Source organism: Camelus ferus, chromosome 2, assembly GCF_009834535.1.
Source record: "Camelus ferus isolate YT-003-E chromosome 2, BCGSAC_Cfer_1.0, whole genome shotgun sequence".
NCBI classification, from domain to species: domain Eukaryota; kingdom Metazoa; phylum Chordata; class Mammalia; order Artiodactyla; family Camelidae; genus Camelus; species Camelus ferus.
In genome coordinates this window covers 116760328-116869792 of record NC_045697.1, presented here as the reverse complement: position 1 = coordinate 116869792, position 109465 = coordinate 116760328, and the positions used below count along the sequence as shown (strand labels likewise).

The 109465-nt window shown below is 41.6% G+C and overlaps 1 protein-coding gene, 2 long non-coding RNA genes and 2 other non-coding genes across 7 annotated transcripts; 3 read left to right on the top strand and 2 right to left on the bottom strand.

Moving 5' to 3' along the window:
- Positions 1–26925: 26925 nt before the first annotated feature.
- TMEM144 (transmembrane protein 144) lies at positions 26926–63956 on the top strand. Of its 3 annotated transcripts, none has more exons than XM_006175438.3 (12): positions 26926–27154; positions 33303–33480; positions 35579–35701; positions 37682–37781; positions 39292–39372; positions 43143–43224; positions 45041–45117; positions 47796–47914; positions 50825–50944; positions 52373–52470; positions 57657–57710; positions 62393–63956. In XM_006175438.3, the coding sequence occupies exons 2-12, from the start codon at positions 33372–33374 to the stop codon at positions 62474–62476; spliced, it is 1047 nt and encodes a 348-aa protein (XP_006175500.1). In that variant the 5' UTR covers positions 26926–27154; positions 33303–33371; the 3' UTR covers positions 62477–63956. The 3 variants fall into 3 exon arrangements, with proteins under 3 accessions (XP_006175500.1, XP_032321932.1, XP_014406726.1); XM_032466041.1 differs by lacking the exon at positions 26926–27154 and adding an exon at positions 27171–27284; XM_014551240.2 differs by lacking the exon at positions 26926–27154 and adding an exon at positions 27291–27551.
- On the bottom strand, positions 41793–59409 carry LOC116659067. The gene is made up of 3 exons (XR_004314372.1): positions 59274–59409; positions 45234–45385; positions 41793–41898 (listed from the first exon to the last, which is right to left on the bottom strand). It is a non-coding gene; the product is annotated as an uncharacterized LOC116659067 (long non-coding RNA).
- Positions 57923–57994, bottom strand: TRNAA-GGC. The gene has a single exon. It is a non-coding gene; the product is annotated as a tRNA-Ala (tRNA).
- A 22303-nt stretch (positions 63957–86259) lies between the features above and the next one.
- Positions 86260–86331, top strand: TRNAI-AAU. Its single transcript has one exon. It is a non-coding gene; the product is annotated as a tRNA-Ile (tRNA).
- Positions 86332–86935: 604 nt separating this feature from the next.
- Positions 86936–109090, top strand: LOC116659065. Its single transcript, XR_004314371.1, has 4 exons — positions 86936–87127; positions 91381–91392; positions 95628–95634; positions 109079–109090. It is a non-coding gene; the product is annotated as an uncharacterized LOC116659065 (long non-coding RNA).
- Positions 109091–109465: the final 375 nt, after the last annotated feature.

Genomic DNA, 109465 nt, shown 5'->3' with positions numbered 1-109465 from the left:
CATCATACCTGTCTTGAAAACCATAAAAAGAGATTGCAGCTATTGTGTTATGTTTTATAGAAGTATGTGCACCTGTATCTGGCACCTGATGACTTGCTCCTTAAAGACATTCTTCCCGTTGACCTACACTTTTCCCGGGGCCACCACATCTGCTTTCCGTAGGAGAAGCACTTCCAGAGAAAACTCTGTGTCTCCTCAGAGCTAGCCTTACAACTCTACGAAGGGATGCTGAGAACCACAGCCCCGGCTCACGGGTGACCGAGAGAGTGTCCAACAGGCCTGTTTCCAGGGGACGAACTTCCCGCATCTCACTGCATTGGGTCCTCCCTCTCTGTCTGCTGTCACACCGGCTGAAGAGTCTCCCTCCCTTTTCCCAGCGTAGAAATCTCCTGCAATCTTCCCTGGAGCCCCATCTCCCTGGGAATCTTTGTTCCTTTTATTTAAGGTTGTGTTTGTGGTAGGATGTTTCTGCCACGTGACCAGAAACTGAGCAGTGTTTGCGCGGACTGAGCGCTGCCCTGGAAACCGATGGAATGTGCGGCAGCCAACGTGACGTCCGTCGGGAAGAACAGATACTGGTATGGTCCTCGTTTCACTCCTGGGTGGTTAGACGATCTATACATGTTATAAAAATCAGCATTTGTTTTCCACAGTGGCTGCACCAAACTGCATTCCTACCAGCAGTGTAGGAGGGTTCCCCTTTCTCCACAGCCTTTCCAGCATTTGTCATTTGTGGATTTTTGAATGACGGCCATTCTGACTGGTGTGAGGTGATACCTCATTGTAGTTTTGATTTGCATTTCTCTGATAATTAGTGATACTGAGCATTTTTTCATGTGCTTTTTGATCATTTGTATGTCTTCCTTGGAGAATTGCTTGTTTAGGTCTTCTGCCCATTTTTGGATTGGGTTGTTTATTTTTTTCTTATTGAGTCGTATGAGCTGCTTATATATTCTGGAGATCAAGCCTTTGTCGGTTTCACTTGCAAAAATTTTCTCCCGTTCCGTAGGTTTTCTTCTTGTTTTACTTCTGGTTTCCTTTGCTGTGCAGAAGCTTGTAAGTTTCATTAGGTCCCATTTGTTTATTCTTGCTTTTATTTCTTCTAGGAGAAAATTTTTGAAATGTATGTCAGATAATGTTTTGCCTATGTTTTCCTCTAGGAGGTTTATTGTATCTTGTCTTATGTTTAAGTCTTTAATCCATTTTGAGTTGATTTTTGTATATGGTGTAAGGGAGTGTTCTAGCTTCATTGTTTTACATGCTGCTGTCCAGTTTTCCCAACACCATTTGCTGAAGAGACTGTCTTTATTCCAATGTATATTCTTGCCTCCTTTGTCAAAGATGAGTTGACCAAAAGTTTGTGGGTTCATTTCTGGGCTCTCTATTCTGTTCCATTGGTCTATATGTCTGTTTTGGTACCAATACCATGCTGTCTTGATGACTGTAGCTCTATAGTATTGTCTGAAGTCTGGGAGAGTTATTCCTCCAGCCTCTTTCTTTCTCTTCAGTAATGCTTTGGCAACAGTGTGGAGATTCCTCAAAAGACTAGGAATAGACTTACCATATGACCCAGGAATCCCACTCCTGGGCTTGTATCCAGAAGGAAATCTACTTCAGGATGACACCTGCACCCCAATGTTCATAGCAGCACTATTTACAATAGCCAAAACATGGAAACAGCCTAAATGTCCATCAACAGGTGACTGGATAAAGAAGAGGTGGTATATTTATACAATGGAATACTACTCAGCCATAAAAACCGACAACATAATGCCATTTGCAGCAACATGGATGCTCCTGGAGAATGTCATTCTAAGTGAAGTAAGCCAGAAAGAGAAAGAAAAATACCATATGAGATCGCTCATATGTGGAATCTAAAAAACAAAAACAAAAACAAACAAACAAACAAAAACAAAGCGTAAATACAGGACAGAAATAGACTCACAGGCAGAGAATACAGACTTGTGGTTACCAGGGGGGTGGAGGGTGGGAAGGGATAGACTGGGATTTCAAAATTGTAGAATAGACTACACTGTATAGCACAGGGAAATATACACAAAATGTTATGATAACTCACAGAGAAAAAAACGTGACAATGAGTGTGTATATGTTCACGAATAACTGAAAAATTGTGCTGAACACTGGAATTTGACACAACATTGTAAAATGATTATAAATCAATAAAAAATGTTAAAAAAAAATCAGCATTTGTTTCCTAGTTCTAAAACCCAAGGGCAGCCAGAGTCATCGTGGAGTAACTGAAGAAGTAGGTGAGTCAGAGGCAGCCTGAGTTCCTCCTCGGAGCCCCCGGCCCGTCCAGACAACCAGGCTTCTCTGTCCAGCCGTGGGTGCTGAACTCTCAGCCTCCCGCCCCACTCCCCTGCCACACACACAGAAGGCAGGACAGACGCGCTGGCCCCGGGGCATCCTTGGCTTTGGAGAGCACTCCCCAAGCAGCAGTAATTTTCTATCCATGTCTGAATCCCTGGTCTCCTTGCTGGAAACTGAGCACAGAGCCACAGTCTCCTCTCTCCTCCCCTAAGGCGACTCAGTGTGAAAGAATAAGCAGCAGACAGTGTACATTTAAAGGAAGAAAGGCCCCCAGCCTTCCTAGACTAAGTTTAGCCCATTAAGAAGGTTCTGGAGCTACAATTAAACTCCTGAAATTACAGAAGTACGTAGAGGGAAATCTGGGGTCCTTTTTGTAATTCTTATCTGGTTGTCTTGAGACTCAGCTGTGTCCCCCACTGTGCTTCTGACACGTGCGGCACAGCTGACAAGTTGTGGGCTGTGACCGGGAAAGACCCTGTTGTTGTCGGTGATTGTCTGGTATCTGCAACGGTGTTTGCAGCTGCCTGATTGCATCATGGTTTCAAGGCTTTTCTCCTGCTCTTTCTGACCAGGGTTGGGCTGGAGAGGAGGGAGGCTTGGGTGGTCTGCCCAACCCCCTGTGTGCAGGGGTCATGCTCAGAGCCCTGCTCCTGCCTCCAGTGCCCTCCTCTTGACCCCTTGTGATTTCCTTGTATCCTATTGTTCGAGCTGCAGCCCTCAGCCTGCAACAGAAGGTCCCAGGCCTCAGCCTGCTCAAAAGGCTAAAAGCATTTATCAATTTGACTTTAAACTGCACAAGTTTCTCTCTAGAGCTCTTTTGCACGGAGCCCCTTCCTATACATCCTGTGTTCTAGGAATAAGAATATTGAAAGTCCCAGAGCCAGAGGTGAGCTTCATACCCAGTAGATGGAAGAGGGTAACTGCATCTGCAAAACCAAGGACAACTTTGCAAAACTTTGTTACCCTGTGTTTGATCTCTATGGAAACCAGCTCTGCCCCCTGAACTCTTGAACTTTTACTGCCCTCTCTCCCCAGCAGGCTCACAGTCTTAGAGGCATTAGCCCACTATGACCTTCTTTGCCTGCAAAGAAATTAAGCTGCCTTTTCTACTTTGTCCACAACTCTGTCCTCAAGTCTCAATTTGGTAAACAGGGTACAGAGGCCGTGTTTGAGCAGCAAGGGTGTGGAAACCACACATGCATGTTTTATGAAATGACAGAGAAACGATTAGAAAAGACAGGATGCATTAATGTCATGTATCCCACCCGACAGATTCAAGCCCCAGGAGAGAACCACAGACAAACCCTGATAGAGGTGCTTTCATGTATTTTTCTGAGACATTGAGGCACCAGCAGCACACACTGCTTTCCAGGCAAGGAAATGGGACGCAGGGTCGAGGGGCAGCCCATCCTCCCTCACTTGCAGACGCTGACAGCTGGGGGGGGGGCACTGGGGTCCTGGCGTGGGCACTGGGGTCCTGGCTTGGACCCTGGAGAAGGCAGCAGCAGCCCAGGCTGGGCAGCGGGTCACCCTTCAGTAGCTGCATGGACAGAAAACACCCAGGAGAGAGACAGGCGTGCGGTAACCAGATCTGACTGGGTTCTTAGCACATGCATGACAAGCCCAGGCCTCCCTGGGACATGTGTGAGTGCTTTTCGAGAGCTGCCAGAGGTCTTGCTTTCTGCAGAAGGGGGTGAGCATCAGTACAGTTTGAGTCAGTCCCATTAAGGAGAGCTAGGTACTCGCTGTCTGTTGTGATCTGGGGAAATGTAGGTTGTACAATAACCTAAAATTTATTAAAGACCCACTAAATGCCAGTTCCCAAAGCTGGGTTCTGTGGGCAGTGGGGGTCACGCAGGGTCTCAGGTGCTGCCCAGCTCAGTGATGGCTCAATAAATGTAGAACAAAGGAATCCATGAGTGAATGAAGGAAAATATTAAGATGATAAAGCACTGGCCCTGGACTAGCGGCATCGACATTACCTGGGAATTTATGAGAAGCGCAGTCCTTAAGCCTCACCCCCGACCCACTGAATCAATCTGCAGGGCGTTGACTGAAATAAATGCACAGCCTAAAAGTTGAGAGTTACGTTTTATTCGGTGGACATTTCTGAGGACTCAGCCTGGGATGACTGACTCTCAGATCACTCTGAGGGACTGTTCCAGAGGTAGGGCAGGAGCTAGGATCTATAGGAGCTTTACAACAAAGACTAAGTAGTCAGAACACTACAAAATTACTTGTTAAGTGAAGATCAGACATCTCAAGTTAAAGAATTTAGCGCTTTTCTGTGTATGGGAGGGAGCAAACATTTGGGCTCACTGAATTCATCCCTTTGACAAGCACCTAGCCATCTAGGGCCAGTATCCTGTCTTTTCTTATTCTGAGTCCCCTCAGGATGCACCATTGTGAGTGGCTGCAGAGGCCGGGCTGCAGGCCTGTCCTCACTAGGGGGTGGCGGCCGCTAATGACTTGATAGCTTCAGTATTCTTTGTTTACTGATACGGCTTGCAGTATTTTTCATTCACAAGGGTAACAAGCCCTCCAGGTAATCTGGTACAAGCTAATGGTTGAGAACCAATGCCCTGGTGGAAGGACCCAAAAAGAATAGGGCAGGCGAGGAAGAAGAGGGGAAAATGCCCAAATAGGAAAGATAGAGTGAAAAGTTGTGTGAAGACTCAGAGCAACATCAGGTAAGGGCGCCCTGTACCTTTTCCCTCTTTACGAGTGATCTGTATCCTCCTGGACATTTCATCCACCAGATTAGAACAGACAGAATGTGAACATCAGCCACCCTCACCTACCCAGCCCTATGCATTCCAGCCCCTTTCTCAAAGCAGGGTCATGGTGTGGAAATACTGGCAAAAGAAAGTATTTGGGAGAGACTACAATTCACAACCCACAAAATGAAAACCAGGACCCCTCGTGGCTGGGGGTGGAGGGACTGTCTAAGGCAAATGGCAGAAAGAAACCAAATCTTCTCCAAGCCATCACCAGTTCTGCACCCAGAGAGACACACTGTAGGGTAAAATCACACTGGTTTCCAAAAGGCAGTCATCTGATTCCCGTGGCCACATAGTGTGTATCGTTGCCAAAAATTGTAAGCCAAGAAGCTTTGGTGAGAAGCCTGGAATGGTTTCTGAAGTTAAAACGATGAACAGATACAAAGCACTATAGCACACAGAAAAAATCAAATAGTTTTATAAGAATGAACATGCTGTTTCTCTAAATAGAACACAATTTCCCACAGGAAATAACCAACACTTTGGTTAAGAAAGCACATTACTCTAAGGTTCTTTGGGGAATGAAGATAACTTTGAGGTCATCACCATCTCAAAGGCGACTCTCCTTGCTTTATCTTTGCAACTAATTATAAAACTCTAGAAATAACCAGACAATACAGCTAATGACAATACACCTGCGTTTAAATTCAGCTGAGCTGAGGAATCTGTAAACAAACTATTCTTGTCTCAGCTAAGTGCTCGTGGCAAGCGTTACAGATGGAATGTGTCCCTCAAAATTCACGTTGAAACGCTGATGGCCAACGTGATGGTGTCTTGGAGATGAGACCTTCAGAGGTGATGAGACCACGAAGTAAAGCCCTCGTGGTGGGATTAGCACCCTTGTAAGAAGAGGCAGAGGGTGTGCTTCCTGTCTCTCTGCCCTGTGTCCTTTGCGGACTCAGCAAGAAGGCAGCCGTCCCCAAACCGCGGGGAGGGCTCTCAAGCAGAGCCCGGCCACGCTGGCCCGCTGATCTCAAGACCCCCCACCTCTGGGACTGTGAGAAACAAGTTTCTGTTGTTTTAACCACCCCATCTATGGTAATTTGTTACAGCAGTCGGAACTAACACACCAGTAAATTTCATTTTGCTCAGTTTCCTCATCTGAAAACCTGAGATTGTTACATCTAGTTCAAGGGTTGTTGGAGGAATTACACACCGTGTGCGTGTAAAGCACTCAGCACGGTGCCTGATACCCAGCAGGAAGTGATGGTTCCTAGACTTGCTCTTGTTCTCGCAAAGATGTTGCTGATGGCTGGGCATTCTCTACAGAGACTATAAGAAAACACCGGTGGATAAAACATCCATGGACGCTTGATTTCGGGGTCAGGAAATAGCCTGAAAATAGTCTTACTGACTCACACCTATAGCAAACCGTCCAGAATCTGTTTCACCCTCTCCTTCTATACTTAACAGAGGGCTTAAAAGATAATTAGGGGCTATTCATTAATATTCTTTAAAATGAACCCGTAAACTTAAAAAAAAGATAATCGGGGTACATTCTGCTTGCTACTTCGGATTCAAATCTTTGGACATTTTTGTCTTTGATATTTAAAATTAGGCTATGGTAGCCGCCATGAGGCCAGACTCACAGATTCAGAAAACAGATTTGGGGAGTGTAGCTCAGTGGTAGAGCACTTGCTTAGCATGCACGAGGTCCCTGGTTCAACCCCCAGTATCTCCACTAAAAACAAACAAATAAATCTAATTACGTCTCCCCCCTGAAAAAATTTAAAAATTAAAAAAAAATCTTTTTAAAGAGAATTTAACATTAAGCTATGGTAGCCATTATGAGGCTAGACTCACAGATTTAGAAAACAAACTTGGGGGTGTAGCTCAGTGATAGAGCACACGCTTAGCAAGCATGAGATCTGGGTTCAATCCCCAGTATCTCCATTAAAAAAAAAAAAAAGATAAACAACAAAGGCTCTCTGTATTGTATAATACAGAGAACTGTATTCAGTATCTTGTAATAACCTATAATGGAAAAGAATCTGAAAAAGAATATATACATATATATATATATACACACACACACACACACACATATATATGTATAAATGATTCACTTTTTTGAATACTTGAAACTAACACAGCATTGGAAATCAACTCTACTTCAATTTAAAAAAAGAAACAATTTTCAAATTTAAATTTTCTACAAATGGATATCAGTTTATATGAGGTGAATATAAGAAATCACCAATATTGAAAAGAAAAAAAGAAAAAGAGACAGAGAAATTTTAGAATTAGAATCCAGATATAAAATTACTGTCTACTATATCTATAATGTTCAAAAGGCAACAAAGTGAGGGTGAGAAGGGATTAAAAATGATTGAGCACACATTGAATAGAAATTTTAAAGTAATATTTAGAAAGGATAAAAAGACATTGTTGAAATTAAAATTCAGCGATAAAATTCAGCAGTTTTAAGCCCCAGATCCAACAGTGTAGCTTACAGTAAATGACATCTTCCACCAAAAATAACTTTAAAAGTTGGAACAACCTGGAAGCCATATTTTGAAGGCCTTGGAGAGCCAGCCCAAGTACCATGGAGCAGCTGGAATTCTTAAGAAAGGGAAGCACACCAGGGGTACCCCACAGACACTTCGGAATTCTCCTGTGGGCATCTTCTGAATTGTGTCCAGGGTGACAAGTGACCAAGAAAGTGGCAGCGGTCTCCCAGGCTGAGACAGATGTGGAGTCAGGGATGCCAAAGGAGCTGGGGTTTGGGGAGAGAGGAACCCAGAGAGGGTGCCCCCAATCTGCATTCTGGTTTCCCTCACACTGCTGGCCGACTTTGGGGCTGGGGCCATGCAAAGCAATTCTGAGGTAGAGTAGGAAGCAGCATCCACCGTTGGGGTCAGAGATAAGGGCCAGAGGCTGGATGCAGTCCACCAAGGGCTGTGAGCTGGAGGTCAGGGAAAAGCACAGAGTGCTGCTGCCCCTCCCTCACCCACAGCCCAGAAACACCACAGGGCTTTGGAGGGCGACCTGCGTCCGGGGAACTGATGTGCCACTGGGGCTGCCAAAGGGTAGTGTGAGTCACAGGCACCTGGGCTCAATGTCTTTAGGTTGGTGAAGTGTCCTCCTGGGCACAGAGCCTGGGTTAAGGGAGGTCTGTTTCTCCAGCAATCCTGGAGAGCCCGACAGTCAGGAGTTGTGCCGACAGAACACTGAATTCTCTGCATCACGAGAGAGGATGCTTTTGATCCTTCCTGCACACCTTTCTCCAAGATGGACTTAGTTGCAACCTCCTCTCCCTCCCTGATTTATTCTTCCTCTGTCCATCCGTCATTCCCTCTGTTTATTTCCAAATTTTGACTCACTCCATGGTACGTCATTTGTAATCACTTGGGTGCTTTTGATGTTGTTGTTTTCCAGCAGCAGAAGACCTACAAACTCAGTTCCAGCATCCCAAGAAGAAACCATACTAGCAAGTAGGCCTGGAACAGCCAAGCATGGAGTAGGTCTGGGGCAGCTCAGGCGCGCCTGGTGGCATTGCTCTGTCATCCTCCAGTGTGTGGCCTTGTCCACGCTGACTTCCTCCTCAGGCTGGCTTTCCTCCTGAGCTCCGGGTGGCTTCCTGAAGCAACAGACTTTCACGTCTAGGTCCAAAACACTACAAGCATCTCACAAGCACCAACTGAGTTTTCTGAGCTTCAGGCAGAAGCCAATCACTGCAGAGAAAAGAAGGTGACACCAGTTCGCCCCTTGGTTACCTGCTCGTGGCTGAACCAAAAACCATAGGTAAATGCTTCTGAATTGTCCCTGGGGCTGGGGACTATTCCATACCAATCCTTAATCTCTCAGCTGCTAACTGGGAAACAGTTAGAATGGTGTGCGGTGGACAAACAAAACATCCATTATAGCCAGGGTAGACTTTTTTCCACTACCCCCACGGAACCACGAGGTAAGACAGACAGCTGATAAACGCCTGTATCGTCAGGTCCTGCCTCGTGGCTGGGACACAATCAGGGCTCAACAGTCGCCCAAATGAACGAGCAAATTAAGTAATAATTGATTCCCCTCAAAAATATATTTGCCACCAACCATTCCTGTTATCTCTAAAGCATATTGTAGTTGTAATAACGTCTGCACAATACCTTATTTTCAGTCCCGCCCTGTGCAGTTGTAATTTTTACCTATGCTTTCTGGGTCTTTCACTTGATTTCGACACATAACTGGTTATTTTTAGAGCTGCTATTAACCCAGACTTCAATTGCTGTGCTGTTTTCTCCTGGAGCAGTGAAGCAGTTGCCATGGCAACAGAATCCAATTCCTCTCTGGAGAGCTTCACATCCCTGCAGCTTGATGAGAGGGGCCAACACACTGCCTCCTACCCCTGTTCTCTAAGTCTGAAGATCTGTTACCTCCAAAAGATGCAAGTCATTCCTGGGCTCAGACACACTTGACGGAGTACGGGTTTGACAGCTTGTCCGAGAAGATGTGTCAGAGCTCTCATCTGGAAGTCATTCCCCAATAATCAGAGTGAGAGAAAGCTTTTAATGCTTGAATGGACAAAAAATTGCAAGTCTCCAGGGAGACTGTATTTAAAGGTGAGAGGAAGGATTATTTTGATTGACACCAGTCACTCAGCACAAAGTCACAGGCTTATAACCTTTCTCTGAGAACCACATACAGTGATTTCCCAGGGGAAGCATTCCCCCCCACCCCAACCCCAGCTCCACCTACGCCAAAAGTGAGAGTTGAACTCTAATCCAGGTGGTCTGCTGGAGGAGGGGAGGAGCAAGCACCCTGTTAACCCAAGGGGACTCTCTGGACAGAGCTGTAGTTCTAAGCTTCAGTGTCTATATTCTCAGCAGCTGGGGGATGGAACTCCATGCGAACCGACAGGATCAACTCTGTACGAGTAGAAATGATCGAGTGCCAGGTCCTAAACTCTCAGCTGGAACAAATTCTCATAGCATACACCCAAGCTTTAACCTTGTCGGCGCTGCAGAATCTTTTATGTGGTAGCTGGATGTGCTCTGTTGGAGTCTTCTATCCTGTCGTGAGATGTCTGCACGGAGTCTGTGTCTCCGTGGGTGCATCTCCGAGGATAACCGGGTTCACCCAAGGGCCTGATCTGGAAGAAACCAGGATGCAGATGACAAAGGGGCAGCAGGGGAAAGATAACAATAGCGGAGCCTCCTGCACCGACAGGTACCTCAAGCACAGGGATCTCAGCAACGCAAGTGGCCACTAGACAAGCCACAGCCAAGTAATCATACGGGGTATTGAATCTCAGATGCAGGCAGCTAACAAAAGCTCCTGGATGAGAAACAAAGCAAGAAGGAACATGTGCAGACTGGAACAGAGTCAGCAGGCTGAGATCAGCACCAGAAAAAGAGAAAAGGCACACCATGAGGCTGGGTCCGTCTCCCACCCTGATTTTGCTGTGAAATCCCAGGAGATTTTGTTGCAGCATCTTTTCCCAAGTGCAATGTTTTTATACTGAACAAGCAAAAGACCCGTTTTTATATTCGTTTTGTTTTGCAGTCTCTGCTCATTGCGGTGATAATCCTGAGTGTATCAAGATGATATCTTAAAGATGGCACTTGGCATATTTGCTTTTGGTCTATGTCTTCTCTGTCCCTGCAGAAAAAGGAAGATTATCCATGAGCTGGATCAAGGCTGAGTCTCCCACACGCCTTGGTTCTTTGGTACGCTAACCCTCACCCTCATCCTAGACCCATCCCAGCTGCTCCCAAGGAACATTCGGTTCCCAACACTTCTCTAGGAGAAAAGCAGGTCAATATTATTAATGGAGTGTGTGCTGCATACCACCAGATTTGGAAATATTTTGTCAAGACATGCTCAGGCTTCCTGACACCGAATACTTCCACAACGAAGCCAGACCACACTTGGCCCATGTCTACCCGGGACTCAGGGGCATTCGCGGTTGCCAGTTTCTCTGAAGATACTGATGGGGCTGTTTTCTTGCCTTCTTCATCCTGGGCTCCTTTCCAAGTGGCTGGGTCCGGATCATGTTCTTACTTGACTTGGTTGGGACAGAATTCCTGACCTGCTTCTACTCCACCTCTTACCTTCTTGCTCTGCGCTATTTAAACCCCACCTTTTGGGCTGCCCCCACTGCATTCCCTGTGTCCTACTTGCCCTTTCACCCACTTTTTTGTCCTAACCATCCTACTATGCCCCCTGCCACCACTCCGTTACAGGATGGCTAGGATGGCCAGACAGGATTGAGAGAGGGAAGGTCATATTGCAGGAGAGCTCAGAGCAAAGCCAGGGCCATTGGAAAGACGTTGGCTTTGACTCCAGGGAAATACGGAGCCACGGCAGCATTTTCAGTGGACACAGTCTACAAAGGATCGAAAAGGATCACTCTGGTTGTTTTAGGGACAGACTGAGAGGGCGGGGGTAGGGGGGTTAGAGCAGGAAAACCATCTTCGGACCATCAGAATAATTCCAATTGAGATGATGGAGGCTTGACACAGGGTGGTCCCAGTAGAGATGATGCAGCTGTGGTAGCTACAGCATCGTCTGCTCAGAATGCATCTTCATATCCCCTCTAATAACAGTGTCCAGGTTTTGAGTATGGCCATGTCTGACCTACGCACAGACGGAGAAGCAGTGACTGAGCTAAGACTGGCCAATCAGAGAGCCCCACGCTCCAGCCAGAGTGATCAGCTCACAAGAGGTCACAGACCTGAGCTTGCCGATCTGGGGACTTCATGAGACTCTTCTATTAAAGCCAGCAGAGACTCTTCTAGGGCTTTTGTCTTTGGGGCAACGTTTAGAAGGATGAATAACTGTAGCAACAAGCAACCCTCTTCCTTGGCAACCTCGGAAAAGGCTAATTGCATGAAGTTCAGTTGAGACCAACTCAAAAGCTGAGACAAGCAGGTCCAGGCATAGGTAGAAGCCTGGTTAATGCAATTATTTCTTTGATCACATTAGCTATTTCAATACCCTTCCCAGCCATAGAAGGAAACAAATTCCTTTTTCCTCCCTTAGGCTGGTTAGCAATGCACCTCTGTAATACACAGCATAAGAGTTTCCATGAATACCTGCTGAAAGGCTAGAGTCTCAGAAAAAACTCAATCTGGGGACTGGGCTGTCACCAGAATCCAGTCTTTTACCCTTCACCTGTGCCTCTCTCTGGATGCTGGTTTCCAGACCATTTTCTTCTGCATCGTTGGCAAGGTGGCTACCGCCCAGCTCCCTGGGTTGCCTTTTCATAAGTTCTACCCCTATTTTTGAACTTGGCTCTGTATCTATTCTTGAACCAGGTTCTCTCTCTCTCTCTCTCTCTCTCTCTCTCTCTCTCTCTCTCTCTCTCTCTCTCTCTCTCTATATATATATATATATATATATATATATATATATATATATATATATATATATATGTATGTATATATTTGAATCTGGAAATTCAGAGATTAAAAGGCAGTTTTACTCTCTGCCTTTTATGCTCTGTACTTCCAAGTTCAAAACCTCTAAGGAAGGATTCTCATTGACTCACCCTGTGTCATGTAATAAATCAAGGGATTGTACCGAGGGTTTTGAAATCCTATTGTTGGCTTGACTTGACCTAGAAGATACCCCTGAACCAATAAATGAGGCCAGTGGGGCAAACTCATGTAAGAAAAACAGCCATGCTCATGGAAACCACAAAGTTAGAGGAGGGAGAGGATTAATTCCAAGAACAATAGAAGTACTATTCCCAGAAGAAGGGCGGCATAGCCGTAGGTGTTTCTTACTGAGAGGATAATGTTTTAAATATGTTGAATCGGAGGCGCCATGGAGGACCAATAAGAGACCAAGGAAATGTGGACAGTTAGCGTTATTATTCAAGTCGGCAGAGACAATTCAGGCGTGCAATTGATGCTGATGAAACAGGTCATCTCAGACTACACTTCAAATTTAAACTGAACACTGTGATTTCACCCCAAGATTACCTAGGACTCTGGTTTCCAACACAATTCTGTGCACTTTAAAATGGCAATGTGCTACAGGAGAGAGGACACTGTGAAGTAAGAGTGGAGAGAGGCCTGTGAAGCACAAGGAGGCAAGACCTTAAGAGCAAAAAATCCTGAACTGTTTCTCCCCTGTTGGGCAGGAGACAAGGTCATGAGCTAGCAGAGCCTCAGGACCCCAAGATTTTTGGTCTGAGCAGCTTGAAAGATGGGGCTGCCATTGACCAGGAGCAGGAAGATGACAAGCTGGGGTGAGTTTGCGTTTTCTCCCGGACACTTACACAGAGAAGTCAAGCAAGCTATGAGGCACGTGGGGCTGGATTTCAGAAGAGCAATGGGGCACTCCAGCACTGAGGGGCCGGTGATGCAGTGAGGAGCCATCCAAGCCGACTGAAGAAGCCTTCAGAGTGCAGCTGGAGAACCAGAAGGATGTGACGGTCTGGAAGCCACGTCAAGGACAAACGCCAAAGTGACGGGGAAATCACGATGACAGGTGCTAATACAGGGTCACAGAAATAACGACAAAGAATTAGCCACTGGATTTAGCCATGCGGCTGGCATCGGTGATTTGGGCAGTTTCCCCCACGTGATGGGAGCACCAGGCAGGAGTTCCTCTTGAGCCGTGTTTATCAGCAGGAGAGATGGAGGTTAAGTGGGACGCTGTCCTGGAAACTAGAGGATACATAAGAGATGGCATCTTAGGACTCTGATTCCACGTGTTCATAATGTCTCATAAGCCACAGCCCTTCTCCCAGGCACAGGGACACCCCTTGAGGGGAGATCAGCAGGGGACTGGGTGAATATTTGATAAACTGGACACTGTCTATGCTGTTTTAGTTTTAAGAGAAACTGAGCATTCGATCAAGCTTCTGTGTAAATGAGCAGACCACACTAAGCTTTAACTCAAAGCTAATGTTTTTCCTTCTCACGAGCAGGTGGGAAGAAAGGCCAAATCAACTACAGACAAAACTAAAGCAACTCCGTGCTCTCCTGATACTGGAGTTGTTGCCTGTGTCAAGTTTTGGACCCTAATTGGATTAAAGTTTCACTATCACTTTTGCAGCTTCATTGAGGTATAAATGAAATTGTACATATTTAAAGTGTACAGTGTGACAAGTTGATGTACATATCCATTGTGGAATGATTTCTACAACCAAGCTAATTAACTCATCCATCACCTCACACAGTTACCTCTCTGTGTGGGATGAGAATGATTAAGATCTACTTGTTCAGCAAATTTCAAGTATACAATATTATTAAGGGTCACCCTGACACCTTACATTAGATCCCCAGAACTTACAACTGAAAGTTTGTACCCTTAACCAGCACTGTCTCCTCATGTCTCCCACCCCCGGCCCCCAGCAACCACCATTCTACTCTCTGCTTCTATGATTTAGACTGTTTTGGATTCCACGTGTAAGTGACAACGTGCCACTCCCCACTTTGCATAATGTTCCCCAGGTTCCTCCATGTTGTCTCGAGCTGCAAGAATTCCTTCTTTTTTATGGATTAATAATATTCTGTCATAATCTATATATAGTAACATTCCATTCTGTGTCACATTTCTTTTATTCATCTGTCGACAGACACTTAGGTTGTGTCCCTCTCTTGGCTTTGCTTCAGTGAATGTGGGGGTGCGGACCTCTCTTTGAGATACTGATTCCATTTCCTTTGGATGTATTCCCAGACGTGGGATTACTAGAGTCACTATACATTTTCATTAATAAACTTCCCATATCAGATCCATAGCTTAGTGTTGACAGTTCCTTTCAAACATATCTGGTCTTCTTCTTGTGATCACGTGCAAATGGAAAACTGTCTCTTTCTATTGGTTTTGGTCCTCAAAACTGAATGACACCCAGCTGAGATCCTAGAGGGAGAAATCCATGTTAACTTTGAAAATGAGACATCCACCTGAAAGTATAAAGATAAATGGGAACAGAGTCAGATTAGGAGGATTCAGAAGTCAGAAAGAAGACAAGCAGAGCCACAGCTAGTTGGCAGTGGACAGAGCAGGCTTAGAGAATATTTGTACACACACATCAAGGTGTATAGATATTTTACAGTTTTTTTACCTGCTTCAGATACTTGGATGCACATTTCAGGTCTATCGAAGAGGTCAGAATGAGGCACAGATCTCATAATGTTTTGGAAGGCGCGTTAAGAATTAATAACCCAAACAGTGAAATCAGTGAGATTTTGGCTTGAGAACTAGCACTACCACCGATGAGCTGCGTGAATCAGAGAGGGACACTCTGTGAACCCTGCTCTGCGTTCTCATCCATAAAACTGAAATAATAATAGTATGTAACTTTCCGCGTTGTTCTAAGAATTGAACATGATAATGCAGATAAGGGTCTTCCCGCAGTCCCTGCCTAGAATAAACACTCAGTAATTGTTAGTTGTCATTCGTGGTATCATGCACCACCCTGAAGGCTTCCCTTTAAAGCCCCACTAGTGACTTCCCTCCTCACTTCTCTCTGCACCCACTGAGGACCCCTGCCAGCTCTCAACAGCCACAGGCTCAGCACATCAGCACCTCCGTGACCTTGCCCCTCTGTCCTTCCACTCCCAGTGTCACATGGCATCCCTCTCACCCTGTGACCCCCTTGGCCGGAGACACTGTTGAAGAACCATCACGTGGTCGGTCGTGCCAACAAGCAAGCTGAGAGGCTATGTAGGTTCGCTGGCGGGCAGGTGAAAGATGACTCAGCACAACCAAGATCCCGGCTAAGACTGGACTCAAGCGATTTCACATTTTTGATGAGTAAAATCGAGTAAAAAGTTTCAATTAAATATGGCACTAGGAGAAGGTTTTGGTCTCTAAAGGTGGAGAGTTAAAATGATCTGGACACATTGTCATCTTGTTTTTAGAAAATCAATATGCATTTAAGGCAAGTCCTCTGTTTCTGACAAAATTGCAGTGACCTGTAGGCTGAAGTTCGGTGTCGTGGTCTGATCAGTCACCATGTATGGTAGAATCATGAGCTCGATCTCTAAGAAGACTGACTGCCTTTTATTATTATTATTATTATTATTATTATTATTATTATTATTATTTATTATCATTATCACATTATTATTGATTGATGTGTTTCTTTGTTTTGGTTTTGGTTTTGGTTGTTGGCTTGTTTTGTTTTGAGGATTGCGTGCAGGTGACGAGGCACAGGGGCAGAAGCAGCTTTGCTGGAAGGTTGAACATGAGCAGAACCCCTTCAGGACCCAGAGGGCACACAGTGAGGAGAGAGTCCTCCGAGCTTCTTCTGGACCCCACCGGGCTCCGCGCCTCAGAGAGCTGCAGCCACGGAAACTCGGGGCTAGTGCCGCTATCGGTCACAGCGACGGGAGGCCTTCTTCAGACAACCTGAATGGTGGCAGTGTTAGCCTGGGGACACTGGGGCAAGGAAAGAAGACTGTGACGATGTCCCATGGGGACCGTGAGCACCCGGAGAACTCCCTTCAGAGACTGGCAAACATAATTGCAGGACACTCGGATGCTGAGGTCTTGTAAACACACGGCAGGAGGCATTGTGATAAATGCAGGAGAGGGTGTGGAGAAAAGGACCCCCCAGCATTGTTGGTGGGAGTGTAGATTGGTACAGCCACTGTGGAAAATGGTATGGAGACTCCATAAAAACTAAAAACAGATTTACCCTATAAGCCAGCCATCCCATTCCTGGGCATATATAAAGAGGGAACTTTAATTCAAAAAGACACACCCCAATGTTACAGTAGCTCTATTCACAATACCCAAGACGTGGACGTAATCTAAATATCCAGATGACTGGATAAAGAAGTTGTGGTATATTTATACCATGGAACACAACTCAGCCATAAGAAAGAATAAAATAATGCCATTTGCAGCAACACGGATGGAGCTGGAGATCATCATTCTAAGTGAAGTAAGTCAAACAGAGAAGGACAAATATCATATGATATCACTTATATGTAGAATCTAAAAAAAAATAGTACAAAGGAATTTATGTACCAAACAGAAACAGACTCACAGACCTAGAAAACAAACTTGCGGTTACCAAAAGGGAAAGGGGGCAGATAAATTAGGAGTTTGGGATTAATAGATACACACTACTATATATAAAATAAACAAGGTCCTAATGTACAGCACGGGGATCTATATTCAATACTTTATAACAACACGTAATGAAAAAGGTCATATGCACGTATAACTGAACCTCTGTCCTGCACACCAGAAACTAACACAACACTGTAAATCAACTCTACATCAATGATAAATGAGTAATAAAAGAGGTCTAACAATATACACAGACTGCTGAGGATTTTTCAGCCTCCTTATGTTACAAATTAAAAATATGAGGTACAAACTCTTTAAGTGTCTGGACCAAGATTAGCCAGGAAGGGACAGGGACTTATGCATCCATTTTTTGAGCTGTAGTAGCTTATAATGATATAGAATGAAAAAGTAAAAATTGGCTTGACTGAGAAATTAACTGCCTGCCTCACCATTCATCAATCCCGAATCACAGCTGTCAGGAAATCCAGGTGTGAATTTATCAGAAAATTTATCAGAAAACAGTAGATAGCAGTGCTGCCATAAAATGTCGTGACAGCCCAATTCTTGGAGTGACCACTGATTTCCTACTGAGAAATCTTATTGTCTGAAATCACGGACTCTCAGAAACACCTGTGTCTGAAACTATTTCAGGAGAACAAAATCCCCGGGCCTGGTCTGGAGGAGTTTAGTCACTGTGAAACAGCGAAGCAGCCCTGCCGTACATCCACATGCAGAGCTCCAGGGAGCGGGTCCTGGACACGTACTGTGGCATCTGTCTTAACTTTGCTTCCAAGAAAACAGAACCGTGGGTTCACATCACAGACCAGCACTGATGGTGACCCCTTCACACGCCGCCCTACTTGGCTTGGATCCCAGCCAAACACACCCGAACTCTACTCTTGCAAAAATCCCCAATTCACTCTCTTTCCCTTTCTTTGGCGAAACTCCCCACGGTTCTTTGACGCGCGGCCCCCGACGTGGCAGTGAGTCGGCAAGCCCACCTCGGCTGTGTAACAGGAAGGACGAATCTGACCCCACACTGGATCTGTTCCTGTTATGTTAACCTTTGTACTCTATCGCTTGTTAGTCACTAAACATGATGTCACCTATAAGTTAAATTACACATAATGGCCCATCTCTGGGAACCCTGCCTCCCAGATAAGAGCGTTTAGCTAAAATACCTTTGTTTAGCTCACAGGAACCATCCTGACCAGGCTCACCTGGGAATGGCTGCAGGAAGGAAGAAGTTAGCACCTCCCCTCGAGAGTCTGGCCAGAACCAGGACTTCATCCCTCCCCTTTTAGTATAAAAGGAGCCTGAATTCTGACTTGAGGAAGATGGTTCTCTAGGACATTAGTCCCCCATCCTCTCGGTCTGCCGGCTTTCCGAATAAAGTCACCATTCCTTGCCCCAACACCTGGTCTCCCAATTTATTGGCCTGTCGTGCGGCGAGCAGAATGAGTTTGGACTCGGCAGCAGCTGCTCTACAGGCTAATAGCTGGTGGTCTAGGCTGGCTAGACTAGGAAAAGACCATATCTTATATCTTAAATGTCTCCTTTAAGCATACTTAATTGTATTTTATCCCATTCCATAAGAAAAAGTAACAAAGTAACCTAACTGCAAACCCAAGGACATTTATAGCTTAAAAATTCCCATTCTATAAACGTAGAAATTTCTTAACCAAAGAAGAAGAAAATCACCGTCTTTAAAATAAAATCAAAAAAAAAAAATTGGTGTTCTCCCTCTTTACCAAAACCCAGCCTGTGCCTCTTATAATACAACAGCGATCAAAAAACGATTGTTTCTCCTTAGTAATGTGACCCAGCAAGGCTTTGTGACAGTGACTGCTGTATTGCTTGAGAGACACTGAAAAGCTTGGAATACTGATCAGTTTCCAAAACCTCCTCCCCAGTTCTCATTCTTCCTTTTTTTTTTTTTTTTTGAAGTATAGTCAGTTTACAATGTGTCAGCTTCTGGCATACAGCATAATGTTTCAGTCATACATATACATACATATATTTCCATATTTTTTTGATTCTAGGTTACTACAAGATATTGAACGTAGTTCCCTGTGCTGTACAGAAGAAACTTGTTGTTTATCTCCTGCATATATGGTAGTTAGTATCTGCTAGTCTTGAACTCCCAATTTAGCCCTTCCCAGCCCCTTCACCCATGGATGGACCTGGAGATCGTCACTCTTAAGTGAAGTAAGCCAGAAAGAGAAAGACAAATGCAGTGTGATATCACTTATATGTGGAACCCAGCCCTCCTTCTTCATCTGTGACCTGGTTTTCTGTCTCATGGAGCAGCAGGAGAAAATCAGAAGGGAACATGCACAGCGCCCTATCTCCCATCCCCCTGCAGCTGCACCCACGTGCACTGTCCGTGACCTCTCTGTGCAGCCAACAAGGCCACCTCTTCTGCTTTGCACCTGCTTGGCTCATGCAAGGACCCTCTCCTAGGAATTCTCTCCTTTCTTGTCCCTGGTAGTCCGCCTCCAAGGCAGCCCCCGGTGATCCTCAGTGCCTAGTATCCATGCTGTGACACGGTCCCTTCTGGAACTGGGCAACCAAGAGAATTCTGCAGAAGCCGTGGTGTGTGACTTCAGAGGCCAGGTCATAAAAGACAATGGAGCCTCCACCTCTTGGGTTTCTCACTCTGGGGGAGTCACATGGGGTCATGAGAACACTCACACAGTCCTAGGATGGGGCCCATGAAGAGAAACTCAAGTCTCCCGCCAGCAGCCGGGGCCAAGGTGCTCTTTCCGTGAGTAAGCCCCTAGGCCCTTGCACACCTTCAGATGCCTGGAACCACAGCCAGTGTCTCGCTGCAGCTTTGGGAGAGACTCTGAGGGAGAGCCCCACCCTAGATGCTTCGGAATTCTCAGCCCACAGAAACTGAGAGAATGAGTGCCTAGCGCTCCCTAAGCCACTGTAATTGGGGATCATTTGTTATGCAGCTGTAGATAAGCGGTAGATCTGCTGTGATCACAGAACTTTTGCTGCTCCCCACTTTCCTCTGAGGAAAAGCCAGAGCCCCCTGGAGGCCTCCCAAAGCCTCTCCCACTCTGTCCACTCCCTACCTCCTCTCCGACTTCATCTTCTGTCTTTCCCCTTCTCAGCGCCCTGTTCCGCCCACGAAGGCCTCCCTGCCCTCCTGAGGATGAGCCTCAGGGCCTCTGTCCTCACCATACTCACCCCTCCCCTCAGCTTTCAGGCCTTCTCTCCATGTCTCCCTCTCCAGGAAGCCTTCCCTGATGACCCTTCCAAATAGCCGGCTCCCCCACCACCACACGCACACCCGTCCGCATGCTCCTTCCTTACTTTTCTTCCTTATTGACAGTGCTGTTTACTATACCATTATATTGTGTGTGGTCTCTGCCCTTGGCAGTTGAGAGCTGAGTCGGTGCAGGGATGGCTGACTGTCCCCAACGTCTAGAACACTGTCCAGTTTATCGTCAGATGAATGCATGACTGTTAAGGACGCAAGGATACCCAACTCATAGTACCTTTAAAGATGCCTCAAACGTAGGCCTTTGGGACCTGCACCCACTTTTATAAAGCTGTCTCTGAAATTGACTGCTGGTACGTAAAGTGACTATACGTGTCCTTAGAATCCACATCTTTGCTTTGTTTCATCTTGATTTTCCTCTCTTCTTTATAAGTTCTCTATTTTTTATCCTTTATTCCCATTATTTCACTGTGTTCTCATTCTACACTGCCTTAAAGACTTCAGGAACTTAACATAAATAAATAAAAAGAAAGAAGTGAATAGGGTTATTATTTTCCTAAACTCAGAATGGGTGCTTAAAACGATCATTGGTTCAGTGTATCAGAGACTTGCAAATTTCTTAGGAAGAAAGATTTAATTTCTCATGAACCCTATTCTAAAAAGTCAACACAAGGCAATAGTTTTATTATTCACTGAGGGAAACTTTATTGTGAAATATGTTACATGAAAAACTAGCTTTGGATCAGGACAGGCACATTTATTTTTAACATTCTGTTCTATCATTTGTCAGTGTCACAGCGTATTTTTTCTAATGTCAGGTTATTCTGGAAAATTTTTGTTTGCTTTCATATGATAAACTCTTCTTGAAAGTATTTGTGTTAAGTTGACATCTTCTTTTCCAAAGAACACAGGGAGAGGTCTCTTATTTTTATTTAGTTTGTTTTAAACACTACAGTGAATGATGACACTAGCTAATGAATCAATAGGGTTTTTTTTTTTTTTGCCTGCACACAGTTCATAATTTCTCATTATACATGGAATCCTTAAAGTAGGGAGTAGAACACATGGATAGAAGAAAATATTGTTATGATGTCACTTCTCCTGAACTTCATCTATAGTTTGAGCGCAATCCTAATAAAAATCTTAGAAACTTATTTTGTGAATATTGATCTTTTCAAACAAACAGCTGTTTCCTTTACTTTCTCTATTATTTTCCTGTTTTCAATTTCATTGATTTCTACTTTAACCTTTTTTTCCTTCTGCTTACTGTGGATTTAATGTGCTCTTCTGTTTCCAGTGTTCTAATATGGACGCTTAGATTACTGATTTTAGATATCTCTTTTCTAATAAATGTATTATATGCTATATATTTCCCTCCATGCACTGCTTTTGCTGCATCCCATATGTTTGATAAGCAGTATTTTGATTTTCATTTAGTTTGACATAAATCTCATTTTGAGAATCTTTCTTTGATTCATGAGTTATTTAGAGGTGTGCTGTGCAATTTCCAGTATTTGGGGATTTTTTTTTTCCAGCTATCTTTCTATTATTGATTTCTAGTGTAATTTCTAGTGGTCTGCGAGCATGCTTTGTATGATATCTATTCTCTTAAATGTGTGAAGATGCTTTGCACAGCCTAGAACGTAGCCTCTCCTGGTTAATGGTCTACGTGATCTTGGAGAGCTGCGATGGGACGCAGTGCTCTGTATGTCGTCCCGTGTGGTTGGACGAAATACACAGCTGTCAGTTAGATCCAGATAATGATGATGCTTATCAGTTCGACTATATCCTCACTGAGTTTACACCTGCTGGATCTGCCAATTACAAACTGAGGGGGTGCTGAAGACTCCGGCTATAAAAGCGCATTTGCATCTCTTTCTCCTTACAGGGTTATCTGGCTCTTTCCCGTGCGCTTCGCCACTCTGCTGTGAGGTGCAGACACAGGGTTACCATGTCTTCCTGGTGAGTTGGCCCCTGTATCATTACAGATCCCTGAACATTAATTTCCTCGTTCTGAAGTCCGCTTTGTCTGAAATGAAAATGGCTATCCTGGCTTTCTTCTGGTCAGTGTTAGCACAGTATATCTTTCTCCAATCCTTTTTAATCTGTGTCTTTATAATTAAAGTGGGTTTCTTATGAACAGCGTGTAATCGGGTCTTATATTTTATTCACTCTGTCAGTCTTTCTCTTTTAATTGGTGTATTTAGACAATTTGCATTAAAGAGATTATTGACAGAGGTGGGTTAATATCTACCATATACTTTTCTCCTATTTGTTGCCCTTCTGTGTTTTCTTTTTGGTCTTCCTTCCTTCCTCTGCTTTCTCTGGTTTTAATTGAGCATTTATGTGATTTCATTTTCTCTCCTATCTTACCAGATTAATTATACTTTTAAAGAAATGTTTTAAGAGTCACCCTAGAATTTGCAGGACACATTTACAGTTAATCTAAATCCACTTTCAAATAACACCACACCTCTTCTCGGGTCGTGCAGGCTCTTTATAATGAACTGTTCCCAATTCCTCCCTCCCGCCCCTTTCGGCATGGCTGTCACTCACTTCGCTCACCCATAAACTATCATCTCCCAATATGTTATCGGTATTATTATTCTGAAGTTCTCTATTAGATCAATTAGGAATAAAAATAAAAGTTCCTATTTTTACTTTCATTTATGCCTTTTCTCATGTTCTTCCTTTCTTCACATAGATCCAAATGTCTGACTATATCATTTTTCTTCTCTATGAAGAACTTCTTTTCACGTTTCTTCCAAGGCAGGTCTATTGGTGAAAACTTCCCTCGGCTTTTGTTGCCTGAGAAAGTCTATTTCCTCTTCACTTTCAAAGGATACTTACACTGGATCCAGAATTCTGCGCTGGTGGGCTTTCCTTTCAACACTCTAAATATTTCATTCCATTCTTCCTTGCGTGGTTGCTGAAGCAAAGGCTGATGTAATCTTATTCTTGTTCCACTATGGGTAAGGTACATTTTTCCCTCCAGCTTTTTTCAACATTTTTTCTTTGTCTGATTTTCTGCAATTTGACTATGATACACCTACATGTAGATATTTTTGTATTTATCCTGTTTGTGTTTTCTGAGCTTCCTGAGCCTCTGGTTTGGTGTCAGTCATCCATTCTGGAAAATTCTCAGCCATTATTAACTTCAAATATTTCTTCTCCTTTCAGTTTTTTCTTTCTGGGATTCTCATTCCTTATATTTTACTATTTTTTTTGCAATTTTTTCAGAGTTTTTGAATATTGTTCTGTTTTTAAAAAATTCTGTTTTCTCTTTACATTTAAACATAGGATGTTTCTATCAATATATCTTCCAGCTCACCGATTATTTCTCAGCTGTGAAAAGCATTCTTCATTTCTGTTGCAATGTTTTTGTTTTCTGGCATTTCCTTTTAATTCTTAGGGTTTTCGTCTCTCTGCTTAAATTACCCATCTGTTCTTGCATGCTGTAAACTTTCTCCAATACAGCTCTCAGTATATTAATTTAAATTCCCTGCCTGATAATTCCAAAACCTGCACCGTATCGGAGTCTTGGTTCTGATACTGGCTTTATCTCTTCAGACTGTGCTTTACCTCGCCATGATGTATCCAATAATACGAGCTAAGGTGAACAGGTCTTTAGTGTGAGGTTTTGTGTTAATATGGCCGGGAGTTGGGCTGTGTTTAATGTTTGCTGTGTCAGAGGTTTTACTGTTCCCTAATGTCCTTTGTTTTGTCTTTGGGTTTTCTAAGAAACTCCTTTTTGAACAGTGTCCATGTCTTGCAATTCTCTTAGTTGCAACCCACTGCTGTTTACTGGAGCACTTTTAATACGGCCATAAGGTGCTGGGAAGGGAAGGGAGAGGCATGCCCTAACTTTATGATTAAACGTCCATTTTTTGCAAGCCTGGGCTATCAGAATAGCTTTTCAGCTTCTTTCTCGTTGTGTAGACAAGAGTGACCACTTCTGACATCTTCAAATATCAGAGTAGGAAGCAGAAGTCCTTTCTCCCCTCCTGTGACGCAGGCTAGAAGGGGTCCAGGTTGTGTAGCTGCTCGCCCTCTAGGTCAGACAGAGCGCTGATACAGAAGTTTCTCCTGAGGGCCGGCCTTTGTCTCCAGAACAGAAAGTTCTGGGTGTATTTCGGAAGGAGTGCTTCCTCCCTCCACGTGCCAGCTGTGAGAGGGAAGTTTCCTCTGATCTTCACGTGGGAAGAACCTGATGGGGCTTCTGCAGATAAAGCTCATTAAAGAGGGTTGTTTGTTTGTTTGTTTGTTTTTGTTTTTGTTTTTCATGGAGAAAAGACAGTATAAAGGGGACTCATTTATTGTGACTGTTTCAAATGTACAAAAAAATTGGAAAATAACCCCCTACTCTATTCCCCCCGCCCGCACAGCAATTCCCCAACACAAATATGTTTTCCCCCAAACCACAAACATCAACTGGTTCTGGTATTTTCATAAACAGTGCGGCTAAGTTCAGAGAAAGTTTACGAGGGTTCAGATTATATCCAGTATATACCATTAAAGTGTGGGTGCCCCAAGATCGGGCCCTGCTCCCCCACGTTTGCACCTCTCAGCTTGGCCACCCTCAATCTCCGGTGACTCACCAGGGACTGTGTGAGTGGCCCCCACCCGTCACTGGCTCCAGCGGCTTCCGCGGCTAAGTAGCTGTGATCGTCTGTGTTTACTTATTTCTGCAGTTTTCAGGGAGATGATCTGTCCTGTGACCTCAGTTTCTCCGGTAGATGTAAGAAGAATTGTTGATTTTCAGTTGGTTCAGCTTTTTTCCCTGTTGTGATGACAGTAATGACAACTTCTAAGCTCTTCAAACATCAAAGCGGCAACCGGAAGTCCTAATACTGATATTTGACATCCCTTACAGCTTTGGACCGCACAACAGGGTGAGGGACACACATCTCCCTAGCTAGACATTTCATGTCCAAGAAAACTGAGATTAGGACAGATTAATGACTTTCCCAAAGACAAAGGGCTAATGGGGGAAGTTAACTTAGATCTTCTAGAATCTGCCAGGACTCTTGCACAGACCTTCTGCTAAGGCGTTAATGCATAGGGAACAACTTGAAAGAGAAGTTTCAGTTTCTGCAGAGGATTGTCCATATTCCAGTTGGCTCTGAAGCATGATGTGAAAAGCACTGCACTGGGATGTTCCGTAACAAATGTGCTCCCACCTGACTCAGCTTCCAATCCGCACTTAGACGTTAGGAAATTCACAAAGGGAATGTCAGTTTCTTAATGTGACCATTGGAGCAGGAACTACCCAGATGATCACTCCTTGAAATCCCTTGTGATCACAAAATGAAGCAACTCTAGGTTGTTTTAGGCTCTCTATATTTTTAAGACAGAGAGTTCGTGTATGTGCGTTATCTGTGACTATGTATAGGTGGAAAGTGGAACTTGATTCTTTAAACTTTTTCTGAACTGCTAAGTTAATCCTTTCCCCTAAGTGAAAAGCCTTGTCTTCTTTACTTCTTTGAGTGACATGCTACTTTACCCTCCTACCCGCTTACGTTACATCATAGTTCATGCATGTGACTATAGTTAAAGCAGGACTTCCTTCCAGGGCCAACCCTGTCTGTGAACAGTCCTTGGATGTTTCTTCCTTCTTGGAACTGCACCACAATTACCAGCCTCTGAAATGTCTCAATTAAACGTCACTTCTTCAGAGAGGCCTTCCTTGAACTCTTAGACGAGAACAGAACCCAGCACTTCCTCTTTCTGAGCCTCTCTGTCCATGTCTCTGTCCCTGGCTACTCTGGAATCTACCCGCAGGTTGAGTCTGCATTGGTCACTGCCGCACTCCCAGGGCTGACAGTCTAGGTCACGCGCTGTCCGTAGAACTTTCTGCGATGATAGAAATGTTCTGTAATCCGTACACGCGTCCAGTATGAGTGAACTACTGAATATTTTTTCCCGAATTTAAATGCAAATAGCTGTAGGCAGCTGGTGGCTACACTTCGGACAGTGGAGGGTTAGAGCAATGTTTCTCAAAATCTGAATCAAAATGTCAGGTATCTGCTTCTTGACCCACCCTCCAGGGAATTCTTCCCAGCAATAAAATGTGACAGCTCGGTCTAGAATGTGATTTTCCATCCTGGTTTCACAGTAGAATCACCTGGAGGAGGTTTTAGAAGAGATCAAGTCCAGCCACCCCGCCTGGAGAGTCTACTTCCATGGGTCTGGGGTCCAGGTATTAGAATTTGTAAAATGAAACAAAACAGAGAACCTCCCCCGGGCAGTCTTGAGAGCCTAGATCTGTTCTCAGGTGGCTCTCAGTACATACAGATAAATATACAGACAAACGGTCTGAGGGCGTTTATAAAGGATTCGTGATCACAGGTGAAATCTTGTGATGTCACAAGAGATGCTAGTAAACATCTGCGGTTGAGATGACTTTCTTGATATTCGGCAAAAAAAAAAAAAAAATCAGCTTTAGTTAGTTTTTAACAATTGTGTGAAATTCTTTGGCCTTTTGTTTTATCCGTAAACAGTACACATCATACCAAGCTCTGGGACATGTGGAGAGGGTGACAGGCTCAGAGTGCCCTCAACAGTCACCTCCTAAAACACACAAAAGCCTTTCTGGTTTGCTGGTTGATTGACAGAGGCCCGATGACCTCACACAAGTCACGTGACGGTGCGGCTGCCCAGCTGCCAGGAAGGTGGTTTCCAACCTGCGGCCCCGGGTCAGCCCTCCCCTCCCCCAGGCGTGCAGGTGGTCGTCTCCGCAGGAGGCCACGGTTGCCCGGGCCACCCAGGGAGCCGTGGGAACGAGGCCTCCAGGTCCTGCGTGCCAGAGTCCTGCCCTCGCCTCCTGCCCGCCCGAGCACAGGTAATTGTCCCGCGAGAAGTCCAGGCGGGCCGGGCTGAACGCAGAGGGAGTGGGGCGGGTGCAGGCTCGGCGCCGGCGCGGGGGAGGCGGCTGGCGCCGAGCAGGAGCGAGTTTGAGCCGCGGCAGCGCAGTGAGTACGGCGGCTCCGGGAAACCCAGCAGCTTTGCCGGGAGCCTCGGATGATTTTGCAAAGCATGCTCGTAATTTAGAAAATGAAATAAGATAACGTAAAAATCAAGGCTCAGAATAAGTAAAATCAAGCGCTGCTCATTTTAGCCAAGACACCAGGGGAGCTTGCCAGGAGATTTGAGGAAATTAACATGAAACTAAAACCGAAATCTTCGTCGAAGTGGAACAAGCAATATTGATCAGAACACACCGAATACTAACAACAAAGGTCTGCAGAGAAGTTTAAATTGCTAGGGGAGATTTGGAGGAAAACTTTAAATTGTTGGGAGAGGTTTAGAGGAAAAATACTCATCAATGAAACAAAAGCACTAGAACAAAAATAAATAAATATAGTTTAATAAAGTATCAGTGGATACTTAAAATAGCCATTAGAAAACTAGTTTAATCTAAAATATACTAAATTAATTTAAAAGTTATTTTGAAGTAGTTTGAGATTTGTTGACCGGACAGGTTTGCATTAGAAAGCATTGGGACCAATGTGCTAACGTGATACTCTTTTTCTTTTCCACAAAAATGTCATTGATTTAAAAAGACTGTTCCTTAAAGGTAGTAAACTTTGCCAACCCAGGATGATATTAGGTCACATGGTTTCTGAAATGTACCAGAGGTGCATGCAATAATGTTCATTTACCTGCAAGTAAGAACTTTAAGTAACACTGGTTAATGTTCTCCCAGCAGTCAAAATGCAGCTTTTGATCTCTGATAAACACACCAGAGGGTTCTTTCAGTGAAATATGAGAGGTTTAGGGCTGCCAATATTCGTCAGTAAAGCCATCTTTTCACTAACATTGCTAATTCTCAGGGCTAGGCGTTCTCTTAGCAATGTGTTTATAAAGGTTTTGTTTCACTTAGATGATTTTGGTTAAAATGTTTTGTTTTAAGAAAGCACACAAAGTTTCAAACAGATACCTTTCTTACTCCGATTTATTGATCACTTTTGAAGTTACCCCTAGTTTTGGTTAAACCATCTTTAATAATACCAAAGACCATAAATTGTAAGTAGTTGCACATTTAAAGTTCTCTGCAAAGAACATATAAGGAACGAGTATGTGAAAAAATGAAACACCTTTAAAGTAAATATTTATCATTGTAAGATAAAGTAATAAGGAAAAGTGATTTCAGATATACTTTATTCAATACTTAACCATAAGAAATTATCACTGTCATATTCAGTTCGGGGGGTAAAAAAGACTGGATTATTTTCAATTCCATTCCAGAGGACCTATATCGAAAAGTGAATGAACCAAAAGGTCAATGTGCAAAACTATGATTTCAGAATGGTATCAGGGTGTGGCTCTGGTTACCTCCTGTGATAAAAATGACTCGTGGTGTTGCTTTTTCCTGTGTACCTTGTGCAGCTAAGAAGGTGGATTATGTGCAAAAAAGCCTTTTCTGAATTATCTTATGAAAAATGTCTGATTCTTGGCTGTTTGGGTTTTGGTCCTTTTCTTTGTGGAAAACTGGAACTTCTGAATAAACTTAGCAGCGTTGTCCAGTAGAACTGTTCTGTAATGATAGAAATCTGTATATAATCTGCACTGTCCAATATGGTAGCTGCTGGCTCTATGTGACCATCAAGCACTTGAAATTTAGTTACATAACTAAACTTTAGTTAATTTCAGTGAGAATTTCGTTACCCAGATGTGGCCAGTGGCTACCAGATTGCACAGACAGCTGATCAGCTGCTTTCCTTTGTCCTGCTGACTGGCTGGTAGAATTATGAAAGAGACACTGCTGACCTTGTACTTTCTGGGAGTCCTGAAGATGTTTTCCAAGAGCTTTAATTTTGAAGGGATTTAAGAGATTCTAAGGTTTTTGTTTTTCATTTTTCATGACATTTATTGTTTTCTTTCTCAATTTACAAGGGCTACTTGTTCATTGCAGACTACTAGAAATACATAAAAGCATGAAGTAAAAAATTACTATCACCTTCCTCACCCTTCAGAGATCGCTGTCTTCAGTATTTTGACACATTTCCTCCCAGAGTGGTTTTTTTTTTTCAATTGAAGTATAATTGACCTACGACACTATGTTGGTTTCTGGTGCACAACACAGTGATTTGGTATTTCTGTACATTACAGAATGATCACCACAACATGTTTAGTTACTATCTGACACCACACAAAGGTATTACAATATAATTCACTGCAGTTTGCATACCGTACAGTTCATCTCCATGACTCTCTGATTTTGTACCCTTTAACCCACTTACCTGTTTCACTCAGCCCACAACCCTGCTCACCTCTGGTAACCACCTATTTGTTCTCTGTATCTATGAGCCTGTTCTTTGTTATGTTTGTTCCTTTGTTTTGTTTTTTGGATTCCACATATAAGTGAAACCACACGATATTTATCTCTCTTATGACTTATTTCACTCAACATAATACCTTCTAGGTCCATCCACGTTGTCGCAAATGGCAAGATTTCCTTATTTTTATGGCCAAGTAATAGTCAATTGTGTGTATGTGTATATATGTGTGTGTATATATATAATATATTTTTTATTCATTAAGCCATCACTGGCACTTAGGATGCTTCCATATCTTGGCTATTGTAAATAATGCTGCAGTGAATATGGGTGTGCATGTATCTTTTTGAATTTTAGGGGTTTTTTTGTTTTAGTGTTTTAGTTTTTTTTTAATTTTTCAGAAAGGTACCAATAATTGGATTTTGTGGATGGTATGGTAGTTCTATTTTTAGTTTTTTAAGGAACCTCCGTATTGTTTTCCACAGTGGCTACACCAAGCTGCATCCCCACCAGCAGTGTAGGAGGGTTCCCTTTTATCCACAGCCTCTCCAGCATTTGTCATTTGTGGACTTTTGAATGATAGCCATTCTGACTGGTGTGAGGTGATACCTCATCATAGTTTTGATTTGCATTTCTCTGATGATTAGTGATGTTGAGCATCTTCTCGTGTGCCTGTTGGCCATCTCTGTCTTCATTGGAAAAATGTCTATTCAGGACCTCTGCTCAGTTTTTAATTAGGTTTTCTTTTTTTTTTTTTTTTGGCATTGAGTTTTATGAGTTCCTCATATATTTTGGATACTAACCTTTTACTATCTTCTCTGATTTAGTAGGCAGCATTTTAGTTTTATTGATGGTCTCCAATGCTGTGCAAAAGCTTTTTAATTAGATGTAGTCCCATTTTTTTTTTTTAATTTTTTGCTTTTGTTTCCCTTGCATGAAGAGACAGATTCAAAAAAAAATTGCTAAAGCCAACGTCAGACAGCGTACTGCCGGTGTTTTCTTGTGGGAGTTTTATGGTCTCAGGCCTTACATTTACGTCTTTTATTCATTGTGAGTTCATTTTGGTACATGGTTTGAGCAAGCAGTCCAGTTTGAGTCTTTCATGTGTAGCTGTCCAGTTTACCCACTGCCATTTGCTGAAGAAACTTTCTTCTCCCCATTGGAGATTCTTGCCTCCTTCCTCATAGGTTAATTGACCGTCTGTGTGTGGGTTCATTTCTGGACTCTCTATTCTGTTCCTTTGATCTATGTGTCTGTTTCTGTGCCAGTACCATACTGTTTTGATGCCTGTGGCTTTGTAATTTGGAATCAGGGAGCATGATAACTCAAGCTTTCGTTTTTCTTTCTCAAAATTGTTTTGGCTCTTCAGAGGCTTTTGTGTTTCCATACAAATGTTGGAATTATTTGCTCTAGTTCTACGCAAAATGCCATTGGCGTTTTGACAGGAATTGCATGGAATGTCTAGACTGCCTTGGGAACTATAGTCTTTTTAACGATAGCCTTTTGATCCATGAGCATGGTATATCTTTCCCTCTGTTTGTCTTCAATCTGTTTCATCAGTGTCTTATAGTTTTTCAAGCACAGGTCTTTTACCTCCTTGGTTGAGTGTATTCCTAGGTATTTCATTCTTTTTGATGCTGTTGTAAATGAGATTGTTTTCTTAAATTCTTTCTCTGATAGTTCATTATTAGTGTATCCTGCAACTTTGCTGAATTCATTTATTCAAAAAAAAACTATTGTTTTTTGATGCATTCTTAAGGTTTTCTGTGTACAGTGTCATGTCATCTGCAAGCAGTGACAGTTTCACCTCTTCCTGTCCATTTGGATTCCTTTTATTAATTTTTTTTCCTTCCCATTGCCCATGGCTAGGACTTCCAATACCGTACTGAATAAAAGTGGTGAGAGTGGGTATCCTTGTCTTGTTCCTGGTCTTACAGGAAATGCTTTCAGCTTTTCACAGTTGAGTATGATATTACCTGTGGGTTTATCATATGTGGCCTTTATTATGTTGAGGTATGTTCCCCCATACCCACTTTGTTGAGAGTTTTTATCATAAATGGATATTGAATTTTGTCTAAAGCTTTTTCTGCATTTATTCAGGTGATCATACAATTGTTATTCTTCAGTTTGTTCATGTGATGCATCGCATTGATTTGGAGATATTGAAATAGACCTGCATCCCTGGGAAAGTTCCCACTTGGTCATGATGTCTGATCCTTTTCATGTATTGTTGAACTCTGTTTGCTAATATTTTGTTGAGCATCTTTGCATCTATGTTCATCGGGGATATTAGCCTGTCATTTTCTTTTTGTGTGATGTGTTTGGTTTGGTATCAAGGGGATGCTGGCCTCACACAATGAGTATGAAAGCAGCACTGACTCCCTGGCCTGGGGCACCAGAGGACTGGTGACAGCTGGCCTTTGGGTGGGGCTGGGCCCCACTGTCAGTAGGCTAGTGGGAGGACTTCAGAATGGTGCTTGCTAGCACCAGTGTCCTCCTGGCAGAATGATTTCCTAAAAATGTCTATTGCCAACATCTGTTCCCCAAGGTGAGTTTCAGTTGCCTCCTGCTTCTCCAGGAGGCTCTCCAAGATCAGCAGGTGGGTCTGATGCAGGCTCCTTTCAAATTACTGCTCTGCCTTGGGTCGGGGAAGAGTGGAATCTCTCTTTCCTCTAGCCCTCTGGTTTTCCCTAAACACGTGTCTCGCTGGCCTTCAAAGCTGGAAGTTCTGAGAGTTCATCTTCCCCATGAGGGAACCCCGTCTGGGGAGACCAGTATAGGGCTTGAATGTCTCACTCCTCAAGGGAATCTGCAATTGTGATTATTCTCCCATTTATAGGTAGCCCACCCAAGGGTGTAGGTCTTGACTCTACCATGTTTCTGCCCCTCCTACCCAACCCCTAGTGATTCCTTCTTTATATCTTCAGCTGTAGAAGATCTTTTCTGCTAGTCTTCAGGTCATTCATACATGCTCTGTAAACAGTCGTAATTTTGGTGCACATGGTGAGCTTAGGGTCTTCCTACTCCACCATCTTAGTCACCTTCAAGAGGCTTAGGGGATTATTCAAAAGTTCTTCAGGAGATTCTTCTGTTTTTGTTTTTGTTTTTGTTTTTTTAAGTTATAAAGATAGAGAGCTCATGAACCATTTAAACTACACACTGAAGGGTGTGTACCACTGATCAAGAAAAGTGCCCTTACCTCTAGGGGACTGTGAGTACATAGCTGAAAGTGTGCTTACATTCATGTTTCAAATATTCAAGGAGATTTTGCTTGGAAGGCACTGATAGTTGTCATAGTCTGCACATGTGCTCTCTCCTTTGATGGTCACAACCACCAGTTGAAGTGAACAGAATCCTGGTCCACAATCATCATTCTACCAGTCCCTGTATGCAAGAGAATTCCTTTATAATATCATAAAAATTGTATCCAGGTCTTAGAAGAAGTTAGGTTTTCAAACTCTGAAGACAAATTTGTTTGGTTTTCGTTCGCTTTGTAGGTTAGTGATCAAGAAATATTTGTTGAGAAAAATGAGTGAATTAATGAACATGATTGTGAACATCATACATCATTTTATAATGTCCTAGCTTTTTATCTGGAAGAAGGACTCTTACCGTACATTTGAGGAGCTCAGTAAAATTCATGTCTGGATCACAGCTTATTCGTGGACTCACCACTTCTTAATTGTTTCATTTTTATTTCTTTCATTTCAGAAGCACTTGAAAAGCACACCAAGTCTCAGGTGAATCAGCTGGCCTTTGGGTCTGGCAGTAGTGGGAACCATGAGCACTAACGGGACAGACCTGACCGCTGGTTTCATCTGCTCGTCTGCAGCCATCCTTTTGTTTGGCTCCAACTTTGTGCCGCTGAAAAAATATGATACTGGCGATGGTAATTATTTTTCCTTCTCTGTGAACCTTAAATTGTTTTTAAATGGGGAGTTCACTTCTGGGGTCTTTTTAAAATAATGGTTATAAAAATACATTTTTTTTGTACCTGGTGCCAAATGAATAGAGCTTAAAACCAATCATTTGAGGATGTGCATGCCAGGTTATCCAAGCGTTCAGTATAGGATACCCTTCAGACTGCGTTTCATAGTACAGCTGGGATGGGGGTAGCTTTTTAGCCATATCTGTTATGCTTACAAAAGAAGGAAAGGAGTCAGTTCTGCTAATAACACTTGTTTTGCAAACACAAATTTCCGACACAGCTGATGTAATAGAGAACAATTTGGGCATCACATGAATTTTGTATCTGCTTAGGTGCAGTTTTGCCTCAGGAACATTAGGTGAACACAGAAAACTACACCCAGATGAAGAAAGGTGCAAAGTACGGCACAAAATGTGCTCACACACCCCCTCTCACACACCCACTGGCTCTGTTAGTACCACATCTCTCCACTTCCAGTGTTACGAACCTCCTTCACCACCTTCACAATAACTCACAAGCTGCAACACTTCTGATGATCACTCACATGAGCAAACGTCAGGTCTTTTCCAAAATCCAGTGGCGTATTTATTGCAGCATTTGTGAATTTCCTCACCACCTAACCAGTGTAAAACTGTGCTACCATTTTTTATTAGACTCTTATCTTGCTTTAGTACGTTGCTGATGAAGTTTTTACGTGTTATGTCCTTAGCCCCACTTTCCACGCAAGCTCTGCAGGTTTTATCATGTGATTTTACGAAGTGCAGTGATTTTTTAGGAACACACATGTCACCACGCAGTAGAATTGGCTGTAATGTGAATTTTAGGGAAGCGGAAGTAATAATTCTCTTTGTCTACCTGCCGTTCATCTCAGAGCTGGGGCAAGGAGTTGGGGATGTGATGGTACGCACCTCTTGGGAAGCATTGTGCTATCATCCCAGTTCCCCCATCTTTATACAACTTAGACGACAGACCTACAAATCTTGTTCCTCTAGAGCCTTGCTTCTTCTTCCCTTTAGAGTTAGAAAAAGAATGAAAACAACTGAAAAAAAAACCCAAAAAAGCATACTAATGGGTAGAGGATATGGCTTTGGGGTTGGGGGTGCACGTTATGAGAACTGTGTGATCCCGGGCAAGACTTAACAGCTCTTTTGTTCTCAGTTTCTGATTTGTAAAATGCAGAACTTGTAAAATGAAGTTCCCTTTTATCTCCGTGCTCCTAGTTTTTTGGTTTTTTTTTTTTCTGTCTTCGAGGTTAACAACTTCTTTTTTTTCCTCTCCTCCACCAGGAGATTCAATGTAAAGTCAATAGAGTCAAAAGTGCCCCATTGAGTTATAACTGCCTTAGTATTTCTCCCAATGTTGACTTTTTCTTTATCCTTTTAATCCCTAAACCCTCTTTCTGAGCCTCAGAAAAGTACAGATATACTTCATATCACCATGTGATGGCCAAGTAACCGGCAGATGGCAGCCCAGTGCATGGAAAGTAGATGAGCCCTGACCTAGAAGCTAATGCTCGATTTTGGAACACCTGACTCATCGCCGACACCCAACTCTAAGTGCACGAGGCCTCCACGTGCCCATAACTGGCCTTAGTTTTATCCCAAAGAGCCACTTGGGAGCCCCACGGGTGTAAATTACTCATGTGCTATCCTGAAGTTCTTAGCGCCCTGTCTTTGGTGAGGAATGGCACTGTTGTCACATCTGAATAAAAATATATAGACTTGGTCTTGCCAGTCCTCTTTGGTAGAAAATTCTAGATTCCTGCTAAGCAGGAATGCACTGCATAGAGCAAGCTTCAATCAAATTGAGTTCAAATTCCAGCTTTACAAACTGTTAGCTATTTGAATGCATTCCTTCATCTTACATTGATTTTCTCTATCTTTGAATGAGGGTTAATTATGATTCATAGTAGTTGTAAGAATGATAAAAGATGTGCAAAGTGTTTGGCATATAGGTGTTCAATAAATTGTGGCCATCCTGTAATATCTCCATGATCTTCCTAAGCACTAATTTCCTTCAGTCAGTTTGAACCACTGACACCAATTTCTTTTATTTCCAGGAATGTTTCTCCAGTGGGTACTTTGTGCGGCCATATGGTTGGTTGCCCTGGTGGTCAATCTGATATTACATTGCCCTAAGTTTTGGCCTTTTGCAATGGTTGGGGGCTGCATTTGGGCAACAGGTAATGCACAATGTAATTTATCCTTTAATCATTTTCTACTGTGATCAAAATAAATATGATTCATAATAGAAGGAAACAGCACAAAGAGTAATTCTAAATAATCCCTAGTCACAGACACTAGAATTTAAAAATTTAGCTTCTTTCATAAATATTTTTGGTACATTTGACTCTTTCCTTTTAATGATTTTTTTCTTGGTTCCTGGTAGAAAATTGTCATAACAAAATTATTATTGTATCTTATATATGTTATTATATAAAATTATTATAGCAAAAATGTTTTACTTGCTCTCTGTCTGTTCAAGCATAACTCATATATTAGTCTAAGTGCTCTGACCTTTCTTTCTCCAGCATGTTGATCAGAAAATATTTATTAAATAGTCATCTCTACTAATATCATTTTTAGGACGTGTTCTCAAAAGCAGACAAACACAGACACATTATCGTTTCAGAAGCACAGGCAGAAAGACCAAAGCAAACAGTCATCTTCTCTCTGTTGCCTGAAATTATATAACTAGAGTTTGTGCTTTTGCTTGCCAATCAGGAGTGTGTCTTCTCTGTTAATATAAACACACCCCAGGATAGCTTTCTTCTCTTCAGCAAACAGAATCCCAAGTATCAGGGATCTCTAGAGGTACCTTGATTAAAAGCAAATACATTTTAAAATGTTAAAAATGTACTGGGTACCCAATTCATTTGAAGTAGGTACAGAATTGAGTGATTTAATGATGTTCATGAGTTGGAGGACAAACTTTTCAGTTTCCGTTGGAATTTCCATTCCTGTACCTCACTTATACCTTAGTACGATTCTGATGATCACGTCTAATGGGAGAGGGAGCGGAGGAAGCAGCCATTCACCCTGCAGGTCCTGACACCCACCGTAGTACTTACATCCCCCAAGCAGGTTCCACTGGGAGTCAGTGGAGGAGGGTCTAATTTGAGAAGCCTTGCAAATGCAGATGCCGTAGGTCACGGTAACTGACTGGGTGTGGGCGGCGGAGGAAAGGGAGGAGCCATCGGGGTTGCAGGGATCTTATCACAGGTGGTTGGGAGAGTGGTGGCGCCACTGACACGTATGAGGGAAAGAATGTGTCTCAAAGGGAAAATGATGAGTTCATCTTGGGACCTTTTGAGCTTGAAGTTCCCGGTGTTCCCACAAGTAAGGGACATCTGGTTGGAAATCTCTTATTGGCCCCAGAACTCTGGAGACGGTCCAGGCTAGCTCTGGGAGTATGTGTCTCCAGCTGATTGCTGAAATCATGGAATGAGTCAAGTGCTCAAAGAAGAATATAGCAAGAGGAAGAATGTGTTCTAGGGAAAATATTTAAACAGCACCTACATCCAGATGGTCTGATGAGAAGGAGCTAAAGAAAGAGAAAAACAGGAGGGAATTCAGATAGGAAGGCATCTTGGAAGCCAAGAGAGGAAACCTTCCAAGAGGAGATTGCAAGTCTGAGGCCAGTCAGCTGAGAGGTTAAGAACTGAAGAAACCGACCATGAGTTTGGCCCTGAGTGACCCTCAAGAACACAAAGCAGTGGGTTCTGGACTCCAGAAAACAAGGCAGTGAGCACGGGAGAGCGAAGTTGGGGGTCATATTGGGCCAAGGACCCCGCCAGTGGTGGGCCCTGGTTCAAGTCTAAGCGGATGGTCACAACTAATTTTATCATTGACGGGCTTCTGCAAAAAGCCATAAAACAGAGCCCCATGTGAAGGATGGAGAACACAGGTGCAGTTAGGGAAAGAGCTAACTCCACATTTTCTTTTCAGGATTTTGCCCTAAGCCTGGTTCTCTCAGCAATCACAGTCGTGAGCTCCATGCCAGAAAACACGGCTATTTTATTTGAAAAATGAGGGGTTGTGCTTTACTAAGTTTGTCCAAATCCCAAAAGCTCTCACTGAAGTTAAAATAAAAATTAATTCAATTTGTAAATGTATTTTCTGTAGTTGAAATAACACCTTTCTTTTTTGTATCCCACCTACAGGGAACATTGCCGTTGTCCCAATCATCAAAACCATCGGGTTAGGCCTTGGCATCTTGATCTGGGGATCATTTAATGCCCTAACCGGCTGGGCCAGCTCCAGGTAACACAAGGAAACTGTTTCCCTGCATCCCCACCCTCTGTAAGGCGAGTGCTAGGTCCCGGCTCACTGAGCGGAGCCACACAGGGCTCTCCCCGCTCCCAGAGATTCCATCTCCTCCCAGAGACACGCACATCAAACGTGCTGCCTTAAGGTCTAAGGAAGTGATCTCGCCATCTGACCAAGGAAAGGTAAAGAATCCTCTCTAGCAGAAGTAGGGACAGAGAAAGGGCACTGGTGACGCATTCTCCCCTTCCATTGGGTGACAATTTGCCAGGCACGTGAAATGCACAATTCTCATCCCGTTTTCCCAAACATACGAGGTGAGCACTATCCTGGAAGAGAGCTGATACACGCAGGGGTTGGGGAACCTGGGAGAGTCACAGAGCTCATAAGCCAGGCTCAAACCCAGATCTTCTGGTGCTAAAGCTCATATTCGTCCCTCCAGGGTCTGGGCCGGGGTCAACAAACAGAACACACCCGTTGAAGTAGTGTCTGTGGCTGAGCTGAGTAGTTGCGAGAGGCCACCCGGCCCCCAACGCGTAAACTCTTCACTCCCTGGCCCTTTAAGGGAAAGTTTGCCAACCCCCAGCTCTAGAGCTGAGCTGTCCTGTAGAGTTTGTGGCAGCCACGTGTGGCCACGTCTGTTGAAATTTAAACGAATTGAAATGTGATCAAGTGAAACAGTCAGTTCCTCAGCTGTACTGGCCACATTTCAGGGGCTCGATAGCCTTGTCCGGCCGGAAGCCACCCCAGTGGCCAGTGCAGCTGTGGAGCAGCCCCACCGGCAGGGAGAGTCCGGGTGGACACCTCCGCCCTCCGTCAGCGTTCAGATTCACGTTCGAGTTGAGTCTGGACCAATGAGTAGAAGGAGGCTCTTCCTCTGAGGTTAATTTTTGGGCTCCACTTCCCACCCAAAGCCCTGCAACAACCTCCATTATAACAAAGCGAACTAACCTCCAACACATTCTTTCCTGTCCTTCCCTCATTCCCACGCTGCTGTCAACAAGTTCTTTTTTCTTCTTCTAACTTCCTTTTCTATTGCCCCTGGATGCTTCCCAGGGATTGTCGGTAACGACCACCACAACATCAAGGCATGAAAAAAGGAAAGAATTTAAAGTGATGCCAAAGAGTAAGGAATTTAACCAAGCTCCTAACGTCTATTTCAGATAATATACAAAATTGCAACCAGCCAATCAGCATTCAGCTGGCCACTTAGTCTGTTTTCCTTCCTTCTTCCTTAGTCTCATGACAAAAAGGACACTCACAAGTACTTGTACAGATACTAACTTTTTAATCTTCATCAGAAATATATATGGTAGGTATAATTATCCCCATTTTAACCATGGGAAATTGAGGCACAACTGAGATAATTAACTTATCCAAGTCACAGTTAGTAAGTGAGGGACCCAGGATTTGAATCCAGGGATCTGACCCGGAGCCCCGGCTTTAAACACTGTGATGAACACATATTGAACCAGATCTGCTTTGACGTGACTTTCTCCATTTCCAGGTTTGGCTGGTTTGGGATGGATGCAGAGGAAGTGTCCAAGCCACTGCTGAACTACATCGGAGCTGGGCTGTCAGTAGTAAGGTACTCGGCCGTTTCTAATGTTTAGCTCTTCTTCCCAACACTTAGAATGCTTCTTAGAGATCCTGATGTGTTTACAGTTTTCCACCCACGTCTCATACATCGACACGATTTTTTTCTCAGAGTTTTCGTTGATGCTGACAGACTTGGCCTCAGAGGGCAGAAGGTAGCAGCACTGGGGGTCGGGAGCCCCATCCTCATGACTCAAAAGCTCTGAGACCCTGGGAAATCATTTAGCTCCTGTGAACCTCACTTTCATTATCTGTAGTACTTAGAAAGTCATCATCTATAGCTCCCAGGTCAGGATCAAATGGCCACTAAAGTATGTTGCAAACAAGAAAATGCTCTGTAAGTCAAAGTTATTATGCTGGCTTCCTGATGCCCCAGAAAAGCCAGTACCCACTCGCTCTCCTTATTCCTCACGGACACTCTGCTACTCAATTTCCAGTCTCCTGCCACCTTGCTCACCTCTTCTCAACCTGCTCAGATAACCACTCTCTCACCTGTGAAAACACACACGCATGTAAATACCTGTTTGGGGCTGGATCTGTGTCTAGCTGTACACGCTGTATGAGTGCGGAGGAGGATGACTTTGAACCTCTGTATGGCGGTGTTCAGTCAATACAATGGCAGCAGAATTAGGTCACCTCCAGTTCAGTCCCCTGTCCTCTTTGGGCTTCATCTGTATTTCCCGTCCGTGCCTTGCATAACGGACAGCCCTGCCGGCAAGGATTTTAGGGCTCATTTATTTTTCAGGGAGAGAACACGATATTTCTCTTCCTCCGCGATGATAGCTTTTCCCCAGCCACGTTCGCAAACAATCTCTTTGTCATTGAAGTGTTGCCTTAAGAGAGTGCTTCCAGGCCAATTGGAGAAGAAATAACATAGATTATTCTAAAATAGCAGATTTCTTGACATTTGGGGTGAGAGGCAATTTTGTATATTTTGGACGATTCATGGAGCCTTCTAGCTTCAGTTAGCTCTCTCAAAATCAATTTCTTTACACCCCAGAATTGTAATGGAGAGCACCCTAGTTTTGACTTAATGGTAATTTAAGGCCCTTTTACTCAGTCCATCAGGCATTGTTTTTCTCCATATTTCTTTCTCCTCAAGAAAGTGTGCAGTCTCGAAAATTACAAATTCTTTGTGTTCTACCACATTTATTTGTGTGACCTTGGGCAAACCACTTAATTTCTCTAAATCTGGTTTTCTTCATCTGGGGTTGAAGTGAGGATATTAATTGCATCAGCCTCCTATGATTTTTGAGCAATAAATGAAATAAAACTGTGTTCAGTGCTACATACAGGGCTGGCTGCATGGCCGATGCCCTGCATGTGGGGTCATTTTAAGCAGAACAGGCGCTCTTTTTATTAATAATTGTTTCATGTTCACCTGCTGTCCCCTGCTGTCCAGCTCTGCAGGGAGCAGTCAGCGCCCCTGGGGAGTCACCCCACTTGGTCTGGAGCTCGGTCCAGGGCAGGGAGACGCAGTGGTCTCTCCCTGGGGAGCATCCTGGCTGCCGTGTGTGTTTCATTGTTGACCTGAAACAAATAGCAAAATGGGTTGGTTCAGGATCAACAGAGAGTTGCAATGTGGGGGTCTAAACATGGTGAGCCAGTGCAAGCCCCCTCCACAGGGCAAGGGAAGGAGAATGCTTTTATAGACAAGGAAAAGAAGTCAGGAGGGCTGTCTTAGACAAAGGGTCCGTGACTTTTCACGGGCTGAGTCCTTGCCAGGACAGAAGAGAGGGGCCTTTCTTCTTGCCGTTGGGCTCTGCGATCATCACAAGGCATGTGAGCTCCCCCTTCTGGTCTCCCGACTATGTAATTGAGGTTTCTGTTCATTCATTTTTCACTCTTTCCTGGAACCTTTCATTTCATTATTTTAACTCAGTTAAATCAGTTTGTTCTGAAGGGAACTCATTGAAATGGCTTGCAGTTTTCGTGATCAGTGTTAGGAAACTTGGAGTGTGGTTACGTTGGTTTAGGATGTTGCTTCTCTTTTTAAAATTGAAATGACTCTTCTCCCATACAGTGATTTGTAAAGGGCAGCTTAGACCATGTCCAGCCTTCCATTTTCCCCGTGTTATGTCTTGGGTAAGCATCAATCAGTCTCCACGTCCAAGACCGCTCCAGGTACCTTAAACAGCAGAGGATCTAACACAGGGAAGTGCTGACAAGTGTTATCAGGCTCAGTGGAGCGAAGGAAGGGAGGTGGCATCACTGGGAGCCCTGAAGCCCCACCCCAGCTGGCGATGGGGGACAGACGCCTCTGCCCTGAGCTACCACTGCCCCGGGAGCCACCACCAAGGCAGGACAGCGCCCCCACCCCTGCCTTGTTCGTGTGCCTCCCCCAGCAAAACCCAGATGCAAGTACAGTTTGGGAGAATGTCGTTTTCAGTCTTCTAGGCCCCATGGTTCAGGGTGGAGGTGGCGCTGACACCAAGAAACAAAGTCCAGGACACTCTCTTAGATGCTCTTCTGAAGATCCAGGAGTCGGAGTTCACAGAAAGGCAGGTTCACTCCCCAACTAAACAAAAATGCTTCGGGTTACTCTTGAACCTGCTCTCCATTCTGCTCTCGTCTCACCTGACACGCTGTCTCTGGAGAGCTGTGCCAGGAGGAAACCCAGGTCTCCATTTCTAGCCTTTTCCTATCTCAGAGCCACTGTCCTTACCTGTTACTACGGACCAGGCTACACATCTCAAGGGAGACGCCCCAGGGGAGGTGGCCCGCTGGGTCAGGCGCAGGGTCAGCGGTCCGCAAGCACCGGGCCGTCGGTTCCTTTCTCTTTGCCTTCAGCATTTCCCAGTCAGAACTCCTGTTCTTATTTTAGCTTTCTCTGAAAACCTGTTCCTCATGGACGGTATTAGCCACAGTGGTTCACATTCAAAACGCAACAGTGAAAAGCTGAAAGGCTTTCTGCTAAGATCTGGAATAAGACAAGGATGCCCACTGTCACCACTTCTATTCATTACAGTATTGGCAGTCCTAGCCATAGCAATTAGACAAGAAAAAGAAATACAAGGGATCCACATTGGAAAAGAAGAGGTAAAACTATCATTATGAGAGAGATGTTTAAGGACAAAAATTTGTTAGGCTAAGGATGTGTGTTTTTGTCTCATAAACTATACTCTGGAGAACTTTCCATATCAGAGCATAGAGGGTGTCCTCATTCCTTTTTAACAGGTGTGTCATATTCCATAGTGTGACCTTGAAGGTTGGCTCACCTGAGTGTGGCTGTACCTGTATTACAGGGACCAGAGCAGGATTGGTCAGGTCATGGGTGGACATGCCTGTGGCTGTGGTATGTGGCCCCAGAGTCCCCTCCGTGGGGGTTGTACTCACACCAGTGGGGCCTGCCTCCTAGAGTTTGTCCAGCTGAGGATGTTGTCAATCCAACAAGTGAGAAATATTATTTCAAGGGAGATTTTTTTGTTTGTATTTTTTACCATGTGATTACAGGATTAAGCAGGAAAAAAATAAATAAAAGAAAGATGGGGCCACTGAGTGAAACAAGAAAATCAAGGGAAAGAACTGATTTGGGGAGTAAGCTTTTGAGTTTAGCTTTTAACCAGTTGCAGTTAAGGATAACGAGAGATGTCAGAGAGAAGGCAGTGCTAGAAAAAAGGCAGGACCCTCAAAGAGGCAGTTCAGAAATAATCTCATTATCATTAGGACTGGATTTAAGCTGTTAAATTTCCCTTAAATATCAGGCAACTCGATATGAACCAGGGTTACGAGAGACATCACTGAAATTTATTTCCTTTACAGTGCTTTCATATTTTTGTTCATCAAAAGTGAAATACCAAATAACACACGTTCCGTGGACACCACCCCACTGATGACAGAGCATGTGAGTACAGTGAGAGAGACAGCGTGATCCGAAGCATGAAATTAAGACCAAAGGAAAATGCAGAAACTTGAACACGGATGAGAAGGTGGTGGGGAATTTTGTTTTTAATCGGGGCTCTCTGAAATATCTTAGTGTGTTTATTCCGGCGAGGTCTATGAAGTAACCAATCAGTAGTTCCACGATAAAGGTTCTCAACAAACACAGAGGTCTGTTTTTATTAACAGTAGATCTCTATTAGGGGATGGACATACAACCCCATATTTTGGAATAACTTAAGGGGAGCCCTAAATGCTGATGAAGAATGTGAAAGTCAGTTTAGAAAAGAGGTGGAAGGCGGCTTTAAAGGATGCCCCGGGAGGGCAGGGGGCAGTGGACCAGAGGAAGTCAGTGAAAGGGTAAATCGAGTCATTTGAAAGTAGGAACTAGACTGGATTTTCTCCTATTTCTCTTTTCTGCCGTATCTGGTTCCACTCAAAGGCAAAGACAGGAAGTATGTAAGGAGTCACTGCTTTGACTTTGAAGAACCTAAATTAGTCTGGGAAGCAAATAGAAATTAAGCAGGGACACCCTTGACCAGTGGCTCCAAGTACAAAAGCAACCTCGGAGCCAGCCCCCATCGCCGTGAGCCCAGACTCCGGTCCTTCCTTTGCCAGGTGTCTCTTCCACCTGCCATGGGACCAGGGCTACCCAGCTGCCCTCTAAACCTGGCGTCCCTGCCCCCCACCGAGGTATTGCTTCTCCAGAAGGTGCCGCATCTACTCCGTACTTCAAAATTCATCTTTTCTTCCCCACCCTTCTTCCGCAATCCAAAAGGTTCACAACTAAAGTGACTGCAACCTTAGTTCAATTGACACTACAGTTAAACAATAATTGGCTTAGATGTCAGAGGAAAGAGATGTATGAATCCACAGGTATCTGTAATCAGAGGATGGAGGAGTGAGGTGGGGGAAAGATGTCTGGTGTTCCCTGCCGATTTGGGGGATACAGATACTTCCTAACCAGCCACCCTTCACCCAAAGGGGGAAAGAAAGAAAATAAAGTAAATGCAGCTTGGGAAAAGCTACATCGTAGGCTAATTGCCTCAGATGTTTCCATCAAGATGGAAGGATGTAAGTAAACTAAGTCTAAAGATACATACACAGTCTCTGTTAGTGTGCGGCCATACGTTGCAAGGTCCCCGGGGTGGAAGAAAGCATTATTGCCAAAGGAAATCTTGACTTAGCAAGTGGGAGGAATTCAAATCTAGTTTCTTCTCTCCTACAAAAGTAGTGAGAGTATAACAGTGAGGAAGCTTCAGGTAAGAGACAGAGGATTCCATTCAATAGTAGAAATATTCTGAATTGGTTCCTAATTTTTCCCGACTCCAGATATTAGCTAATCTTGAAACAAGGCTGGAAATGTTTTATCAACTAATTTACTTTAAAAAAAAAAGTCTGAATAAAAATATGCCTATTGATCTTAAAAATTCCGTAGTAGAAAACTCTTAAATTCTAATTTCTTTACAGATTATTAAAATATGCAAATAAATGCAAGCATTAATAACTTTTGTTAGTTTTGATAGGCATATCAAAATAGCCATATATTAAATTGTGAAAAAAATGCAAATGGAGAAGTTGCCAACTGCCAAACCATCCCGAGTGAAAGAGAGACTCAGAAACATTTGAGTCTAGAGGTGCCCACAGAGTCAGAATGCCGGGTAACGTGTTCATGTTTTAACGTGTGTTTGAGAGAGAAGTGAAAAACACTGAAAAGCTTTTCATCTCCAGGGTGATGATCAATTGATCTTTGTTCTGCTTTTTGCCAATGTTTTCACTAGGTGATTAACAAAATTCAAGATCCGGATCCTGATTACTCCTGGGTGGATAAACTTTCTACAGCGCAACACCGCTTAGTGTAAGACGAGGTCCCGTTATCCTGTTTCATGGTCGGTTAAAGCCAGGATAACGGGAGTGAGGTTATATGCACCTGAGTTCACGGAGAAAATAGTAACACAGGCTTTGGCTTCTTACCTCCACAGTGGAGGGACTCTCTGGTCTCCGGCTGAGTTTTAAAGTTACAGAGGTCTTTGGTCTCAGGGCTTCAAGGAATTCCTAAGCTGCTGCAGTGTCTCTGGCCAATAAGCAGCTGGCAAAGGCAGTCTCGTTTTGCAAGACTTTTGTGCCTAAAATGAAAGGGTAAAGTAAAGAAAAGAAAAAAAGCAAAATAAAGTAGCATAGAAGTGTTGATCACAGAGTACAATCACAATCGAATTAGGCAACGCACATCTCTGTTATGGCACGGCTTGGGAGGCCCGCTCTCCACTGGAAGTCCCTCCCCTCATGGTTAAAGACAGTTTTATAATCCCAAGATGTTTATTTTCAAATACAGTAGACTATTTTGGGTCCATGTAGGCCCTAACCCCGCTCCCCTGCTGTCTCCATAAACACTGAAAGGGTGATGGTTAACAACAGCCCCTATATTTTAAGGGTTTAGGGGCTGGCAAGGAAATATTAGAATGTTTATATGTTTTATGTATGATTCTGTTTTGAAAATAAGTTCACTTATGTCATTTTTTTAGATTCCACATGTGAGTGATATCATGGTATATTTCTTTCTCTGTCTGACTTCCTTCACTTAGAATGATAATCTTCAGGTCCATCCATGTTGCTGCAAATGGCATTATTTCATTCCTTTTTATGGCAGAGTAGTATTCCATTGTATACATACACCACAGCTTCTTATTTACAAATGAGCTTATTTACAAAATAGAAACAGACTCACAAAGATAGAAAACAAACTTATGGTTACCAGTGGGGAAAGAGGGTGGGAAGGGATAAATTGGGAGCTGGGGATTTGCAGATACTAACTACTGTATGTAAAATAAACAGCAAGGCCCTACTGTATAGCACAAGGAACTATATTCAATACCTTGTAATGGCCTATAATGAGAAAGAATATGAAAAAATATATATATATGTACAACTGAATCACTATTTTGTACACCAGAAACTAACACATTGTAAACTGACTATATGTCAATAAAAAGAAAGCAAAAAAAAGCTGGAAAAAGTTTTATATATGAAATTGCTATATGTTTTATACAAGAAATATGAGTCTGTAATAGTATATAGCTTGCATTTTTCAATTGACAGCTGTTTTGTTATTTTGGGGGTAATTAGATTGATTTATTTATTGACTACGTATTTTGTTTGTGGGTTTTGTTTGTTTTTGGTTTTGTGGGGGGGGGTAACTAGGTTTATTTATTTAGTTACTTTAATGGAGGTACTGGGGATTGAACCCATGACCCTGTGCATGCTAAGCACGTGCTCTACCACTGAGCTACACCTTTACAGGGTGACACTTCAAGAACAGAAAGCTCTTCTTCGTTGGTATATACACTGACCTTACAGTGGGAAAGAGCACTGGGTGCATAATAAATGCTCAACAAATAGCTGAATAAATTGAATGAATGAAACAATGAACTAACACACGAGCTTTGGAAGAAATAAAGACGTTGCTATTTTTGCTTTAGAATTAAGATCTTGCAAACAAAACGTTTTTTTCACCAAGCATCCCCTTCGCTGAGGGAATATGTGCTAAGAAGAATGTTTTGAGCTGTCTCATTACCTGGGCCTAGTCTATTAATCTGGTCTGTGTTTGGGACCCTCCGTGAGGACCACGAGGTCCAGGCTTCACTGGGACGCAGGGGTTCCAGCGTGACCAGGCTCACTGGCCCTGTGACACCCTACAGTCTCCTGTTCCTTAAAGCACTACTAAACTAGACTTTAAGAATGTGTCTTTAAGCTTGGAAAGGAATGGTTTTTGCCTAAAAAGTCTTTCCTGTTTCATGCCATGGTCCTTTGTATCAAGCTAAAAGGGACTGTCCCCAAATACGACTCACCTCCCCCCAGAATCATTGGAAATGCTGGCTTCATGCAGATGTAACCCAAGTCTGAGGGGTCAACACAACTCAAATGCTTAAAGCAAAACACTTCCTTCTTACAAAAAAGTAATGCTTTGCCTGAAGTAGTCAAATCATTTTATGAAATCATCTCTCCCTGTTGATCACGTCTAAGACGTAGACGAGTCTGTGGATCTCAGTGGTTGTTCTAAACAAACATGTGTTGAGTACTTGGTCTGTTCTAGCCCTGGGTTATTACTATAGGGTGTTTTAAAAAGGAGCGCAGGGCCCAGGGTCAGTCCACAAGTACTTCGTAATTTAATTAGAGATCCAGGTTGATTTACATCACCTGTATAATATGATGGCCGTATTCTCCTCCTTGGATTGACAGTTTGCAATGATAACCCATTATCGTCTATAAATCAGGTCCTTCCACCCTTAGACGGTGGAGGGCTGGAGCTGCGTCCTAGCGCTGACGCCACCTGGACGGACACTGCAGGGCACCCCTGTGACTTCAGCTCATCACCATGCTTGAAATAGATGCGCAATTGATTTCAAAACAGGACTCACCAGCCTCCTAGTGTCTGGTGCTTTACGTCTGGAAGCACGCTTCCGAGATGAGTCCACCTGTGTGTGTGGCAGCAACGCTGCTTTGGGCCAAGGTGATCAGTATCTTGTTTGTTTTCCTCAGGGGCTGCAGTCTCGCGGTGGTATCTGGAATACTCTACGGGTCCACATTTGTGCCGGTCATTTACATCAAGGACCACAGCAAGAGAAATGGCAGTGCGTACGCGGGAGCCAGCCAGAACGGTGAGAGGAGAACACTTGTTTCCCTTTCCAGATAGACTCAGTACCTGGTCTTCTACTTAAGAATATGGAAAGAATGTGACTGTAGTCGATACTGGTACCTAGATTTGTCAGCAAAAGCTCAATTCACAACCAAGGTAAGAAGAAAAAGAGGGAATTTTATTTGCGCCAAACTGAGGATTATAATAACCTAGGAGACAGACTCTCGGAAGCGCTGAGGACTGTTCCACCTGTTAGCCATTGAAGGCAGAGTCACATACATTTTTGAGACAAAAGATCGTGCATCAAAGTGACATACTGATATTTTACATAAAGTTCACCAAAGATATAGAGTCCAGCTGAGCACATACAAAGCCAGCAGCCGGTCACCATGACCCCCCGCGGAGCTGGGGAAGGATGCTATTCTGGTAAGAAGTTACGTTGCTAGCGTCAGAAGAAAAGTAAATAAATCGGTCTCCACAGTCAGGTGGGCACTCCCATCTTTGAGGAGGCCTGGCTACCAGATACAGGTGCACACTGGACATTAGAGGTGGGGAGGAGGCCCACACAGACCCAGAGGGCTACGTTCATGTTTAAATGTCCTTGTCCTGCCTTAAAATAGACATTTATTTTATTTACTCATCAGATTTGATCCAACTTTTTCATCCTAAGGGAGAAATTAGAAGGTCGCTGAAGACGGAAAGAAATAAAGGACTATCTGAATATTTCCCTGTGATCTTTAACGTAAAAATATGATCAGCTGTATTCTCATCGGGATTTCTTTCAGCTGCTCAGATCTTATCACGGTCTCTGGCTTTCCAGCAAGATTTGGAGATTATTTTTCTGTTTGATGATCTCTGGGAAAATATATATTTTCCTCTTTAAAAAAAAAAAAAACGCTAAAGGGCAGCACATGGTATTTTAAAATCAAGGAAAGGTCAAAGTCTAGCCTACTTAGTGAGGATATTATTTATCAAGCACGGAGGTGTGCACTGAAGGCCCAAAGTGATGCTCCCTGATTATCTCGGTCTCCAGCAAGAGCAGGAGAATTCCTCTCTCAGCGTCCCCTCCGCGCTGTGTGTGACAGCCTTCCCAGCCTCAGAAGGAAATGAAAGAGTGTCTGTTCAGGGTCCTGGAACTACACAGAAACGTGGCTTACACCCGTGAAGTGATGAAAGAATGAGCTCGCGGATCAGGCAGTCCTACACAGATGGGACAGAAAATGGAAGTCACTGATGTTCAGATAAGGGAGAGGCTTGGAGGGCAAGTCTCGAGGGAAAGGTCAGTGGAGAAGCTGGGATTCGAACTCGATCTGCGATGAGAGGACAGACTGGGTAGATGCCATAGTCTGTGCCTCCCTTTTACAGTCAGCCACACACACGGGACTCAAAGCCTTTATGCCCGTGTGTCAGTGCTTAGGATTCTGCACAAACGCTTTCTGTATTTTTATTCTTTTCATTTGAAAGGATTGCAAACGAATAAAAATAGAAGAACATCAGATAAAGTGAGAGAAGGAAAAATGAGGGAAAAAAATCAAATGCAGCCATGAAGGCGTCTCAAAACCACACCACACTTGTACACTTGTCAGCAATGAGTACAGATTTCTTAGAGTCACAAGGGAAATCAGACCAGCCCCACAATTCAGCGAACACAAAATAAAAACAGCTCATTGTTCAGGAGCACAATTGTTCTTGGTACCAGGACATAATAAGCAATGTCCCCAACAATCTCTTTGTATAAATAGTACAATCCGCTCATGGGGGTCTTTCTTATGACAACTCAAATGTGGTCTGATAGAAATGCACTTTATTCCAGTTTATTCCAAAATAATTCAAGGAGGCAAGGCATTTCATTTTTCACTTCATTTATTTAACAATCAGAAGTAGTGTGTGCTCTGGGCACAGTTCTAAGCACATGACAGTAATGACTTACTTGACCCTCATCGCAAACTTCCTGGTCGGGTACCATTATTATCTTGGAAAAAATTGAGAAAATTAAGACAGAGATTAGGGAATTTACCCAAGTCTACAGGTTAACAGGGAGTGGCTTGAGGAGTCCCACCAGCTCCTCTGTTTCTAATCGCCGTGTTATGCTGCCTCCTGCCATGGTCTTAAGATGGACGTGTTGTTCTGATGTGATTCAGAAGTAGGATGTAAGAGTTTAGAGAATAGACCGACTCTCTGTCTTCCAAACTTTCCTCCCTAAACATGGCCACCCATCTTTCTCCAGATCTAACTGAGAGAAACACTGAGCCCAGTGTGACCTTCACAGCCAAGAACCTTGTACACCCATCTGTATGGCCAAAGTGCCATCTGCCGTAAATAGTCAGTGGGGCTGGGGTTTCTCAGATACCAGGGCACCATCTGTGTTATTAACTCCCCCCTGTAATTAGGTTTACGGTAAATAGTTAAATAAAATCCTCTTTGGAATAACTTCCTGAATATGCTTCCGTGTAGCTGCCACCTACAACCCAGATGCTGGTCTCCAGATCCATAGACCGTATAAAATTAGCACCTTCACAGTTTTTCACACGCTACCCTCCTAACTACAGTCTACTTGGAGGTTTGCTACAATTGCTGTAGCCATTAGTAAAATCAGTAAAATTAGGTCCGAATACCTATTCTTACAAAAGGAAATATGAAAGTCATACTAATGTTTGTTGTTTCTTATTTAGCTTTCCAAGATAACCATTAGCTTTCCAAGATAACCAAACCTTTTAGATTTTGATTATAGGAACTAACTTACGTCTCAGTATTTTAGATACATTAAAATTCTATATAAACAGCATGGAGAACACTAGGCTGATAAAGTAGAATTAACGCTTCCTTTACCTGTAAGGTTAATTGTGGTGAGCTAGTCTCATTCTTAGAACTCTAAATATATTTGAAATGACTAATGTGATATGCTTGAGAGCTTTGTAATCTGTCTTTTCAGATTTGGACTACGTTTTTGCACATTTTAGCGGCATCTTTCTTACAAGCACGGTCTACTTCTTGGCATACTGTATAGCCATGAAAAATAACCCTAAACTGTATCCTGAAGCAGTCTTGCCAGGTAAGAGCATTTACTACAGATGGTCTGCTTACTCTGTGAAAGCAGCATCCTGTATTCATTTAGCGTAAATCGTCATCCTGTGTGTGTGTGTGTTTGTGTGTGCGCGTCTGTTTTTGTCTGTGTGCGCGTCTGTTTTTGTCTGTGTTCATTCCCTCAGTTGCTTTGGTCTAGTTCACCAACAAATACGATGGATTTAAAAACCGTGAAACTGGGCTTGAAATGCCAAGTCATTATTACAGAACTCAGAACTTGAACAATGGATCCAAGATTGTTTCCAATGCCAAAACAGCTTGTGTATTGATCAGCAGACTATTTCTTCTTCACTCAGAGTTCGTATTAAAAGTCACAGTCCTGTGACTGTTTTTTTAAGTATCAACAAATAGGAATCTGCAGTCACTTGGGAAAGCAAAGATTTTCTTCAAAAAGTTAGGAGAAAGTATTTTAGTGTTTAAAAAAGGTATATTAAATGCACATGCTTTTGGATTTAGTCCATTAAGCATTGATGATTATATATATATATATAACAGGAAATTATACTCACTCACTTATTTAGCAGTTTGCTATAATTCAACATGGAATATAGGGGTATAAGTAAAATTTTTTAAAGAACAAAATAAAGCATATGTCAGAGATTCAGTCTGAGTGCCTGACTGATTTAAGCCCAAGTGGGTCTCTACACCATGATACCGTTTTAGAAAATGGTAGAATATTTACTGAATGTTTAGCTGAAGTATCCTGAAAATTTTAGCTGGTATTTTTATTCAGGTTCTAGGAGTTTTTTCTTTTTTTTCCCATTAGAGTGATTCTGAATTTCACATATTTTTATGTTCGTGGTTTAGAGTAAATGGTGTTTGCAGGATACATTCAGATCCAGTATCTTCTTAGTTCCCTCTCCACCTCAGTCTTTACCTCAACTAATATTTGGGAACTTGATTTCATGTCAATAAAGTGAAGGGTTATATGATACCCACAGCAGTCAAGAAAAGAGAAATCAAAACAAACGTATGGTTACCAGAGGGGAAAGTGTGTGGCGGAGGGATAAATTAGGAGTTGGGGATTTGCATATATACACTACTGTACATGAAAGAGATAAACAACAAGGACTTACTGTATAGCACAGGGAACTATATTCAGTAGCTTGTAATCACCTATAATGAAAAGAATATGAAAAAGAATATACATGTGTAACTGAATTATTATGCTGTACACCTGAAACTAACACAACATTGTATCAACTATATTTCAATTTTTTAAAAAGAGAGAAATCATTTGGTTTCCAAAATGGTCATAAGACCTGGTTCAGAAACCCGTGCTGGGCATCAGTTGATAAGAAGGTGCGGGTACGTGCACTGGGATGTCCCTGCTCTCCCTGAGCTGGGCTCTGCAGGAGAGGGACGTTCAGGTCAGTGTGTGCTGTCTGTGTTTCAGGGTTCCTGTCGGGAGGACTCTGGGCCATAGCCACCTGCTGCTGGTTTATAGCCAATCGCTCCCTCAGCGCCGTGGTCAGTTTCCCGATAATCACTGCTGTAAGTAGCTGGATTGCTCCTCCAGATTTTTGTTGTGCACTTGTAAACCTCGTTTTCCTGACGCGTCCTCAGTGAATCACTGGAGACTGTCACAGGGTTTGATTTTCCAGGAAGACGAGTAATATAACAGGTTTATGTAGATAAACACCCTCTCATCTCATGTCCTTGACCACCAAGGGTGTCCTGCTAACCTCATTTGAGCAGGTTTGTTCACCTTTGTAGTTTTTGTTTGGTCATTTACCTAATTTCATTTTGGATACTGTACGATTTGCTTTTGTAACCATATCCATCTCTATATGAGTTTATAAAATACAACAATGCTTTGTGTGTATTATCGCACCTGAAACTCATGACCACCTTGAGAGACAAAGTACTTTGTCCCTTCTTCTTACAGTACATCAGCATTTTAACCAAGGCTTTCGAAGGTTCTGAAGCAAAGTTCTGTCTCTGGACAATGTTCATCATGACAGACATGATACAACCTGCCGCATCCAGTGTTTTAGGTGCCAACCAGTAGCACAGTCGGGTAACAGAAAAACAAAAATGTTTCTGTTGACAGTGGCAGGACGAGTATTGGTGGGATGGTCCCCATTCTGAAGATGAGAAGACTGGGGTCGTACCAAGAGCATTATCTCAAGCGACACAGCTTCATGGAGATCTCAGGGCTTCTCAGTACACAGGCTACTTTCTGCCTTCAGTGTAGAATCCCATTTAGAAGTTGTTTCATGTCCATTGTGGAACTAGGTCATTCATATACACACCGAACTAATCATTTTAATGTTGGGTTCTTATTTCTACTCCAAGTTCCTTAGACAGTTAAGTTGTTTACCTGCCTCCCCTGTTTCCTGAATCATCATCATAAATGAAATTTGCCTACAACATGTTAGCAACACACCTGTGCAAGCCTCCAAAATTGACTTTTTTAAAACACATTGTCTAGTCTAAAATACAATTGCAGAAAAGTCTGAGACATCCTTAAATTTCGATATAAATTCTCAGTTTCAAACAGTATGTTTTTGACAGTTCTGCTGCACTCATAAAGTAGTTAGCTTTAAGGTACAACTAAATTCAAAAATAAAGGGTTTAGGTTTTTTTTTTTATTTGAAGGACTCACATTTTGACATTCTTAAACTCTACTGAGAGAGCGTGTCATCAAACTTGAGTTATAAGGAATTTTTTAAGTTTAAGTCTTCATCATTGGAATGGCAAGACTCAAATTCTTTCCAAAAATGGGTGTGTTTCTCATTATTTCAAATGTGTTTAATGCTAGAAATGACCATGTAACACAGAAAACATAATTGGTAATGGGGTGGGACAGTAATCAGTTAAATGCTTAAAAGTAAAACTGTCGAGAAAAGTATGCAGTGTGACATGCTTTTCAACTAAGGATGCAAATATTACTTGACAGTGATATCCGACTACATGAGGAGGAATGACACGTATTAAAATAGATCAAGTCATCAATCACATCCAATTTAAACCTTGTTACATGACAGTGATTCTGTCTTTCAATTGAGTTACAGTCTTGAACAAATGCAGATTCTTCAAAATGAGTTTGAAGTAACTAATACACGGATACAATTAAGTTGTGCAAGACAAACAGAAATACAAACACAAATAGAAAATCCAAACTATGAGAAAAATGAGAAAGTAAGCTAACAGAGGGAAATAGTTATGTGATGAAATATTGTTTTGCTTTGTGCTTGCAAAAGAGGGTAAGTCAATGGGATGACTAATTCTTTTTTAAAATTTAACTGGTAACATTAGTTCCTCAGAAAAGACCAGTTATTTTCTAATACTATATTCTTTTTTCTTTTTTCTTTGTTTTTTACTTTTTTTAAACACCAAGTTCTTAGCAGAATTTAACCTATGCGCCCTTCTACAGGGGACATGGGGCAATGATCAATAATATTCTTCACAAAATTTTATAGTAGACAGAGATACGGTTTTCCTGCTACTGCCTCTTGTACTCAATTATGGCAAAGACCTAGGACAAGCCTAACAGTGTAAATAAATTGCTGAGGATGGTGGGGTGTGGACAGAGGGCCAGCGTGGGTGGTGACTATGGCGTTTGGAGCCTAGAGCCACCAGAAGAGTTTTCTCAACCGTTGTGGTATCAGTAGTCCCCTCACCCACCAGGTGTAGCTTCTTCTGGTGCCTGAGGATTGTTTCCTGGGAAGAACAGGTATTTCTGGGAGATGAGGAACTAGGTCCTTATTGCTACTGGGTTCTGGCTTGGTTTCACCGTCCTTACTCGGTTCATGGACAGCCTTCTCCACATGCAGAAAAGATTCAGTCTTGCCTTCCAGAATCCTACCTTCTTCCTTATTGTATTTTCCTGGTAGAGGTAGATTTTTTTTTAATGGGAAATTTTAAACACACCCACACCCTGCTTCAACAATTATGAATATGGTTCATCTTATTTTATCAAGAGTACATTTTTCATGGCCAATAGGCACATGAAAAAATGCTCAATATTGCTATTTGTCAGAGAAACGCAAATCAAAACTACCATGAAGTATCACCTCACATCAGTTAGAATGCCCATCATTCAAAAGTCCATGCACGATAAATGCTAGAGAGGGTGTGGAGAAAAGGGAACCCTCCTACACTGCTGGTGGGAATGTAGTTTGGTGCAGCCACTATGGAAAACAGTACAGAGATTCCTCAAAAAACTGAAAATAGAGTTACCATATGATCCAGCAATCTCCCTCCTGGGCATATATCCAGAGGGAACTCTACTTTGAAAAGGTACATGCACCCCAGTGTTCATAGCAACGCTATTTACAATAGGCAAGACAAGGAAGCAACCTAAATGTCCATCAACAGATCAATGGACAAAGAAGATGTGGTACATATATATAGTGGAATACTACTCAGCCATAAAAAGAAAGAAATAATGCCATTTGTAGCAACATGGATGGACCTAGAGATGATCATACTAAGAAGTAAGTCAGGCCGAGAAAGAATAATACCGTATGATATCACTTATATGCAGAATCTAAAAAAATAACACAAATGAACTTATTTACAAGACAGAGACAAACTCACAGACATTGAAAACAAGCATGTTTATCGGGGGGAAGGAGATCATGGAGGGATAAATTAGGAGTTCAGGAACTGCAGATACACACTATTATATATAAAACAGATAAACAACTATGTCCTACTGTCGAGCACAAGGAACTATATTCAATACCTTGTAATAGCCTATAAGGAAAAGAATACAAAAAGGAATATATATATGTATGAAAAAATGAATCACTACATTGTACACCAGAAATTAACACATTATAAATCCTCTATGGTTCACCTTTAAAAAGGTAAATTGAGAAAAAAAAAGAAAAACAGTACAGTTTTCAAATCCCAGCAACACCCTGTTCTCAGGTACATATATTTCCATTGTTCGTATCCATTAGTGATTAGACCAGGAGTTTCTTGAAAGCAGCATGTGTATTTTTTATTGACAGATAATCAATTAAAAAGCAAAAAAAAAAAAGGAAGAAAAAAAACCAATGTAGCAGGAAGGACACAGGGCTGGTTACTCTGCTCCAAGTCTTCCCTGAGGGGTTGAATGGCTGAATCAGCTTCTCCAGATGGTTCAAGTTCACCTTCTTTTCAAAGGCTGATTTATAAATGTGTGATTTGTATTAATTTACAGAAGAAAAGCACACGTTCCCAATCCCAAAACGGTGCCCTCTCTTTAAGATGTCCTTCCTGCTGGGCCCTCGTCGGCCCAATTCAGCGACCGTGCACTCTGACTTCTCCTCCTGTTACTGTTAGCAAAAAAACTGCTTCCTGCAACCACGTTGCTTCTCCCAGTAACCCTTAGGCCATGTCTAACTAATGTTTAGAAAGTCACCAGCCAAAAAGCATCAAAGGTCAAAATAACTCTTGGTATTGTCTTCTGCCATGTACTCTGAAGGGAAATGAATTTCCAGATTAAGGAGGATAAATTCTTGAGTGGTTGGCATGGTAATATTAACGTTATACCCCCGCTTCTGTTGTTTCCTCCCATCCTGTCCAAAGGCAGCATGGAATTTCTAAAGGGCTCAGATGTTTCTTGTTTGGTTTGAATTTTGAGGCTTAGGACCATACGTCACTGGTCAAAGACAGTTCCTTTGACCTATTTCTCTGTCTTTTTTGATTCTGACTTTTCCAGATACTGATAAACAGAGAGTAATGTGTTTTTATTGCTTCACTCACATGCCAGGAGCGGAGTCCAACTTTGTTGACCCCGTCAGGTAGACAGTTGGAGTGGTGGAGGGGGAAAAACAGGTTGGAATTGTTGACCTGAAACTTCCAGAGTCTGTGCAGGGCTTGCATAGGAATGCTAAAAATGCTGAGATAGCACACCTTCTCCACAAAGACCACCATTAATCCAAATTCCACTTTTTTTCCTTTCTCAGCTAAAAAATAAAAAATTAATAAACTTTAATAGTTTAAAGTTTTCAAATTGCAGAATCATCTTTTTTTTCCAGCTCATTTCTTCTCCTTTTCTTTCTCCTATGTTATTTCATTTCTGTCTTCGTGTTCTGCTTACTAACCCATTGTTTATTTTTCCTTACATGGTTTTTTCTATCTTTCCATGATGCCACCTTTAGTATTCATTAAAGTTTAACGTTAGACGTAGTTGATTACCTGTGCAGAAATTTCAGATTAAAAAAAAAAAAAACTAAAGAGCATGCTGCTCCCGTATGCACATTATTTTTCGGATCCAAAAGAATATACTAAAATTTCTTCAGTTATGAGATTATCTCATGCTAAAGGAAGTTATAAACTTATTCATGTGCTTTTTCCTATTAAGCCCATTTCTAGTACCCTAAGGAAGTAGTTCACTAAAAAAAATAAACTTCGTGCTTATTTAAATATCTTTTTATAAATCACACTGAAGGAAAATATTCTATGGCACAAACTATTATAGCATCAACAAAATAATAAAAATGAAAGCTATAAAGAAAAAAAGGAAAAAAGTCTTCGTTTTTCACCTAGTGCTACGTAGTTTAACTTAATGTTGAGTTAGGATTGAGACTATGAATAGTTTTTTTCCTGATAATATTGTTCTATTGCTTTTACCAAAAAATTTTATTTGATTGAAGTGTCAAGTCAGTTCTCCAATTTACTGTATTTGCAGTGTACAGTGAGACATATTAACAATTTAACTGAAGTTCTTGTTTTTATTTAAGGGTCCAGGATTGATAGCTGCAATGTGGGGTGTCTTCATGTTTAAGGAAATACAGGTATGTACAAGAAAGGGCAGATGTGGAAAACAAGTGTGGATCCAGTTAAGAAGGGTATTTAATACCATATGTTATTTAATACTTTATGTCATTTTCTGAAAAGCGCATGTGACTCCTAAGCCCAGGGCAAAAAACACATAAATGAATTTAATGGGTCATATGTTCAAAATGTGTTTGGAGGGGTGGGTAGTTAGGTTTATTTATTTTTTTAATGGAGGTACCGGGGATTGAACCCAGGACCTCATGCATGCCAGGCATGCACTCTACCACTGAGCTATCCCCTCCCCTCCAGATGTTCAAAATGTTATCCTCTCTAACTGGGAAAGAAAATACTAGAGATAATGAGAATTATTTCTAACATGTTTCTCTCCACTCCAGCCAATCTCCATGGGAAAATGCTTTAGTTGCTTTTATTTGCCCTTAATAGATTTTGATTAAATAATCCAATAAAAGATGAAAGAGGGAAATTTTATCTAGTGTGAAATACAGTAGATAAACAAGATGAAAGATTTTTTTTTAATCCCAAAGATTAAAATATCCCTGAGGCAAATGGAATTTGGGAGTCGATTTCTTTTGTTGGTTTCATGCCTCCCAAAGTCCTCCATATCAAACCAGCAACTTTGTAAGAAAACAGTATGCTACCAGGGGACTGCTACCATTTCCCTCTCAAGTGTAAACAGTGGTGATTTAAAATTGCATTTATCAAATACTTCTAGGATGTGTGTGTGTGTGCATTTTCATGAACAATTATTTTACAATTTTCCCCCTCTACCTTTGGGGAAAAAGTCTTCAGTTGAGGAATCTTTGTGAATAGTATTTTGTAATAGTTTTTACTAAAAACAATAGAAATTAGAGACCCTCTAATTTATAGGCATCATAGACAATATTTTTTGTCTCAATAAGGAACAAAGAATTCCTATTTCTAAGATCTGATGTTGTTCATCTCTGGGACCATAAAGTGAATCCCTGTCCCTGGATAATTCTTAAAATGATTATTCAATTTTAGATTTAAAACATCATTTCATTCACTCTAAATGAAGCCTTAGTATGTTAATACAAGTAAGATTCTCAGATTAAATGAACAAGAAATTTGTTTAGAAGATATTTGGTTCATGATCTTAATTTTTGTGTTTTTAAACGTACAAGACAATTTAAAACATTATAGATCCATAAGTTACTTTCATGCACATGTTTCTTATTTATTTTGGTTAGTGTTGCCTAAAGCATGCCTAAAGTGTATATCTCCTTGCAAATAGTTCATCTCCCTCACAAAGGATAATGATTTCTATTTAAGAATTGGATATTATCCAGGGTAACATATTAAAACCTTAGAAAATCACAAGTAAATGACCATAGCGTATTTAATTATAGGTATAAATAAATAATAGTAAATCAATAGCTTTCCAATATACCACCAATAACCAATTAAAAAGAGGAAAATAAATGCTATTAATACCTACACAAATTATAAAAATGTAAGAAAATAATTATCAAGAAATGTGCTGGATTTAATAAAATCTCTACTACAGAAAATAAAAGACTCAGAACAGATGGGAGACTCACCATATTCCTGATGGGACAACTCACTGTGGTTACAGGCAGTGCTCTCCAATTACTTGCAGTGGGGGTCCTATAAAATCCCAGTGGAGTTCAATTTGTAGTTTTCAGAGTGAGTGCTCACGTTTGGCCAAGTGTGTATGTTAAAAACAGAGGGAAGGCAAATCTGGAAGCAGAGTGAGTTGTGTTGACCTCTCTGGAGTTAAAAAGCCTCACAAATCTGTCTACACACAAAACTTAAGTGGTGCCGGGGGGTTCTTATTGTTCAGCGCAGACGCCTAATTGCCTCTTGACAGCTGACTTAGAGGAAAGTTTTAAATACTTTACATGCCAGCGAGTTTGAGGGAGTTATCAACTAAATACAGAAACCAAAATCCTCCCAGAATTCTTAAAATTATTTTTCTTAAAAACAAGCTAAAATCCTAGAGGAAAACAAGAGCTAACATTTATCTTTATGACTTGTAGGTCCTGTAGCTGTCTTGAAGCAGTCCTCAAAAAACATATTTAAAAGTCACTATATATAAAAACAGATTTTAAAAAATTTTCTTCTGTACAGCACAGGGAACTATATTCAATACCTTGTAATAATCTTTAATGGAAAAGAATATGAAAATGAATATATGTATATGCGTGACTGGGACATTGTGCCGTGCACCAGAAATTGACACCTTGTAACTGACGGTACTTCAATTAAAAAAAGAAGTCTATGACCTGTAGCCGTGATGATTTAATCAGGATCCAAGCACTTTTTGTATGGGAGTTTCATGATTTTATTTAGTTTTAATGTCATCAATTCTCTAGTTGACATTCTTTTCTATCTGGCATCTGTTCCTCTTTGGGAAGTTTGCTTTAGAATCTTATATTTAGCTATCTTAAGCTAGATATCCATTATATTTTTAGCAATACACTTCAGTTGGTATGTCCACAGTAATCCCAGCACACGGGATTGTTACAACAATTTACAGGTCAGTAGCAACTCCCAGATAAAGAATGAGATGATTTCTCATCTTAGTAGCCGTTTCCAGAATCCAAGTTAAACCATTTTTGCTTTGGGGAGAATGTTACCGTGATCTTTCTAAAACATGCACCTTTGACAAAAGAAAACTATTGCTTTTGCCCAAATATAATCAATCCTTTTCTCCAGGAAGCTAGGCAGTTTGGGCAGATTCTTAACCTTAAAAGGGAAAAATATTTACTTCTTGAGAATATTGTTCTTCTGCCTACACAGACAATAAAATAGAGTACTTACAACATGGTCACATAATTAGGTTGTAAATTGCTGATAAGTGAGGCCCCATATATTGTGTTTTTTCCCCTTATTTCAGTGATTTGCATGAATTGTCTGATTCACAAAGCACATTTGGTAATTGTCAGAGTGTACTGATTCTTTAAACATTTATTGTCTACTCTGCACCATTACTGGTATCTAGGCAAAGGCTGTAGTCTTTAGACTTAGAAAAAGATGTCAGGGACCCTTAAAGCCTTCATGCAAGTGTGTGTGTGTGTGTGTGTAAATAAGCTGCTTTGTGTTTGACAAGGCTTTGAGCTTTCATGTTTAGAATCTGTGTGCCTCCTAGAACTTGAGTGACTTCTAGAATTTGAGTGACTTCTAGAACTTGTCTGACTTCTAGAACTTAAGTGACTTCTGATAGTGTTGGTAACTGACAGAGTATCAGACAATTCAACTGACCCAACCCACCTTACAAACACCACTCTAGTCATCAAATATAGAGGCAAAGTCACCCACTCTCTTTATTAAGATGAAAAAAAGATGATATACCGTTTTTGACATTCTGTCTGTATATTAATTGTCAATCTTAACAGAAGCCACTAGGAGCATCGTGTGATTTGACTATGTGGAGGTCTCACTGTAACTGAGACCCTGTTTCACTTGCCTCAGAGCCCTGGGTCTGTATGTAAAGAGGTCTGTGGACACCCTGGCAGTCACTCACTGGAACAGTCAGCTCCGTGAGGAAGCTTGAAACCCTTCCATATGAAAGATAGTTTGTCAAAGGAGAGAAAATATTGGTCAGGAAAAAAGATGCTCCAGGGAAGCAAGACGCTTACATCTCAATGTTTGAGAGTTTATCTTGTGGGAGGGAGATCGGAATTGACCCACAGCACCCCTAGAGATGGAACTTACGAGAAATAAAGTATTTCTACTGAACACAGGACGGTATTTCAGTCTAAAGATGAGCTGGCTGCGGGGGGAGGGGAGGAGGGGGCGGTCCGTGGTTCCGTCTGTAAGACGGGGCACCACAGGTAGCTGGGGGAGCCAAACTCCGTCCCTGTTTCTTCCTTGCCCTTGAGGTTGACTGTCTCTCCGTCTGCACTCATCGTCTCCTCCCAGGAGGACTGGGGGTCGCCTCCTCCTTGGTCCCCCCGCATCCGCCGCAGCGCGCTCCTGTCTGTTCACCATCTGCCAAAGTGCGGGCTTTCAAAACGCGCGTCGCGTCCTCGCGCCACGCCCAGCCGTGCGCGCTGCCTTCACGCCCCGCCCGGGTCACCGACACTTACAGCTGGGCGCTCAGCTCGACTCCCGTCCGCCGCGCGAGGACGCCTGTGTGGCGCACACACTCACAAACACGCCTGGCCGCTTCCTTATCCGCACCCCTCTGGCTGCGTGCCGTTCTTGTCTGTAATTATTTCGTGAATTCCTGTCCCCCGCGTTATGTGACTAGCTGAATAAGGAAGGGCACACTTTTAACCCCCTTCTAACCCCAGCACGTGCGGATGCCTGGTGGGGGCATCCGTGCATTTCCTGAGAGGGTAGATGACCAGGGCGTGGTGGGGTTTCAAGAGAATCTGGAAGGTTCTGTGGAGGGGGAGCGAGAAAGCACTCGGGTGGCAGAGCAGATGGTTCGTAAGGTCCCTCGCAGTCTCGAGAGTGTGTGCTTTTTATGTGTTTGGTTCACGTTTTCTTTCTTTTTTTTTTTTTTAATTTTTTAAATTAATCTCTTTTTAGAGGGAGGAAGTAATTATTCATCTCTGAGGTCCTGGGGCTTGAACCGAGGACCTCGTGCGTGCCAGGCATGCGCCCTACCACCGAGCTATAGCCTCCCCCCGTCCCCCCCTCCCCCCGGTTCGGGTTTTCTCAATCACAGCTGCTCGTTTTTATCACGCAGGGTCGCCAGAACTACCTGTTGATGATACTTGCCTTTTGCATCATCCTGACCGGAGCGCTGTGCACGGCGTTTTCTAAAATCTAAGCGCCGCTGGACCAGCAGGTGGCAGCGGGACCTGGGAGACCGCCTCTCCAGGACGCCCCGAGAGGATGCGGAGAACAGAGTTGTTTTCATCCAGCAAGTGGTTCACAACCAGTCTTGGGTTAGGGAAGGCGATGATTTTTTCAGAGATGTGAGAAGGAAGGAAAATCGAGTTTCGGGCGAGTATACAAATGAAAAATTCTTCTTAAGAACCGTTTACGAAAGAGGACAGCGTTCCATCTGATGGCACTGCCTTTACCACAGTCTGCATTTCGTGTCGTGTAATCTAGAAAATGGTGTGGAGTTCACGTGCAAAGAAGGGCGTGCACGTCCAGATTTGCAACATAGTACCCTCGTTAATGAAGAGAGACGCCAAAAAATGTGGGGGGAGGAGTGGGGAGGAGATATGTTATGATGGAATTCAAATCCAGAGATATTGGATCCTTTGCTAGAGAAAGTAAATGTCAGAGTTGACCACTGAATGTTAAAAAGGCCGTTTCATTATTTTTAGCCCAGACTTATTTTTACTTCAAATTAATGTTGCCCATTTTGCCGGCTTCCACCCTACTTAGCTCCAAGTGCTGGTGATAGTCTCCAGATAAAATCCATTCCCACCCTTGAGAATATGTGTACAATACATATACACACACACATATGTATGTACTATTCCAAATTGGCGGAAAATTCTAGAGTTGCTGAAGTCAGGGTCTAGTTTATCACAGTGAGAATTTTAAGGGACCAGCACACTCTTTAAGATGTACACTTTATTTTGCTGAAATATATGTTTCTAAAATTCCTCTTTGAACCTGGGTTCAAAGGTTTTGGTTTTTTCCTTTTTTTTTTCCCTGTTTTAACTGGTGGTTTCCACTGGATAAAAGAAAGTCACAGAAAATGATAGTTTTCTTTAAGAAAGCTGAAATGGCACTATGCTAGTACGATTTCACGATGGTTCCCCAACTCTTAAAATAATAGAAAAAAAAGAGGATAGTGCTGTGTAAATTTCACCCACTGCCACCAGATCGCACATTACTCTGCTGTTGGGAGGGAGAATGCGTGTGGGTCCTCTAGCTGATCTGTGTGGGCTTAAATCCCACTTCTTCTTCATTTTAACTACGTGACTTCAGATGAGGTCCTGTGCTCCCCTAATCCCCACATCTGATTCCTCATCTCTAAACTGGGGATAATGGTAACATGCATCTCATGTGGTTACTGCGAGGTTCAAATTAATGGAAATCTGTATTTTCATGAGTGTCTGGAACTTGGCAAACGCTCCTGCCCTTACCACCACCCCAGCCAAACAACCACTTATTATTCCTCTCTGAGTACAATTTAAAAATGATACTGGAGTCTCTCTTTAATTGTTGAGCTGCTAATATAAATAAATCTTGGATTGTAACATCTCACAAAAATTCATTTTAATTTGGACCTGGAATGTCATTAACTATGTTGATCATTTTGAATAAATTAACATAATACAAAGCTATTTTTCTGGTTTAAATATATTTTACATTTTTATATTAATGGCATTTATTTGTCCTTGAGTTGCGATTGCCAATTTGTATGCACAATTTTTTTCTTTCCATATATCGTGGACATATTTTCACGACCATCAACATACTTACACAGTATTCCTTCCAAGTATGGCAGAGCGTAGTCCTACAGTCCCTGTTTTGGTGGGAGGGGGGCATCAAGCCATTGATTACAAACCTGTCAATCTGGTGGGGAGCCCACTGTCCTCAGAGCTCATCCTGTTCTACAAGAGCTGCTTTTGCACAGGGCTGTCTTCATCCTGTATCTTCCTGCCCTCAGAGGCCACTGAAGTAGTGACCCAGTGCCATCCAATCAAAGTTCTCTCTCTCCAGACATCAGGAGGCAGAGTCAGGCTGGCTTCCCTTAGAAGCAACCAAGGAAACTCTACAGTCACATCTGGGACACAGAAGCGCGCTTCCTACAGCCACTTTGATTAGACCCTCCCAGAATCGCTGAAATAAGGAAGATCGGCTGAGGTCTTCTTAGGTTCAGAGCTGGCTTACGTCCGGAGCTCATTGCATGTGGGGTTGTTGCCTGCCAGAGTTCTTAACAGCTACACAGTAAGGGGAGGTTCGAGGGCTGCTGGAGAGACGACAATAATGGCTCCCCAAATAGACAGTTTTAATTGAATATTACATTTCCTTTATTGAGGCACAGTTTACATACAATAAATGCAGACTTGGATCAATTTTTATAAAGTAATACATTGGTGCCACCATCACACAGATCAAGTTATAAAGCATTGCTTCCATCATCCAAGAAATTCCCCTCCTCACTCTTTGCAGTCAGTTCCCCAGCCCTGCACCTCCTACCCCACCACGACCCACCACCCACCCCCTCCGCCCACACACTAGTCTAAGTCACTTTTCTTTATTATGTAAATTTTGCCTGTCCTTAAAATACATATAATGGAATCATACAATATGTTTCCCCAATATTTGATTTTTTCCCTACAAAATGTGTTTGAAACAGATCATTTTTTAAATATATTTCAAGATTTAAACAATGACCTGTTTTATAAAAAAGTATCTTGAAATAATTTTTAAATGACTTGTTTTTTAAAAAATAAAGTATCATAAAATAATTTTTAAATGACCTTTAAAAAAAATAAAGTTTCTTGATACGTGTCATTCTACGTTGGTCGAAACCCAAAGAATGTACACCACCAAGAGTGAACCCTAAACTATATAAAACAATAAAGTATAGAATCTGAAAGAAATAAAATAAAGTATCTTGAAATAATTTTTTTAAAAAAGTGACCTGTTTCATAATGTGTTTGAGACTCAAGTACTTTACTATCTATATCAGCAGTCTTCCTTTATATTAATGAGTAGTAGCACGTTGCATTTTATGGATATAACACGATGGGTTTATTTGCACTCCTGTTCATGGACATGGGGTTCTTTCCAGTCTTCAGCTACAGTGAACATTCCCTTACAAGACCTTCTGTGGATAAATGCAGTCACTCCTCTTGGGCACATCCTGCGGGGTCGCAGGGAGTGGACGTGGGGAAGGCGGCCCTGCTACCCAGGAGCTGGGCTGGGGCTCTCGGCTGGGCCCTGGCGCTCTGTGGAACAGAAGCAATCTCACACAACACAGCATCACACGCCGGCGTCCGGGGCCAGGATGGATCGAGAGGAAGACCGCAGTCGTGTCTGAACGCGGATAAAACACAAACACAGTCCCAGCCACCAAGCACGTCTTGTGGCCCAGCCGAGTGGCTGCGGCTGCTTTGGCCCCTCTCCAGGCTTCCCTCCCCGCAGGTCAGGGTCACAAAGTCACAAAGACACCCAGGCGTGGAATTGCGCCCGCTTCCTGACAGCGTCCTACCCAGAGCAAACCGCACTTCCTTAAACCCTCCCCAAGCGCCCGGACCCAGGCCTCAGTCCCGAAGTCTCCTTGCTAACACCCTCTAGTTATCAGCATAAACAAGATGGGGAAAGAGGAACATGCTAACAGACACCACAGGAATAAATCTGCAAAATACCAAGCGAGGGGAAATCCGCAGGACCAAAGATGACCTGGTTCCTTAAACTGCTGTGGGCGTGTGCATGTGTATCTGCCTGTACGTGGGCGTATTGTATATTTAGCTGCTTGTAGGTACACATTTGTGTGTGTCTGTAGCTGCACATACAGAGAAAGGAGGCGCAACAGATTTAGAACAACTTCAGAGACCTGCGGACCATGGTGGGAGGTGGACCTTATTTCAATCCTGATTTCAACAACAAAACAACTGGAAATTTGAAAACTCACTAAACAAGCTATCTTCAAGTGTGTTTAGATTTGATAATGATATTTTTGTTGTCTTTACAAACAACAGTCCTTTTTTTTTAGGAATTCAGACTGAACTACTTATGAATAATTTAAATAAAATTTAAAAACTTAAATTCGAGTGATCTCTAGGATTGTTACAGGTAACGGGGGAGTTAAGCGAGTGGGGTTTTTAATGGACAGAGTTGGACGCTCACTGATGACTGTGGATGGTGGTTGATGGGTCCGTCCAGGGCGTTTTTCACATAATTATTTGCTATTTGTGTGTGTTTGAAAATTTCCCCAATCGGAAGTTTAAAGCATCTTTTAAAACTTCATATGCAGTAGACTAAAAATAGCATGTCATTCATGTCATTGGCCTTTCTTTTATTACTCGTGTTAATGTTTTTCAGCAGTGGTTTTATCTTCAGTAAGTTGAAATTTTGTTTCCTTTGATCTGGTAAAATGCGAATTTTTTTTCTTCCGGATTTGCATGTACTTACTATTAAAAAAAATTTTTTTTAAATATGTGCTCCTCTTTCTAGTTCATCGCCTGACAAATTCCTCAAAAGGTGCTTGCATTTCAGCTTAAATACCCAGCTGGGTGTCATTTCTTTGACACCGACTTCTCAAAAATCTCTTACACACGGAGCATTTCTTCATTTCCAGTTTACAGTCCCACTTTCTTTAAACCCTTATCTCTCCTCAACACTGCAAGTATCTTAACCTCAAGATATATTTCTGATTTATCTTTGTAGTTTCCCCTCACTGATCTGGGGAGCCAACACAACATTTTTATAAAATATAGCTGCACCATAAATATTTAGTGAATGGATGAAAATAAGCTAAATCCGAAAGGCTTCGTTTGGTGCTAAAAATCTTATCCCATGTTTAGGATTCATATTGAAAGAAGATTATTCGAGAAAAAATTGAGACACTAAAATTCAAGACAATTTATTATTTCTCTGTGTCACTGTCTTTTAATTAAAGCTCATATCCAGTTAATACAATAGATAAAACGTACAGAGTCTAACAGGAAGCCATCTTAAATCCTCTGTAAGTATTAGAAAGAACCAAAGTAAAATATAACTCCTGTCATGTTCTCCTTAGTTGAAAGGGTGTATTATGATTAGAATATAAAGAGGGCTCAAATAAAATTACGTATATATTTTTGGGTTTTTTTTCCTTTGAGGCTCAAGGAGTGCATTAATTAAAAGCAATTCTGTTGACTCCCATATAAAATTATTCAAGAAGATGTTAACATTCACCCAAGAAAAACATGAAAACTTTAATTTTCTTTAGGCAGAAAAATTAATATTTCATAGAATGTTGGAATTCATTATCTTTCTTAAAGCTGTAATGAATTATACACACCTTTTTTTTTTTCCTTAAGGATCAACACTATGAGTCTAAGGTTTACATACTGTAACCACCTAAGAACTCTAGGTTTGGTTGCTGGGTTAAGAGTCTATGACCTGATATTCGAAGATAATAGTGTGTGTCTAGGTTACCAAAATACTCATGTTAATGCGCATGATAAAATATGCATGGTAAAATTAGTTAAGGCATTAAATAATTCATGGTCTACTTTTTTAAGATGAAGTAGTCTAACAAATCAAGGAAAATATCTTTTCTTATCATTCCTGCGTAATTTGCAACATAGATGAACACCTAAATCCCTAGTATGTAAGTAGTGTCAGCCAATAACAGTTTACTACTTAACAACTCTTGCGTTGAGGTTTAAAAGTGTAGAAGAATCGGGAGCTCACCAAAAAAGGAGTTATTCAGCCTTAATAATTAAATGTGGTCAGGTGAGTTGGTTAAAATGGAATATTTATACAAAGGGTGGCATCTGGTGGCCTTACCTTTAGTTTTCTTGTTGTATGTTAAATAATCATGCATTTGATTCATCTCTATAAATTCATTTTCATCTTTGACCACCAGAGGGAAGTGTAGGTTTAGTTGTGATAGTCTTTAGGTTAAAAAAAATAAACTTTTTTTTTTTTTTTTTTTTACCTTTGGGCTTCCTCTCTCCTCCCTTCCCCCCACCCCTGCCCTGTACCTGTCTTGGGAAATGACTATATTTTGTCATGAATGGATTTTTAAAACCTGAGCTAAGGAAAAAACTACCATCTATTTTATATCTTATAGGTGTCAGTTGAATCCTCAGTGTGATGTGCTTTTTTCAGTCTTTAGGTTTTTACATCTTTTTAAATTTTTATTTCTTATTAAATGTTAGTTGATTTACAATGTTAGTTTGAGGTGGACAGCAAAGCGATTCAGTTATACATAGCATACATTTTATTTTCAGATTCTGTTCCATTATAGGTTATTATAAGAAATTGTATATGGTTCCCTGTGCTGTACAGTAGAAATTTGTTGTATACCTATTTTATATATAGTTGTATCTATTAACCCCAACTCTTAATGTATCCTTCCCTCATGCTTTCCCTCTTAGTAACCATAGTTTGTTTCCTATGTCTGTGAGACTATTTTTGGTTTGTAAATAAAATTTGTATCCTTTTTTTTAGATTCCACATATAAGTGATATCATACAATACTTGTCTTTCTCTACCTGACTTACTTCACTCAGTATGATCATCTCTAGGTCCATCCATGTTCTTGCAAATGGCATTATTTCATTCTTTTTTATGGCTGAGTAGTATTCCATTGTATAAATATACCACAGCTTCTTTATTCAGTCATCTGTCAATGGACATTTGGGTTGTTTCCATGTCTTGGCTATTGTAAATAGTGCTGCTGTGAACATTGGGGTGCCTGTATCTTTTTGAATTAGTTTCCTCCAGATATATGCTCAGGAGTGGGGTTGCTGGATCTTATGGTAACTTTATTTTTAGTTTTTTAAGGAACCTCCATACTGTCCTCAGGTTTTCATACTTTTTAACTTTATTATTTGCACTATATCACTTTGTTTCCTGGAAGTTGGACACATCACAAAATGAACTTATTTCTGGAGTTATTCAAACAGAAGTGTGTGTTGCCTTGGGATGCTCAGGACGCAGATGACTTCTCACAGCCAGTGCTGCCAACACGGGTGAGCGCTGGCGCATAAATCCTAGCCTTATAATTCTCTGACCAATGGCAGAGACATCATTACTAAATCATCAGGCTGAATGGCCTCAGGTTGCTCTAAGATGCTCTAATAATTCTTCAGCTTTGTTAGACATTTTAGGTCACAGAGACCTGGGACTACTTGCCCTGCTATTTTTGAAGAACTTTTTGCAACCAAGAGGCAGAAATGTTTTCCCAATGGGCTATTAAGTAATCATCTGCTGCATTTGGATGGATGCTAAATATGGATTCTTAAGGGTTTTTCCATCACGGGTAGACTGGCTTGGGAAGGTGTGTCCTCAGTTCCCATTTCCTGGGTATGAAACGATGTTTGACTAAGGTGAACATCTGACGTAAAGGGGGTTAGCAAATAAGCCTGCTGTCTGCTTCAGCTCCGAGATGCCTTGTGGAAAATTACCGAGAAACACATTCCATGGAGAGGGGAAAGTTGGACGTGTCTGAAATGCACAAATCGTAAACTGAGATGCTCTCCAGAATCTTCTTAATTTCCCTTCTTTTGTAAATGAATGACCAAAGTCCTAGAGAATCCTGTCTCTTCACCTACATCATCTTGGGGTGCTCCCTACTGAGGACCTCAGGTCTGAAATTCAAAATCACCAATAGGTGTGGTCTTAGTAATAGAACCAGCAACTTTAACATGGAAATATGGCAAAGCTCTTAAATATGTGGCAAGGAGATACCCAGTGTATTCCAGTAGATTTTTGTGCATTTTCTTAGGGGCACGGGGGTCGGAAGGTGACTTGGTATTGGATACTGTCATAAAGGAGAGAGTTTGTGCAGAAACCAGGCTGTCCCTAGTTGCTGCACTATGTTAGGTAGATATGAGTCTCTCTTACATGACTGTTGCAAAAATTCTAAATGCCTGATCGCGGCTTAACTTCGAGGCTTTGTGGGACTGATTTCTCCTCCTGAAAAGAGGTTTCAAGGTCAAGAATCAAAGGGATAAAGTGGGATTATCCTCAGGTGTGGTGTGCTATTCTGGGTTCTTGAGTCCCAGCTCTTTGACTTACTATTCACTCAAGCCAACTTTTGAGAAAATCCAGCAGGACCAAAATGGTCCATTCTGATGCAGTTTACTTGTCCGAGAGAGAGAAACACATCAACATAAATTGCTATGCATATTGGCTGGAGTTTAAAACTACAATAAGAGAAAGTCATTTCTACAACAAGATTCTGATTCTTCCTTTAAGGTAACCTATGATGTCCATCTAAATTCTCTCCAGAATGAATGCAGATTCTGTTTAAGTGGGTTTGCTTACTTATCAAAAAAACAAGTTTCTGATAAAAACTCTCGCCAAAGTGGGTATAGAGGGAACATATCTCAACATAATAAAAGCTATATATGACAAACCTACAGCCAGCATAGTACTCAACAGTGAAAAACTCTAAAGCTTCCCACTAAAATCTGGGACAAGACAAGGATGCCCACTATCACCACTCCTATTCAACATAGTCTTGGAAGTCCTAGCCACAGCAGTCAGGCAAGAGAAAGAAATAAAAGGGATTCAAATTGGAAAAGAAGAGGTAAAAGTGTCATTATATGCTGATGACATGTTACTATATATAGAAAACCCTAAAAGGTCCACACAAAAGCTACTAGAGCTGATTGAAGAATTCAGCAAGGTAGCAGGTTACAAAATTAACGTTCAAAAATCAGTTGCATTTCTTTACACTAACGATAAATCAACAGAAGAAGAAAGTAAAGAAACAATCCCCTTTAAAATAGCACCCAAACTAATAAAATATCTGGGAATAAATCTAACCAAGGAGGTGAAAGAATTATACACAGAAAACTATAAACCATTGATGAAGGAAATTAAAGAAGACTCTAAAAAATGGAAAGATATTCCATGCTCTTGGATTGGAAGAATCAATATTGTTAAAATGGTCACACTGCCCAAGGCAATCTACAGATTTAATGCAATCCCTATCCAATTACCCAGGACATATTTCACAGAACTAGAACAAACCATAATAAAATTTATATGGAACCATCAAAGACCTAGAATTGCCAAAGCATTACTGAAGAGAAAGAAAGAGGCTGGAGGAATAACTCTCCCAGACTTCAGACAATACTATAGAGCTACAGTCATCAAGACAGCATGGTATTGGTACCAAAACAGACATATAGACCAATGGAACAGAATAGAGAGCCCAGAAATGAACCCACAAACTTTTGGTCAACTCATCTTTGACAAAGGAGGCAAGAACATACATTGGAATAAAGACAGTCTCTTCAGCAAATGGTGTTGGGAAAACTGGACAGCAGCATGTAAAACAATGAAGCTAGAACACTCCCTTACACCATATACAAAAATCAACTCAAAATGGATTAAAGACTTAAACATAAGACAAGATACAATAAACCTCCTAGAGGAAAACATAGGCAAAACATTATCTGACATACATTTCAAAAATTTTCTCCTAGAAGAAATAAAAGCATGAATAAACAAATGGGACCTAATGAAACTTACAAGCTTCTGCACAGCAAAGGAAACCAGAAGTAAAACAAGAAGAAAACCTACGGAACGGGAGAAAATTTTTGCAAGTGAAACCGACAAAGGCTTGATCTCCAGAATGTATAAGCAGCTCATACGACTCAATAAGAAAAAAATAAACAACCCAATCCAAAAATGGGCAGAAGACCTAAACAAGTAATTCTCCAAGGAAGACATACAAATGATCAAAAATCACATGAAAAAATGCTCAATATCACTAATTATCAGAGAAATGCAAATCAAACTACAATGAGGTATCACCTCACACCAGTCAGAATGGCTGTCATTCAAAAATCCACAAATGACAAATGCTAGAGAGGCTGTGGAGAAAGGGGAACCCTCCTACACTGCTGGTGGGAATGCAGTTTGGTGCAGCCACTATGGAAAACAGTGTGGAGATTCCTCAAAAGACTAGGAATAGACTTACCATATGACCCAGGAATCCCACTCCTGGGCTTGTATCCAGAAGGAAATCTACTTCAGGATGACACCTGCACCCCAATGTTCATAGAAGCACTATTTACAATAGCCAAAACATGGAAACAGCCTAAATGTCCATCAACAGGTGACTGGATAAAGAAGAGGTGGTATATTTATACAATGGAATACTACTCAGCCATAAAAACCGACAACATAATGCCATTTGCAGCAACATGGATGCTCCTGGAGAATGTCATTCTAAGTGAAGTAAGCCAGAAAGAGAAAGAAAAATACCATATGAGATCGCTCATATGTGGAATCTAAAAAACAAAAACAAAAACAAACAAACAAACAAAAACAAAGCGTAAATACAGGACAGAAATAGACTCACAGACAGAGAATACAGACTTGTGGTTACCAGGGGGGTGGAGGGTGGGAAGGGATAGACTGGGACTTCAAAATTGTAGAATAGATAAACAAGATTACACTGTATAGCACAGGGAAATATACACAAAATGTTATGATAACTCACAGAGAAAAAAATGTGACAATGAGTGTGTATATGTCCATGAATGACTGAAAAATTGTGCTGAACACTGGAATTTGACACAACATTGTAAAATGATTATAAATCAACAAAAAATGTTAAAAAAAAAAACAAGTTTCTTGGAAACCAATTAAAAAACAAAAATATGAAACTAAAAACTAAATAGCACCTTAATTCATTCTTTCATTCTCTCCCCCAGTTTCTCAATTTCTAGCCTTCTCACGCACACGAACGCAGGGTCTTAGAGAGTATTTCCTGTGTTTGTTACAAAAAGATAAATAGAATGCCAACATTAGTACCTTTGCATAGATATTTTAGGCACTTATGTGTGTATATGTACAAGGCATAGTCCCAGTAGAATAACTGAATCATGAGACAGATACACACTTATAAATTTGATAGGTATTTCCATAACGCTCTGCAAAAAGTTGTAACTGAATTTTAACCCTGCTGAGGTTCTCCACATACTTGCCAAAATGATTTTTATCTGATTCTTAATGCTTTCCGGATGTAATGTGGTTAAAATGGCACTAGTGTCTAAGCGTGTCTGAGTGCTCATTAACACGTGGGCAGAGCTGATCAGTTCTCTCCCTGTGTGCCAGCAATTGGTATTGCCTTCCCTGTGACCTTTCTTCTTGCTCCTGCTGACAATGTTTTCTAGGATGGTTCGAGACTTAAAATTGTAACTTGGAGGATTCCTTTGTGTAGCAAAGGATCCTTTGTCTGTGGTATAATTTTTGATAAACATTTTCCCAGTTTATTTTTTATGTTGTTTTGGTGATGGTTACTGTTAGAAAAGGCAGCTAGCTAGATGTGAACAGAGAAAGAGGGGCATGGGCCAAATGGCAGGAAACTGCAATCTTGTAAATAATGTGGGTCCCTGGGTAGACAGAGGAAAGCAGGAACCTCTGGGCTGATAAGATACCACTTACTTTGGGGTGACAAGTGTCCTGGAGGCTGACAAAGAAAGGTGGGAAAAGGCAGGAATCTCCAGTGTCCGAACATAGCCTTTTGCTTATTATGCCCTCATTACCATAAAATTAGCCTTGCAGATTAGAAGTACCCATCATGCACTGAGGCCATGACACATCTGATCCAGACTAAATAAGGACAAAAATCCCTCGTCCCCTTGGGAAGGTGGAGTTGGGTTGAACATCAGGGAATGTGAGCCCAAACCCCTCCCTCCCTAATGAGTATTCTGCCCATTCATTTTTACACTCTATGTAACCAGCTTGTCAAAGAAACTCTCTCTGCAACAAGAACTACTCTCCAGCAACTTAATGTTTCTAAAAGCGTGGACCATGGACTAGTAGAGTCAGTTTAGTCCTTGTTGCACAGGCTGATCCCAGACCTACAGGATCCAGGATCTCAAAGGCAGAGGAGGGGCAGATTGGCTCTTCACAAGCTTGCCAGGGGCGCTCATGGACTCTACCAAGTTTTGTTTTGCAAAATTTCAAACCTGCTGACCATCTGGACAACAAACCCAGGTTTGAAAATTTGAACAAATAGTAACATAGACACTTACGTCCCCCTCATCCAACAGTTGCTGACATTTTGTTCCCTTGGCTTCCTCTCCCTCCCTCCTTCCTCCTCCCCCTCCTCCCTCCCACTTCCCTCCTTCCCTCCTTCCCTCTCTCCCTAGAGTATCCGAAAGTACATTCCACTCATCATGACACAAATCATGTCACACTATCTTTAACTACTTCAGCCTTTTTTGCTTAAGGCTAGAATGTTGTGCTTCACAACAATATGATTAACGTATCGGTAAAATTTAACCTTGATTCAAAACCGTCACCTACTGTACTGCCTGTGGTTGACTGTTACGTTAGTGGCCCCACCAGACCTCTCCTCGCACTACCCAAAGCCATGAGATCTCGACAAAGGAACGGCTACAGTCAGAGGGCAGGTAAGCGTGTGTGCAGTGGCACCTGCCCCATTGGAAGGCTGCTGGAACCACAGCGAAAGCCTGGTCCAGCCTCCTTGAGGATTAAGGGCAAGTGAACAGAGCAGCACAGCCACCCCAGTGGTCATCCCCTCCAGTGCCTGCATGAGTGCAGATGATGCCAACAGAAGAATCTCCCAGCCCATCCACAGGAACCCTGGAAATAACACATTACTCTGGAAGTTACTTAGTTTGGGTTTGTTGCAAAGCAATAGTTTATTTTGTATATAGTATTACAGAAAGTTTTAATTTCATTGATTTACATGTAGCTGTCCAGTTTTCCCAGCACCACTTGTCAAAGAAACCATCTTTTCGCCATTGTATATTCTTGCCTCCTTTGTCATAGATTAATTGATCGTAAATGCATGGGTTTATTTCTGGATTTTCTATTCCTTTTTTATTGAATTACAGTTGATTTACAAGATTGTATTAGTTTCAGGCATACAGCAGAATGATTCAGATATACGTATATTTTCAGAATATATCTATTATCTTTCATATTCTTTTCCATTATACATTATTACAAAAAATTGAATATAGTTCTTTGTGCTATACAGTAGGTCCTTGTTGTTTATCTATTTTATATACAGTAGTGTGTATCTGTTAATCCCAAATTCCTAATTAATTCCCCATCCTTTCCCCTTTGGTAACCATAAGTTTGTTTTCTACGTCCGTGAGTCTATTTCTGATTTGTAAATTCTTATGTTGAATAATCCTGTAGTAAATATAAGCCACTCAGAAAGGGAATGCCAAGTTGGTTTCCACTTTTTATGGCAAAACCAGTGGAATGAATGGATGGAAGTCACTGTAAATGTATCCCTGTCATAGTTTTGACAGGTATTTTGGGAGTTAAGCATTTTAAATAAAACAGTTTGAATATCATAAGTTTCGTAAAGTTGAAACATTTTTAAGGTCTTCTTTTTGGACGTTTGTGGATCTTTTTCTAAAGGTAAGTACATGAGTTTTGTTTTTAATCTAGAGTAGAATTTAGAGAAACAGACCGTATCCTGAGGATTCCGTGTGAAATAATCCTTCCAGAAAAAGAAAGTCAGCTCTTGACCCACAGATCCTGAACATTTACGGAACACAGTTCATAAAAACAATATACGTATATGCATCACTGAGTCACTTTGCTGTATGCCCGAAACTAACACAACATTGGAAATCAACTACACTTCAATTAAAGGGAAAAAAAAAGTCAAAAAAACAAACAAACAAGCAACCTGGTAATCGGCAGGGAAGAGAAACATGAGAAAAGGAGTATAAAGGGTATCTTGCTTCTAGTCTCCAGTGGTGCAGCAGAAGGGGTGAGGGTAAAGGGTCGTGTTCCGTCACCCTGGCAGTGGGGCCACGGTGGGGAGGGGCTCAGGGGGAGGGGGGCTCTTGTCAAATCCCTGTACTGATTCGCAATGCAACATTTCCTGCGACAGGATAATCAAGGTTTTGCTAAAGTTTCTCATATTCTATCACATAACCCAGACTTCTTAATTATTCTATTTTAAGAGAACTATTAAATGACAAAGTGCGTTATAATCAAGACCTGGGAAGCCATTGTACGAACTTGCTACTTCCATTCTCCCAGGGTTTGTTTAATTTGTTTGTTTCTTTGTTTGTTTGTTTGTTTTTGAGGCTTAGTAGAAAATAGTTTCAATTCAATCAAGGAGGAGAAAGATTTCAAAACACTGTACCAATTTAAACGTGAATTTTATTAGGTTTCACAAATGTATTGAAGATACCAAATTTACTTCCATGAAATTCCTAAGGGCTAAAATTAGTTTCAGTTTTTAGAGGAATGTGTGCATAATGAACTCTGAAACCTCTTCCACACAGAGAAAAGGCAATGGCTTTAAAAACTGATTAAAATACACGCATCAAACCAGATGTGAGAAATAATGCTGTTTTATTTTCACAATATTACTACATCCTTGGCCTAAAATGAAATGCATTTCCAAACACAAATGGTCATCCACCTAGAGAGCGAGATGCCCACATCTTTCTCTGTGTGAGGCAGAGAGCACAAGATGGAAAAACTCACTCTGTAAAAGGCACTGAATCTGTTGCTGTGGAATCCTGAAACCCCACCCTGTACTCGCAAGAGAAGTAACAGTTTGTCTCAGAAACTCAGTGGAGATCTGAGCCCAAGAAGAGTCTGGAGGCTGCTCTGATACTGATGTACTGATGTACCAGGTCAAATCACTCCACTGCCTTCTCTCATTATCCTCAAAAAAATTACAGTAGCACAATTACTGCAGCAAGTACCCCAAATACAACTCTAATTTCCTGAGAAAGGTACAAGTTCTTCTGAAATTGGTCCACAAGCAGAATTCTCCTAGCCTAGTATCGTGAAAAGTAATTTCCTTATGAATGCCTAGGAAGATGCCTTAGAAGGACTGGGGATTTATTTGAAATTTTAGAGAAAATTTTCTTTCCAAAGACACTTCTTTGATACTTAAAAAAAAATAGGATATTCCTTTTGTTTGAAAAAAGAGATTAGGCCAAGTGAGAGGATATCTGAAGTTTGAGCCCATCTGTAAAGTTTTGTTAAGAATTAAGCAACTTATTTCTTTTGAGATATAAATAAAGTCAAATATCTCAGCTAAAGGCTATTCAATGACATTTTTATAACATAATGAATTAAAAAACAATAGCAATTAATCACCATTGTGATTTCCTAAGAGGATAAAAATGTAACCATTTTTAAGGAAAAATTTAATGTCTTTGAAAGAAGTTTAAATATTCCTGGAAAGTAGAAGCTTTGCCAATCTCAACATTCTTATCAAGAAATTTTTGTTGGATAAAGATGTGATACACACACACACACACACACACACACACACACACACACACACAGAGTGGAATACTACTCAGCCATTAAAAAGGAATGAAATAGTGCCATTTGCAGCAACATGGATGGACCTAGAGATTATCATACTAAGTGAAGTAAGTCAGACAGAGACAAATGTCATATGATAACACTTACATGTGGAATCTAAAATATGACACAAATGAATTTATTTATGAAATAGAAACAGACTCATAGACATAGAAAACAAACTTACAGTTAACAAAGGGGAAAAGGGGGATTAGATTGGGAGTTTGGGATTAACAGATACACACTACTATAAAAAGAACAGATAAACAATTAGGACCTATTATATAGCGCAAGGAACTATATTAAATATCATATAATAAAAAGAATATATGTGTATAACTAAGCCACTATGCTGTACATCAGAAACTAACACAAAATTGTAAATCAACTATATTTCAATTAAAAAAAAGAAATTTTTATCTTTCCATCCATTGACCAGTCTAAAAAATAACAAAAATGTGGTAGTAACTATGGACCCTGCTAAGATATCACCTGTTGAAAAATATAGTTAAGTATGAGGAGAAATAAGTGCACACTAGCAAATCTGAGACCCTGTCAATTTAATAGCACTTGACCTATAAATAAAAGGTCTAAAATGAACCAAGTTTATTATTTATTTATGGTTGTCATATTTTATAAATGATGTATCTTGTATCATAATACATCATATATTTTATTATGTATAAAATAATTATTAATTGTTATAGATATCTGTATAAAACATTTGCTTCAGATCTTTTTCCTCCACCTGTGTAAGAAGAGGTCAACTCCGCAGCTGGACTGGGGCAACGCTTTGCTTCATCACCAGGGATGCGGGGAAGTCTGTGACCATCCCCAGCACAGGTGGGATTAGATTTTCTAGCTGGGGATCTACACTGTGTTGTTTAAAATCCAAAACTCCCCTGGAGGCACAACTTTTCTTGTCTGCTTTGTTTAGGGTTGCATAAGCTGATGCTTTACACAGTGGTCACCTTGGCTAATTCCACGTGTGGGTAGATGAACATGCCTTATGGTTAGAGTGTAGCCGTATAGAATTCTAGGTGAACAACAGTTCTGACATCTGAACGCATTTCCTTCATTTGTCGCCTTGCCTGCAGCTGCTGAGAAATCCGTTGCCAGCTTAATCATCCTTCTTTTATGAGTTAGCTGGCTTTTCTCTCTGGCAGACAGTTTTTCCTCCTCTTATTTGACTCTGCAATTTCCCTGTGGTTTTGCTAGATGTAATTTATTTTTCTCTTTCCTGTTAGATCTGGGTGTACTCCTTCAACCCAAGAACTGTCTTCGATTCTAGGAAGTTCTCAGCCACCCTGTCTTCTAATACCACCCCTTGTCCTTTTCTCTGTTCCTTGTTTCCTGGAATTTTATGCGTATGTCATCGGGCTGTTTTGTTTTCTCCTCTATAAATCTTAGTGCCCCTTCCATATTTTTTTTTATCTCTTTACCTCTAGGTTTAATTTTTCTCTGTGCTTTTTTTTTAATTAATCTTTCAATTAACTTCTTCAATTCAATGATTCTGCTGTTCACACTTTTAGTTGTGTGTTTAAAACTTCAGTCTCTGTAAATGTTACTATTTTTAGTAATTTTTTTTTGGTTTGTTTCCAAAGTTACCTGCTGTTTTCTAGATGCCTGGTTGTTGCCCCATGGTCCCTCAGATGCTTTTACGTCTACAATATTTATGCATGTGAACACTCCCATTTATTGTATTTTCTGACTCTTGTTCATGTCACTGGCTTCTGCTTGTTGTTTGTCATTTTTACTGTATATTGGGGAGGAGTTCACTTTCCAAAGCAGTCCCGGTCGCCTGCGCTGTGGGAGAATTTCAAGAGTAATTTGGAGCTTTCTCCTTCCGAGGGCCGGGTGGGTTTCACAAGTCTAGGACCAACTTCGTGCTAATTTTTCATCATGGTGCCCTGAGTTGGGTGGGGCTCCAGCCCTCGCCCACTTCTAGCCATGACTTCCTGAGCAGACCCTTGGGTCTCATCTTGATCACTGACCTGGCTTTGAATTTCATCTTCCTTAATTTATCCGGTGATTCCCTTTCCTTTGAAGCTCAAGTATCCATTTAAAGGTTTGGGGGTTTTGCTGTGGTTCTGTTTGTTTTTGTAATTTTTAGATACGGACACTTGAAAACGATTTCTCGCATCTGCTCCGTCGGTCACAGCAATCAATGTTGTCCACGACCTGCTGGCTTCCGTTCACGGAGAGAAGAGAAGGAGGGCGGTGGTGAAGCAGAATTGTTAGCAATAAGGCCGCCTCTCGAGCGGACCTTACCTTGTCAGTTCCCAGGTAGGAGGTGCCGGAGAAGGGACCCCATGATGCTTTGTTTCCCTTTAACGCCCCCTTCGTTGTTCCTGATAAAGCCTTATTTGGGGGGGAAGAGTAAACTGTCTATCCTTACGCCAGATACGCTCTTAGTTAGAATATAGATGTGATACTCTCGTGGTAAACAAAATAACTTCTTTCGATCCTATAACCAAGATCTTCCATAAGCAGAAGTTAGTGAGAACCGCCCCAGTTGCTGGAATTCCTCATAATTGGGGCACGTATTTCTCAGGTGGAGAACCCTTCCAGCTTCTTGTCATGCTTTGCCCCTCCGCCTCCTCCCCACCCTCCTGAATCCACGTGGAAGGGTCCTCGGGCAAAGCTGCTTCCTCCTCCCAGGGCCCTGTCTGCCCGGCGCCCCCGGGGCGGCCGATCAAGACCAAGCCGGCGCCCCCACGGGGTGACGCGGGGGGATGCCGACCCCAGGGCCCCGGCCTGCCCCCTGTAAGGGCGTGGCGACTGCCCTAGGCCCCGCCCCGGCGTGGCTGCTGGGGTGTCTGAAGCCGGCAAGGGGAGCCGTCCCGCTCGGGATGCGCTTTTCTGGGATATAGAGACCCTGGGGAGGGGGCCTGGGTGAGCCCTCCCTCCACCACGACAAGGAAGTGGGCGTTACTCCTTCCCACTTTAAGAGGAAGAGATAACCAGTCAGTGCGGACCCTCATGAACCCAAGAGTCTTTTCTGCCAGTTATTCATGTGTGTACGGCAAGTTACATATTAAGGTTTTAAACCATAGAGGGATTTCTTTTCTCCTTCGTTTTCTATTCTGATTTGGCTTTGAAGATTTTTTTTTAATTCTTTGTAAGACATTAACTCACTGTTTCTTCTTCAGTCTTCTAAATATACTCGGATCAAGTAAAACAGTCACGATGTCCAAGGAAAACTGGAGATTGGGGGTTTTTTTTTTTCCAAAGTTAGTTTCTCTGCTTTGACGTCAACCAGTTACAAGTTCACAGCAGGTGTGCTGATAGTCTGAAACAATGTTAGCTGGTGTGGTTTAGTCATTTTCATATAATACTAAATTAGGGGAACGACCACTAACACAAATGCCTTTGAAATTAAAAGGAAACAAACATCGTTGTTGTGCTTTATATCAATCATTGATAGAGAACTGGGTCATTTTTTAGAGCAAATAGCATGCCCTGATTGAGAGTGAACTCCAGGAATTTTCTTGTGAAATATTTTTCTGTATCTTAAGATTAAGCTCTGAAGCAATGTCTTGCTCAGTTCTGGGAAAACACCCTAGGACTCGACACGGGCCACTTCCATCTGTTGTAGAGGGGGAGCATGTGTTCGCTTGGAAAATGCAGTTTGAATAGATGCTCTAACCAGGCTATAATTTTGTCGCTTGCTCTGGAGACTGTTTTCCCTAAGTGGATTTAACTCTACAGTGGCTCTGTCCTGAATTTCATCTTTTTGAAATGTATGCATGGGATTGGCCAAGAAGTTCTCAACGGTTATCAATCAGTAGCTGAATTTCCCACTTGGTTATTGATTCAAGCTGGATGGCAAACCTTAGGGAGCACTGGCCTGGGTTTGGTTACACTTAGCATATGTGACTCAGAGATGGTTCTAGACAGAGTAATAAAAGTTTTCACATACCAAACATGATTCCAGGTTCTGGGGTCAGTGTTGTGGTCTCATACTTAGTCTTCTGGAGGATACCTTCCAGCAGAAGGGACAGAAAATAAACAACAAAGGAGCGTGCGCGCACACACACACACACACACAAACAAGAATGTCCAATAGTCCGAAAATCAAACAGGAAATTTGATGGTGAAAAGATAGGTGGATAAGGGGCCATTCAAACCAAGTAATCAGGGAAGAACTTTCCACAGAGGAGCTACTGTGCTGAGACCTGCTTGTCAAGAAGAGGCCAGCCATGAAAAATCCACGGAAGAGCATCCTGGCAGAGAGGACCACAGGAGCAGAGGCCCTGAGCAGGAACCAGCCTGGAAAGTTGAGGGCAGACAGAGGACCCAGGCGCGTCGAGAGCGTGAGCAAGGGGGGAGGCTGGGCAGGTGAGCTGCCGCAGAGCCAGGGGGCCTTGCATGCATCCATCAGCATCTTGGACTTGATTTTAAGTGTGGCAGCGAGTCACCTGGGGGTTTTAAAGAAGACATTTCCATGATCATATTTATGTGATCCTGATATAAATGAGAATCACTTCTAATGTTTTTACACTTGTAGCTTCTTCACAGCATTTATTAGAACATAGGTTTTTTACCTGTTGGTGAGGTTCTTTTTTTTTTTTTTTAATATCTGCCTTCTCCCTGGAAGCCCCAAGAAGCTAGGAATTAGACTATTTTGTCTCCCATTGAATGTCTAGAAGCTAATGGAGAGCCTACACATACATCACTGGTGTTCACTCCACACACGCTGGTGGAATGAATGACTGAATGTGTGACATCAGTTCCCACTTCCTCTTAAGGTCATAGTGTCAGAGCAGGCAGACAGCTAGATGTGAGCAGAGAATAGGAGATGCAGCCCAAATGGCAGGAATTGGGCAGAAAGGAGGGGCACAGGCCAAATGCAGGAAACCCTACATCATGTAAGCACCAGGGGTCTCTGGACAGAGAAAGAAAAGCAGGAACCTCTGGGCTGATAAGAAATCACACATTTTGGGGAGGCAAGGGCCTTGGAGGCTGACGAAGAAAGGTGAGAAAAGTCAAGAATCTCCAGTGTCTGAATGTAACCTTTATCTCATTATGCCCTCATTTCAATAAAATTAGCCTTGCAGATAAAAAGTCCCCATCATGCACTGATACCATGAGACTTCCAGTCCAGACTAAATAAGGACAAAGTCCCTACTCCCCTCGGGAAGGTGGAGCTGGGATGGACATCAGGGAATATGACCCCAGATCTTTCCCTCCCCAGTTACTATTCCACCATTCACTTTTACATCCTATGTAACCAACTTGTAAAGAAACTCAGGGCCACTGCTCACCTAAGGTCTCTCCCCTTGAGAGGGTCCTATCCATCCCTTAAAATCCCCAATTTACCTTCTTACCCTCTGTGTCTCGTCTTTGAATTCTTTCTGAGACGGGACAAAACCCTGGACACCGGCTACATCTACCGGCAACAGCAGGACATTGAACTTGCCTCTCACATAATAACTGCAAGCTGGCTGCATCGATGAATTGATTCCAGGCACCATCCCAATGTTCCCAGCAGGACTGCATCCACTGAGCCCAGAAGAGACATCCTTTCTGTCCTTTTCAGCATTTGAAATCAGCGTCCTTGTTTCTGATAAAACATAGAGGACTCAAAGAAGAAAAAATATTCCTAACATGGAAACATAAGAAAACGGGAACGCAAGAGACAGAATTTTAATGTCTCTTGTTTCATAGGGCAGAAACTCTGTAATGGTGTCTGTCATCGGCCACAGTTCAGTGGATTGAACGGGACAAAACTGCATTACAAAGTAAAAGCACTGGAGGGGTTTTATGGCTGTTCCTTTCAAGCAGTTCTGTCCTGGATAGAACCATTATAGCTGAAAACTTTGAAACAATAAACCCACAGTAATTTTGCTCAAGGAGAGACGGACTCTCTCTGCTCCAAAGATACTTAGAATCATTTCAGCAAATCAAACCTGAGGGCATCTTCCTAGAAAGAGGCCATTATAGTAACTATTTCCGTGACCACTGCCAGCTTTTCTCCTCGAGCGGCTACGTGCTGATTCCACTCAAACCTCCAGTCTCCGCGTCTGTATGTCCGTGTGTTTTAGCATTGGGATAAAACACACTTTTTCAGTTCTTTACTTTTTAAGTACTGCCAGCCACCAACTCATATTCAAAATTGCCAAGGGGACCACTAAAAACAAATAGCAGACAGGTCCTAAGAATACACATGTAAGCATTTCTCTTTCGTGATTTCAGGGAGGTGGGGGGAGTTCTTAGAATCAAAAATATACATTCCACTAGTTGAAATTATCTCAGCATCAGAGCTTACCATTCATCCACTAGCATCAAGACAAATCCAGTAGATTCATATTCACATATTCTGGGGTGTAAATAATCCCCTGATACCATGACATCAGAGCCTTCCCTGAAAGGGAGTTTAACTATGGAGGAAGGAGCACTTCCCTGGGATAAAGGAGGGTTTGAAGGCAAGCACGATGGAATTTGTTCCTTCGTTATTGTCCTGGGACCGTCAATGCTTAGAAGTTATATATCTTCCTAGAAACGGCAGCACGATGTATGAATTACTCAGGAGAGGACATAAAATAATACAAATACAAAGAAAGAAAGAAAACCATCATGTAGAGGTTGGCTTAGGGTACAGGATCATTGGAATATTTCATTCCCTTTGTGTTAAAAGGAAATCTTCGAAATAAGGATTTCGGAAAAGAATCCGCCCTTTGACACCTATTACATTTCTCCTTGATTCAGCTTCTCCTTTGGAAACTAGCACCAGGTTATTCATTCAGTAGTCACTTGTAAATTGTTGTCCAGTTCCTGCTATGGGCCAGACACGGTGCTTGATGGACAGGATACAAAGATAATTCAGACAAGGTCTCAGGTGTGTATACTGACCAGAGAGGAGATAGAGAGCAAATTAACAACTGCAAGTGTCATTCAGCAACTCAAGGCCAGGAACTTATCAATTGATATGTTTTATTTCATTCTTTCTCCCTGGTGTCTGAAATACTGCCAGGCATACAGTAAATGTTCAATATACTTTATATGTAAACTATATATACTATATATATATAAATGCTCAATACGTTTATATATAAACTATACGGACTGTCGGATGAATATGATAAAAGCTGGAAGGGAGATGAGATCAAAGTTCTGCAGAAGTTCGCTGACAGCTGCACATGGAAGACGGTATTTGGGTTGAGTCTTGAAGCACTGACAGGAGATTGCTGGGCAGGCAGGATGCAAATAGAGAGAGGGCATCTTGACCGAGAAGAGCCTGTCCAGAGGTACAGCAGAGTGAGAGAGCGTGGTGAATTCAGGAAGACTGGAGATGAAACATTACATTCGAAAGCAGGACTGGCAAGAGTCATACTGGGAAGGGCCACCTGAGTCCTAAAGACGTGAAATTCAACCTGCATGGGGAAAACACTGGAAAACTTTGATCAAGAGCAGAATACAAAAGTTTAACTGCATTAAACATTGCAGTCAGGGAAGAAGGATGGGTGAATCAGAATGAGCCCGCAGCTTGAGGCCAAGACACCAGTTAGAAGCCACTGTAACGGTGCAGCACGTGTAATCAGACCACAAAGGCCTCACCCAGGGCACTGAGAGTGGGAATGAAGGTGAAACTTTTTTTAAACCAAGGTAATAAATGCTGTTTATGACCTTAAATGTACATAGTGATCCAACATATTAATACCCTGTGAACATCAAAAAACTGAATACATGTACAGGAGTATTATTGGGCACCGAAATGAAGGGGAAGGAAACTTCACAGTTGTGAGAATGCACAAGTGTTCTCATTAAGGCAGCTCTGACCCACATGAGCACGGAGTATCTTCACCTCAAATGCCTCACAACCCTGGAATGCCCACTGCGAAAACACACATCAGCACACAGTGTTCCCTAAATTCTCACACATTCTTCACACTCTGATTCATCTGGTGAACCCAGTGTTCTCCGGGAAGACCAAAGGACTTGGAATTTTGCTCTGGAAGTGAAGAACAGAAGAGAAATCTGGGTTTTCCCTTCAGATATTGGCTTGAACTACAGGGCAGGCGGTGGTATCATTACCAAAGAGGAGACACTACAGACCCTACAGTGGAGATGAATCCCTCGGACAGGATGTGGGATCCCAGCCCCTACTAACGGGTGGAGTTGGACAGCCTGGAGCTTGATGTGAACGGCTCCCTTGGCCAATGTAAAGGGGCTCCTGCACCTGCTTCCAGGATCTGCTCGCATCTAGACCAGGCGGGATGCCTGCTTCATTTGGCTTTGTCTGGGCTCCTGACATGTTTCTTCAGTCAAGGGCCTCAAATATCTACCTCATCCACTGGTGGGGGTCCCTGGTCAGTGCAACATGGCACAACCCTTACCCCTTTCTCAGGAGGATAATCGAGGTACAGTTGAGAAGCCCAACCACTTGGATGCTGGCCTTGATCCATAGACATCCCAAAATTGGACACGCTGTTTGGATGGCTAGTCACCTTTCTTAGAGGCCGGGTCTACAGCAAGAACATGACCCATGTGCTCCAAATTTTCACCACAAAGGTGTTCAGTATGCCAGTTTCACATGTAGAATAGGAAAAAAAATCCACAGTCCAGTATCCATACAAGAGAAAACACAGACTGGAAAGAACCTAAAAAGTCACATTAGAATGTCTTTAGGGGGAGGGTACAGCTCAGTGGCAGAGTGCATGCCTAATATGCATGAGGTCCGGGGTTCGACCCCCAGTACCTCCATTTAAAGAAACAACAACAAAAACAAAAACAAAACAACAACATAAAAACCTGATTATCTTCCCCTACCAAAAAAAAATGGCTTTAAACCTCAAATAATGAAAGAAATATCATGTTTTTAAAAAAGACTTCAGATGATAACTTAAAAATTCACTCATCTATATATGTTATTAATTTATTGAATATCTTAAGTAATCCAGCATAACTTCATTTGACATAATATTGAAACATAATTGTTTATAGTAATCATCAATTCATTTCTTTTTGACTGAACAGGGGATTTATAAACAAAGAGATATATCAGAATCTCCCAAGAAGTCTTTTTGTTTTGTTTCTGATTTCTCTTGTTGTTTCAGGGTCCACATGCCCACCTGTACTAAATCAGGCTCTGACAGTAGGGTCTGGGCGTGTGTGAGCTGGCCTTGAGATGAGTTAAGGCCGTGGGACCAAAGGCCATGATGAGAGCATGTTTGCAGTATGCAGTAAATAATGACTGTACGTATGCATGAATTATATAAGATTTAGAACAAAGAAAACAGAAGTACGCATGCACTAGAGATATTCTGTAAGCCTCAAGAACAAAGAAATTCACATTGTACATGTGCTGGCAGAGAACAGATAAAAAGCAGGACAGGTGCATCGTAGGTGCACGCACCTCCCTGTGGCAATAGAATAAAGCATTGTTAACCCCGTGGTGTCTCCTGCTGAAGTCTGTCCGGCGGTATGGCAACTCCTCGCGCATTTTTTCATTTGGGCCGCTCACCTTCTAGAATCCCACGTCAGCCCCCCTCGGTTGACAGTGTGTGTCCTTGAATTTTCCATTTCCATGTCGTTTGAAACCTGTAAGAAAGAGCAACTGCCCCCCCCCCCCATTCTTTGCCCAGAGTTCTGAGTATCTGTTCTGTTAGCTCAGGATCTGTATTTTGGGCGCGGCTCAGAGAGAAGGTGTGGCTTTGCTCCAGGCAGCAGCAGCAGCAACGGCCCTGACCCCACTGGCCCTGACTCCAGGATGGGGCCTCCCTGGGCTGGCAGGTTAGTGCCCCTCTGAGCTCAGTGCCCAGCTGGGCTGAGACCTGCGTGAGCCCCCTCTGAGCGTGGTGGGCTCCAGGAGTGAGCTGCACAGCAGCTGTACCGCCTTTATTATCCAGCCTGGAAAGTCCTGTAGCATCACTTCCGCCTCAGACATGCCCCACCCCAAACTCAGAGGGGGAAAATAAAGCACTTGTACCGGTGAAAGAACTAGGGAATGAGAGGTAGTATTGTCAGCATTTTTGCAAAATGCAGTTCTGTACCCAGAGTCACCAATTATTTACATTTTGCCCCATTTATTTTATCATTCTTCCTATCTATGTATTTATCTCTACAAAGATATAGAATATCTATGCACATACGAAGATATATAAACTTGTGTTTATTTTCTAAAAACAAAGGCATTATCTTTTGGAATCACAGTACGGTTACCAAAATTAGGAAATTTAATATTGATACATTGCTGTTTTCCAATCCTTAGTCCATATTTAAGTTTTATCAATTGTTCCCTTCCTTTCCTCTCAAATCCATAAAGGAACTTATGAGGCATGTGTATTTCTTAAATTTCCAAAGGTGATCCTGGTGGCCGCTCTTAGTCTAGAATAACATGTAAATATTTGGAGACAGACCCAAGTTTAAATCCCAGCTTTGTCACTGACCTGAAGCATAACCTTTGGCAAATTGCTTTAGCTCTCTATATCTCAGTCTCCTCATTAACAAAAATGGGGGCATTATTGGCTACACCACAGAATGGAGGGAAAATATATCTGGTGCCTGCTTTTCTGCAAATGTTAGATTGTCCTCTTTCACTCGTTAAAATTACTAAATAATCACTAGAATGTGGTGCTGGAGGTGGCAGTGTCCATACACTTTTGCTCCATCTCCACTGAACCCTAACTGACTGTGGGATTCAATAGAAATTCAGTCGTGCTTTACCAAGGCTGCAGTCACTAATTTGGGGTGCACTGTTCTGAGTCTAAATCATGGATTCAATCCCACATGAGTCAATTTGCTTTTGTTTTATTCCCTAATCTCAAACTGCTACCAGAGAGTAGGTTCTTGTCTTGTTGCAGAAAGAATTCAGAGATGAGAATTTATTATTAGGTGATAGGATGCTCTCAAGGGAGACTCAGGTGAGCAGCTGCCCTGGGTTTCCTTGACAAGCTGGTTACATAGGGTGTAAAAATGAGTCAGCAGAATATTCACTGGAGAGGGATGGGTTTGGGGTCATATTTCCTGATTTTCATCCCAGCTCCACATTTCTGTGAGGAGAAAGGATTTTTGTCCTTATTTAGTCTGGATCAGAAGTGTCATGGCATTGGTGCATGAGGGGTACTTCTAATCTGAAAGGCTAATTTTATTGAAATGAGGGCATAATGAGCAAGAATTTACATTCAGACACTGGAGATTCCTGCCTTTTCCCACTTTTCTTTGTCGGTTTTCAGGACATTTGTCTCCCCAAAATGTGTGGTATCTTATCAGTCTGGTAGTTCCTGCTTTCCTCTGTCTGCCCAAGGATGCCCGTTGTTCATAAGATGTGTGGTTTCCTGCCATTTGGCCCATGCCCCCTTTCTCTGCTTGTATCTAGCTATCCGCCTGCTCTAACAAAACTACACCAACTTTCTTTCCTGCACAGTCACCTGGAGTTGAATGAACAGGGCAAAGTCATGCCTGCTCCCTCCTTTTCAGTACTTACCAAACAGCACCATCCTCCAAACAGGAAGAGGGTCTGCCATGGTGTTATCTGATAAGTACCAGAAAGAAGGAGCAAGTATTACTTCATCACTGCGTCTTTCATTACTCTTTAAATGTAAGCTGAAGCAAGACAATTCTTGTTGCCTTTTCCTTACGGTTAAATATGCCTCAGAATGCCCGCAAATGGTGCATCTGCTATTTCATCATAGCTCATTAGAGGGCTCTGGGTTTGCCCTGCCAGAGATGTCACTCAAGGTGACTGTATTAACTTTCTGTAGCTTTCCCCCTTCCTTGATTATGTCATCACTAAATAACCCTTTTTACAATACATAAACATTGTAGTTAAAAGTCCTTGAGCAACTTGGTCCATTTTATCAAGTCACCAGACTTTGGAATGCCCTTAATCTCTTATTTAGTTTGGTTTATTGGGACTTTTGAACACTGGTAAGCAATTCCTGGTGAATTGCCTCAGTCTGGTGCTAACAAGTGTGAGCCATAACATATACGTGTGTTTAGATTGCACAAAACGGAGCAATGCCCCAGGCTCATCTCCAGGCTTTGTTGCTGGAAGATACAGGGGAATCCCTGGAGCTGACCCCGCTTCTGTCTGGTGTCATAAAGGACAACATAGGTGAATGTGACTGGACTGGTCACAGTGTCACTAACAGATTCCAGCCTAGAATGGTTTACCTCAGCGGTCAAACCAAACTTTCCCCCTAAATATACATCAGCTTTGATGATGCAGGTATGTTTGTCAATGCTGTTCTAGTCTACAAGTAAAGGGTCTTTATGTCTTGGCTAATTTCACAAAATCACAAAACTTGGTACAATAAAAAAATGAATGCAGAAGACTTAAACTTACACACCAAAGCACTGCGGAATCAGTGCGTCATAGATGAAGCTCTGCTGTCAGTTTTTGTTATTGTTCCGCCTCAGTGTGTCTTCAGGCTGCAACCTGCCTCGGTCCTACACCCAGTACTCTTTCATGATGGAAGTCAGCTTCCTCATCCGGCAAACAAGTGCATCAGGACAGCCTACGGCATCCTTGAGGAGGCCCTTGTGAAGAGCCACAGCATCTCTATCACTCCCTCAAGAGTCAGGTAGCACACTTCAGAGTTTGGATTGCATAGCGGATAATTTGCTTTATTGGTGGCAGAACTCCAAGCTGGGGCTACACTGTATAGTTGAGCTGGAATGATGAACTGTTTTGCAGAGCTGGCCACAGCTTAGCACCAAATTTGTATATGGTGTATTTCTTCTTAAGGTAGACTATAACCCTCTTATAGATCAAAGCTGAAAGTCCATCTTCAATAAAGTTTTAAAGTGACTACCTCTTTTAGCGATGATCCACACTGCAGGCTTTGTCACCTGCAATACCATGAAATGTTTATTATTGAGTAAAGTCAGTTGAGGTTCGAATAGTTTGCCAAATGACAAGTGTATCTTATTCTAATCATCAGTTAATGAGAAGGTTGAGATTTTAAAATCCCCCAATTTTAATTCTATCCAGGACATTTTCTAATACCGATGTGACGTTTCCTTTATTCTTAATTACAACAGTTGGGATGTATAGACTTTCAGAAACAAACTGTATTTATTTGCATCACCTACTTTTTCCTTGAATAGCTGTGATGTTTTTATTCTAGCTGCACCCTAGAATATTCAGTATATACAATAAAGAAGAAAATTGAAATAAAGTATAAGAAAAATGAATTATTTTCTTCCCTTTGTTTTGAAGGTGTTTTCTCCAGCCAGTGCAAAATCAGTAATGCAGTAGATAATTTGCTAAGCAAAAGCAATGTCAGGTGATCCTCCTGAATTGCTTTTTCTACAAAAAGTTAATTCTAACTATTAAACTTTAAATAAATGAGTGTTTGGACTCAAGCTTATTTAGTCACATGTGAGCCATTTTATCCTAAAGTTTTAGAATTTTGACTAAGGCCAGGTACCAGTTGCAGCTGTGGATTAGTCAATACAGAATGGTCTGCAGGGAAGACAAATGTGACATCGGTGAGTCCCAGCTTTCATATACTATAAAAATTTTATATTTACAAGACATGTTTTGAAAGTGTATAGGAACTCTAAAATGCAAGAAATACTGTATTGAGATTCACTTTGCCCTCTGGTCTGTTTAGAGCTTTGTCCCTTAACATTCGCTAGGTGAGCTCATTGACTGCGCTGCACAGACAAAACAAGCTGCTGGCAGATGGCACTCACCTGTCTAGAGAAGCCACAGCATGCCTGCTCCACTGACAGGCCTCTCCAGCTCAGGACACGTACCTGGATCACAGCTGCCTGGAGCAGGGTAGACCTCTGACCCAGAGACAGCCCGTCCACAGGGTGGCCAGCAGCCTCTGGTGGTTGGTGTCTTTCATTGTTTAAAATACCCCTCTTTATTTTTAGTAATAATTTTTGCCTTAATGTCTACCGTGTTTGTCATTATTCTGAAAGCATTCTTTTTTGTTGGTGTTTGCATGGAGTGATTTTCTATCCTTTTGTTTTCAACATTTCTGAGCCTTGTATTTAAGGTGAATTACTTGTTAGCTTCTTTTTAATACAGTCTGACCATCTTAGTTCTAGTGTGTTTTCCCTAGACTAGAGAAATTGGAAATAGTTTTAATTGAAGTATTTGGTCCATTTATAGTTAATGTAACACTCAAATATTCGAGATTGTATCTACAAATTACTCTTGTTTTTCCCCTGTCTTGCTTTGGTCTGCTGGCTAAGTCTGGTCACATCCACTTGTTTATATACTGTTTATGGCTGCTTTCACACTGAAATATCAGAGATGATCTAATAGCTGTTAAGTAATGAGCTGCATTCCAACACATGAGAAATCAAGTTTTTCTGAAAATTCTTTCAAACACAGAGTCTTATGGAAAGTAGGATAAGATATCTGCAGTACCTATTACAACAAGGGTCTCATATTCAGAACTCCTAAAATCATTTAGAAAAAGAGGACAAGAAACCCCAAAATAAAATGATCAAAAAATACGTATGTTTCCTGATCCTAGTGTGGTTTACAAGTTTGGTTATTTTCTGAAAACTCATCCATCTGTATACACTTAGGATCAGTGCACTTTTCTCTATTATGGTATCCTTCAATAAAAATTGTTTTTAACTTTATGGAGATTTAATTTAATTGAGTACTCTTCCAAAGTTAGTAATTAAGGAATAATATGATTATTTGGATGGGAATGTTGAAGTGCATTTTTACTTGACATCTGATTGTACTTTACTTTTTCTGAGGCACGCTAACATTTATTATGGTACAGAGTAGTTGTTGATGCAAATGCTAATGCCTGACAAAGCCTCCCCCATCTCTCATTTCCTTTTTTCTATATTATTATACAGTAAATATTTGACTTTAAATGAGAAAACTGTAAGTTCAAGATGGAAAGAATAAAACTTTTGATAGCTTCCCTTTTCTGAGAAACCAGATTTCAGGCAGAATAAATTAAGCAAAATTAAAATTATAGTTATGGATGGGGAGAATCTTAGTTCCACTGTGATTATTGTCTACATCCTTGAATGCCTCTCTTTCTAAAGTATCGATCATTACATGAAAATTACTTACATACTTTAAGGACCACAAGGGATATAAACTTCACTGAGAAATATTTTTAAAGTAAAGGGAATATGTGAGAGCACATTCCTCAGTTCATAATACATTAAAAATAAGTGTTTCCTCTTTGAACTAAGGAGGCTATCTTTTGACCAAATGTACATAAAATAAATTTCCATCACCACAAAGGAGTTCCCTTGAGCCACTTGACAGTTAATCCCCTCCCTCCTCCCCAAACCCTGGTAACCATCTACTGATCTGCTTCCCATCACCACGGTAATGCCTCTTCCAAAATGTCATGTACTTGAAACCACAGAGTCATAGTCTTCCGTCTCTAGCTTTTTTTTTTTTTGCTGATTATAATATTTTTGAGATTCATATATGTTGCTAAATGTATCAATAGTTTGTTCCTTTTTATTGCTGAGTAATATTCCATTATATGGATTTATTGCATTTGTTTAACCATTCCCCAGTGGATAAACATTTGGGTAACATCCAGTTTGGAACTATTATGAATATTATGAATAAAGCTTCTATGAAATTTGGATTATTTGCATATAAGTGTTAGCGTGGACAGATATCTTCATATCACTTACGTAAATACCTAGGAGTGAGCTTGTTGGATCGTACTGGTGAAACACTGCACCATGAGAGGTGAAACCCTGCACTACAAGATGTGTTTTGAAGGCTAAGTGTTGTTTCTTGATCAACTTTTCCTTATGAGGAAAAAGATAAGTAAGTCAAGGTTGATAGGAAGTCTTGTGATTTCAGCATCCAGAGAGATGTGTTGCCACAAATTAAAATGGAGAAAATTGGAAGAGGAATTTTGGAAGGAAAATTAAGAGTCCCTTTTGGACATCTTAATATGCCCGTTGGACATCTTAATATGCCCGTTAGACATCTAACTAGAGATGCTGTGTAGATGGTCAGATGTAAGAGATTCGGAAAGTCTGAGAACAGAGGCATACTTTTTAGAGTCTTCAGGATATGAAGCCAAAAAAAGTCCAAGGACTGGGCCCAGATACTTACTAGTTGTTATTTTAATCAAGCATTAAAAATTTCAGTGGATTTACAAATTTCTCAAGTTTTAATTCAGCTTGAGAATCATATATATATATATATATTTTTTTTTTTAGTAAATCAATATGGGAACAAAGGACTCCAAAAATACGTGTGGAGCACAGAGTCTTTGCTTTACACATGTACTGCTAACAGACAACTCCAAAAATGCAGTGCTCCAACCTTCAATTGGGACAAAGATCTTGGGAAATACTTTTTTTCTCAGTTTGCTTCAAAGAAAAAAAAAAAATCCAGCCTTCATTCTAAGAATGCTTACATTCATGGCGGGATACAGTTCTCATAAAAGTGGACTGTTATTCAATATGAAACATTCTAGTCAACTTAATTTTTATTGTCTCCAACACCTGTTGTTATGAAAGAGAAAACAAAATGTGCATAAATGTCACATGTTCAGGGTCACCATGACCAGTGACTTGACTTACATTCTCTCTGAAAGCAATCAGAGCAAAATCTGCCTAGAGCCACGATATTTAGATTCAAGCAGGAAAAGGTAAAAGTTGCCACGCTACATGAAGAGCGAGCTTCCAGGCGGGGAACTGAGGGTCTAGGAAGAGCGGACTCTTGCTTTTCATTGTAACCCTCTTGTGCTCTTTGTGTGTAGATTCCATTTTTAAGGAAACACACTGTTTGATAAAACATAAATCAAGTTCAATTAATTAAATCAAAATCAAGCACAAGATTTTAATGGGGGCTGGAAACACTGAGGTCACCAGCTACGATGGAGTAAAACCTTCCATCACCATTAACTTTTTTGGTTTAGGTTTTATCAACCTATAAACGTTTTCTTTTCCCCCTTTCTATCTGAAGATTATGATTTCTTACCACATGTAGTTCAAAATAAAAATGACACTAAGCAAAAAAACAAATTAAAAAAAGGATTAGGGTTGACTGCTGAACAACACGGTTTTGACTTGCTTGCGTCCACTTATCTGCGGATATTTTTCAATGGTAAATATGACACTGGCCCACTATGGGCTGAATCCACTGGTGTGAGAACCCGGGTATACGGAGGACGACCCTATGTTATAATGCGTGTTGGGTCGGCGCCCCCATAGCCCCCACCTTGTTCCAGGGTCAACTGCAATCTTAAAATAAAACAAAACATGCATGTAAGGTGAAAATTATGTGGGCTTCTTTCTACATCTCCAGATGATTCCTTTAGGGGATCTCTGCAAAATGCTTTAAGCACCTACTTAGTCACCTCATTATACAGACCAGTGTGATTCTGTTACAGGACAGAGTCGTTACCTGTGTGTTATTAATATTCCTCTCTTTTCTGCATCTTTTCCCTTTGCTTCTTCTGTAGGATTCTGTATGTACACTCGTGCACCCAACCCTAGACCATAATTTGTGAGAAGGCTGAGGGACAGTGCGTATTACCCTCTGACAGCAGCAATCTGCCCATCAAAACGTGTGGTACAGGGCATTTTAAAGGGAGGAAAGTATTTCGCCATGAGTGTACTATATGTAACAGACAAGCTGGCTTACCCCACAGAAAATCAGCTCAGCTATTGAGTGATGCTGTGTTTGCACCACTTCCGGGGTCCTGCTGCTACCTGGGGATGCGGATCACCTGTCCATGGTGGGGAACAGCTTGGCTCCTCCTGCCCTGCACTGGAACGCCAAGCATCTTTGCATGAGATTTCTTTAGTCTCTTCAGCTTTCCAAGCTATTTATTTTAGAGCATCCTTGCTGACATCCCGTGTCTTTCATCTGTAAAATCCTTCTGCTTCTTTATGTTAAAACTGGATAATATGGAGTCTGCATATTGGGATGCACAGCAAACTGCCTGTGACGCTGTGACTTAGCTTGGCTGTTCTCTTCTAAGAAGTACCCCTCCACACCCACCTCCTACTCTAGGTGTTCGTGTTCGGGTGTGTCATGGGAAAGGACTTTTTAAAATTTTTATCTCATAAAATCTTTGAGAAAGCCCCTCTGTCTGAGTCAGAATTAAACTAGGACTTGGCCCAACTCCCATGACATGGGGCTTTCTGGGGACAAATAAAATCTTTCAGTCTTCCCACTGAACAGTCTGTATATTTCTTTAAATTTCTCAGGGACTCAGAGTCACAGCTACATGTTCACTGGACGCTGGCTGTCATAATAGAAAACATCTTTGCATTTTTTTTTTCTGCCAGATTTGTCTAGTTTTGTAAAACACCACCCAGGCTCTTTTGCCCCTTCTGAAATCACTTACTTTCCAAAATGCAAAGGGAAAAGCTTTTAAAACTAGAGCTTGATATTTTCTTAATTAGAAATCAAATTGACACAAAATTGGAATGTCTCCTTTAATAGGTTTTTTAATTATATTAAATGTATGACTATAATTTAATCATTTATAAACCAAGAAACAATGTTTATTTATATCAAAAACAATTCTAATATTCTTTCCTTGTCTTAAATCAGCTTTAGTAAGATATTTAAAGTGCACAGTTTATATGTTTTCACATATTTATGCTTCTGAGAAACCGTCATCACAATGGACTGTAAAGGACACATCCATCACTCCCAAAAGGATCCTGGTGCCTCACTGACAAACCCACCCTCCTGTTCCCCTGCAATGGCCTTTCCTCTGTCCTCAGTCACTTCCTAGAAATTTACGTAAACAGAATCATATGCTACATAATCTTTTTTGTTTGGATTCTTTCACACAGGATAATGATCTCGAGTTTCACCCATGCTGAGTATTGTTCTATTGCATGGCTAGGCCACAGTTTGTTTAGTCATTCACCTATTAAACATTCATGCTGTTCCTAGTCTTTGGTTATTACAAACCAAGCTGCTATGAAGGTTTGTCTTGAAATATTTGTATGAACACATGCTTTCGTGACTCTTGTCCTAGGTTAGAATGGCTGGATTATATGGTAGGTGAATGTTTAACTGTCGCCAAACTGCTCTCCTACATGGGTGTACTGCTGTTCACGCCCACCAGGAGTTTATGAGAGTCCCAGTTTTTCCACACCCTTGCCGATTCATGACACAGGTAGCCTTTTCAATGATAGTGGATCTTAATTAGTATCCTAATGTGGATTTAATTTACAAGATGATAAGCATCTTTTCATATACTTACTTGCCACTCATAAATCTTTGATGAAGTATCTATTAAATCTGTTGACTACTTTCTTATTATGAAGTATTGAATACTTTCTACGTATTCTGGGTAGACACACTTCATTAGATACATGTAGCGCACATATTTTTCCCAGTTCTTGGCTCACTGGTTTGCTCTGTTAACAGTGCCTTTGGGAGAGCAGTCCTTACCTTTGACTAAATCCAATTAATCAATCTGTTCTTTTGCGGATGTTGCTTTTGGTATTGTATCTGAGAAATCTTTGGTCACCATCTTTGGTGTCATGTCTAAAATACCCAAGATCACAAGATCTCTTCCTAGAATTCCATAGGTGTAGTTTTTCTGTTTAGGTCTATAATCCAGCTTGAGTTAGTATTTGTGTTTTGCGTCAGGTATGAATTTGCCGTATGCGTTTTGTTATATTGTGCCAAGTTCATTGATTGGCACGTGGATATCTAATTGTTCCAACACCGTTTGTTGACAAGACTGTTTTTCCCTCCATTGAAACTGCCTTGACACCTTTGTCAACACTCAAATAACCGTATACATATGTGAGTCTATTTCTGAGCCCTTTATTATGGCCCACTGATGGGTCGATTTGGCCACCGTTGCTACAGGGTCTTAACTACCGTAGATTTACAACAGTTCTTTAGTCAGGTAGCGCATGTCTTCCAATTATCCTTTCCAACATGGTTTGACTCACCCTAGTCCTTTTGTGTTTCAATATGAATTTTAGAATCAGCTTGTCAATTTCTACAAAAAAAAAATCTCCTGGGGTTTTAATTGAAATTGCCTCGAATCTACAGATTATTTGGGACGTGGGGGAAAATGACATCTTAACAATACTGAGTCTCTGAACCATGAACATGGTAAATCTCTCCATCTTTTCAGGTCTGCCTTAATTTTCATCAGCAATGATTTGTGTTCTTAATGCCAGGGCAGTGCCTGGAATCCAATAGTATTTCTGTGGTCTTTTGTTGAATTGAACCGATAAAAGCCTAAATGAGAGGAATCAAGCCCAATCTTGAACTTTTAGTAAAAGTGTACAATGTACAACAGCCCTGCAAAAATCATTCTGATTATTCATACACGTTCACAAGAATGCCATTTAGAATTTTATACCACCTCGTGCTGATCAGACATCTGCTTAGACAGTCTGGATAAATTCCCAAATCAGTATCTCTTGATCTTCGGCATAGTTGCTAAGTAGGTTTATGTTTTCAATTCCCTTCTGATCATGTTCCATTTCCCATCTTAACTTCTCTTGCCCTGGAGGGGCGGGTGCAGAGTCAGCCCTCCTTGATATAAGCTGTACTGTTAATTCTCCTTCTGTTTGTTCTGACAGCCAATAGCCACATTCTCACCAATGCCTTGTCCTCTGTCCCCACACCGTTCCTACTTTACAAATTAATGACTCAGTAACTGTCCCCTGACTATCCCGCTCAGCACACCCCAATAATCATGAAGCATAGATCTGAAATGACTTCTCCCATGCTGCACTTAGCATTCAGTACCTGGGACAAACATTATAGACCACTGCTTCCTTCTCTCTTTCACTCCAAAATGATACATGGAGCAGATTTGTACATATTTTAACTGACTCAGAACATCATGTTTTTCTTTCCTTAAGTAAATTTCATCCTGAAATGGGTCACTGAGTCCTTTCTCTTATCTGAATAGAAATGATATAGTACATCTTTAAAGGTTAACTTTTAAATGCCTTACTTAGGGATAACAATATAATCTATAGTACCATATAATAAGAGACATGGAAAAAAATAAAACTTAAGTCATGAAGCGATGGTACTACTTTTTGCTAGCAGAGAACAGAGAAAGTTGGAAATTTTTATGTCAAAACATTTTTTAATTTACTATAAAAACCTTAAGCCATGAATTCTGAATTAAGAATCAAAAGGGGAGAAAAAAGACTGTGGGGCAGTTGTATGCCCCTTGTGACTTGCTGAAAGGAATAACTGAAGTAAGAGTTGAGGTGTACAGATAGACTGGAAGAACAGATCATCCGAAGTAGTTGCTTTAAAGAAAGGTGCTGTACCATATTTTAATCACGTTTTCGTGATAGAAAGCAAAAATAAACAGACAAGAAGCTGCCAAGCACATATTGAAGGTTTGCTTTGAGCCTGTTGAGTGGAAAATCAGCCTAATTTTATAGTTTTACTCTGTCTTCCTGTTCTTTGGATTTTAAAGATTTTGCCCCTGAATTTCATCATTTTCCTTCACCTAGGTTTAGCTATCTTACTGAATTGCTGTTTTTATGAAATGGAGTCTCAGACCAACAAGATGAGCTCCATCTTGGGTCAGAAGAATTTACTCCCATCCAGGACTGGAACACTTGTTATCTGGAGATGATGACAACATATTACAGGAGAGAAAGAGGAAACTTTCCAATAAATCTGTTGAAAGGTATCTGTCAGTGGATAATGTTGACTCTAAACTGACATGATTCTCTATAATCCAAAGAGACATCTATCTGGCAACCAGTAGTTTCCACCCCAGATCTGCTCTCTGAGATTCCAAAACCATCTCAGGGTCAAGGCTTAGTTACTCGCCAGCAGGGGTCAAGATTGGTCTTTTATCAACTCATCAACCAACTCAGGGAGGATAATGTTATTATTTTATTTATCATAAAAAGAATGAGTACATTATAGCTTGATATGTTAAAGAAAAAAAAAAAAAACCAAAACAGTATTTCTCAGGGTATAGTCCACAAGTGCCTTCAACAGAAGTATCTGAGGGGACAACAGAATTTGCATTTTCAACAAGCTTCCCAAGTAAGTGTCATGCACATTAAGACTAGAGGATCACTGTTCTGAAGTTTCTCACTTAAACCGTTAGACAGTAGAAAAGCACAAGAGTCTACATAGTACAGAGATCAACCAGAAGGGAGTTAAAACTTATGGTGACAAAGAATATGAAAACGAATATATGTATGTACATGTATGACTGAAGTATAGTGCTGTACACCAGAAATTGACACAACACTGTAAACTGACTATATGACAATAAAAAAAAATATATATATATATATATATACAAAAAAAAGATAAGAAGGGAGTTAGAGAGGGAGGAATCTGTGTGGGCTTCTATCAGAAGAAGTTGTGGAGGGGGTGGGGGGTAGAGCTCAGTGGTAGAGCGCGTGCTTAGCATGCACAAGATCCTGGGTTCAATCCCCAGTGCCTCTGTATAAATAAACAATAAATTATTTAAAAACTTAATTACCTTCCTCCTACAAGTAGAAAATAAATAAATAAAAATAAAAAAAATTTTTTTTTAATTTTAAAATAGAAGCTGTCAGTGAAAATGCAGAACTTGGGCTGAAGCTTCAGAGATTTTAGATTTTAAAGCAGGATGGCAGTAGGCCAAGGGAGGAAGGCATAAGCCTGTAATGTGAAAAGTCTGAAGAGAGAAGGGCCGGGATCTCCTAGAGAACATCTTCAGGGTGGGAAGCAAGGTAAAATCATTCAGATCATGTTGGGTTTGATGTAGTGTTCATCTTCTTAAATTTGATTAGAATATGACTTAAAAAAATGAGTAAGAAATTTAATCCAACAACAGTATGAAAAGATAATAAATTAATTATGTACATAAGTAGTAACGGAGAAGAACAGTGGGGAGAGCGGTCCGGGCCTGGTGCATTACAAGCTGTTTCAGCCCCTGCTATGGAGACGGAATAAACGTGAGAGGGAGCGTTTCTGCTGTCTCCCTCCGCTGATTGGTCCTTATACCACAGGGCATACGTAAGAATGGACTTTTTTTTCTCATTGCAATGGAGAAGCCCATAAAAGCAGAATGAAATCTAAAGGGTAAATTTCCTTTATTATCCATACTAAAGAAGTCCAAATATTTAGTAGCCAAGAGATTTCACAAACGTTATTTTTCCATTAAACCAATCAGACTCGAGAAGAGCCTTTGCTGTTAAAGATGGTACTGAGTTAAGGCAGGAAAGATACCCGCTTCCCACTCACCGCCATAGTCTGCTTCTCCTTAATAATGCACATTTTGATTCATTAAATTAGCACGTAACACATAAAATAAAGATTAAGTGAATCTTTAGTAATCCAGATATTAAAAATAAACATTCTGAAGGATTTCCTTCTATATGTTGCACACATGTCTAAAGGAGTTGTTGGCTTCATAAAACTGGATGTGTCAAACGTGTCTTTTCTTTTAAAGACCCTTTACAAATTCCCTCTATTGTCATTGTAGGAAAAACTCTTGCTATATTACAGGTTTAGGACCTGATGTTGCATACATTTTGGGAACTCTTCTTTTGAAGAGGAATTCTAAGACCAAAACACTTAGGAAATACTGAGAAATGCCTGGGGAAACCAATATAATGCTTTGGGGCCAAGCTGGCTGGGAGAGCAATCAATCTAAAAGGAAATCTAATGCTGTGCCAATTTCTGGTACACGGCGTAATAGTTCAGTCCTACATGTACATACATATGTTCCTTTTGGTTACAGGTTACTACAAGATATTGAATATAGTTCTCTGTGCTATATAGTAGAAATCAAACTGATTATATATCAATTAAAAAATAACAAAATGTTAAATTGAGTTCCAAATTAAAAAATTAAGTTACATAAAAGGAAATATATGTAAAGAAATGATGAGATTATTCTTAGTAAATAATGTGTGTGTGAATCATTAAGGGTTTAAGATTTTTGTTGATCCAATACTGGCACTGTGCACATCGCATGTGAGGTCAGTGCCGCACTTGGAACCCTCCCTCAGCCCACCGGAGTGCACCGGAGGCTGAGGTCCACAGGACCTGGGACACTAACCTCCCACCTACCTCACCTCGAGGGTCTGTCTCTCTTCTATGCTTGAGGTTGTTTTCGACCCCACGGGACCAGGAAGTACTAGAGGGCTGAAGAGGTAAGACCATCTTCAAAAAATAAAGAATGAGAGTTGGGGGATAAATGCCGCAACCTTCCCGTCCCCCAGAGGGACAGGCCCAGGGGTGTTCCGTAGAGTTGTTCAAAGTGGTCCCCACAAGGCTGAACCCCAATTGCTCACAATAGGCTCATTAGCTCATTAACATGTACTTTGTTGGCTGTTCTTTTTTCTCTCTCTTTCCCACTTTGTTAGTTTGGGTTCCCCCAAAGGTTCATCTGTTGGAGGAATCCAAACTAAGCAATGTACTAAATAAAAATGAGAGATAAGTCCAGAAAATGTCTCCAGGAAACCCCACTGCTCCACAGAATTAGATTAAATCAGCTTTCCAAGGGTACTCAACATGTAAACCATAACTTATTTCATCACCTCTCTATCATTCATAGGGCATGTTGTTAATTCAGGAAGTAAGATGGTCATGTTTATTACACACCTCTAGACACTTACTCATAGCCCCCAGGCATATATTTTGCAAGTGTTAGAGTAGTCAGACAGCATCTCAGTGTCAGCCCCTAGCATACACTGAGGGGAGAAAACACTGACCACCTTTAATAGCTAAAATGTCCATGAAGAAACATGTCAACAATAGCATATTGAGCCGCCTTGACATTTAAAATCTTCCTACATGGGGACGTCGCTGGTGAAGAGCTATGCAAGTGGGATAACTAGGGCTTGGCGTGGGGAAGTTAAGAACATGAAAGTGAGTGTAGGGAGATCTGTATTATTCGTTTCTTTAAGATTCTATGTCTACCTCTCTGGTGCAGAAGCTCTCTGGGTTAGTAGTTTCCTTATTTCCTGTCTTTACATCCTCTCTCTTCTTCTTGTCAACTGACTTATTCTCTGAGTCAATCTTCTGCATCAGAGCAGATATTAGAAATGGAAAAATAAACAGGACCGTTGTGAAGGCAGAAGGGTATCAAACACTGGCTTGCTCAAACCAACACCATCCTTTCCTCTTTCCTATCTCCAAATTTCTACCTTTAAAGCAACTTCCTAATTTTTAAATAAAAACTTGGAAATCTTCCGGTTTGGGAAAGTAGCATTTCACACAAGTGACAAGTTTCTGAAAACTTAGCACGTTTCAAAACTGTGGTGAAGTCTGGCCAAGATGGCGGAGCAGAAGGACACGTAGCTCACCCTCTCCCACGAATACATCAAAGCTTTGATAAAACTTTGATTCAAGCCTGGTTTTCCCAAATTGAGGCTATGGCGGAGATGAATATCTACCTAAGATGAATAATTTACCAAAAAAAAAGTACTTTTTTTGCTTTAATGTCTCATTTTAATCTTTGCAATATGGCCTCTGATATTTTGTAGAGCTCTCCAAAATATGCATCATATACAAGGACAGTTATGAGGAATTCTTCATAGCATTTCACCGCATCTAACTTCCTTTCCAAAGGTACTGATTTTAAACTTGTTTCTCAGCATTAAAAGACATACCACCACTTAGATAATATTTGGATGCCTCCTTGTGGGACCCAGAAATACTTCAAATCATGATAACAGTGAATGGTAAAATAACAGCAGCCTCCCCCGTCCCTCAAGGAAGACTGTATTCCATAAACAAAAGCTGGGCTCCCAGGATGCTGAGCCAGTGATGGACGTTTCTGTTTATTGACTGAAGTGGCGCCACCGTGTGGCAGCAGTGTAAACACAGTTTGCAAGTCACTTGCCAGACTAGCCTTGAAATTATTCTTTGTTTTTATATACCACACAGAGCACACGTTAGGTAACATTTTTCATAAAGACAGACTTCATTAATATTTCATGTTACTTGGCTGTCAATCTACATGATTCAAATTCCCATAAAATAAGAGACTCGGTGTGTTTAGATTAACTTTTCAGAAAAAGTCTGAATCACATAATTGTCTAAGTTCAAGATTTATGGTAAATAAAAAGTATGCTCTCTAGTAATAAGGCCATCCAAAATATTTTACGAGTCTTATGACAAGGAAGTGTGACTTCTGATCTATTATAGTAATAGCTTAAGAGCATGTAAGAACCAAAATGAATGACTGATGAGTTTAAAAATTAAAGACATCTGGATAATCTGCACATAGGTAGAGGTGGAATTCTTTCCCGCCGGCTTTGCCCAGGGAGCCCTTTGACATACTGGTGCTCAGTAAGTAATAATAATAAAATAAATAAGGAAAAAGATTTGCTTACTCTTTTCTGGAGTCCTGGCAGTAAGCATAATGAGATATAAAAAGATACGAGTATTCTGTTATAATCTTAGCTTTAACCAGACCAAAAAAAAAATACTTTACTTTTACTAAAGTTTCCTCCAATTCAATAAATTTTAGATACTTATTTTAAGTGTAAGCTATAATATTTTAACATGAAATCAAATTCGTTCTCGCATTTGTTTAGCCCAGCATGGCCTTTGAAATTTTGATAAATAATTTGGCAAAGGTAAAAGGCAATCTGGCTTACTTTGTAGTTGTGTCTGTTTTCCAAAAAAAAAAAAAAAAAAAATTATGCAGGGAACATTTTGACTCTAAAAAGGATACATTTTCCTATAATTATAGCCCCTTATCTTGCTTGGCTGAGCAGGGGTGAGAGAGACTGCTCTGCAAGTCTGAAGATAAACTAAGTACATGGATTAATGATATGCTGGATATTAATAGAAAAGCTGGATGTGAAAAACTGTGCTCCATTTAGTTAACTATGCTGTGAAATAGTAAAATGCTTACACACTAGAGAAGTCGACTCTGCAGGCATCTTCAGTGTTGCATATTTAAAAAGAATCCCTTGCTCTTTTTCGGTTCAGTTTGTAAGTGAAATGAACCAGAGTCAGAAATCCTTGAACTTTGAAAACCAACCTCTATCAAGACATCGAGTTACATGAGATGCCCATCATGGGCGCCGTGTAACTCACTGAGCCATCCTACGGGGTGTGCCCGGTAGCCGTCCACGACCAAGCAGACACGGCATACATTAGATGGGCCTCAAACAGGTGCCAAAGGCAAAAGTCAGTAGTACGAGCAATGGTTCTGATCCCTCAGGCACAATGCTTCTCACCAGGGCCCCAGGATGCTCTTGACAGTCCCAGGTATCGGACAGAAGAAGGCAAAGGAGAAAGTAGCAGAAAGATCCATTAATGGAGTGGCTAGAAATACGACTGATGGTAGGAGCAGCGACCAACACTTTTAGAGAGGGGTCTTCCCCAGAGTGTGCTCCCGGGGCACCAGCTCTGTGCTTCCTGGAAGGTACCTCACGTGCACAGGTGGAAATGCATTCTAGAGTCAGTTAAGCTTGAGAAATTCTGGGTTCAACAAGCTGAAGTTTTCTTTGGGGTCCTTGCATCCTCCACATAGTTTCCCCTCACCTCTGAGATGTTCATGGTGGGTCTGATCCCATCACCAACTGGTTACCCCCCCAAAAAGGAACTAGCACATCCCAGAGTGCTGTGAGTCACCCTTCTCCTACCAACCACCATGTGGCTGGCGGGGCACCATTGTGATTCCTTTTTTTTTTTTTTTTTTTTTTTTGACAATTGGCAATAAATAAGATAGGCATAGCTCTGCCCAAGGCATGTGCCCTCCCCAGCCAAGGTGCAGATGCATTTGTATCTGAAGCACATCTCTGGTGGCAGTAAGCCCAAAGGGCTGTTTCTCAAGTAGAAGCAATTGGGAAGGTCAAATGCCAAGATGATGAAATCAAGCTCCAGCTGATGGAAGCTACAGTGTCCACTACAGTACCCACTTCCCACACGTGGCTAGAAAAACTTTAGTTTAATTTAAAATTTACCTCTTGATTCCCAAAGCACATTTAAAGTGTTCAGTGACCACATGCGGCCAGTAACTGCTGCACTGGCCAGTGCACATATGGTAAATTTCCATCATTACAGAAATGTCTACTGAACAGTACTGGATGAGCATTCCAACACACACACACACACACACACACACACATCCCTTTTCTACAAATAGAAGACGATAGACTGACTTACCAAAGGGCTCCTGATGGTTAGAACCATCCTGGCTCCTGGGTCTTCACTGCTCTAAGCATTTTGGCTTTCTGAAAACATCTTTAGTCTCATTTGGTTCTAACCTATTTGATACACTTCGTGAACAAGTAAGATGAGCTTTTGGAGAGCGGACCCACAGCAGTTCTATCCTGAGAGAACAGGGGTCAGCTGGACAGCTCCCAGACCACCAGCACTCGCTCTGTTTCATGGATTTGTCTCTCAGTAGGTGACGACCTAGGATAGCCTCTCCATGTCAGGGGGCCCAGCCTTCATCACGTCTGCAGCCCCTTTCACCACACCGGCTAGCGTCTTCGAAGGTTCCAGGGACAAGGACGAGGACATATTTTTGGAGGAAAGGGGACATTTTTCTAACAACCCCAGACCAGTACAGAAGAAGGAGCAAAACAGAGTGAAAAAAAGCTTGTGAAAGAAATGAACCTTACAGCAAGTCTTGAAGGCAGTGGTAGGAATTAGCCAGCTGGAGAAGGAGTAAAGGATTTTTTTTTTTTTGATAAGGGATTACCAACATTGATTCATCAACAAATATTTACAGTGCTCTTACCATGTCCCAGGCAGCAGGCAACAGCACAGTGAGTGCAGGACACATTCAAGGAGCTGCAAGGACAGCAGACTAAAACTGAAACACTGGACGAGGTTGGGGAGACAGGAAGCTCAGAATAGGGAGGTAGGAAAGGGCCATGTCATCAGAGCTTTGAATGCCTGTTCAGAAGTTTGCAGTTTATCCTGAAAGGGATGGAGAGCCGTTGAGGCATTTTAAGCAGGAATCAATGTTTTCAGCTCTCTTTTTAAAGGGTCACTCAAAGATAAAAATTCTGGGTAGGACAGAAGAGAAACTAGCACAGTCATGAGATGTTATTGGTTGTGAAGGGGGAAAGAAGATTAATTCAAGAGATACTAAGAAAATATAACCTATAATGGAAAAGAATACAAAAATGAATATGTGTATGTATATGTATGACTGAAGCATTGTGCTGCACACCAGAAATTGATGCATTGTAACTGACCGATTGTAACTGACTATACTTCAATTTATTTAAAAAAAGAGAGATACTGAGAAAACAAAACACAGCAGTGAACGTGAGGTGAGGGAGGAAGGAAGGGATTTGAAGCCACCTCCCGGGACTCTCGGTTGCTTGAATAATCAGGGGGCGGGTCCATCAAGACAGAGGAGAAAGCAGGAGGAACCGGTGTGCAGAGGACTTAAGTTCTGCTCTGTGCACATCCAATTTGAGGCGAAGTTCTTTCTAGAATATTCCCTAGGCATTTAGTATAACAAACTAGAACTCTGGGGAGGTACCTGGGCTGGGGTCACGTATTATTGAGCCTTTGATAAACTCTTGGTAACTAAAACCGTGGGGATGGATTGAAGTAAATCAAGAGAGGATATAAAGTGAAACAAGAAGAGAGGAGGATGCCAACATCAAGGGTGGAGAGAGGAAAGGGAGGCTGCAAAGGATGCCGAGAGAGAGACGCCAAAGTGAGAAACAGCCACGAAGGGTCGTTGTGTCCACCAGGGGAGAGAGTCCCAAAGGATTAGCTCATCTGGTGGAATGAAGCAGAAACGCTGAGTCAGAGGATATTGAAAAGGACCACTGGATTTGACAACCAGAGAGAAAGCATCACTGTTAAGCTCTGTCAGTTGTCAGAGCAATTTCAGTAGCGTGGGAGGCCTGACCCACCTTCCACAGATCTGAGGAAGCCATGAAGACGAGCATCCTGGAGGCAGAAGCCCTCCTTTAAGGAGACAGACTGGTGCTCACCCCCAGAGGCACGATCCACGAAAGAGAGTCGATAAACGAGACTTAACATTTAAATTTTCTGCTCTGCAAAAGGCTCTTTCAAGAGAATGAAAAGACAAGCCACAGACTGGAAGAAAATATGTGTGGCAGACATAGCTGATAAAGGACAGTTATCCAAAATGTACAAAGAAGGCTGAAGACTCCAGAATCGGAAAACAATCCAATTTAAAAATGGGCCAAATGCCTTAAGACACTTCACTAAAGAAGATATACAGATGGCAAACAAGCATATGAAAAAATGCTTCACATTCTATAGCATCAGGGAAATACAAACTAAAACAGCAATGAGACACCATTACACACCTATTACATTGGCCAAAATCTAGGACGCTGACAACACCAAACGCTGGTGAGGATGTGGAGCAATAGGAACTCTCGGTCGTGGCTGCTGGGGTTGCAAAATAGCCCCTTTGGAGGGCAGTTTGTTTTTCTTATAAAACTAAACATTTTCTTATCATACAATTCAGCAGCAATACTCCTTGGTATTCACCCAAAAGAGTTAAAAATTTATGTCCACATAACTTGCCCATGGATGTTTATAGTAGCTTTATTATAACTGCCAAAACTTGGAAGCCACCAAGATGTCCTTCAGCAGGTAAACCCTACTGTAGCTGTGGTCCATCCAGACAGTGGAACACTATTCAGCACTCAAAAAGAAATGAGTTATCAAGCCATGAGAAGACGTGGAGGAACCTTATTGGTGTATTACTAGGCGAAAGAAGCCAATCTGAAAAGTGATCTACTGTATGATTCCAGCTATGTGACAGTCTGGAAAAGGCAAAACTATGGTGACAGTAAAAATATTATTAGTTGTCAAGGGTTTGAAGGGACAAAGAGATGCACAGGTGGATCACAGAAGAATTTTAGGGCAGTGAAAATACTCTGTATGATGCTATAGTGGTGGATACATGCCATCATGCACTTGTCAAAACCCACAGAACATACAACACCAACGGACTATGGACGGTAGTCTGTGGGCTACAGACTATGGACTCTGGGTGACAATGATGTGTCGATGTAGGTTCATTGATGGTAACACATGTATTATCTGGTGGAGATGTGATAATGTGTGGGGGCAGGGGGCTGATGGGAAACCTCTATACTTTCTACTCAATGTTGCTGTGAACCCAAAACTGCTCTGAGAAATAAAGTCTATTTTTTAAATCTGGGCTGGGAAATGCAGAACTAGAACAGTGACTAAGGACACCTGCATGGAAGATGGCCAAGAAAAAGAGCATTTGAGGGCTTAAGGATGGAACTGAGTCTGCATGTTTATGCGGAAGCAAAAAGATTCAGTAGAGAGTATCAAAGGAACGTTCAGGAGAGAAAAAGAGACCTGAAAAAGTGAAAATCAGTGGGAGGGCACAAGTGCAGGACACCGGCTGAACTTCATGCTGAGCAAGCAGATTTCTGACTCTTCCCCTAAGAGGGGGAGGAAAAGAAGAGTGGGCTTGGATGCAGTGATTATGGTTTTATAAGTTGAAGGCGTTCCAAAAGGAAAGACGGTATTCTCCGTGAAGTTGTGCTGAGGTCATTTATTAAGGGTAGGAAAAAAAAGAGAAGAAGAGTAGGGGGCTTTACTCACCTGTCGAAGGACATTTAGGTTGCTTCCATGTCTTGGTTATTGTATACAGTGCTGCTATGAACACGGGTGCATGTATCTTTTTGAATCAGAGTTTTCTCCAGATATGTGCCCAGGAGTGGGATTGCTAGATCATATGGTAAGTCTATTTTTAGTTTTTTAAGGACTCTCCATACTGTTCTCCATAGTGGTTACACCAAATTATATTCCCACCAGCAGTGTAGGAGGGTTCCCTTTTCTCCCCGCCCACTCTTGTGGACTTTTTAATGATGGCCATGTTGACCAGTGTGAGGTAATACTTCATTGTAGTTTTGATTTGTGTTTGTTATACCTTGAGTCTTCAACTCTTCCCAGAAGGCTTTTGAGGGAACTCATCTTCTAGGTCTCAGAGGAACCACCATTGTACTT

Excerpts from the sequence above, each read along its gene's own strand:
- TMEM144 (XM_006175438.3), top strand. The coding sequence starts at position 33,372 with ATGAGCACTAACGGGACAGACCTGACCGCTGGTTTCATCTGCTCGTCT. Across the intron at positions 50,945-52,372 it reads TCCTGAAGCAGTCTTGCCAG|GGTTCCTGTCGGGAGGACTC; the intron begins GTAAGAGCATTT and ends TCTGTGTTTCAG. Across the intron at positions 57,711-62,392 it reads TCATGTTTAAGGAAATACAG|GGTCGCCAGAACTACCTGTT; the intron begins GTATGTACAAGA and ends TTTATCACGCAG.